At 37.8% G+C, this 121896-nt stretch overlaps 1 protein-coding gene across 1 annotated transcript; it reads right to left on the bottom strand.

Moving 5' to 3' along the window:
• Window positions 1–986: 986 nt before the first annotated feature.
• Window positions 987–104648, bottom strand: PLCL2 (phospholipase C like 2). Its single transcript, XM_082499315.1, has 7 exons — window positions 104344–104648; window positions 103032–103604; window positions 45407–47893; window positions 41736–41939; window positions 25023–25098; window positions 10572–10681; window positions 987–2136 (listed from the first exon to the last, which is right to left on the bottom strand). Exons 2-7 carry the CDS (start codon window positions 103344–103346, stop codon window positions 1957–1959), a joined length of 3372 nt encoding a protein of 1123 aa, XP_082355441.1. The 5' UTR covers window positions 103347–103604; window positions 104344–104648; the 3' UTR covers window positions 987–1956.
• Window positions 104649–121896: the final 17248 nt, after the last annotated feature.

Raw genomic sequence — 121896 nt, 5'->3', positions numbered from 1 at the left:
TTTACTGGCTTTTAGGCCTTTTTGAAGAGCCATGCTAACTGTACTGACATTTTTCCACAGTCTACACCTTTCATTTAGGACTAAAAATCGGTAGTAAAATTCCAGCAGCCTAGGTTTTGGGTTTTCTGATAAAGTGAAACTGACCTTGTGTATTTCTGGCCTGGCTGAATCTTGATGCAACACAGTTATTTTGCTGTAGATAAATCAGACTTAGATGTGATAGATCAGGCCCTGGAAGACTAATTTCATACTGGCTTGGAATATAGTTCACAACCCTGAATTTCATGTTGCTCCTCATCAACTTGAAGTGAAACCAGAAAACTTCCAGCTGACAACATAGAGGACTGTCTAAAAAGCAACGGTTGCAGGTGTTTACCACAGGTTAAATGTTTAATTTTGTACACCACAGAATCGAACTAGATCCTGGCAAGATCGTAATATTGAGGCATACAATCCGTCACTAGACACTGAAAGAGCTTAGCACCTTCTAAAACTGCTCCTAACCCCTGCAGTTTGACATTTAAAAGTGCAGGCTCAAGATGTGACATTTAGTATGCAAATTGTTTTCATCTCCCTCCCCTTTAATTTACAATGACTAGAAAATAAATTTAAGTCCCTAATAATTCAGATTAAGTGCAAGTATACCAGTGTTCTTGGTCAGAGCTCCATCGACTTTTACAGGTTGTTATAAATATATAGATGTTCACTACAATCTGAAAGCAGAAACAACATCTTGACTTGGTTAAAAAAATAAAAATCAGTGTATGTCTTCAAGACCTCTGATTAAAACAATACTTTTCAACAGACACCACCATCTTCCCCTTTTCCCCCACAACTGAACAAAAAGTGCATTTTGATCTCTGTAGGATTTTGCTTGTTTTTCTTCAAATTTATTAGCTTCTGTAATTATATAGTCCATTTTATTGTTAAATCAGAAACAGTAAGAGAACACTCCAGGTCGGTATAGTCATTTTACAATGAGCATATCAGCTACAATACCTTTATCTAATGTTGTCAGAAAACCAAAACAGAACCAGAACAGCTTTTTTTTTTTTTTTTTTTTTGACAAACCTGCTTATTGAGATATCTCCTATTCTGTAAGGAAGAAAATACTTGAAAAATAAAAAAGTTAAAATTTAGTTAAAAGCTTTACTTGTCTGGGAGCAATCTCATAAAACTCTTTTTAATATGAGCACTTCACTTCACAAAATGAAAAACTATTTACAACATTTTGCTTACAGTTTGGTCACATTATCTACACACATTTGCAGAAGATCTTAGGCAAAATAGGTATGTATCTTCTTCTGACATAGGCTATCAGATTGATTGCACGTTTTCCTTTTACATAATGGCTCTCCTATAGTGCACTGAAGTCAGTGATCACTGTCTAATTACATTCTCATTTTAATTTATGGCTCAACAATAAAATCAATACCACTTCAAACCCAAATATCCGAGCGGCTGAATTACATATAGTGTGAAACATGTTGATCCTACTTGTTTGGACCTGATTTTCAAAAGAATAATTCATCTCACTAGCACAACTAACAAACTGTGCAAACATATAAAGGACCTGTGCATCTGATTTGTTTGAAAATCAAGGCATCTTGTCAAATTCTGTCAACTGTTTTCCGTCTAGTTACAGCTCATTTTAAAAATGTTCATTTCCCTATGGCACTATAATGAACTTTTCAGCACGCTATTATTGAATTACAGTATCTTTTACATATATACTATATTTTGGCCAATAATGTGATTTCCATGTTACACAATATCATTGCCTTCACAAGCAGAGTTGCTACATACATTCACAGTTTCAGTAGATTGTAATTAGCTTCTCCAGTTGTGCTTTAAAAATTCCAAATATTTTCCAACAGTAAGTGCAAAGCAAATGTCCTATGCAGCTACAATTGGTCACAGAGTTATAAACTCCATAAGTACGAGAAGAGCGTTCTCTCATTCTCCATTTTCATCACCTGCTTTTTCAGGTATGACCTCCAGACTTCGACGGGGCTTTGAGATTTCTGCATTTTCAGTGCCTGGCTTATTGAGTCCACATGAAAGAGTGGCATAATGGATTTGTTTCAGATTCTCCAGTGCTTCATTTTTAGCATATTTGAGAAGATCAGCTTGTCCCTGTAAGAAAAAAATGCAGTTAGAATACACAATTCTAGTGTTCGTGTATTCTAGAATACGCAATTCAGTGCGAGGTCATCCTTCCCCTCTACTCTGCTCTGGTGAGGCCACGTCTGGAGTATTGCATCCAGTTCTGGGCTCCCCAGAACTGCTGGATATGGTCCAGCAAAGGGCTACAAAGATGATTAGAGGATTGGAATATCTCTCTTATGAGGAAAGGCTAAGGGACTTGGGTCTTTTTAGTCTAGAGAAAAGAAGACTGAGGGGGTATCTTAATAATGCATATATATACTTAAAGGGAGGGTGCCAGGGGGATGGGAACAGTCTTTTTTCAGTGGTGCCCAGTGATAGAACAAGAGGTAACGGACACAAACTTGAACATAGGAAGTTCCATCTTAACACGAGGAGGAACTTCTTTAATTTGAGGGTGGCAGAGCACTGGCACAGGCTGCCCAGAGAGGTGGTGGAGTCTCCCACACTGGAGACATTCAAAATCCGCCCAGATGCCGTCCTGTGCAACCTGCTGTAGGTGACCCAGCTCTGGCAGGGGGGTTGGACTAGATGATCTCCAGAGGTCCCTTCCAACCCTGACCATTCTGTGATTCTGTGATTCATAATAGGATTCTTTTTTTTTCCACCTTTCTGTTTGCTTCAGATTAATGGTACAGTTGCCCTGCTCAAACAACCCACAAAAAACAAAACAAACCAAAACTCAATATTGGATTACTTGAAGTTAGTAAGAACCAAGCTCTTTGCTTGCTCTGAAGCCAGCGGGTTGCATAAACAAAGAAACAGGGATCATCTCTACCTAACAGCTTTCAGGAAAGTAATCTGTGCTTTATTTTCAGTCCATGGGGACTATAAATGTTCCCGCATAGAGAAACTTGTGAATGCTGATTTTAATGCTTCAGGAGGCAGTTAAATTGTTTTGGGTTAAAAAAAAAAAAAATTCATTCAACAGTAGCATGGTAAAGGATCAATGTTTGTCAAAGCATGAAATACAAACATACAGGTTTGGCAAGCAACATGTAACAAGGACAGTGATGACAAAGACTTCACAGGCTCGTTTGCAGTTCAGCACTATCCCCCTTTACTTGCCATCTTACTCTTCATTGTTATGTAGGGTTTAAGTAAAGCCATAAGAGAAACTATTCCAGACTTAGGTGATTTGGCTCTGTCCTACATTATTAGCTACTCTATTTCTTTGTATTGATTAAAGCCCTCTAACAGCAACAGCTCTCATTAGCAGACTATGGGACAAGGCAGTTGCCACAGCTGTTACCAGCCTGCCCTGCCCACATGCGGGGAATGAGGAAGCCTGTAGCACATGGTGAGCACGCATATCTTACTGGTGGACATGGGGAAGTTCACAAACACGTGCAGAAAGTCTGCAACGGCCAAAGTGACTGCACTGTGCCTGCACTCCTGAAAGAGAACTGCCCCGCAGCTTACAGAAAAGCAAATGATGCTTCAAAAATACCACATCTCAAACAGTGTCACTTCCAGCTGAAGGGGAGAAAAACACACGCACAAACAAACAAACAAACAAACCAACCCAAGTACCTTGAGACTGTCAGTTCCTATAATGTCTAATAAGGTATGAACACTGACTGCACCTTTTCCTGTAATTTGGGTACTCATGTCTGTCCTGTGTAAATTCTGGCTCCGGACAGACACCTCTCTTGGAAGAGATACTAATATCTTTTCTAGAGACATAACAGCTACGCTGCCTCTCCTCTGCCAAATAAGGTTGAAATCCAACTTTACTTTTTGATTTAAAAAATAAAGGAGGAAAGGTAGAAAAGCAGTCAGACAAAAACACATGTGCACTCATGGTGTGATACTTCGGCCTTTCTTCTTTAGCAACTCAGAACATAAATACTATCCTATGAAGTAAGTAGAATTATGCATTTGAGGCATGCAAACTGAAAACAAATATTGCTTTCATCAAAGAAATAACGCCCCCCTTCCCCTTATCCAAGACTATAATAGCCAAAGTGGGTATTTTTTCAGATTACCAGACAGGTAAAAAATCTAGAAGTTCAACAATAACAGCACAAGCTTCAGTAATATTTTCGTCTACAGAAACCCAGGGCCACTTTTTCTTTTAAATCACATACTTTTTTTTTTTTTCAAACTGACAAACAACTAGAAGTTAATTTAAAACACTCCAGCAGACTAAATGAGTCATATCTGGAGTGCATCTGTTTCTAACCCAAGTTCCATTTTACATGGATTAGTAGAATATAGTTCTGGAACTTTAATCAAGTTGTTTATTATAGGCAGAGCTGCTAGCAACAGTCTATTAATAAGGTTGCCCAAAAGTTCTCATTTAAAGAAAATAAAAAATGCTTTCAGTTGCTTATATGCTTGCCAAACTTTAACTACTTCAGCTGATACTCTCTATGCAGGATTTTTGCCACTGGCAGGCTTTAATTTTATTACCATTTAATAATATTCTTTAACCTCATCCACATGGTTCATTCAGTTCTGAGAAAGACAGGAAAATGCTGTCAGAATTTCTGTAACAATCTCTCATCCTTCCGTCCCTACTCCCACTTGGGGTTGGGACTTGCAATTCAAATGACTTCAGGGACACACAGCACTGGATCCAAGTTATGAGCTTTTAATAAACAAAAATCAGATTTTGAACATGGTTAGTACAATCACTCAGGATTTCATCCTTGATAATTCTTCATCTCTCAACAGCCCCAGCAATGTGGCAAGACAATGCATATTCCATTCCCACACAATAATGAATATGTGTTAGAAGAAAAAATTGGGTTTTTCCTGTATGGCTTTTCCAAGTTGTCTTACCACCAACATTTGGTTGCCAATGAAGGCAGCCCAAAAGCCAGACTGTAGGAGGGGAAGGAAGAGCCTGGGACAGGGACTCTGGAGAGGAGGAGGATGGAGAAAAGGCGAGGGCAAGAGTGATCTCTGAGACTGACCTGGCAAGAAGTCTAGGACTGCAGAAAGGGAAGTTAGTCTGTACTATACAAAGCAGAGACTAGATCTTACTGAAAGAGGAGACTGTGAAATAACGAAAAGCAAACACAGTGCAGCAACACTGAATTTGGACCAGACAGGTGAGCAGAGAAAGGGAAAGATTGAGGCAACATTTGGGATTGGAAACCTAAAAGAAAATGAATTGACAAAATCCAACATGTTGAAGGAAGCCTGAAAATGACAGACAAGTAGAAGGACCAACAACTCAAAAAGAGTGCGAGAGCTTGGTAATGAGACTAAAAGCTGGTGAGAGAGAAAAACAAACAAAAATGTAGAGCAGGGAGAAGATTGCAGGATACAATGAAAGGTAAGGTGATGAGAAAACTAAAATTATGACTCATCAGGAATGATCTTTAGAGGAGGCAAAGAGGGGGCAATATGAACTGGAAAGCTATAGGAAAAAACTGCCAGAAGGGAAAATTAGGCACCAAATGGGAACAGAGCACTAAGTGGAGGAGAGAGAGGAAGGAAGAAGCCAGGAGTTAGTGGGAATGGCTGGATTTTCAGCAGGGAACTGGGAATGTCTGGACAAGACTGACCAGGGAAGATGAAGTTTGTAGACAAGAAAGGATCTGGGATAAGGGGCTGGATTATTGCAGACAACCGGGATTCAGACTAAACACATTCAGCCAAGTGGGATCAAGTTTAGACCAGGATGAAACAGAAAAATGAATTTGTGTACATTTGACACCCTCTTCTCCAACACTTGGAATGAAGCAACTGATTTCTGAATGCCACTGAACTCAAAACAATGTTTGTGAAACCAACTGTGTTGTCATTATCTGCTGGCAGTCTTGATTGGAAGACAAACCAAGAGCAACCACTGCTACCAACTACGGCACAAGCTCTAGTGAGAGAGGCCTGTGCAATTAACGTAAAGTGCCTAGCTCTGGTGGTGCACCATCATGAACCGCGCTCAATTAAAAGAACTCAAGGACCTTCCTTCTAGTTATATATCAAATAAAAAAGTCTCTTGTCCAGGGGCTCTCAGGATTCAGTTTAAATTCTTTATATTCTATGCAATCTGTAGCTGCACAAGATCCTGTGCCATTGATTTAATGAGTAAATTAATAGTACAGTCAGCTGACTACAAGCTGGAACACAGGAATCTCTCACATCTATGGGCTACTAGAAGGCCTTTCACCTTCTCACCAGCCTCAAACGGCTGTATGCTACTTGTTCTTAAGATGCATCCTGTAAAGCCAATACAAGAAACCTCTCAACGGCTCAAACCCTAGTCAAGCAGATTTATCATAAGTACAAAAAAACCCTACATTCAAAGAGACAAAGCTGGTCCACAGAGATAACCCAGTGCTGGAATCTGAAGCAGTTGCAGAACCAAACCCAAATAATGTTTCTCACTATATGGTAGGGCTGGCTCTGCCAGCCTTTCACCTCAGGTAACTGTAAATGAATTCAGTCCTTTAGTATTGTCTGAAAATCCCAAGAAACTGTACCAGTAACGACTGGGCTTTAGTTCAGGTTCTGGGACCCAAAGCTTGTATCAGGAGAAGAAGCCAGTATCCCTTTCTCAAAGCATTTCTTTGAGCAGTGGCTTCTAGGTACAATGGGACACACTGCAGTGCTCCGTGCCTAGCTGACGTGCTGCGAGTGCATTTACAGAATCAGGACGTAAAGGACACAACTTCCTAACTTCTAAATATGGGTTTAATCAGGAGCGAAAATCCCATCAGTCCAGCAACATCAAGAGACTAGTAGTTTTACATATTTAAATTGAACTGGGATGTGGGAGGTTTCCTGAGTACCTACAGGACTAGGCAGCAGCTATCAGAGGTTTTACTAATGCCCCATGGTGACAACAGTGCTGCCTGAATCCATCTGCAGATTTGGTCCATAAAATTCAGATGATTTTTTTAAAAAAATATATATTCAAGAAGTTCTAAGTGCCTCAAGTGTTCTATTTATAAATACATTTTTAAAAATAATGCAGGTGCAGAACCAATGTCATTACAGAGACAACAGATACCATGAACTGCATACCTTGGGATTTCTTTCAAGAGAAAGCAATTCATGTTGTCTAATGTGACATGTCTAAAAACTCACAGCCAACAAGAAGCGGTTAACAAATGTTGGAGTTAGGAATCCCACCTTCATTCCAGGTACCTCCATTGAACTCACCCTATGTGTTCAGAACAGCTGTTTGTTGCAAAGACTGATTTAAAGATCCTGTTATGCTCTTCTTATGGGCATCTCAATTTCTGAGCCTATATAGGTTTTTTTCAAAGTTTTGCTATGCCAGGAAAGTCCAGAAATTGTTACATTATGTTGTTTGTAGGAATTTGCTGCAACAGTACTTAGAGTGATTTTCTTTCTTCAACTGTGTACTCTTTCTGGCAGGAAATGTGATTATCTATGTTTAGAAAACATGAGTGCTGTCGGTCTGAGTAATAACAATAAATAAATTACAAGCAAATGATCTTGCAAACTGCCTATTTGAAAAACAGGAATATTCTGATACTGTACAATCGCTAAATCTCTCAGATAGGCAATAAGGTTCACTAAAGCAGACTAAATTTACTCTAAGTGATGTTCTGAAGTTAAATATCTGTATGTGCACATATGGGGTGCATAAGAATGGGAATGCGTGCATATACACATACACAAACTGAACGACAAATTTAGCTGAATTCAAACATACTATGCCAATAATAAATTTGGCCACATGGCATTAAATTAGGAAAAATAAAATCCCTTAAAATAGTGATTGCAACACGTGTGCATGCACACACACATAGATATTTAATAGCTACGTCAGATGTTCTAAACAAGAGTTCTCCTAGAATTAAGTTGTCAATTTTGTTATTTTATCAAAGTTTCCATTGCATCAACTGTAGTCAAAATGTCCCAATTGAAAAAAAAAAAATCAATATGTACCTTGAGGGTAAAATGCAGCTTAATCGCTTTGGAAAATACATCAGCCACACCATGTGAGCATTCTGCGATTCCTCTGTGAGGGCGCTGAGGATGACGCGCATGAAGAATTATTTAGTAATGCTGTTCAGAGCAACACAGCAATTCCTAAATCATAGCCAAGAGACCATGTAAAATACTGTTCCTAATTACAAGAATAATAAAAAGTTAAATCCATCCAAGCATGGCACTGCCTTCGTTGTGTTGGTTGCTCAACTGTTTTGCTTGTTGAACAGCAAAATTTGGGGCCACTGAATAGACGGGTTTAATTTTGTTCTGTTCAAGAAGGAAGTTAATTTGATGCAGGCAGGGAATTCCATGGAAAAGAGAAATTCTTCTTAAAGTGGCTTAGATTGTCACTCTCCTGATCAATTTTTACTCTAAAAGATGTGGGCATTCACTTTCCATCTGTGTCCTCATGTATTTTTTAAAGAATTGGAAAAATGGAAAATGCAAATGGAAAAACATAGTATAAGATAAAAATTATGCTTGCAAGACTTTTTCTCCAGACAGGAAAAGTCTTAGAAACTCATAAACTTTTTCTATTTAATTAAATAACGCAAGACAGGTTATGGTTACAGCCTATAGTTAAGAGTTTGGAGTGAAAAACCTCAACGTGTTACTTCAAACAAATCACAACCTCTAACTTTATGTGCATCTGTGAATAACAGCACTTAATAGATGCCTATGTGAACCGTAATATTTGTAAATAACTTTTAAAATGTAACAACATACCATAACTTTCCATAACACCTCCTGTTAAAGTTTCAACAACAGGCTGATTAAACATCTCACCATTTTTTTTTTTTTTATAAAGTATTAATTATGGGGCAATTGTACCTTCCTACAGAAAGGATCTTAATCTGCAAGTAGAAAAAAAACAAGTCAATGTTGAAACGATGTTCCCAATAATCTCTTCAAAAGGAAGGCCTTTTAACTTCATAATTATGTTAATCCTAAGGATATGCACAAAAGCCCTTCAGTGCTCCTAAGAGCAAGAATCTACCATGTGGTAGATTCCTGGCTTATGCAGAAATCACGACTTCACATTTCAGCTGCTCATCAACTGCAAACGTACCCCCCCCAACCCTTATGTTCTCAATGAAGGCAGAGATGAAGCAAAGGTACTGCTGTTTCAGGCAGCATTAAAATAGGTTTGCCTATTCAAGCTGATATCTGATACCTTTGACGGAAAAGTAAAGAAGGGATAAGAATCAATTTCCTTCACATTTGCCCAAACCCACTGAACTGACTCCCCTCTTCTCTATCCCCTACATAGCACAGGAATCGCACTTGACACATCCCATACACTGTCTTCAGGAAACTCCACTCTAATAAAAGAAAAGCGATAGTCTGGTGCTTTTACTTATAAGCAGAACCTGCACACATATTTTTAGAATAAATTAACTGTACACGCTGTAGCAAAATTAACCTCTTTTTGATTTTCCTCTGTGTTGGATTTGTGCAGCGTAACATGAGGGGGACCAGAGCACCAAGCAACACTGTGAAAAGCTTAACAGTTGAAAACAACATGGAAAGCTGGAAATACATGTGTGTTACTGCTTTTCTGTAGTTCACTTGTAAGAAGAGGCAATAGGGAATTATATTTTCAATAAGAACCAAAAAAAAAAAATATGTGGGAGAAAATAATTTTCTTTTTAATTAAAACGGACTTCATAGTTTAATGTATTGATGAAATAGTTGATTGAGGGGGAGAGAAGAACTCATTAGTAGATGTAAACACAAAACTTGAATAATTTATGCTAGAAGGATAGCGTCAAGGGAATCAATTAAGGGAGGCAGTTTTGCTATCTCTATAAAGTTTTACATACTCTGCTGAGATGAAAGACCAGCAATAAGAAACCTGAACTGTTCCAGACTCTAGTTTCCGAGGGTCTCTGGCTGAAAGTTTTTTTTATACTTCATCACTTACTGCTGCATCAAAACATAAGCAAATGTGCTTGACAAAATGCAGAGAGAATCTCTAGCTCATATACACTCAACTTACTCCAGTCTGGATTATTAATATAATTTGTATGTGTCATTAATCACCATTCATCAGTGACTGAAATAGCAACAGCTTGCCTTTTGTTTTTCAATAACTGCATTAACCTTAATACTCTTACTCCCTTTCAAATCACAAAGCAGGGTTTAAAGAGCAGCATAGCTTCCTCCCAGCTCGAGTCACTTCACAGAAATCAATATTCATTGTTTCACCCATGTATTCAAGATTACAGTGGATCCTGTTAATGTTAAAAGGTTGTAAGAAGAAAATGTCGGACAAACTAAATGAACCCCCCCCCCGAACAACAGAAAAGAAAAAAAATCACATAGAGAGTCTGCTGTGTTTTCAAGTTATATGAACTCAACTGAATATGGTTATAAGAGTGAATAAATCCAGTTGAACTGTAACACAGAGTAATGACCAGTAACAATATTAGAAAGTCAGTTGTGAATGGAAAAATACAGTAACTAACCAAAGGAAGACACATTACCTTTAAAATTGTAATGTTCCATGTAAAACTTTCTACTGATTTTTGCAGTTTTCTTTCTTTTAAGCCTTCTCTTGCTCCTATATTGTGCAGGTTTTCATGAAACTCCATTGCTGTGGAGAATAAAAGAGGGAGGAATATAGCATCTATTTTAACACATTTTTTGATCACATAGAGATTTGAAACTCATAAGGCAAAATGACAGTGAAAAAGCTTCAGAAATTTTATTCTTCAAGCACAAATGTATCTGATCTAGTAATGTGCAACGTTATACAACATGCCAATATACACAGATCTCTCTAAGCCAAAACCCACACTGTTGGACAAAGCAAATATTTACTCTACAAAAATATTCTTTAAGCACAACTGAATTTGTTGCACCATACGTAAAAACCTTTTTGTGAATTGCTATAGAATGGGAACAGTAATTTCATTAAATACTCAATCCCAACAAATTTATTTTGTACCTTGCTCTTTTACGCACTAAATTTAAAACACAGTTGTCCAGCTAACAGTTTATATGCTGGGGCCTGCACAGAAAATAACCTTGTCACCCTACTCCGGATGAGAAAAGGAATAGTTGTGAAGGAACAATGCCAAGCAAACCGGTAAGGATGTTTTACCACACCCATGCAAACTACTGTGTCCACAAAACCTCTATCTGACAAACTCCAAACCAAAAATTTTTGGCAAAATTCAGATTAGCTTGATCTAAACATTAAGTAGAATGACCAGAGCTTTAGTTTTAACCCAGCGCACTGCACAGCTGTAAGGAAAATAATTTGCTTTCCATGCTGGTGTTACAAGTCATATAAAAATAAATTTGAAACAGTTGCCTTCATACAGGGGAAATAAAATGTCCTCCCACAGGTACACACATCAACCCAACATAGATTACAGCAACTCTCCTATGGAAGTTATACATTAAATTGTGTTCTCGGTAATCATTAATAACGTAAAGGGTATTTTGAGGACAAAAGTTGGCAAGTGGTTGTGACTTACACCTATGAACGTACAAGCAAGTTATAGCTTAAATACATATTATAATTTTAACTATGTTGGGATCTTCTATTTGCCCAGTGAGTATATGTGCTTCAAAATTTACATGTAATTATTTATCATGGAATAATCACACAAACTTGCATTGCCTGTCAATCCTAGAGTAGACTGGCTTTCAAGAACATTATACTAGCTCTTCTTTGCAAGCTCTCTACCCCATACTCAGGTCTCATTACAAGGAAGAGATATGACTGAATGTTTTCATTGTACATTCCCTTACCTTACTCCTATCTATATACATACACATTTTAAAAATTGTTCATAAATTCCTTTGAAAGAACAGATCATTCTTTTTAGCCTTTCTTACTATTTCAAATTTTACTACAAAGAAAATGTCATATTTTCCCTGAATTAAACTACTGTATCATTTTTATTTCAAACACTTCTCCATAGCTCTGACTCTGCCTCTACAGTACAGTCTCAAGTAAACCATTCATGTTCTATTTCCCCAAAACTCACTTCTAACCAGGTGAAAAATTAAAGTTCATTCATGCATTACTGTTTCCAAGTATCCATTTCCTGTTCACATCATCCAAAAAAATAAATTACAAATATGATCATGGAAAGATTATTCACAGATCCATATTTACAACATTACATTTCTAGAGCCACCATAAAAATACAGATTTCCTGATCTGTACCATGAATTCAGAGCCTATACGGCTAAAATTTTGGAGTTCTGTACCTCATTTCCATCTCTATAAATACTGCCCTTCAAATCCACAGGCACCAGTGATCGATAATAACCTTGAAGTGAAGCCACCCAGAGAGAGATTAAGAATAATGGTGAGGGCCTGCACGATCAATGTGAAATTGGTGCTTTGTAGATTTCAAATTATTCTTATGTAGACAAAATCACTAGTATCTCAAACACGGAGACAGAAGAGCTCTTTCCTGGTTCACTGTCTACCTTTTGTGGTGAGTGTCTTCCTTCTTTACACTCATACTATGTTACATTTCTGTTCTGTCAAAGCCATTCCACTCCAGCTAAATATTCCTGGCAGTCAGCAGCACAATAAAGTGCCCTTTATTAGAAAATGAAACAAAGTCAGATCATCCTACAGGGGTGCACACACGTAAACCCTCAGCAAACAAGTGCCTTCTGCTTAAGCAGCACTGATCACCCCCGTCCTCAACATCTCTTATGGACTGGTTAGGGCAACTCCTCATTATCATGCTAAACTAAAGCTATTAAGTCTAAACATACAACCAGGGACAAGTAGATTTGAATTTTATTTCTGTTTCTATCACTAGTTTGCCTGATAAATTGAAATGGATTATTTCACCTCTTAGTCTCAGTTTTTCCATCTGCTGAACGGGATTAATGATATTTGCTACACAATATATGGACAACTTAATTTTAGAGTATAAATGCAGCACAGCATGTAACGGTTGCCTATATGTCTCTTGGTATTCCCCTTCTGTGTCCTTGCTTTCTTTTCTTGCATTTTGCCTTGGAATTATTTCATGCATTAATAGTGTTAAGCAGTAACAAAGGTGTTAAATTCCAAAATGAAACTGACTTCTTAGAAGGTAACAGAAAAAGGAAAAGAGAGGAAAGAGCTTTTCATTTACAGCTAAATTAATAAAATGAAAACTATGTCCATATAAACTCACGTAAAAGTGCCTTTAAGATATGCTTGCAAAGAAAACTGGATGTTAAATGTTTTTCTTTTCAATAAATACACAGGATTTTCTTACAAGTAAAAATTCAGCTCTCCCTCTACTTAAGATATAGTAAGCAAATTACATTTACAAGGCTTAATTACTTCTAGAATTATTAGTCCATTAGTAATTTTGAACTGTCTGAGAGCTCCTGGACAATAACAGACATAATACTAACCTGATTTATCACTCTTAAGAGATATCTGCATACACCACCTGCTTAATCCAAAAAGTACAAGTTACTCATGTTTTCCACTTATACTAGCAGATGTTAAAGAGAATATTATCCACAATTTTCTGAGTGATCACAAAGATTATATAGGATGTGAATTCTCCTTGTGCTCAGATGGAATTTCCTGGGTTTTAATTTGTGCCCATTCCACAAATGTTTTTATCAATAACGAAAAGATTATTGATTGTTGTCTTCAGCCAGAAAGGTCAGTTCTAAAAGTTTCTTTTGATTGGAGATGCCAACTTTGCAAAAATCCTTATTTCCATAGAGTCATTGAGGTTGGCAGGTACCTCTGGAGATCATCTAATCCAGCTGCCTTGCTCAAAGCAGGGTCAGGTAGAGCAGGCTGCCCAGGACTGTGTTCAGTTGGGTGTTGAATATCAGCAAGGACAGAGACTCCACAAACTCTCTTCCAGTGTTTGACCACCCCAGATCTTCACCGAGTCTTCTCTGCTCCAGGCTGGAAAGTTCCAGCCCTCTCAGCCTCTTCTCATATAAAAGATGTTCCAGTCCATTCATAAATCGCCTTTGTGGCCCTTGCTGGACTCTCACCAATACGTCTGCATCTCTCTTGTACTGAGGAGTCCAGACCTGCATGCAGCACTGCAGATGTGACCTCATCAATGCTACCTAGAGGGGAAGGATCACCTCCCTCAGTCTTCTGGTAATGCACTTCCTTAGCTATGGTCAACTTCTTGACCACCAGGACACCCAGGTCCCTTTCTCTGAAGCTGCTTTCCAGCCAGACAGCCTCCAGCCTGGACTGATGCGTGCATGGGGTCATTCCTCTCCAGGTACAGGACTCGGCACTTCCCTTTACTGAACCCTTTCATGGAGTTCCTCTCAGCCCACTTCTCCAGCTTGTCAAAGTCCTTCTGAGTAGCCGCACTCAGCAGTCTGCTGTATCCAACCTCCTCCGTTTTGTATCTTCTCTCAACTTGTGGAGGACGTGCTCCACCCCATCATCCAGGCGACAAAGGAAGATGTTTAAACAGTAGTAGCTCCAGTATCAACCCCTGGGGCACACCACTATTGACTGTCCTCCAGACGGACTTCATGCTGCTGATCACAATGCTCTGAGTCTGGCTGGTCAGCTAGTTTTCAGTCCACCTCACTGCCCACTTATCTGCCATCTACTTACTTCCTTAGTTTGTCTATGAGGATGTTATGAGAGACAGTGTTGAAAGCCTCAGTAAAGTCAAAATAAAAACCATCCACTGCTTTCCACTCCTCCACCAAGCCAGTCACCTCATTGTAGAAGGCTGTCAGGTTGGTTAAGCTCAACTGCTCCTTTGTAAATCCATGTTGACTTTTCCCAATCACCTTCTCGTCCTTCAAGTGTTTGAAAATGGTTTCCAGGAGGAAACTTTTTACCCTTCTTGTACTTGTTAAACGGTGGTAACTCTACTGCTTATGACACGTTGATGAGGTTTCAAGTGTCATTACTTGACTTCCCTCTGAGTTTCTGCTTGTGGAATATTGGGGCACTTAATTCGTGTAAGCTGCATTAAGAAGTCTGGTCACCCCTACTCCACTCTAAGTAAGGGCTACTTGACAGAAGCCATAGAACTTCCTATTCTTGCAAAACAAAACCACTTCCATCTTTCATAATATGATTCAAGTCTTCCATGTTAAAGGCCAGCTTTTCAGTGAAATGTTTACCCCAGCTATTCTAAGTCATGTAAATACACTATAATGTATGTAACAAAATAGCAATAGCATGATTCAACAATTTTTAAACTGAATAAAATACTGCCAACAAATTTTCTCAATCATAATCAAAGATTTCACAGCGTATCCTTCTCTGTGTACCGCAGTACCCTTTTTTTTTTTAAAGCATTCTCATAGGCAGTCCTTCAGTATTTCCAAATAATTATTTTCCCCTTCAGTCCTGAATGACTTTCTGGTTCCCCAGTGAATGCTGATTAGTTTAGTTTGAATTTCATGATTGTCTTGTTTTTTCCCCTCTCTCAGACCCTCCCCCCCAAACCTGGAATGCATTAGATGGCTCTACCATTTCTTCATCCCTCCTGGGAATACCTTACCATTCAAGCTGCTCTTCCGAAATTTTATGTACAATTATTTTCTCCCATTTTCAATAACTTCAAACAGCATGAGGAAAAGAGAAGTGCTATAAAGCTAATCAATGCAACAGGAGCCCTATAGCATGTGAGGAGACTAATAAAAATTTGCTTGGTTAGTCTAGCAAAAAGAAAGCCAAAAGAGGAGTAACTGCTCTCTATATACACATTGGTCAGGTAAGACCTTGGACATCAAAGAATCATTTCAGCTAAAGGACAGTATTAGGATGAATGCCCAGCAGTAAAATTGAAATTTATGTAAAATTTATACCGTTCTAGATGTGGTGCTGTAAGCAGCCTTGAAAAAGAGAAAATTACTCAAATCAAAAACTCATACTCGTTTTAAAATAGAGCTTGACATGATCAATTTCCAAAAATTGTAGCTGGGCGTAGTCTTCAGGACCTTCCAGTCCTGTGTTTCCTCAAGCAGCTGCATGATGAATCCTCTAAATAATATGACATGTCAGACATCACACCTGCATTAATTTATGCTCAGCATTTTCTGATGGAATGTTTATGTCTATAAACCAAACAAGAACTGATGTGACAGTATAGAAATGGGGATGTCTTATTGCTATGACATACTTCAATAACAAAAATCTCTTTCCTAAATAAAACATACAAGGCAGTACAACAGTCTCGATGGGCTGATAAGAATTCTGAGGCATTACTTGTCAGAATGACTTCCAAATTAGAATCTTAGCTTTATTTTATCGTTGTGGATTTTTAATCAATATTTCAATTGTCACAAATCTGTTCAGAAGATCCAAAACCTTTCATAACTTACAAGCATGTGAGCCTATAATATGCATGTTACTGTTTTGCTGATGCTTGAAATGCTGGAACACAGAAGATGTATTTCTGTTGCTGCCCTGCATACTGGACATGTTGGCTTTGTAGTGCCAATATTGTACCTTCAGGGAAAAGCTTTATTTGGGGATGTATTTGAGAAACAGCACTGTAGATACTATTAAAAGTTACTCATCTCCAACTGCATTTAGCTTGGAAAAACTAGTTTCTTAATTTCTTCAAAATGAAGTGATCTCATATGAAATTCACTGTCCTTAATTATGAACTAGAAATGGCGCCTCTTGAAATTCGGTTAGCTATTCCTCCCACTACTGGGCTTTCGCTACAGTTCCAGGGTAGTATACTTAAGATTAAAATGTGACATAGAAGGCAGCACAAGTGATTCTGCTATTTTTAAACTAATTGAATAATATAAATGAAGAATATAAATTGCATATATTACACAAGTAGCCTTAAGTCTTTGAGCTGCATGTGTTTATATTTTTGCGTTTTTACTGTACAATACATATATCTTTGTTGGAAAACTTTGATGATAACTGTATTTTTATTAAAATCAAGGTGTGAAAAGACACTGAAACACATAGGATGAGTTAAGACTGTTTGGAACTCTGTAATTTGTTTGGTTTTGTAAGGGTTACTATCACAAAGCTCTAGCATACAACGTCAGTTTATAGGAAAAAACATCACACCTTTTCTTTAACTGAGAGTTGAGATACTCATTTTTCAAGGAATCCTTAGCAAAAGCAAGCACACCACTTGCTATACTCTATTTCTAAAGCCAAACTTCTACTTGACATAGTCGTTTGTTTTCTTTGATGAAAGCTTTCTTGCCAAGAGCATGATTTACAACCTAGCCCAGACATGACTACACAGTAGGTGGGCTCCTCCTGGTATAGGTTTTTTCTTGTAACAAAGAACTTTGTCAATGTAACAGCACAATGGTAAAACTTTCACAATAAATATATATACTGAGTAGGCCTAATACAAAATGTGTAACAAACAATATTTGTCTATAACTACGTAAAATACACACTGATAATACTGTCTGTAAGCACTTAACTTCAATCAAGCCAAATATATTTTATTTCTTTCTTGGTAGAGCATTTTGATTTAAAAGCCAACAAAATAATTTTCAAAAGAGTAATAAGTAATAAAAATGAAATAAACATTAAATATTTTTTAAATGGAAGGAAAATACCATACAGCTCTTGATTAGGTTACCACATATTGCAGCTCAATTACTATGCACATTCATCTTGAATGCTTACAAAGTTTCTGTGAACAACTTGCATACACAGATTCGTTCTTTACAAAGAAAAAAAATCCAAGAAAGCACTTTATACATTTATTCCTACACTGTGTAGGTTAAATGGGAATATAGGAACAGAAAGAAATCTAGGAAAGACTTTAAGCTGTTAAGTACTCATTTCCACATATAAATATTTAATCTGCACGTACAACTGCTATACTTGGCCACATCCCTAAAAGCCAGGGCTTTAATTTTTTACAGAATTAACTACGTTTCTTAATATTTTTATTTCGGATGATACTCCTTAGATACTCAGGTATTTCAACCTCACAAACAATTTCCTCTTAAAACAAAGTTTATCAGAAAAGTGATTGGCTACCAGATCACATCAATAATATATCAAATAAATCATGTTAGAGTAGCAACAGAAGTCACTGTACTTGCAAATTCTCACATATTTTGCTTACAGAACACTTTTCAGACATAGAATTAAAATGAACTGTAATAAATTAATACTTAGAGCACCTCTGTATTATCTAAGGATCACTACTAACTGCAAAAACTGAGTCATAACAGGAACAAGGATTAGATCCTCGAGTACTTCCAAGCACCTGCTTCCCACTGAAGTCACCCAAAACATTCTACATCATAACTAGAGAATCAGAATTTCATTGCAGATTCTGAGTGAGATGTGCTCCAGTTTCAAGACGCTCCAGGTCTGAATTATTTAAAAATATTTAGATTAATATTTGACTAAATAATACATTAACTAAATTAGTTGTTCAGTATTTTTTAATTATTTCAACTGCTTTGGCAATGTGCAGTATCTCCATAGTAAGTGGAAATGTTCGCTAGACAGACAGCCATGTACTGCCTCTACTTAGATGGTTAAAAATACATTTTGGTGCCTGCTGGCCTTTCATTCTTTCAAAGTAGCAAAGACAAATTCTATGCCTGAGATAACCTTCTAATTGTAACATCCCAAAAAACAACGGCATCACAGCCTGTCTAAAGCAATCCTCTCTGCAAGGACTAAATTAGTATTTAGTCTTCCAATCCAGACTCATCCAGTTTCATGCACAATCACAATAATTCAATCTTCAATATAAAACACTTTCTTTAATGCTGGGGAACCACTTATGACATAAGATGGTCACCAACTTCTTTATGAACCAGTTGCAGCACCAAACTTACGTTGTTATAAAGCCATAAAGAGGACATCTGTGACACCTGGCCTTGATTTAATTAAAACCTGGTTACTTCCAGGAGTTCCAACTCCACCTTCCTCAAACACTTTCAAGAACACTCCTACGTCACATTAACCTTCTAGACACCAAAGTCAACAAAATGCATATAAAGCTACAAAACACATAAGACACACACACCAACACTTTTTCTGTACCTCCAAAATAGTACACACAAAATACACAGAAAACCAAGCCTTCACATATCAAAACATTTGCTCTGAAAAGCAGACTCTCGATATTTCACCTCCAATGTAGGGAAAACTTTCATGCACAAGGACAGTCCTCCGTGAAGACAGATTACATTTCTGAATGTGGGTGAAGTTAAGCCACTACCATGTACAAGAATAAATTAATGCTGTCTATAAAGGGCAGAAACACAGAGCTACAAGGGAGAGGATTTTTTTTTTCCATGGACTGCTTTATCCATCTTTTATTTATCAGCCTTGATCCTCAAGAGAGACCAATGAAAGTCCAAGGAAAAAAGATCCTGATTTTATTGAATGCTAGAAAGCAGACTTAATAATGGCATTGATTTATGGCACATTGTAATTTCTCCCAGTGTTCAGATCCTGCTAAGCTCACATTGTTTCACTGGCATTAGTAAGTATTCTCTCTTTCGCTTCCACAAAAATTTTACTTTTCCTTTCCTTAATATCACCTTCTGGTCTAGAGAAGCTGGATACCTTTTTCTTTCAAATTGCCTGATTAACACAATTAGGTAAACCCAGAGCCATTTCGCCAACCTGTAATTGTTATTGTTTGTTGCTATTGTTTAAAACATGAAGGGGAATGTGTATCTGAAAGCCTGTACAACCTTTCAGCACATTAGCTAATAACACATATTACAAAATTTGTCTTTCAACCATACTAACAATTTACTAACTCTGCTTTTGTTTAACCCTCATCTATGGATAGGTTGGAACTGTTGGTTAGTCTCAGTCAGTAGCTGTTGTACCAGTTATGTTGTCACATGTAGATACAGACAGTCCAGGGGGGAATAAAGAGACTTCTCATCCTTTCCTACTGTTTTGGATTAGACTATACTTCGGATAACAGTGTAGCCTTTGAGCTGATCTTAGCACATAAAATGTCTGCTATATTTGTGCACTCTAGTATATTTCTCAATATCTTAAGAGATATAATTAATCCTGCCTCTTTAATCATTTTACCATGTAGAAGGCAACTGCTAAAAAATACGAACTACAAGCTAATATAACAGATTAATTTTGTAAATATCTCTGTACTGGGAAAGGCTATTTAAAATCAAGAATTCTATTTTTGCCTCTTAGAACTTTATTTTGATTTCCAGTACATAACCAAATTTTCCAATCATTTTTGCTCACTGAGGTTGCTGAAAGTTTAACATGTAGCTTTAGACAGTCATCATTCATACGAGCTGATCTTTTACTGGGCTAGAATTGCATTAACAGCAGGAACAAAAGATGCAAACTCAGGAAAACAACACAAAAGTCTTAAGTGTTTGCCCTGAGAGCAGCAAGTGAGATCATTAAGAACATCCAGATGTATGGGAGATGTATCCTAGGAATCATCCACCCTTGTGCAAAATATATCAGGTTCCCCCAAAAACCACCACCATCCAAGGTATTACAGTAAGCTACGTAAGAGGAGCAATATATGAAAAATATGGTATACGGTATATGACTGCTGTGAATAACAATGGAGAGAGAGATTTGACCATAAAGAAAAAAGATCAATCATGTATTCACCCATGCTACCTAAGTTGATTTAAGTGGAATTCTTCACTCCCTCCGTTCCCCAGTAGAATGTGGCTTCTAGAATATTCAAGGCACAGGAGAGGAACAGGATTAAAGAGCCAGAGAGTATATGCAATGACAGTATAACCTGAGCTGTGGTGGAGCTGCACCTGGAGATGCTTAGTGGGGTTGCTTGATGAAGAAGGACAATTAGGGTGAAAAGCTATGAGGACAAAATTGATTTTATTCCTTTAATTTTCAACTACAAGAAGTATTTGCAGTGCTTGTATGGCCACCATCATAATCTTCTTCTGTATGCAGCTAAGACATAACTTTTTCCCAATGGATATTGTGCACTGTGTTTATCTTTGACAGCATCCAGGATGTTTGGATATCCTGTATCCTGTTTCTGACACTGGTGAAGGACTGCTTTGAAGTACACGTTAGAAAATGTACTGATTTTATGTCTTTTACTACTTGCTTTATTTAATAAACTAAGTCCCTGATGGTTTAGTCACTGTACACATGGACTAAATAAGACAGTCCCTGCTGCAACAACTTAAAATCTAAGTATGAGGAAAAAAGGTAACAGATGGATAAAGAAAGAGTGGGGAGTACAAGGAAGCAATGAAAACTATTTTGGTTAGGGTAGTAGGAGGACATGTGTCAATCTAGCTATAGTTGTGGGATAATTTTAAAAAACAATTCAAAGGAAGTAGCCTGGTGGATGTTTACAGTGAGCCTGTGGGATAACACGATAGAAAGCATGACGATGGATGACAATCTATCAGGCAGTGGAAACTCTTGCTACCAAATGAGCAAACACAAGAAAAGCGAAACCAGCTCAGTCCTGACGTACAATGAGGAAAAAGTAGAGAAATGAACATAGGGACAGACACCAAAATGACAGCCAGGAAAATGACATACATAAAGCAAAACTGTAACGGCCAAGCTCAGAGAAAAGGGTAGTATAGCTGAGATCCCAGACGACAAGAACCTGAACAAGAGTTCTGGCTGCACAAATGACCATACAGAAATAAAGCTGGAATGCATATTCATGCATGATATTAGCAGTAAATTGACACTGTTAGAACTGTATACAATAATTACTTTTCCTGAATTAAAAAAGAAACCTTAGAGACCATTTCTTGTAGGTATTGTCAAGGCTACTTTTTCCCCTACACATTAATTTACCCTTAGTGATGTTACACTTCACATGTTGTTTTATAGTTCTCAGTGTCACAAGATCCTCATGTACTATTTCACAGTAATATCTGCATTTGATTACGTTCAGTAATCCTTTGACAGCAGCAAACTGTGTTCGCTCATTATTTGCCCCCCTGATCATTTAATGAATAGTTGGAATATCATGTGTCTTTTTGAGCTCCCACTGCTGAACACCAAACTGAATTCCAAAGCTGCGGTTCTCTCTCTTAACCAGTGATGAGCTCAGGCAGAATTTAAATTATAAAGCAAAAGAATGCAATGGAAGATTCTAAAGAGAAGTACAAGAATGATGTGAGTTGGGTACAAAGGAGGCTAGGAATGGGGTAAGGTGACCTGGACATTCAAATTCTTTACTCTAGAGAAGATACAGGTCTTTAACAGATTAAGGGGATGGACTGGATTATCTTTAAATTCTCTTTAGCACCTACATTCTATTTTCTTGCGGGATCTTTAGCCAGCTTAATAGCAACAAAATAAATGGCACTGCAATCATTTTGAAGTTATGCAGATTTTTTTCTTAATTCTGTTAAGAATAAGAAGTACAGTGGGAACCAAAGCAATATTATGTTCCCATATCTTTTCATTAGCTAATGTATCTAAAATGCTTTCAATAACTATTTAATTAAGAACAGAATGTGTTGAGCCGAAATTAAGATGCTGATAGGAAGAAACCAGAAGTTTTTTCATATGGTTTAATTTTAAAGAACCAAAATGAGGAGAGGAGTTTACAGTTAAATCTTCTTAGAGAATACTAATAGCAAAGAACCTGAATTCTGAAAAGAGCCATCTCAAGAATCATATCTTTGCTTATTCAACAGGCCATCAAACTAAGTAAGAAATAATGGTGCCTTTATTTTAAAATTAGTTCTGAATTGTAAAGGAGGCTAAAAGTCTTCCTATTAAACTTAACTTAGAAAAGAGTTTAATAGAGCAAGTCCACTTTGTCTATTTAACAGAATTCTCTTATAAGCCTGTTCATGACAACAAAATTTTACTCTTTGAGCCACAGAACAAAAAAGCCCAGACAAGGGCATAATTTTGCTTTTTCCCTCTCAAGAAGCTACATAGGAAAATGTATAATCTTTTACTCAGAATTAAATAGAGTAGCATCTACTGAGATCACGAGATCAACTGGTCATAAGAAAATATTTTAAAACCATTGATATTAAAAGGTAACTCAATTCATCTCATTCATCTTAAAAGTACCTTGACCCTGCAAGGCTAAAGCTGCCCTAAATAGCAGGATCTATTACATAATCCATACTTAGGCTTATGTCACCATGCTGGAGGTTTCTCATTTAAACGAGATCAAAATCTCCGCTATTTAGCATGGGCTTTAAGTCTTTAGCATTCTTAAACAAAGGATTCCTGGACCCAGCTGCGCTTCAGGTAAAATGAGGTTGTAAGACTTACAAAAGTCAGAGATGTAGACATTTACTGGAATCCATATGAGCTAGTAGAAAACAATCATTTCTGAAGGGCAACAATTCTAAAATATGAGGTAAAATAGGCAATTAGCTTTTGCCTTTCCTCTAACCAAGGATCTAAACTGCTTGAGACACTGATGAAACTAAAAAATATGACACACTACCATCACAAAAGTGGGAAATGATTCAAGAAATATGCGTACAAGCCTACAAGATGATGCCTTTATGGTAGCATGATATATTTTGAGTTTGGTATTTTAGATAAATCTCTGCATCTACCAACAAGATATGTGAAATAATACTTTGTCACTCATGGCATTTATGTTTGACAGCTTCAAGTAAATAAGACAAATTACAATTTTCAAGTATTTTGACATTTTTATGGTTTGACTAAAGTTCACAGAGTCGGAGGAATGTGTGCTGTGAATAAAGGGGACATCTAGAAATCTAGAGTGGGTAAGCCTTCCTGCTGCTGATCTGAGTTGGACAACACCATTAACAGAAAAGAGTTTGTAAAGGAAGGGTGAGGGTGGAAGAGCATTGTTGTTTTTTTTCTTTTCAGGAAAAAAGAATGAAGAAAAGAGACTGAAATATATAGGACAGCAGAGAAGTGGTTCAAAGAATGGAAGAAAATCATGGACAACAATGGGAACAGCAAGATGCTGAATTTCAGATAGAAAAAAATTATTTGTATATAAAAAGCTTTTGTCCCCATTGAGTCAACCCAGACATGGTTGTAGACACTTTGACTGACTCTCGGGCAGATTTCTTGTTTCTGATGCAAAATGTGATGTATCACTACTTTGAGTAAATTTATAATATTGTTGAAAAAATACTTAGAAAGACCAAAAGAAAACAAGCATGATTAAACTGCCAAGTCAGAGGTGCTATTCAAAATAAGAGGGAAACCTTCAAAACTCAAAGTCATGTTCAAATAAGACAACTATTACAATATATCAGGTGAAAAAGAGGCGATTTGTGAAGGGATAAAGAACTAACTACACAATTTGTTTCAAATATGTATCAGAAACAGGAAAAATTCCAGAGAACCTGTGGGACCAATAGGTCATAACAAAGTTTAAAAAAACAGACTTTCTGCATCCATGTAGTTTGAAAAGCCTGCCACAGAAAATCCATGTAACTGTCTGCAAAACCAGTTTTACTCTGAAGAGACAAAATAGTAACAAACCAGCAGAACTAGAGGGTATCCACCCAACAGATCTAGAAAAATGCAGGGACAGAATATCTGAACTACTGTCATGTAATTATGAGAAGGCAAGGTACTTCACCAAGGCTCTTGAAGACATTAAGCTTTCCATGACAAAAGAGGAAAAGTTCTCACACAGTAAAAGAGGAGATCGGTGTAAATGGTTAAAAGATTTCATTGTGAAGGAAGATCATTCACTTTCTTTCCTGCAATCTTATGTTTGCATTTGTGGTCGTGACTATATTGACAAGCTACTGTCCAAATACAAAATGCTCATGATTTCCGAAGTCAAGCTGTAATTCTATGGATCTTTGATTTCTATGATTTGAAATGTTCATTTTACTGTTATTGTAGGTGCCTAAATTACAATAATTTCTTTTTGTTTGTTTGCTTTTTTGTTGTTGGGTATGGGTGGTGTTTTGTTTTGGTTTTTTTTTGCTACGGTTGAATAAATAAACTAAATTAAAAGTTTTGGTAAGTAAAGAAAATTGCAGTAAGTTCTCTATAACATTTTTTAAAAAGAGCTTGTACTTACCTGCTTTCTGACACTGTACTATCTTCTCATATAAGCTATCTGTATTTTCAACTAGAGTTCTGATGGTCTGAATCATCTGTAGAGAAAATAAATTAAAATATAAAGAAATATCAGTAAAAATCAATTTTTACTGAAAATTTTTAATCTGTAAAAGATGCTTAAATTTGAACTCAAATCAATAATCTAATATTTTCTGTTAATATAATGAATACATTCATTTTTCTGGTCAAGACCAGTCAGAGAAGTGCTCTAATTGTGACACAAAGACATAAAAAATATAATGGTTTTGGGCTGGGATCTGTGAGCCCTGAAGTAAAATGTCTACTCCATAGTTCATTGCCTATCAAAGCAAGCGGAAATTATACAACTATTTACCAGGTAATTCACTTTTGGTGGCTTGGGTGAGATAACCTGGATGCAGGTTTCCTCTTCCTCACTCACTCCGACATTCAGGATGATGACCACTCACCACCCAGTGCTTCCTTTTTCCTAGGGATCATCCCATTGCTTTTCCAGATTTGTTCCTCTACATTTTCCCTTTCTGTAGCTTGACCTGTACATATGTATGAGACAACACTCTATGGAGGAAAACAAATCACTTGAGGCTAGTACTGGAGGATAAGAAAAAATAAATTATTCCTTTACCTGATCTGTCTAAACAAAAAGCCTTTCACGGAAGCTCGGCTGAAAGCACACTGATTAAGATGGAACTGTGCGGATTTTTCAGCCTAGGGTATGTACTGAGAAGTAATGACTTTGCTTCACACCTTGCCCACTGACATCTCTGGTATCCACTCAAGCCGACAGTTTTCTCGTTACTAAATAACTAAAGTTTGACACGTTACTTATGTGGGTGTTCATGTAGAACTTCCTTTTACTTTGGAGACCACAACTGCTGTTATGAGCAGGAACGTTCCATGTTACAGGAAAAAAAAAAAAAAAAACAAACCAAAAACCAAACCTCTCTAAGACTTTTCCTCAGAGAAAAAATACTTTAAGAGGCATGACTACGGTAGTCCTTCTTCATACGTATTAGAAGGAGACTTCTCCAGCTGAGTGACATGGAGGCTTTTTTTCTGAACACTGATCTGAGGAATAAATAAATTTGGAGAAGCAGGCAGATAAGCCTCAGATTTTTAATGACAGCAAGTGTGCAAGCAAGTGAGGAGGAAGAACACCTGCATGCATGTCAACTGCTCTACAGACTATACTATTTACAGCTACACAATAATCTGGTTTATGTAAATTACAAAGCATTTAAAAATAATTCTAGCTCTGTTTCTATAATTACAATTTAAAATTATAAAGAAAATTATGCAAAACTCAATTCCACGCTTATGCTACATATAAACCACATATGAACAAGCAACTTTAGAGTATGCGGAGGTGATCGTACCGGATAATTTCTTTTAATCTTCACATCCTGATTAACCTGTATTTAATTTCAAAGTATCTGTTCACGCAGATTTATATTAAGTGAGTTTAAAAAAAAAATACAAATTATAATAAACGAGGAAAAAATAACTCGGTCAGGTTGCTCAGCTGCATGTGAAATACTTTAGCTTACTTATTTTCAACTGGATTGTTCTTTGAATATAAATACCAATATTGATTCAAGCAAAAACTGCCTATAAATAGAATGACGTCAATTAATAATTAGATGTAACAAATTGAAGACAATTATTTTAGAGAAGCATACTTTAATAACAGAATACTTTATGTCACCCAGATAGCCTTCTATGGGGAGCACTGCGAACTGACTGTTCCTGATGCGTCAAGCAGAAAGCTGCATTTCACTGTGTTTCATTACTATTTGGCCTTTAAAACAGTATTCAGAAATTGAAATGAAGCCATTATAAATGTGCTTGAAAGGCAAGGATGTTACCTGTCTCAATATGTGTCATGTAACACATTTGCTTCAATCACAAATATACTTCCAATAACTGATGTTATTTTGCTAACTAGCTGAAAGGATACTGTAAAGCATCCTCCACTGAGTTTTTGCTGCATTGAAAACCACCTTGGAAAATAAAATGCTGAGCATGTATGTCTCTTGTTTTGTCAGGATGCTAATCCACAATAAGGACTACTGTGGGATTCTCTGTTAGTAAGAATCCTTTCACCTGAGAACACTTTTGACCGGAGTTCATAGCAGAGAGAGACCTGTTTCCTATTCAAGGTATTTGTTCTGAAGGAACTGTAAGAAATACTGCAACTGCCCTATGTTAGTCTATTCTGTGTTCCTGACCCCATGTGTATAATAATATAATTTCTAAGTCATCTCAGTTAGGTCCTATTCCAGACACAGAACACCTCTATCTGCTCTGTATCCTTCATACAATACATTCTACATGCACATCTGATAATTTAGAAATAGCAGAGGACAAGTCTCAGCAGATTAGAAAACTTACTCTGAGACACTGCACTGATTTTCAGAAATAAGAGAATTTGTTTACTTTCTGCATTGACAAAGCAAGAAAGTTGTACTCGTTCTGCAGATGAAAGGAAATTAAACTAATCGCTGCATTAGTGCTCTTTCATCACGGCAAGGATAACATTGAAGAAGAATTTATAATAATGTGCAGTTTTAATATTTCACAGTTTTGGCACGGAAAGCTGCTTTGCCTAAACACTCTCAGATCAAAAGCAATGCCCTCTTTGCAGCTTTTGAAGAAAAATGCATTTCATGTGACAAAAATTATTCTAATACCAATTTTTATATTACCAAGGCCAGTAACAGTTACTTTCTTTATCTTTGGTCTCCAAAATACATACAAAACTGTATTTAAGATTAAATACAGGTTTAAGATTAACAGCACCACTATGCAAAACTGGCTGAGCCAGCAATAATTCAGGGGTTGACTGCCACTACCATTCAATCAATATTATGCTACACCCCAACTCCTTCAACTAAAGAAATAAGGGAGCAGTATGCTGTGTGCACTGGTAGATGTCACCTTTTAGTTGTGCTTGTTAATAAAGTAATAGTATTAGCTCATTATAATTTTATTCATGGACTGCTCTTCAACATGCAGTCATCTTTTAGTATGTATTCAGCTATTTGTTAAATGACTCTTATGGACCTTTTGAGTGTATCAATTCTTTCTGGTGTTCAAGCCAAAATTTTAACACCACGAAAACATACATGTAGATATTAACAAAGACTGAAAGACTTTTGGTAGACACAGCATATCGCACAACTGAATATAAATGGTTATATTTAAACAGAAAATTATCCTGATCCAAATGATACTTGTATGTAAGCGTGTGCTTGGTATAAAAGCGAAGTAGAAAATGATGGGTAAGCAGGAGCTTCAGTGTGAAAAACAGTGTAACTGCAGCAGAATGAGAAATGAAACTCTCAAGGCAAATTAGTTGTGGAAATTGAGGAGAAAGACCAAGTAGAGTCTAGTATATATTAGACTAGTCTATACTGATCAAGCCAATCAATAAGCAGGTATTTGCTAACCACAGACAACTTTGAGAATACTATGAGTGATAAAACTGGAAAGAGAAATGCAAACAAACTTAATAGGGAACAACCAGTTACCAGGTGATCATTAAAAATGTATTGCAAATTACCCATGTCTCTTCTAAGAAAAGAACAGATATTATATGAAGTTTAGTAGCTATACTTTCTAGCAAGTCTTTTATGATATTAATTCCCATCTCTAACCTATGTCGCTTTTTTCTGGAAGTAAAGACTCAAAATATCCAACAAATATATTGCAAATATAAAATGTGTAACACTTTCTGGAATTGCTTTAACTCTCCCTTCATTTCCCATCCCCCCACACCACCCCAGTCTTTGTATGACCAGAGGACTGCTCTGATACTCATTACACACTGGACTATCTTCCTAATTTTTTTGGTGAATGGGAAATACGGAATGGTATGCTTTATGAGCATTGAAGTCACCACATTTTTGCAGAAGCCAGGATGACAGTTTGATCTATTCATTAAACTCTATTTGTTAAATCATGCGACCATTTTACCTAGTTATCAGAAAAACTGTCAGTAATTCTAAGAAAAAGATAAATGTCAAGAAAGGTAAAAAACAAAATTAAATTATTCTTAAGGCGTTTTAGAAAGAAACATGAAATGATTAGTCCAGAGTTCTCAGTGAGGATTAGAGACCTCTATTATTGTATGTTGTCCCCATTTTAAAAAGCATGATGGCGATAGTTAGAAACCCAAACAATTCTGATGGAACTGTGTTGCCAACATTGGTACCACTCACCACTTATGTGACTGTGTCTTCACAAACCAAGTGAAAAAGTCATATACTTAAAAAATGCATCTATCCACTTTCTCAGCAAAATTAAATATATCCTTAACAGAGACAGTTACAGAAAACTAAAAAAAAAGCATATACAGGTCCATTTAGGCTTATTTTTTATGTTGCAGAGTTTTGTTAAGTCTGTTTTGTTGGGTTTTTTATGAAAGAGGTAAGTGCTAAGAAGTAACACTGTGAATGCCTATGCATGTATGTAAGTGCTCACATGTACATATGCATGCATGTATTTGAGACCATTCATTCAATTTCAGCTTAATTTGAACAAGTAGAGATCAATTTCTACTAGGCTCATGAAGACTGGTATTCTGGTAGAACACAGAATATTCTATTTATGCCTCCAGCTTAGGGAAAAGATGTAGACTGAACTCAACCCTAAATATTTTAAACATCACTTAACAAAGAATATAGACCTTGAAAAAGAAACCTTAAAAAACCCAACCAGGATTTATTCATTACTCTGCATGTGGAACTGGTTGGTAGCACATGAAGAGAGACATTCACTGCATTTTAAAATGGAAAAAACAGCCAATCATAAACTGTGTCTGGCTGAGGAAACTCAGTGAGAGAAATTACCTTCACTGACAGAGTTGCAACACCAAGGGTGAACTTTATTTTTAGCAAGTAAAGCACACTACACATTTACATTTTGAAATCTGTGACTATCTGCTGCTAATACTTAGACCTACATTCCAATAGTAAAACTGAAACCATACTTACAGTACTTATCAACCAAATCTTTATTAAAATGGTGCTCTCCACAAAATGCTGCTCGCATTCTCCTCTCATCTCAAATCTCCTCATATTAGATATACTTCCAAAACCATAAACTACACCATTTCTGAAAAGAGGTTAGCATGCAGTGGCCAAACCGGTGCTCTTAACAGTAGTAATAAAAAAGTAATTTGCATTTTCCAGCCATTTTATAAAGTCCAGAATGCAAATAGCACCAATAGCAAATAGAACTTCATAAAAAAGGAAACCAAACATGGGGCATGCCAAACTGCAATACATAAACTGATAAAAGCATCTGCACCATTTCAAAAGATGTGTGCAACCCAGAGAGGGTCAGCAAGAAAAAGAACTCTGATAGGGATAGCATATAAAAACTTTTATTCTCAAGAATCTTTATTCTTGTACTGGGAAATCAAACAAAATATGGTCAGTTCTAATTAAATATATGCATAAACTGTATCCAAGCAGTTCAGTATTCAATGTCAATGCACCAGAAGGCATTTTTGTTGTGGCACTGGAACAAACAAAAGAATTGTTCTTAGTCCTTTCAGTGACAACTGCCACGGTCAGCTTGATCTGAAGTTGCACAGAGTTGTTTTGAACTATATATACTGCCTTTGATTTTCCACTGGAGAAGAATGGTGTTATAGCAATAAGGAAGGAAATGACTGGAAAATCAGATTTTAAACTCACATTAAACCTCAGAACTCAAATGAACTGTCCTAACGGTGTGGACACCACAATGAAAGCATTCCGAAATGCCCAACTTTTAACCAGCACCACCACAAAAAACAGACATGGACTTTTAATAAGCAGGCGACTCATGTTCATGTTACTGAGCCCAGTTCAAAACTCAATAAGCACTGATAAAAACCTTACACCTACCACCCTTGAGACTGCTAGTACCACTAGATCAGGGCTATTCAGTTTTCAAGAGTAAAGGGTCCTAAAGTTCAAACAGGAGTGCCATACAGCAAAGAAATATGTTGAAGTGATTGCAAAGTAGCATCTTAACAGAAGAGACAATATACTTTTCTCTGTCCCAAGCTCAAGTTACAGTCTTCCAGAAGACCTCTTAGCAGAGATTTAAAATATATGAAGAAGACTTTGCTAAGTTGCATGGAAAAGATAACTGAATCAAGATAGCTCAGTAGTTCTCAGAGAGTACAACTTTCTGACTACCACTACTGACGAGTGATGAGACAGGAAAAAAACCTGCAAACGCCCCAGCAGAACAGATTTTTATTGTTTTTCTTTTAAGGTTTTTCTTCAAATCTCAGAGACATTTTAGAAATTAACAAAGAAAGACAACAGCCAGTCCATGAGTTGAGTAATTCATGTTATGTAAAGCAGATATTGATTGGCAATAGATACACTGAGTCTTGTTTAATGACAATTTCATCAAATGCAGAGACATATACGTGGGATGTAACCACCAGACCTGAGGGGGGCGACTGACGTCATTGCAAGGCAACACTCAGTTATCTTTGAAAGGTCAGGGCAATCAGAGGACATTTCTGACTACTCAAAGAAATCAAATTTCACTCCTATCTACAAGAAGAGTAAGAGGGAGGACCAAGGAATTAGAGGCCAGTCAGTCTCACTTCAGTCCTTGGGAAGGTGGTGGAGTAAATCCTCCCAGAAACCATTTCCAAACACTTGAAGGACGAGAAGGTGATTGGGAAAAGTCAACATGGATTTACAAAGGAGCAGTTGAGCTTAACCAACCTGACAGCCTTCTACAATGAGGTGACTGGCTTGGTGGAGGAGTGGAAAGCAGTGGATGGTTTTTATTTTGACTTTACTGAGGCTTTCAACACTGTCTCTCATAACATCCTCATAGACAAACTAAGGAAGTAAGTAGATGGCAGATAAGTGGGCAGTGAGGTGGACTGAAAACTAGCTGACCAGCCAGACTCAGAGCATTGTGATCAGCAGCATGAAGTCCGTCTGGAGGACAGTCAATAGTGGTGTGCCCCAGGGGTTGATACTGGAGCTACTACTGTTTAAACATCTTCCTTTATCGCCTGGATGATGGGGTGGAGCACGTCCTCCACAAGTTCAGAGAAGATACAAAACTTGGAGGAGGTTGGATACAGCAGACTGCTGAGTGCGGCTACTCAGAAGGACTTTGACAAGCTGGAGAAGTGGGCTGAGAGGAACCCCAAGAAAGGGTTCAGTAAAGGGAAGTGCCGAGTCCTGTACCTGGAGAGGAATGACCCCATCCACGCATCAGTCCAGGCTGGAGGCTGTCTGGCTGGAAAGCAGCTTCAGAGAAAGGGACCTGGGTGTCCTGGTGGTCAAGAAGTTGACCATAGCTAAGGAAGTGCATTACCAGAAGACTGAGGGAGGTGATCCTTCCCCTCTAGGGGGGATCATTAGTGAGGCCACTTCCCCTCTAGGGAGGATCATTAGTGAGGCCACATCTGGAATGTTCAGTCCAGTTCGGGTCTTTCCAGTACAAGAAAGCTATGGACTTACTGTCCAGTGCAGGACCACAAAGAGAGTTAAGGGACTGGAACATCTTCTATGTGAGAAGAGGCTGAGAGGGCTGGAACTTTCCAGCCTGGAGCAGAGAAGACTCAGTGGAGATCTGGGGTGGTCAAACACTGGAAGAGGTTGCCCAGAGAGGTTGTGGAGTCTCTGTCCTTGCTGATATTCAACACCCAACTGAACACAGTCCTGGGCAGCCTGCTCTACCTGACCCTGCTTTGAGCAAGGCAGCTGGATTAGATGATCTCCAGAGATACCTTCCAACCTCAGTGACTCTATGGAAATAAGGATTTTTGCAAAGTTGGCATCTCCAATCAAAATAAATTTTTAGAACTAACCTTTCTGACTCAAGACAACAATCAATAACAACTTCATTATAGATAAAAATCAGATGTGGTTTTGTCCAGACAGTCCAAAGCTCCTCTATAATGAAGAACAACTGATCTTTGTACTATCCAAGTATAGTCCAAACTGCCAAGGTAAGAAAACAAAGCTGCTAAAGGCTACTTCTGAACACACAGAGGACTTCCACATCAAACTAAATTTGTTCAAAGCAGTAAGTTTTTTAGCAAACATATTGTCTACCTTAGAAATTACTTCTCCAACTATGCAAGAAAATAAATTTAGCAGAGAAGCACTGAGTCACTGAGGTTGGAAGGGACCTTGGGAGGTCATCTAGTCCAACTCCCCCTGCTCAAACAGGACCACCTAGCACAGGCTATCCAGGACTATGTCCAGATGGCTTTTGATTATCTCTGAGGGTGGAGACTCCGTAACCTCTCTCGGCAACCTGTTCCCATGCTCAGTCACCCTCACAGTCAGTAAGTGCTTCCTGATGTTCACACAGAGCCTCCTGTGTTTCAAGTCGTGCCTCTTCTCCTGTCCCTGGGCATCACTGAAAGGAGCCTGGTTCTGTCCTCTTTGCACCCTCTTTTCAGGTATTTACACACATTGATGCAATCCCCCTGAACCTTCTCTTCTCCAGGCTGAACAGTCCCAGCTCTCTCAGCTGTTCCTCATGGGACAGATGTTCCAGTCTTTTCATCATCTTCGTAGTCCTTTGTTGGACTCCCTCCAGTATGTCCATGTCTCTCTTGTTCTGGGAAGCCCAGAACTGGACACAGTACTCCAGGTGTGGCCTCACTAGTGCTGAATAGAGGGGAAGGATCATTTCCCTTGACCATAACATACATCATATAATATGATATCATTAAGTATTATATTTCCCTTTAGACTTTAAAACACTGTCCCCTTCTGAGACAAATGCAGAGGAAATGTCTATTATGCTTCCTGAATTCACTGGCATATTATGATATAAACGTAATGCTGTGCCTAATTGACAGTGGCAGTACACCCCCATAAGTGGGAAAAACACATTAATACACTCATGGTTTCACTTTTTCAGCCTTCCTTTCCTCTCTCACCTCTTTTTGAGATGTTTTATATTCTAGGAAACACATACATGGAAAGAAGCAAGCTGAGATTATGCCATAATGCAGTGTAGGCGCATGAGAGAGAAAATCCACTTACCCAAACTAATTCTTAGAGGCTCGAGAAAAAAATAGGACATCATCTGTCCTTAGTTCTGCAGTATCCCAAAATGAATTAGATTTCCCACAGCTCAAGAAAATTCACCAAAGAACAAACAGTCTACCAGTTCTCCATTAAAAATTCTTACATTCTTTCTTAAGTATTTAGAAAGTCCAGGTTGAAGACAGAGTAAATGAAATAACCAACAGCTCTCTTCTAAACTATGCACACAATGACATTAAACTCTTAAATCCAACAGTCATTTCTCCTTGCTTCCCTGACACTCTGGCTGTCACAGCAAAATTATTTTCATAACTTTTAAATTAAAGCTGATAGAATTAAAACATTATGTAAAAATTGGACAGTAAAGAAGGGAAGTCAAAAAGACAAAGAGAAGATTAAGAATTTATTGAGAAATAAAGAGAGAACTACTACTGGAAATATGGAGTACAATTAAGAGAAGTTGCTATGCATCTGACCTACTTTTATGCTCTTTCATAAACATTGCATTGGGCTACATTAGAAATGGGACAGTAAGCTAGATGAACTCCTCTTCCTAAGTAGTCGTATTATTTTATGCTCTTATGAATACTGTGAGTCAGCCATTAGCCATAATGGGATTAGCGAGAGGACACAAAAACCTTCACCGTTCATGCTCTTAACAAGAAATGAAGAAATCTTCACCGTTCATGCTCTTAACAAAAAATGGAGAAATCTTGACTTCCCAGAAGCATCAAGTTGTCATTATCAGAGCTTTTCAGTCAATGTAAAACAGCTCATACTTTACAAAATTTGGCACTGGAGCCTGAATATCCAAAATTAGACGTTTGTTTCTGCCCTTGTAGACTGAAAAGCCCAATATAAACTGAGGTTATCATCTGCAGCTCTGTTTTTGGAAGCGTAATTGCAACCTTCAATTTAGAATGACTGTCCTGTTATAAAACAGAAAAATAAAAACCACTAATAAGCAACATAACTGTTTTTGAAGAAGCTGCCCAAGCTATTCACTGTATTTTCCATCAATACTTTGTTTTCCATCAGTTTTTGTGACAGACTAACAACTACACAATCAGTAACTATTTAAATTCATCTCAAAAAACAGGATCTACAGTTATCATAATTTATTAAACATGTCAAAAACCATTACCTGGGTTACCTGCAACATTAAATTGCAATGAATGATGTATGTTTTCCCTTAGATCTCTTCACCACTGAACTGTATCCATTTATTACCTAAATAAATACAGTTCTAACTCTGCAGAGACTTGATAATGAAAGTAAACATACTGTACAAAGCCAAAGGCAATAACGGAAATAGTGAGACAGTGTGTGTTATCAGTATTTAAATACTACATCTATATTGCCGACACTGAAAGGTACTGTTTTAACACACATTATAACAATCCAACACCAAGACCGAGAAGAGTTGTTTAAACTCTAAGCACCCACATACCTCACACCTTGATTATCTTTGCAAATCTAAGGGCATCATTAAGCCATAAATCTTCAAGAGTACTTAGCTATGTTAGCTAGATCAAAGTTCTTGAAGCTATACCTACTATCTCTAATCTACTTACTGGAAGAACACGCTCTAATGCAAAAATGAACACAAGCAACTGTCTTAGCAGTTCTTTTCCTGTTGGAACATCAGGTTAAGTTCAACATTGACTCCAGCTATCAGAGAAGAGCTAAGAATTTTAAAAGGCTAAAAATTTTATAGTAATTTCATTTCAACATAAGCATTTGAAAAGGGACTTCGTCAAATGCTTTTGAAAAATCCCACCAGACTAATCTTCCATATCTACATGCATGTTGACTTCAAAGAACTCCAAGAGATTAATGAGCCCTTCACTTTGTAAAAACTGTACTGACTCTTCCCCAACATGTTTCCTCTAATTTTATTCTTCAAAACAGTTTCTACCCATTTTCACAGTACAGATATCAGCCTGCCTAATCTGTAATTTCTTGATATTCCCTGGAAACCTCTTAAATCAGTGGCACCACACTAACAACTCTGATAGTCAGTTTTAAATGAGAGGATACACACAACAATTAGCAGTTTGGATATATCAACTCTTGAGATCTTTCCGAACACTTGAATGAATATCACCTCTTTCTGGTAATTTTTTTCTCAGTCATTTCACTTTTCCTGTGTAATAACTTCTATTGACATTTCAGTTAGTGATGAATTCTCCAATGAGTGCTTCATAAAGAAGCATTTCATGTGAAACTTTAATCTCCACAGGTACATGGATGCAAAAACTAATTTAGTGTTGTGGCTTCATTTCTTTTCCTGAGGCTTTCTTTCTGGTCATACACACTCTTTGACAGGCTTCCTGTTTCTGCTATTTTCAGAAAAGAAGATATTTATAAGCCTGTGCAGGTTGTTCCTGAAATTCTTCACTGTTGGCTTTCTTATATGATTTATTTAAACAAGGCAGGGTTAAATATCAATTCTATCTTCCTCATTTGCACATGAATTCAGCTTTTTGAAGATGCCTTCTTCTTCTGAACAATACTTCCTCTTTTCTTTTCTCCTCAACTGTATTTTGATAAGTGGTACATATTTACTGCAAGCCCCCTGTGTGGTATCTTTAGAGTGTCTATGATGTCTGTTCTTTTGACTACTCCTCGTACCTTTTTGTTTTAACAAGGTTCCTTATTTTTATGCAGTTATGCTCTTAAGTATAAAAGCAAGGAATAATAGCTTTTCAATCTTCTGTGCAAAGCCTAAATTCTTTGCTTTATAAACCAGATGATTCTAAGAGTTACATTGAAACATGGAACATCCATGGACCTGGACTCCAGAAGACATGGGCTCAACAACAACGTTCTGAACCAACTAGGAAACAGAACACAGCTATCACAGTCTAGGCCTGACCCTACCCCTACGGTGTGTATACAAAATCTATTCATCTTACTTGATTTCATTTGAATCAAATACACACCTCCTATACTGTGGTCTGCAGACATTTTGAATTACAACATAACCTCAACATTCTAAAAAAATACCCAACACCAGAAACTGTGAAGAAATGGATCTCACAGCATTATCTAATTAGGATTTAATAACATTTAATCCTAATTATTGTAGCAGCATCTTCTTTCACACAGATACAGTTCTCTGCCTTTTTTGTTAGCTTTCCTCTTAAAAGTAAATGCCTGCTTGCGAAGTTCAGAAAAACTTATCTACATCAGATGGGACACTTCATCCTCCACTAAGGGCAGACAGAGACAGTAAAGTTCTCAACAATATCTGGCTTCGTTTGTATGATCGTCTAGCATGCCTTTGCAGTGCTATTATACTCATCGCTGAACAATGCTGCAGACTTACGACAAGATATTTTTTTTTTTCTTGCCATAGTATAACTTTTTAAAGTTTACTTACTGTTTATCTTAAAGGTCATATGACATTTAAAAAAAAAAAACATGCAATGGTGTGGAAGAGGCACTTGCCTTAACTCCAAGCTTCAGTCTGCAGCACTGATCAGTGATGGGTGTGATGACACCAACAGAGTGCATGCTGAAGTATCACATAAAGGAAGCTGAAGTTCATGAACAAGAGGGAAAAATAAAACATTGTTAAACAGTGAAAAGATGTTAGGGTGAAAAAGAGTCAGGAGCATGGAGTAGCTAGAGAAAAATACACAAACTTCTGTCTTTCTCAAAAATTCCTAGTTATACTTGTTTTTTATTATTCTGAAATACACCCCAACTCCTATAACATGGATAAATGCAAAAGATCCTTTTATCCTTTTATCTCCTGGGCAAACTTCTGGTTCCAATAATGCTTCTGACAAATTACTCATTAAACTGAAAAATACACTATTTTAACCAGTGAATAGTACTAGCCTTTATCACTTATAGATCCTCCATTAATATAGCAGTGAATGCTGACAATTAAAGAAAGCATTATGTGCTATTTGTTTACATGTAAAAAACCCTGCTATCTAGTGATATGCTAATTAACTTATCATTTGCCTCATTGTTTCTTTAAAACAATGTGTGCATGGCTGAAGATATTCTCACCTTTCCATGTGCCCCTGCAGTACAGCACTCCATTGTAATTACTTCAGTGTGGACTGATTGTCCCACTGTAAAGGTCTTACAACGTTTCTCACTTCACAGAGCAACGATGAGTCTTTTAAGAACTCCCAATGCAAACAAATTGTGAATAATTAAAAATATTGGCTGAATATTGCTTTCTATGTTTATTATCATTTTATAAAAAGGAAAGTATTTCTGAAAAATAAGAATCCAGACATTAGCCAAAAACATCATGATCCTGAAATGGCACTACTTTTGAGAATATCATTACATGTGCCACGTTAAGAATGCACACAAGGTGATGACAGCCTATACATTTATAGTGCTAACCAAGGTTCATTTAACAAACATGTAACACAATCTCTGTTATCAACATGATTTCCAAATTACAGCACTTGAAATGCTGGAGGAACATAGTTAAAATATAATTTTGACCTATATTGAGGCTTAAGACAGCAGAAAATAAGACAAGTAGGTAAGCATTACTTCAACAGTACATCTACTCTTTCTTAATTCTGGATAAGGCCCAAGCGTTGAGATAAAACGTGTCATTTGGAGGGCTCACTGTATTAATTTACACCAAAAGCACACAAAAAGAACACTACTTATGATAGTATCAGACTCTAAACATCTGCCGCTAAAGCAAAGTTCAATGTATAAGCTAAAGAGCGTCACATCTCTTCTCCTCTCTGTGAGGAAAGGATGACACAGATGTCTCCCACTGTTTCACAATGTGCTTTCAGAAACGAGCTATCAGTATGGCTCCCATGGCTGACCTCATTTTCCAGTATACCCTACAGATTTTAGTTGCTTACAACCTTTTGTGAAACTGGACAGAGTATTGGCAAGACCAAAGTTTCACAGATTGAAATGCACCTCATTATTTTAATTTGTAAGTTTTATTTGATGAAAATAATCTTAATTTTTACTTATCTTCACCATCATTTAGAGCTAGAAGCACTATCATACTCTGTCTTTGTATGAAATTGAGTCTTCACCCTTTAGGGAAGAGGAGATGGAAAATGCTTTGAACATGCCACTAAATAAATACTATATTATGTTTATATATGAAAATAAAGTATAGATTTCCAAAGTACAAAAATACTCAAATCATGTGTAGTCTACAGTATGCGGGGGAAAAAACATATGTGAGGGACAAAGAGCAAACCAAATTTGGATTGCAAAGATTTCTGGAGCCATGAGTCACCTCTATCCAAGTGACATTCAAACAAAAAATTTAATCCAGACTTACAAAAAGATTCTAGGTATAGAATCACAGAATCATAGAATTGTCTAGGTTGGAAGAGACCCTTGGGATCATCGAGTCCAACCATCTACCCTACTCTACAAAGTTCTCCCCTACACCATATCCCCCAACACCACATTTAAACATCTCTTAAACACATCCAGGGACGGTGACTCAACCACCTCCCTGGGCAGTCTATTCCAATGCCCGACCACTCTTTCTGTGAAAAATTCTTTCCTAATGTTCAGTCTAAATCTACCCTGTTAGAGCTTGAAGCCATTCCCTCTTGTTCTGTCATTAATTACCTGTGAGAAGAGACCAGCACCAACCTCTCTACAGTGTCCTTTCAAATAGTTGTAGAGAGTGATGAGGTCTCCCCTCAGCCTCCTCCTCCTCAAACTAAACAGTCCCAGCTCCTTCAACCCCTCTTCGTATGATTTGTCTGCTAGGCCCTTCACCAGTTTCGTTGCCCTCCTCTGCACTTGCTTCAGCACCTCGATCTCTCTCTTGTATTGAGGTGCCCAAAACTGGACACAATACTTGAGATGTGGCCTCACCAGTGCTGAGTACAGGGGCACAATCGCCTCCCTACTTCTGCTGGCCACGCTATTTCTAATACAAGCCAGGATGCTGTTGGCTTTCTTGGCCACCTGGGCACGCTGCCGGCTCATATTCAGCCGCTTGTCAATTAGAACCCCCAGGTCTCTTTCTGCCAGGCAGCTTTCCAGCCACACTTCCCCAGGCCTGTAGCGCTGCATGGGGTTATTGTGGCCCAAGTGCAGGACCTGGCACTTGCCCTTGTTGAAACTCATACCATTGATGTTGGCCTAATGATCCAATCTATCTAAGTCTCTCTGTAGAGCTTCCCTATCCTCCTGGGAATCAACACTCCTGCTTAACTTGGTGTCATCTGCGAACTTGCTGATGATACACCCTATGTCCTCATCGAGATCATCAATAAAGACGTTAAACAGAAATGGTCCCAACACTGAGCCCTGAGGCACACCCCTTGTATCTGGAATAGCCTCATACCTAACAAGCATCATCACCACATCGGAACAAACTGCAGGTAGAGACATCTCCATCAACAAGACAGAACTTCATTACATACTTGTTGCAGGTGTAATCCCAATCAATCAAGTTTGTTTGCATCCTAATTATAGTGATAGCCTACAAGCTACTACTAAAAGGATATACAACTATCTTCTCTTAACTGTGCTACCATTCCAAACAAATTCTGTTGTATTTATATCATCATTGAACTACATAAACTCTGACTAAATTGCTAATTACCAATGAGTGCCTTTTGTACTTTGGTATAGCATTATTCTAAAACTACTTTTTCTTTAGAAAGCAGGTTTATATGTATACACACACACACATAAACACATATATGAAACTGGGCTACTGGTTTCTTTTCCTTCATTTTCTTTCTTTAAAGAGCAAGGACTGTTTTTGAAACAGTGACTTGATCCTGACAGGTGAGATTTCTCGTTTTAATGCAAAAAGTAATGCAAAATTATCCTAGAAATGCTTACGTGTTGTCAGATGATATATCAAATTAAAGAAATCATTACATAAATAAATAAAGGCTCAATTACTCTGGGCCAGATTAATTCAGTGGAAGTAAGGAGGACATTTCAAATCACACTCATCTGGATATTTTTTCCATAATTTAAACTAATCAAGGCAGATGTAAATCAGTAATTCTCAGTGTATTAGTTCTTCTTCCTTCTTGCAAAATGTTTAATTTCCAGTCTCTAAAGATGCAATTTACATAAGTACTGAAGTATAAGGCTGAACTTAATATTACAACTGCTTACAGATGTAAAAATGCCTAATCAAATGAGATCTATAAGAAAGATATAGCAAAGGAAAATGAAAAAGAATGTGTTGCGTTTAACACTTCAAGGTGCTAACAAAACTACAGTTCCTAAAAGCAGTTCCTGACATTTTTCTACTCTATGTTAAGTCAAAGCCAAAGGAAATCAAGGTCCACAAATTGGAAAATGTAAAGTAGCAAATTAATATGAGAGTGACAGATACACAAAAAGTTTCAAGTTACTGCAAAACAGGTAAATTAATACATCCTCTTCACATTAAATCCTCTTGATTACAAGCACTTTGCCTTCTGAAATGTACAAACACTTACATATTTGCACGCAGTATATTAACCTCTCTGCTTTACCCAATATGAAAACACCGTCAGTTGCTGTACATTCATGGGTATGACTTTCAAGCACACATAATGAAGCATGAAATAAGAAGTCACAGGTTAAAATGACCTTTCAAAACAGACATGGTACTGTATATTATAAAAAGAAAGTCTTTCAAATAGCATATAAAATAACCACAGAAGACTACTCACCATGTCATATGCTGTTACAATCTTTTTCAAGACCTCTGGAACAATCCCTTGGAGCTCCATAGTTGGATACTGATCATTGAGATTCAGTACTACCAAGGGTGTATTATCAGGCCCAACCAAGCGCGTAGACACTGCCAAAATGCACTGCATAAGATTTGCTACAGGAGAGAGGCCACATAATTCTTTGAATGAAACTACTGCATTCTGCAAAAAGGAAAGAAAGAGTTTCCTTTACAGTTAAATATGAATTTTAATGTCTAATTCTTTCAGGATAAAATACTTCACTGTTACAGTTGAGCTACAATGTGGAATTACCACTGCTTTTCCCTGAAGAACTGGCAGTTTTCCAAAGCCACCCATATTATACACACATTTTACAAAAAATGTTAAAAATTCAAACAGAATTCAATACTTTCCACAGGGAAAAAAAAATCTATTTAGAACAAGTATGTCTGGTCTCTATTGCTACTAAAATTCACCACGTAAATAAATTAATTCTAAAACATGCTGGCTATATATTTTGAAAAATTCTAAAAGACATTTCAAAGTAATTTTTAAAATGCCACCAAGAGAAACAAAATATTAGGTGCTGAATGTCCTAAATAAGCATGGTGAAGTGGAAGGAGGAATTCAGCCCATTTGTAACTTTAAGCATACCTGAACTATAGTCCAGACGTGCTGTGGATCCGCTGGCTCCCATTTGGTGTGATTCACAAACCCAGCACTCCACTACCGATGTCATTCCTATCACAGCATCACACTGAAGTGAATTTTTAAGGTATTTTAATATAAATACCATTTTTTTACCTTTCCCTAAAATTTATTAGAGTTGTATTTTATATCGAATATGGTAGAATAGAAAACCATATGTTTAAACTTGAAGAAAATTTTCAGTATTAGAAATACGTGACTCCAAGTAGCCACTGAAATTCCATGATGGGAATATTCTCAGCACTGTAATGAATTTAGGATTTTTGTACCAAGTGGGAGCTGGTGATCTCTGGCAGGTCTGGAGTTTGTGTTCCTGTAGGAAACAAAAACAAAAACATGGTATATTTAAGTTACAAATGTGCTCAGTTCTCCTTTCTCTCAGGTCTTACCCAAGCAGGGTATCTGATTGGTTTTACGACAGATTTTCATTTTAACCAAAACCCCTTTCCATCTTGCTAGCATGGAAAGACTCATTTGTGGACAAACATCTTAGAGACACATAATGCCAATCTCAACGCAAACAGGATCAAAGATGAAATATTTAGCTGTCCTTTAATGGGACACAATACCCAAAGTAGACTTCAAAAATCTACATATAACATATTCATGCAAAGTTATGTGAATACCAAGTTACATCTACTACAGTCACTTACAGTGTACTTTAATGCTAGAAAACATTTAGTAGCATCTCATAAATGTCCAGGAAACAGAAACTAGTTTTAATAGCTGGACTACACCTTAATGACACAATAATTACATAGTTGAAAAGACAGACATTGGGAAGTCCATTCAAACAGATTTTGTTTGAGATAAACATCATGGGTAAGCCCTCATGAACAATCTTACAGGGAGGTAAACAATGACCCAGGGAACATATATATTAACTAATGGCAGGCAGGACAGAACTATGGCTATAGCTCCTGCCTTTGGACTTCCAACCCTATATCCAGAGACTATCCCTCATACAATTTAAACATGCAATATGCAAACATCCAGTTTAATCACTGATTATACTTTTATCAATCATCAATATGTAAAAACAAGTTATGAAATGTAGTCATGGTTGTCGCAGTAATGTAGTACCTAACAAGGAAGAAAAAAGGCTAGTTATGTGTACACAAATTTAGAGAAACCATTATACTCACTACTGCACACTTTCTTTCTTTCTCTTCTTCCATCTTATATTTTAAAAAAAACTTTGCTCTTTATAATCTAGCTTGTGGGGACATTATGTATTTCTGTATCACAAAAATTGTAACAATTTATAACACAAAATATAGAAAATATAGAAAAATATAGAAATTAAACAAATCTCACATTCCCTAAGTTAGTATTTATTTTGAGTGGTTTACTTACTTTTATTAGGTGTAAACCCCTTAGTCACGCAGAGTTTAAATTGTGCATGTTATATAATCTGTCAGTAAAGCTATGCAAAACTAGTATTCCTTCATGTACCTAAAATATCTTGTTGATAGCACTTTGAGAGATGATAATGATGAATTTAGTTGACAGGACAACTTTCAAACTGACAGAATAAAACAAATAAAATACCTTGTAATATCTCATGTTCAAAGAAACCACACTGTAGAACCTGTTTTCAATTACATCAGTTCTTGAAAATAATGCAGCATGTACAGTAAAGAGTTTGAAGCAGCTAGAAAAACTGTATGTTTTCACTGTTTCCTCAAATCTTAGGTTCAAGTCTTGTCTGAAAGGTGTCTTAAAATATAGTATCCTTTACATGACCGCATTCTAGCATTCAGTAGTTTAACTACAGGTATACTTCACTTTATATATAGCCCAGAATGTGAAACACTTATGAGTCAAAACATCACCTCTGCATTTTTTAATAATCTTTTAGTATAGCAGTTTTATATATCAAGTATATAGGCAATGGAATGGGAAAGCTTGATAATGCCATACTAATTTCTTCTTTCATATGAAGAAAATTATTTTTAAAACTGTATCACTACTAAAATCTATTCAGCATAAGATTATTCATGAAGAAAAACTATCTACACTGATGAGACTTTAAAATCCAGAATCAAGTCTCAGACGTTTCTTTTAATCAGTTTCCCCTTAACGTTACATAAGAGTAAGAGGATTTAATAGGTCACTTCATTTGAAATGACTATGCTGAATTTTATTGATCATTGATAGTATTCCACCAGAAGTTTACAGATAGTTAAACGCCTTATTAAATAAAACACAACTTTACAGCTCACTTTAATTGACATCTAAATGGGTTTATTTACCTGGAATCTTCATTAGAATCTCAAAAAAATGCATTTTTGAGGTGGGATCTCTCAGGTTCCACAAAAACAAACACCTCAGCCTGTACATTTTCCTGAAATTCAATGTGTTTACTATACATGACCTTTAAGGTAAAGTAATTTCTTCTAGAAGATGCCTTCCAATACCTTAGCGCTAATTCCATGTATTTCAAATATACTGTTGCTAGGAAGAATCATGGAAAGCAAGTGGTCTTTCTGAAAGTGCTGCCTTCTGTTGCGAATGAGGCAAAATAAAAGCTATGCTAAACATACTTTCATGTACAAGAAGTTTTTTAATAAGCGGCAGCGTCCTTTTTTCTATCAGCTCTATTTTCCTCCTGAGTTTCTATTTAACTTAACTTTCTAAAACCAAAATATTGCTGTACTTTCGTCTAGTGTATATCCAACGTTCCCTCAAAGACATAAGACAAGTCAACAGGCTTCAGCTCTAACACTGGAGACATATTTTCAGTTCACATTCAACAAAATATGCATATGCATCCAAGGCTACCTCAGTAGACTGTATCACCTAAAAGGTTGCTCTGACATAATCTATTTTTAAAGCTGTTCAGCATTCGACTCGATTAACGTAACTTACAAAATTCAGGAAGACTAAACATATATTCCATACGCATCGTAATACAAAAATACACTTCAGAACTGATAAATCCATCATAATAACTGTACCTGCATATTTTCTCTCAAATCCGTGGCATCCCGAATAGGTTGGAGAGCATTCTTGAACACTTCATCTATTGTTTTAATCCATAATGTTCTCATAGAAGCATATTCCCTTGATTTCTTGCCCTTCCTCACAGAGAGGCCCCGCTTATGAGGTTTCCCACCACCCCTTCGATTAGTAATGGCTACATGCACAAACAAGGAAGCATGTGCTAAAATTTCACCAGTTAAAGACTGCAGAGGAACGTGCCGATAACCAGTCTGTAGACATTCAAAGGGAATAGTGTATTGCCCAATAAACTCGTCCCCAATGTAATCATCATCTAGTACTACAAAACGCACCATAGCTAGTTCTGGCAAATTTATTTGAAATTCAAAACTTTCATCAAAAATTGGATTATCTCCATTCTGATGCATAGTTTTCGTCCTTTGCTCTGCACAGTCGGCAGGGATTCCATGTATTTCAACATAGACATAAGGATCCACAACATCACCTTTGGCACCTGATCCTTTGGGTTTAGGAAAGTTTTGCCCACTAATGATTTTAATATGAAGCAGCTGAGGTGAAACTCCAGGCACGGTGTCTTTCGTATTCGCGCTAAAGAAGGATACCTCTTCTCTCATGATAGCAGGACGAAGGACGTAGCCACAGTTTCCATTTTGTCGAAACCAACCAATGTTAAGATCCATCATTAAGCCAGGTGTTTGAAAGTTCATTGCTACTATCTGACAACCACATTTCCAAAAGTCCTGGGGATTCATATTACTTGAGTCAATCCTCATAGGACTGGGGAAAACTCTGGCAAGAAAACGTTTGTTATAATTTACAAAGTCTCCTGGGTTTTCATTGGCATATTTGCTCGCAAGCACTTCATTAAACGAGCACACTTCCCAGTACTTCTGGAGCTGAAACGAAACTTGAAACTCTTTGAACTGAACTGATTTACATATGCTTACCAACTCGGAGAGTTCTTTGCAGAGCTGAAATCGTTTCCCTGTCATCAAGTTTTGCTGTTCTACCCCTTCTTTCCCCACTCTCTGTGACATTTCTGCTCCTTCATCTTCATCTGTAACATCTCCCTCTAATCCAGAACAATTAGAAGAAAGCTTCTTTGCTTTAATTAGTATTTTCCCTTTAAGTGATTCCGGTGATGGAAGATAAGACTCTTCAATGTTTGGAGACTGTGTATGTAGTTTGTCCCCCAAAATTTTCTTCATGTGTTGTACCATCACTTTTTGCTGCTTAATAGAACAATGATTTTCTAAACACAAAATAAGAGGATATTCTGAAGCAAAAAATGCGTACTTGTTAATAATGTCAATCACACTACGGAAGACAATCTGTGATGTCATTGTATGCCCTGTGTAAATCACAGGTTCATTATCCGGACCATCCCATACATCCAGTTCAACACTCCGACAACCCATTTTTAGAGCACGAATGTACCCTGTGATGTCAGAAGGCCCTCGAAACTGATCCTCTATCAAGTATGTATTATGAGATGAATTTATAAAATAATGAGATAAAGGTTGTTTCATATCTTGACAAACTTTTTTATGTTCTGGATCAAATATGTGGCAGTCCGGTGAAGTAAGATAATTCGTAAACCCATCTATCGAAAGACAACCCTTTTCCTGGCCCTCTTTGGCTGGCTCATATTTCTGAATAATTTCAAGGCTTATTTCTTCCGTGACAAGTGCCATACCCTGTTCTGCTTCCAAAAACATCATGAGGTCCTTGGTATCAAGGAATTCTTTATTGCTTGAAAACTGAACCAATAGGAAATAGATTTCGGGTCTGGTACAAAGCTCATGAAAAACTTCAATAAACTCTTCTTTTGTTACTTCAGTACCGGTTTTTTCCTTGGATCTGTGTAACTCCTTGAATTTTAGTTCAATTTTATTAGTTTTTAAACCAGGATTTAAGTCTTTTATAAACTGTACAGCATTACACAGGGGTATATGTCCCAAATTATCTACATCCGATTCACTGAACATTTGTGAAAGCCATGAAGTCCGCATATTATCTTGAGTACTTTCTATCATATCTAGAGTATGCTTTCCATAAGAAATCAGGTATCGTAAGCCAGTAACCCAAATATTTGCAACATCTGCTGAGTTAGCGACAAGATCTAGTGATTCATAGTTTTCTCCATATATAATTGAAAATGCACAGTCTTCTGATATCTGGTCATATATTCCGTTGCTGCGAAAAATATCTGTATTTTTTCCTGTTCTTACTTCTTTGATTGATTTAATATCAATCTTTGCTTTTTCAGAATCCTTTTTTGAAGGTTCCCAGCGTAGAGACTGCATATCTGCATCTAAAAGAAAATATCGGTGATACACCCTAGAGTTGGATCGAATCTTTTTGAGCTCAGAGCCTTCAACCATCGCATTTATACAGTCACTTGCACTGCTGATCTTTTTCTCAGTTGGCATACTGCTAAACGACACAGTCTTTTTCCGTTCTCGCTTTTGTTTCGTACCATCCTGGTAAACAAAAGGAGAAAAAAAGAAAACATGTATCAGTATGATTTTGCTCAACATTGAAACAGGTTTCAACTTACTGCTGAAAGTTCATTAAGTAGTTCAAAAAGGTCCAGCATATGTGTGATGACCAGTAAGATGGAAAATCATACTGGAATAAAAGAAAATACTGATAATGGCTTAATGTTTGTTATTGCCTCTGCAAGTAATCTTCTAGGGTCTTTTTTTAATAATTTGTATGAGAAAAAAGAAAACCAAAGCAAGTTTTGAATGCTAATGAAATAATAATGCTGTATAAATGCATTTTATTTTATCAGTAATAACCTACTTACAGAGATAATGGGTTCTACAGCCAAAGCAGTAGGAAGTAAGCTTTCCTCTGAGTCCTTATACAGTCCTACAGATACTTGCTGAACTTTGTCAGTACAGAATATAAGGCTTTAATACCATGCCAACAGGGTACTCATGAACAACAGAGAAATATTAATACACTCTTAACTATGTAAAAATCCATAAGACATGGCCATTAAACAAAAAGAAAAAAAAATAAAAAGAAAAAATAATGTCATTTCACTAGCTCTGTTTGCCGTTTGCATTAATTCAAACAAATGCAAATAAGTCAGTAACCGATCACTTAACTATAATTGATTTCATGAGAAAGAACTGAATTCAAGAAAACTGTGTGCTTTTGTAATCTGCATTTTCTGAGATTGAAAAAAATGCTGTTTGTGGGTTTTTTTAAGTGTCGTCTGTCTTGATAAGCTAACTTTAGTCCAAAATAATACTTTCAAGAAATAATCTATGTTAGATATCCTATTTAGAAGTGTCCTTCTTATATTCCAGCACTGCTCAAAAAAAATACTTTTCCAGCTGTGTACAAAAAGAATGCTGATTTTCCCTCTAATAGTTTTCCATTTGAATTATGTTGCAGTATAAATCAGCATTGCTTATATAGCAGAAAGGAGAGGGAAAAAAAACTTTTAACGACCGAACAGATGTTCAAATAAAAATCATGCGTTACAGAATGCATTTCATGTTCAGTGCATATGTACTGAATGTTTAATTTCATTAAACTAAAAATGTAGAATTCTGGTTTTGTAATTTAATTTATAAGCATACAAAAAGCCTTTTATTGAAAACAATGATTAGTAAAGTAAGCAGACTTAATATTTGCCGTTCTGTGTTTGAGAAAATCAACCATACAATTCTTTACCCTTTACGCAAGTCCTCAAGAGACCAGTAAAAGGGAATAATTCTACACAGGACTGTTTCATTTCTAACTCCAGATCAAACACCTGCAATGGATACCGCACAGGATTGACTCTTAGAATCTCATTACATATAGTTTGGGCATGAGGATTGCTTTCAAAGAAAAGCAAATTACTTAAAATTACTTAAAAAAATAATAAATTACAAATGTGATTTTTGTTTACAAAGATTTTTTTTCTATTTTAAGCCTATCTTCTTGTCCAGCTACCTGTCCATTTACATCTCCTAGCCCAAAAAAGTGACAAGGGACAGCCCCGCAGAAATGAGCAATGACATTTCTGTCCAGTATTTTAAGGCTTGCAATGAAGCGTGCTGAAATTCCTTAATGCTCCAGATTTCTCAGACACAGAACTAGGAGGGGAATATATGTCTTGAACTCTTCAGTGAGAGACAGCTGACAGATAACCTCCTGACCCCAGAACCATGAAGGTCTGGGAAGTATTACCTTGCCTGACCATGATCACTATTTACCAAACAGAAGAAAGGTCTATGCCTTTCTCTATGATCAGGATTGTGTCTGATCCAAGACACTGAATGGCAAGGGAGAAAAAAAAATCTGCCATTTCTTGATGTCATCTGACATAAATAGGTCCATCTCAAAGCAACACGATTCCCAACTCTAGTTACCTAAAGACTGAATTGGAGTTTACACATGTGGTTCAGAGGGATAATTCAATCTACCACACCTACAAGACTATTTTGCTTGCCTTCCAGATGAATTTGAAGCCAGTTCGACAGTATTCTGCATTTCTGCAGGGTAAAGCAATTGCACCACTTGGCTTATTCATATAAAGCCTGCTAACGGTAGACATCACTGTCTGAATGTGACGACTGCAGAGACAAATTTTAAAATTAAAAACTAAAGAGTTTCCCACAGCTCTGAACTCCAGAACACCTCTGATAAGTCTTGGCTTCTCCAGAGATCAGTGAACCTGAGCTACCAGATTGCCTGTCTGAGTCCCCATCCTGACAGAAACATGGCAGTCTCAACCAATCTGCACAAACAGAAGAACTTAAAGGATATTTTCCCACAGACACTGGCCAGAATTATCCACCAAGTAAGTGACTGACTGAAAAGAAACAGAAAAGAAACTCTCACTCATAAGCTGAGAATGTAATTGCATAGTGTGCACAAACTGTACGAAACAAGTTTGTGACCCTCAGAGATATAGTCTGACATAGAGAAGGAGGCAGATATATTCTGTTATATGATGTGGAGTATTTCACCTTGAAAGTGGGGTGGGAATCATGAACTGGGTCAGCTCTCTCATGGCCTTAAGCCTGTCTTGAATCAAAACGACTGGCACATCAGAAAACTATTTGTATCTGAACAAACACAGGAGTGACTTCTCAGCATTCATGAGACTTAAGGTGTTCTTGATGCTGTTCAAGACGCTTGAAGTGAGACTGGCTCTACAGTGCAGATGCATTAATTCTGTGCATGGCAGAAGCTATAATTTTTGTGCTGAAACAACTTTCAAAGTCATCCTAGGATCTCTCACATAATGAAAACTATGTCAATCTTCAGATTATAACAGGTACTGTCATCATAACTCAGAACTTCCCCTGAAGACTGCCTATTCTTTAGAGTACTTAATGCCTTCTTTGCCTCAGTCTTTAGTGGTAGGACCAGTTGTTCCCTCAGTGCTCAGCCCCCTGAGCAAGTAGATGGAGGTGGGGAGCAGAATGAAGCCCCCATAATCCAACAGTAAACAGCGACCTGCTACATCACTTGGACATACACAAGTCTATGAGGCTGAATGGGATCCACCCAAATGTACTGGGAGAGCTGGTGGAAATGCTCACCAAGACACTTCCCATCATTTATCAGCAGTCCTGGGTAACCGGGGAGATCCCAGTTGACTGGAGGTTAGCAGATGTGACGGCCATCCATGAGTAAGGCCAGAAGGAATATCTGGGGAACTACAGACCTGTCAGTCTGACCTCCTTGCCAGGGAAGGTTATGGAACAGATCATCTTGAGTGCCATTACGTGGCACATGCAGGACAACCACGCGATCAGGCCCAGTCAGCATGGGTTCATGAAAGGCAGGTCCTGCTTGACTAGCCTGATCTCCTTGACACAGTGACCTGCTTAAGTGGACGAGGGAAAGGCTGTGGATATTGTTTGCTTGGACTTTAGTAAAGCCTTCAACACGGTTTCCCACAGCATTCTTCTGCAGAAAATTGCTGCTCGTGGCTTGGATGGGTGTACTCTTCACTGGGTGAAAAACTGGCTGGATGGCCAGAGCTGTGGTGAATGAAGTCAAATCCAGTTGGCACCAGTCACATGTGTCGATCCCCAGGGCTCAGTATTGGGGCCAGTTCTCCTTAATATCTTTACCTGGATATTAATGACCTGGATGAGGGGATCCAGTGCACCCAGGTAGACGTGGTGCTTAAGGACATGGTCAGTGGTGATTTTGGCAGTGCTAAGTTGATGGTTGGACTTAATGATCTTAAAAGTCCCTTCCAAGCTATGCAATTCTATGATTCTACGATTGAACCAGAATGACCACCTCATCAATACATTTCGTAAAACCTTGTGTGCCACATCCAAGGACACCTGCAAGAAGTTTTGAGAAACAGACCAGAACACAGATAAAACTGTTGTGCAACTTTGCTAATATCTGCTACAAGTGACAACACAAAGAGTTTAGTTTATCCAGGAGTTGGTAGCAACAGAAAGCAAAGTATCTAGGAGTTTAAAAAAACAAGAAATAATCCCAGCTGACATCTACAGCACCAAAGAGACAGAGAAAGTTGGAGAAAACTGCTTAATAAAAACAGGGAAGAGTATCTCCATGATAACATTTTTTTTATTTCTCTCAAGGTACAGGCAAAGAAATGGTTGTGTGACTAAGACAGCACTGTCTACAAAACAGAATTCTGTAGGCAACAAAGAATCTTGAATCGGACACTGTGAGATATGCATACCATTCTTGAACAGCAAAGCTTTTAATATATGCAACTTCATGATAAAACTACTTAAAGAGCAGTTCCACTAACCATGGGTACTGATTGGGACAGTGGTGGAGTTCAAACAGAGATTTGGTAATGTAATAAACCAGGATGACAGAGGAAACAATGAAAAGTGCCAGGTTTGTAATCATATACTGAAGGAAAGTACGCAGAGTGAACTTTACGGCCTGTAAATGCCCAAATGAATCACGCCCCAGAAGACACCATGGGGAAAGCAGTACTTCAAAAAACATTCAATCCTGGAGTTACCAAGAAGTTTAGGTACTGCTTGGTACAGTGGAATCTAGAACACTTTGGGACAACACTTACAGCCCCAGACAGTGTCTCACCACCCCTTCAAGGTGGGAAGTGAGTGGCTGCCACCGGAGCACTCTGCAGGACAGTCCTTCCACATGCCAATACAGCATGGTCCTTATATTCGCCCATGCAAAATTCAGAGATGGGTGTCTCCGATCCTGCCTCTCTCCACAACTACAACAGCTACCTGCAGCTTTGATGCAGTAGTTAACACTGACTGGGATTTGAAGATTAATGCCTCTATCTGCATTTAGTCCACTAAGGTACTCCTTTTGGGACAGAGGACTTTACAAAGAAAATACAATGGTAACAAGAGGAAGTGGCAGAATGACACATTTTTAGAGTATTTGTCTGGGAAGTGAAAGTCCCTGATGTCACTACTCCACACACATTTCACTTGGTGACACTGAATACAAAACAAACGAACAGTCCATGCAGCAGGGACCTGAACACTGAATTTTGCCCTCTCAGAGGAATACCCACCTCCCCAGGTGACAGATCCTGACGCTTCTTGTTTATGCTCTAACCATATAAAATTTCCATTCGTGTTTATATACCAGAGGTTCATCAGAAACATGGAAGGCAGCTCCATCCTAGTCTAGAGAGCATCTGGCTAGCAACATGAGAGGCTGAGCATTTGAAGATCCCCAGCCAGAAGGACTAGAGCCCAATCACTCAATGAATAGGTGAGTGCTTTGCCAACCAAGCAACTACATAAAAACCACAGCACAAGACACCTTCCCTCAACCCAAGCAACTCACTGCAGGCTTTTTGATTGTAAATGGCTGAACTTCGACAATGCATGAAGAAACTCCCACCTTGTGGCAATGATGGCAGATGGTCTACAGGAGCCACAGTCCCAAGAATGCCTCCTTAATTAATCCAACACAGGCTAAGAAACAAGATGGATGCTGAGCCATTCACAGCCTAGCAAAGATGGCAATGTCCAAGCACATGTGTAGTAACAAGACCGCAGTCACATACAGTCTCAAGAGCTTTTCCATAAAACAATTTTTTTTGCATGTAAATGAAGAATTAAGTGACATGTTTGTGAATCTGAGGGTCAGTGTTGTGACAATACCCTGAGCAATTACTGATGAGTAGGTGAGAACACAGGCCATGCCTAAGTTTAGTTGATTTTTTTTTTAAATCACACTATTATTCAATGTCATATACCATGAAAGCTGTTTTTGAAGTAATTTAATGTACATCTGTAGCCAACAGTTGCAATACAATACACTACTTTATGACAACACCAGACAGTCTAATGATCTTCATGATGAACAGAGTGAACTACTCTTCTGACACTATACAACTCACTGATGACTTGCTTTTATAGCGCATGTGATACTTAAGTAGCCAATTTGAGAAAGGAAACCGCCTGTCTTCATCAAATGCAATTCAGCAGCAATTGCAAAATCACCTAGCTTAACAAAATGATGTATAACATAAGCCTATTTCAGGAAGTGGTTAGTTAAAAAAAAAATTGAAGCTTTGTTTCTTTAATTTAAGATTCCCAAGCACTTTTCTTCAGAACCTTGCAAAACAAAACCTCCAAATTTTATAGATTTTCTTCATACTTAAGAAGGCATTCAGATATGTCTATATATAGTTAGGTCTATTCAAAGGGAAAAAAAACCCACAAATATTTAAGGCAGTATTTTAAAATATTCAGTTTATAAATGCATTTTAATAAAAATATGGTAATGTCAGTAATTTGTTCTTTCCCAAAGTTTCACCAGTGGTTTTAGAGATATAAAGAGATACGCAGGTAGAAACAGATCAGCAAATGAGTTACAAATACAACGCCAGTATCATATTATGCTTCTCTTTATAAATATTTTCATTGCAAAAATATTTAGGGTTTTCTTTGAAGAAAAATTTTTAACTGCTAAGGCAATGATAAACAGGAACACTTATTTTTGTGAACACAAAAAAAGAATTAATTATTATGTATAGGTTGCCTACATACAGCTGCCAGCTCATTCCATGCATGCAGCACTATAAAAGAAGCTAAGCAAGGTTTTACATGAACAAGTCAGTAGAAAAAAGGAAGGAAAATAACAGGTAACCAAAATCAGCAACATTTCACCTTTGTTACACAAAATTTAGCACTGATTTCAAAAGTTACATGCAGTTAAAGGCAGAGTGAAAGTCTTCTTTGGAAGACGGTAGGAAACAGGGAGGAAGGGGGAGGAAAAGAAGAGAGAAGGTGGCACAGGAAAGGCATTTCACTAATAGAAGCCATGTCCTCAAAGGCAGGAGGTCTACGTTCTTCGTGCACCCTCTCTCAGCCCAATTCTCCCGGAATCAACAGCACAGCAGAAGAATCTGCTGACAGCCACCACTCAGCTTCTCTCCACCAGCCAAGTATCTATGTTCTTCCTCATCAGTACCTTTTTAGTTGCCATTACTAGGAGACTCTAACACAGTGACCCAAATTCACTAAAAAGCACGTACTTTATAATGCTTTAACACAGCTGTCCGAAGCTTGCAGAGCATGTGAGAATCAAAATAAGAAAAATTTCTCAAAGTAATTAGCAGTTCAGCTGACAGAATCCCAAACACTTCAGAAACGGCACATATTAAATCACATCGTGTACAATAATTTCTGAATGAAACTGCAGCCACTGTTTAATGCATTGCACATTTGTATCTAAGACAAAGTGAAGAGTCCTCAACTGAAATAATAGGCATTTGGGGGGAGACAAAACATCAGCTATTTGGAAAACACAGGGCCTCCCACTCATCCTGAATCACTATATTTGAGCTCAGCATTTAAATATTTTTCCAAACTGGTAATCATGGCATATCTGTTGCAGAAATCTTTTAAGAGAAGCCTATTTTTTCAACGTGTGGTGGGTTGACCCCAGCCAGACTCAGTTACACAATGTTATAAATAACAGTGAGGAGGAAAGAAAAATATGAAGATTAACTGCACAAGTAACAATCCTTTTTTTTTAAAATCTTTTTTTACTAAGAGAGTTCTATTATTAAATGAATATGGACATCGGAGCAAGTCTTAGCTCAATATTCAAACAAAAATTATCTGTATTATTACTGTTCACGATACAGGTAAACCAATTCCCTCTTCAAGCCCTCTTCAAAACATCAATTTTCTGTTCCACCTCTTCTTCCTCCTGCCCCAGCTTCATCTCCCTTCTCCTCACCTTAGCTCCTCAGGTCCACATTAGCACCCATCTGACACACAGTAAGTTAATTTACCTCACTACCTCAGGAAATGAAAAATCTCATTTTTGCTGAATTAGTTTTCTGCAATTTTAGTGAGCTGAAACGACTGGCCATGTGATCACGTAAGTATCAGAGCTGGTTCAAAATAACCACTGGAAACAGGGAACTAATTAAAAATGTGAGGAAAGAACAGAATCACTCACTTTTATCAAGGAATTAATTCAATTCAAATCAATGCAGTTGAAACTGTTCTGTTGAAATCAGATTCTACACGACCTGACAAGAGAACTTTATGTTATTAGGGAAAAGAAAATCTCTCATCTTGGTCCACGTCACAGAATGTACATCATCAATTTCATAAATATATTGAACATAAAGGTAAGGTATAAGAAAGAACTACCAAGACTATAAAAGAAAAGAATTGAGGTTCTCTGGGCTCCTTTGGCTCATTTCATTCTGCCTTACTTCAAGAAAACAGGACACCAGAAAATTTATGAGTGTATTACATGAGAGAGATCACTACTACTCTACCTATTAGAAAGAGCAGAGAAAAATGGTAGGCTGTGCTGTCCTTGTTGCTTCCAGAGCAGGCAATTTAACTCAGTTAAAGACTGTGACTGAAACAAGCAGGGAAATAACAGGATATGGTTTTGCAAATAAAGTCTAGACTAAGGCTTTCCTTGTAAAACTTCTTACTGAAAAGCTTATTTAGTCATTTGATCAGTTTACCAAGAGTAAAGAAACCTTTTTTTTTAATATGTATTTTGTGTTGCTGTCTTTGTGTGCTGTATCCTTAGGTTCTTCAACATTCAAATGCTCTCACAGTATGTCGCAGGAGAGCTTTCCGTGAACCTCTGCCATGAGGCACACACTTCTTCCACCAGGGTGCCGAAGACATCCACAGGCATGCTGCGCCCCTTGCTCCCTCTCACTCAGCTCTTTAAGCCGACGCAAGCTGAGCAAGGTAAGAGAATGCCCTAGCTCCAATGCTAAACGTTGCTAAAGCAGCATGAACATATTTTGTCTCTCAAAATGTTAATTGTATTATATTCCTCACTGTTAGTGTCTGCAAGTCATATTGGTTAAGTTCTACAAAGAGAACTAAAAAGAAATGATGGCTTACTCAGAAAATGTTCTTCAGTTAAATGACAGAACAGCGATTACACACAGCACTCCTGATTTTCCTCCTTTTCAACAGGTGTTTTGAAGTTTTAATTCTGAGCATCAGTTTTAACCATAACAGAGAATACATACCAAAACAGTTTAGCCATCTCTTCTTAGGGCCATGTATCTAATGGCAAAATGTATGCCTGATCTCTTGACGATCAATTAACAAAATATTAAATCAAAGTGGTATTTCAATATATTAATTCAGCACACACAGATCCGTAGGTTTTTCAAACATATGTAAACAATCTGATATTGCTTACTCTGCTGAAAATAGAGTTGTAACTACTTATACTATGTTTGATGTTGACCTAAATTTAAAAAATTGTTTACAGTAGCTAAGACCTCTCCATTCAGCAGTTTCACACTGCCAAGTACGTTTGCCTTATAGCAGCAACTACTGTAACTCACAGAAATGCAGTTATGTTTATAAAGCAATACACATAATGAGAGAACTTCATAATATTATATCTGAATATTAAAATACGGTAGTAAAAATGGCATTCAAACACCGCTGAGGTTTTCTTTCATATACAAGTACATCTGCATATTTATGCTAGTAAAATAAAGGGGCATTTGGTTTCAGGGGTTAATTTGCAACACAGATGAACTGGGGAAAGGGAAAAAGAGAAGTCTGATCTCAAAAGAAAATAAATAAGAAGCATCTAAGGAAACTGCCCAGACTGCTGTGAGCAGTGAGAGAGCCAAGGCCTGAGTTATGCTTGGCATGAACGTCCAAGTTTTTAATTTTATTGAGTCAGTTACAGTTCAGGCTTCTGGGTTGCATTTCCAAAGGAGCTAAAGAGGTATCCACTTTTCACAAACTCCATAAAAGCAAAACATATATATTCCCATCCAAAAAGGCAATATTTTAACCAAATTCATATAAACTACAATACTTCTTTATAAAACCAGCAGCTACCATGTACAGTTTAGTCTTAAACTAAGGAAACTGCATTGACAGAGAGCCAAGTTAAAAATTACTAATGGTGTGAAAAGGCTAATAAACCTAGATAAGTAAGTAGAAAGTATTTTAGATTCCTAATTTCTCATGTACTAAGAAATTATATCTGAACTATGGCAAACAGACCATTTTAACTACTATACAGACACTTGTGTATTATAAGCATTTTTTCAGTCATTGGTGACCAGAAAAAGGAATAATAGGAATACATGTACTTTCAGCTTGAAGAATTACTGAAGATGACAAAGCTGACTGCACAAGAAGATACTGGAGGATTCTAATGAGCAAGTTGCCTCAACAGGTTTTAGTACAGCTCAGGAGTGAAGAAGCCTCTTAGTCTTTGCTGTTATCCTTAAAACAAGCAAGACGCTCTTTCTGCATACATGCACAGCTATTTAAATGCTGAGCATTTTCATTTTCAGTTCTTCAATAACATTTTAAATACCCAAATGGTATAGCTAAGATACACTTTCATGAGTATTTTTATCGAAAACTATCAAGAAGAATTAATAAGCAGCATACTACAGCAATCATTCTGAAGTTGAATCTCAGATTTTTTTCAAGTATTCATAGCTGCAAGTCAGTTCCACTGGTAGAAAGCACAGCATTTTTCCATCTCTTGTTTCAGGGATAAACAACAATTTGACTGAACTGGCAAAATAAGTAACTTCCGTAACACAGCTGTCAGGCTTCACAGTTTAAAGCAAAAAGACAGCATGTGGGTGACTTACAAAGATAACACAATAACCATGTTTAAGACTTGTAATTTCAGATGCAGCACAGGCTCTGCTGAAAGCTGCTTCACTTCTCCCTGCGCTGCTCCTCTTCAGCATCAGAGAGGAAAGAGAAGCCAACAGTCAGGACCAGCAAAGGTAAGTGTGAGCACTGGCTCAAGACTCCCTACCCTTTCTCACTCCTGTTGGTAAAGCCTTCCCAGCAGCTTTTCCAAAGTTTCCCACAGGCATAAGGGTTGGGTTGGTTTTGTTTGTTGTTTATTTTTTTACCAACTTCCCTACCTAGCAGGCCCAGACACTATCCTATCTGATTCATAACCCATAAGGCAATTTCTGTGCAGATTTGTGCAAACACAACGTGTTGATCATAAATTAAAGACTGCTGTTTCCGCATTACTTCCAAATAAGCAAAGCAGAATTAAATGAGGCTTTGAAAAATTTGACAATGGCACAAAAAAGCAAGACTCACTGAAGGTGTTTTGAAACATGAAGATGGAGGTGGCAGTCCTCTGTTCACAAAAGAGGGAGACAATGTGCTGGCTTCTCAACTCTCACCTTTGAGAATCAGTTCCCAGCAAATTAAACTGCTTCTGAAGAACTTAAGTTTTAATTATTAAAAGTAACATAATTGTATGTATTTGTGTGTACCTGGTATATTTCACACTTTTGTATGATTATAATGGTAGAATTGCAGAATCATTCTGCGGGACGAGGCTAAAAGACACTTTCAATGCCAAGAAGGAAGTTACTTTCAGTGAGAGTTGGGGTGCCCAAGCCCTTCTGCAATTAACTGTACTAAGTTTCATTTTATAAATTTTATAAATATTAACATTCCTATGTTCTGCATGTCACCCAGACCTAAGAGGGACAAGAGGACAAACCACCTGACAAAAACAAGCTTCTAGAGAGTGCATCTTATGGTGCCATCACAGGTATGTACTCCATGATGCAACTGCAGTTACAGAAATTTAAATACTAAAAAAACAATAATATGGAAAAGGACAGCTTACTCCATGCACTACTGTGCCAAGTAGTCTACATGATAGTCCCTTAACTGTCAAACAACTCTTGCTACAAAAAACAAGCAGCAGACTGCCCATGGACTTTTAAAGGACTGACTTTTTCACACATCCATACAGGTCATCCCACCCAAACTCTCGACACAAGTTTATGACTAAATCACACAATTTCATGTTCACTGATGTGACAAAATGTTCATTTCCACCTGTACTGCCAATTCATATATTTTGCCCAGATTTCAACCCAAATGTTATCTGCTCTCTTGCAAAGTTCCTGGTGTCTTTTTGTGTCCTTTCCTGTTGCTGAGTGTTTTCCAGGAACAACATAGAAGTAAAATTATCGTCTAAAGGTTATTTTATCCAAGTAAAACATTCAGATTTAAGAGGAATAAAATGAGGACTTTTTTTTATTCTAAAAGCTATCATTAACTTTGCCCTGCAGTATCAATTGATTAGTTTCATTCGATGTGATTGATGAACGGTGTCTTCAGATCTGCTTCTTGACTAATGGTGATTGGACTAGCAAATTTTGTAAGATAACTCTAAAGAAAGATGGAACTTCACAAGCTGAATTGTTCTGCTTTTGTGGTTTAAGATAAGTTACTTTTTGTCAAGGAGGAGAGTGACCATTACCAATATTAACTCTTCAATGCTATCAAGAGTTCATGTACATGATTCAGTATTAAGTACAAAAGTTGGAACTTTTTAAAACTTACTACTTGCTAAACAAATATTATCTTCCAAATTCTTCTTTGAGTTGCCATCTAAGTAATGAGGCTGAAGTAGCAATGATAATTAAACAGTGATAACTAACTGTTTGTTTTTAAGGAGGACAATTCTTATGAATTAGACGAAAAATATTTACCAGGTTACCATTGCTCAGCAATCACACAGGTGGAGAAAACATGAACCCAACTACCTCTGCTAAACACATACTGCTACTTCTGTGCTTTCCTTGTTGATTTTCAGATGTTTGTAATTTACAGTTTTCAGACAATTATAGGAAATTCTCATTCTGAATGCTACATCAATGCCCTTCTTCCCCCTTAACTCTGTTCTTTAATTATTCATAACAGTTACAAGCACTTAGAAAAGAGCAGTGAACTATAAATATTTAATACAAGATGCCTGTAACAGAAAGACATGAGAGAGACTGCAAAAATCAAATAGTATAAAGTATTTGTTTATCCTAAGCTAACAAACATAAGCAATGCATATGCTCTTTAGATTTTAAATTTATATAAATGTTCATAGCTTTGACAAACCAAACCCGTTAAGTCATCTGCATGCTCTACCAAACAATTACAATTAAACAAATAGAAATTACCAGGTATAGCAGTTTTCTCCAGACTTTTACTATTTTAAAGGGGTCTGTTTTTATTGTTTGCTACAAGTTTACCTTGTGAGGAATACTGAATAAGCAGCACTACAGGACATTACCATTTCAAGCAGTTAAAGGATGCAAGAGTCAAGAGCAAATACACTGAAGACAATTTCTAAAAACCCATCTACAACAGCGGCACCTTAGCAAGCAGTTGATCTTAATACAAATTCTCAATATAGATTAGAATTCCACCACTTGGGTGGTAATAAAATACGCAAGAACCTCAAATATCTTGAAATAAAGTTTACAACCCTTCTAGATGTGGAGGAGGGCTACTTCAGTAAACTTCAGTATCATATGGCATATATTATGTATATACTTTTAATTTTCAGAGTTCATTGTATTTAATACTTGTTATGGGCAATCATAAAAATATGGTAATACTGTAATTGTGTTCTGTGGAGGAAAAGGTAATTAATTAGTAGGAAAACAGAACTCATTTTTAAGTCACTGAGACATACTAGGGAAATATCATGAATCTTTCATTAAAATACCATATCTCATTACACTGTATGCAGCTTTCTGAATATCTTACACATCACAAATACCAAAAAAAGCCACACTGTAGAGCACAAAAATTAATTCAAACGACATCTAAAAACTAAAACCAATCATAGAAGCAAAACAATTTTCTTATCCATTTACTTCAAATTGAATTACTGTCTGCTCAGTCTGAAACCAAAGGCCTCCACTGGTTCTGCTCACAGCACAGGACGATATCTCTGTCCTTTGAAATCAGGTCAGTGTCCCACCACAAAGACCCACCTGCCTAAACCAATGGGCAAAAATGAGCATACCTTCGGTGGTCAAGAAAAGGCTGAAGAAAAATTTAGATAATACTTAGAAACTACATTAGTTTTCCTTATCTCAGCCTTATAAGCACCCTCAATGCAACCTCACAGTGATTAAATGACTTCATGAGAAGTTTTGTTCTTGTTCAATGTAGCAGAGAGAAAGAAACTAGAACTGTTCCATTACAGTCATCCCTCTCACTCTCCCAGCTTCCTACATTCAACTGTTTATTTTCTATTTTGTTGTAATTACTGATTTAACAAAACTTTCCAAACGCATTTTATTATTTCAATAGATCATACTTCATTATTTCAAAAATTACTTAAACATTCATCTTCAACGCGGAAACTTTTGTGAAAAAAAATGTTTTCCTAATATTGTTAATCAGAACTGAAAAAAATCACAGTAACCACTTTTGTACATAAAGCATGTGCAGACAGTGTAATCCATATGTGGTGGAGAGTATATTTAGATTATATTTTAGAGTTTACCTGTACAGTGTACAGTAACATAAAGTCCCAGCTGTAAATGAAACCAGTGTACCAGAGAAGTACTAGATTGGACACAGCTATATCTGTAAATGCATCTTTTGGTTACCCAGCTTACTCCTCTCAGTAGTTTACTACACCAGCAAAAGAAGCCTGCTGTTAAAATCTGTGTAGTCCCTAAAAACAGAGCTGCCCCTCAGGTTACGTATACCAATAAATCTAGTGAAAAGCAGACAAGCCTTCAGTATTAATAACTACATTTGAACCCTGAAAATAAAGGCAAGCATTTATGTGCTATAATAAAAAATTGAAGGAGCTACATTTTGTATATTAAACAACTCTCAGAATACTTTAACTAATACACAGACAAAAACAGCAAATTACTGTTAAGTCTTACTCTCTTAACTACTTACAAAGCCAAAGAGATTGTTAGATTTTAAATAAACAATAAAAAGCACTGACATTAAAATTCAAAACTCGAGTTTTTTGCTTTAAAAATAGATTGTAAGGAAAGCATTTCAACAGCACATCTTTAACTAACTTTACCTGGATTTCTATACATTTTGGTAAATTCATGCTGCAACATGACTTGCTCTGTTGGACTCAACAGAACTTAAGTCTGAAATGACAGAGGAGCCAAAGGGATGCGTAAAAACTGAGAGGAAGCAGGTGCACCATTAGTGAAATGCTGCTTTAGAAGATTTAGATTTCAGTACTAAGATAGGACAGAAAGAATACATGTAAGGGAAAATAATTTGCTGAATTAATTTGATGCAATGGGTAATTAAAAAATTAACAAAATTATTAAATTATTTGAATACTGCATCTTGCATATTTATACATTTGAATATAGAATTCATTATCTATTATCCACTTTGAATTCTGAACTAAACATAGTCACATTATAGTTGAAGATGCTATTTATCAACCAATTATCTGAGGTACAAAGTTAACTGAACACAGCAAACGCATTCTGGCAATATCAACTGAACCGTCCATTCATATCTGTAGTAACTTATTGCTGGTCAATTTTTCTGTATCATTGGATTTTAATTATCATTATAGTTTAGAAGGAAAGAACAAACAATAAATGGTATAACTATTTTACTGATGTTTGGTAACTTCTCATTCGATTTATGTCGATCCCTTACTTCAGTAACTTGCTCTATGCTGCAACTCTATTTTAATCATTTAACAAAGTATAAGCTAGCTATTTGAACTTGCAGTCATAGGAAACAGATTAACCTTACAACAGAAAAGTGCAGAAATTTTACAAAACTGAAAAAATCAGTAAGTTGGTCCCAGCCTATTGTACTGGATTATTTACTTAAGCACTTTTTAAGAACAGTTGCAGTTGTATGCATTACACTGTAAAGGATTCATTTTGGGGTCGGTACTTGATTCTAAGTATCCCTCATTTAAATACTCTTCATCTCCTGTAGGTTCCATCAGCACAATATTATTTCCAGAACCTTAAGGAACTCAGCCTTGAGAAACCTCTGTCAAATGGTCTGCACTCAAATAAAGCGCAAATATCCCAGTTTACACAGAACCTTGTACTCTGTTCCCTACCACAGTATTTGCACAGTTCTCCCAATGGCATTTAGTTACAATAAAAACTGTTTTTTTTAAAAGCAAGCTACAAATTTATGAGAAGGAAATCATGGCAGAATAAGCTTCGTGATGATAAAAGTGATTGAGATAGAAGCAGGCTGTTTCCAGGGCTACCAATGAACCATATATTATGTTTTAGATGGTTTCCTAGGAAAATAATCCTAGGGATCACATCGTCTATGTGTGTCTCTTTATGTATCTCTCCCCCTAACTTTAGAATTTATTTCTTCATTTCAACTAAATCTGACAAAAGAGGAGATCTAAAGACAACTAGGCTCCACAAGTTTTCCCAAAGCGGGAAACCAGGAAGAAAAAAAGCATCAATAAAATTCAGATTATAAAAAAAGCACAGATCAAGAGTTCAGACCTCCTTGGATCCTCAAGTCAACCAAGATGACACAATCCTACTGGAGATCACATATCATTAACCTTGTGGCAGACACAATTGAGTCCAAAGCAGAGAAAAGATCCTACCACTTTCCACAATGCCCTGTCTCCCAGAGGCAAGTAAAATTGTAGCCCAAAGAACAATTTTTCCTCTTTATTTTTTTTCATTCTGGCTTATATAAATGAAACGTATATACAACACTCAGATCTAAACATCTGAACTACCTCTCTTTACTGCCTCTCACTCAGATTTCCTCAGCAGACATTACGGCATTGCCAAGATCTCCCGATGACACAATAAGAAAAACAAAAGCTTGTTGTATAACATTATCAATCAAACCCTGCTCCAAGAAAGGCAGGTGTAGAGTACATCCCTCTTCAAAGACAACGCTGTCTGCTACTACAGAGACTAAGATTCCTCATCTTCTCTAGGCAAGAAACCACAGAGAGGCTTATCTCATGTGAGCACAACCTGCTGTCTTCTCACAGAAGATACCGGCAATTTTGAGAGACAACAGGAAAGGTTTCAGAACAGACCTTAACCTGTGTCAAAATCCCTACTGTGGTAAACAGGTGTTTCTTTCACTGTAGGAAATTCATATATTGCCTGGAGTGCTTAAAACCAGCACTGTACTATTCACCCTTTTTTTGAAGACGGCTGTAAATTGCATCTAAACAAGCCCACCCAGCCCACTGGCCTTGGCAGGTACTGACAAGTGGTGGATACACACAAGACAGTCACGAACCTTCCTTTTACGAAGACAGCCCTTTGACTGTATCAGAACATCTGAATTAAACCATAAGATTTCAGAAATGAGTTATTTGTCTTAACACAGTACAGATTACCCTAATCTGAGTTGATTTATTTTCTTAGGGGAGATGAGAGCTTCATAAGAAGTTAACTGAAGTATTCTTCTGTAGACATTGCTACTAAGGGGCCACGGGCTTTGAGCTAAAATAATACCAAAAGCCTCAGGCGTGTCAGGTTTTGTCTGGATTCGTCTTGACCTGCCTGGAGCTTTGTTTTAGCTTGCCTAGTTGTAATAGCAATGATCTAATGACCAGGTGATTATTACCTGCTTTGTTTTAGATCTCGGTCATTGGGCAACATAGCACTATATATTTTTGTAGTTAACAGACAATAACAAGGAGTAGATGACCCGTGTAGAGTAAACAGTCCCTGACCCCAGAATAAAAACACAGCATGGAGCACAAAGCTGGGAAGGCAGCAGGGGCCTTGAAAGTACATGTACAGGATGATACTGGACATCCAAAGGATTTAATAGTCCATTACTGTTATCCAAAGGAATGCAACCTTGGAAAGTGGGTAAGAATAGTTTTAAGGCAAAAAAGAACAAACATGAACATATGTAAAAAACTTGAAATGATGAGGTAAGAACAAGATGTTGAGCATGTTAAAAAACACATTAAGATGATCCCAAGAAGATCCCAGGGTGAAAAGGAAAAACAAATGAACTCCCAACATCATATTCTTCCTGAAAAAGGACAGCTTGCTGACAGGACAACGCAAGGCTGACAATGACAACTTGCCTTGACACTTGGCCTCATCCCCAAATGAAACCATTGCCAGTAGCATCCATAGGGGCAGTGGAAGTCTGACCATAACACCAGGGAAAGGGGTATACAGTAGAAACTGTGTGTGTAAGGTCTTTAACCATACAGAATTTGAACTGTGTTACTATCATAACTGGACTAATAAGAATTCTTTCATCAGACTGCTAAGATTTTATGCAGACTGGCAACAAACTGTTGCCTTTCCCTGTAAGGTGTATCTCCTTTCACTCATAAGAAGAGTTTGAGTGTAATAAATTGATCAGAGTTCCGTAACCTGGACGAACCAATTGGTAACACTTCCTTTCCCACTAACAATCAAATAGGTTGCTTATCTTCCCACACCCAAGTAAATAACCTCACGATATTTATAATCTTATTTAATGTTAGCTGATAGCTAAAATGACTTCGTGCACACCTGTTAAATGGTTAATAGTGATTGGAGAACTCATTACATATGGATAAATAATCCTTCATCATCTTTGCCTCAAATATACCAAGAACAACTAGTTAGTAATTGACAAATTAAGAGGACAACTTCAACAGCACCTGTTCTGTATTTACAGACGTTTTCTACCCAGTCTTCAGTGCAGCTATAACACCTGTAAACTAACAAATGACAACCTCAGAACATCATAAAGCACAGATTTGAGAACACATAATTGCTGTTCATCTACTGACCATCTCTGACTCAGAAAAATGAAAAAACAGTGACCATTGGCTAGATGAAATCACACTAAAATGGCTGGATAGAACTACATACATGCAGCAAAACTCAAAAAAACCCCAACTGTTACAAGAACGGTAAGAGCGTAGCCAATGTTAGCATATTTGTGACAACAGCATCCATATAGGGTTCAGAAAAGTCTTTGTGTATTGACCCATACCAAACTTCAACTTCTAAACTTAGTATCACTAAGTCCCATCCTGACACAGACACATAGAACTGTTTCAGTGAGAAAGGATCTCTTGAGATCATGTAGTCCAAACCCTCTGTTCAAACAGGGTCACACAGAACAGATTGCCGAGGACCACATTCAGTTGGATGATGAGTATCTCCAAAGACAGAGATTCTATAACCTTTCTAGGCAACCTCTTCCATTGTTTGACCACCCACACAATATAAACATGTCCTCCCGTGTTCAAATGGAATTTCTTAGGTTTTTTTAATATGTGCCTCTTGCCTCTTGCCCTATCAGTGAGGTCTACTGAGAAGAGTCTGACTCCCTCTTCTTCATTCCTTCCCACCACGTACTTATACACATTGGTAAGATTCCCCTGAGCCTTCTCTGCTCCAGGCTGAACAGTCCCACCTCTCTCAGCCTCTACTCATATGAAAGATAGTCCAGTCCCTTAACACTCTTTGTGGCCCTGTACTGGGCTTGCTCCAGTAAGTCTGTATCTTTCTTGTACTGGAGAGACCCAAACTGGACTAACTACTCCAGGAATGACCTCACCAGTGCTGAGTAAAGGGGAAGAATCACCTCTTGTCACCTGCTGGCAACACCCTTCCTAATTCATCCCAGGATACTCTTCATCTTTTTTGCCGCCAGGACACATTGTTGGCTCACAGTCAGCTTCTCGTCCACCAGGACCCCAAGGTCCCTGTCAGCAAAGTATGAACATTTTCATGTTTCATTGATAGGTGTCTTAAAGGACTAAAATAGCTAAAGGACTGTCAAGATAAAAAGACCCAACAGGACCCGGCACTTGGCCTTGTTCAATCGCATACCACTGGCCTCAGCCCATCGATCCAGCCTGTCCAGATCCCCCTGTAGAGCCATCCTACCCTGAAGCAGGTCGACACTCCCACCCAACTTGGTGTCATCTGCAAACTTACTGAGGATGCACTCGATATCCTCCCAGGTCATTGATAAAGATATTAAAGAAAACCAGCCCCAATACTGAGCCCTGGAGAAGACCACTTGTGACCGGCCGCCAACTGAGTTTAACTCCGTTCACCACAGCCCTTTGGGTCCAGCCAATGATCAGTTGATTCACACATATTTCTACGTTCTGTAAATTAGAGAGAAAAGATACCATTTGAGCACATAGCCTACCCATTGGTTAATAAGAAAGCACAGACAGAAGCAGTGCTGAAAATCCTTCAAAACAATACTACTCGGACCACAGTTTACTGTTTAGCTTGTTAATTGTGATCATAAACATTCTGAAAATCCTGAAGATAATGTATTCTATGCTCTTCAATATTTACGATTTACAGTCCATGTTTTTCTTAGAGTTTCTGGATCATTTCCAAGCGATACATGAAAGGTAACTCAAAGAAAAAGTGCTGTTAGACACTTTCCACTATTGGGTAACTCTGGGGGTCTATAAACTAGACAAGATTAAAATGCACTAAAAAACCCCCACAAAGTTAAAAATTATTATGAAATGTCGTTATTACATAGCCCCAAACCTTCTGGAGCATCTATCGATTTTTGGAGCTCAACTTTAGGCTGTTTCCACCAAACCTTTTTCAGTGCTCTATCTTCCTGACCCCTAGCAAAATCAGTCACTCCTTTAAGGAAGGGGTGCTGGAAGTCAGGCACCCCTAAATAAACAGTCCAACATCGTTATCACTTCCTATGTTAATGCGAGTATCTTCAACCTCAGGGAAATCTTACAGGACTATAATCCTTGTTTAGTTCCTAATTAATTAATAGTTGGTGAAGCAATATCATAACACCAATATTATATTTCAAGTTGCATGAAAACATATCCAAAATTTCCTACTCCATTTAGCTGTTCATTGTACTTTGCTGTGAATGTATCATAGCTACAGAACTGTGATTCTAGTTTTGTTCCCATATGCCAGGTTGAAAAGATGTTATACAGAGAAGATAGATACATTTTATGGATGCATGCAAGTACATTATTCACTGATTTATAAGACATTGGCAGCTAAAAAGAAATGTTTACACAGGCAGCTTTCCTAAAATTCTATGCTGTATGGTAATAGGACTGCAATTCTGCTTGAGATTAACAGTAAAATACTATATCCAAACCCAGACTCTAGGTATATACATAACTTTATGAATAGCAAGTCCGCCATACGCATCCTTTAGTCATGGACACAACTGTACAACATACACATTAACAATACAAGACTCCTCAAGAAAAAATGACAGACTTCTCACAGCTCTGAATCCTGCAGTGTGTGAAGAAGTCATAAAAACAAGTAACTAGATGGCAATGAGTGCTAGTGGTGAGACTGCACTCACATCTGTCCTTGGCTGGTTCCAGAAACAAAACAGCTGAACCCAAAGGGTAAACAACAGTAAATCTTTTGGATGGTGTTCATCCAAAGACTAACAGGAAAATGTTCCAAATTCAGAGTTCAACTCTGACTGACTGTGTGACATTAATTTGTTTTAACTGACTTTAAATGTTACAAATGTGGTCCAAAGACTGAGGAAAATGGACAGATTCATTTGCCATCATCAGGTAAAGAGTGATAAAGAATACGAAGAATATAAAGATAAGACAAAGATTCAGGAGCATAAAAGACACTCGCACACGTATTCTTTACCTCACAGTCAGCTCCCTAATACATAGCAACACAGATGAGTAGTACTTTTATATATGTTTTTCTTTGGTTTATTTGTATGTTGCCATAACAGGCCAGTATTTATAGCACCCATGACCTTCTGAAGCTTGCTTGATACGTCACAACATTCACCTGGTGATCTTTTTTTCTTTATTTAAAGACAGTATTTAGATAAACTACTTCTGGAACCACAAGCTAGTTTAAAGAATATCCCTTTGACTGCCTCTGAAGAATAAATTGGCATTTCCTTCAGGAATGGACCACTCTCACTTTACTACAAAATACATAACCATAGCATTAGTATACGCTGTTACACCTTTTGATATTTTAATATGTTCTTGTTCAATGAAATTATTCACCATCCAGTAATTATGTCACTGGTATTCATTTCTGATTTTCTTATTTTAGTGAAACTACAGTAGAATCAGGAATTCTTCACGACGCTGTTCTAAATTCTTGTTTTACTAGGAAAATTCCATTTAGGTATGTTTTGAAACCAAGCTGTACAGCTACTAAATTTAAATATGCACCACACGTCAAGATTTAAATAAGGATTCACAAGTCCCCCTTTTTCTTAAATGGAATAAACTAGACAGCTTTCTACCATTTCTATTTATAGCTAGTCATGAAAATCTACAAAACAAAAGAAAAAGAATTTCAGAAGCCAAGGTAACTGAGAGAATAGGCATTTTATGACTTCGGTGACACTACACATCTTCCAACTAAAAGCTTGTAGTGATACAGCTCATTGTTCCTCTGAACTGCATAAACACTACTACGCCGCTTCCTGCTCAGGCTTCACAACCGAGAGAGAGGGAGGGAAGGAAAGGAAACAAATATTTACAATGAAGAGAATTATTCCTTTATTAGAAGTTATATTTACCAAAACTCTTAACCTATCAAACATCCAACTGTTAATACTAATCCATATGGATTTTCTGGGGGGAGGGGGTGAAGGGGGTGGGGGGGATGGGGGGTATTAATTAATTAATTTTAATTTAATCATTTATTAATTAGTTAATTTTATTAATGAATTTGACCACTATATAATGTACTTGAATTCTGCAGAATTAAGAGAGACTTCTTCAGTTGAACATCCTACCATCTCGTAACTATTTACTGTTTTTAAAAAAGAACCACCTAAGGCATTATCATTTGTGTCTCCTCGTTAAAATATTGTATCCTCTTGGCTTCTTCGTCTAGAGGCCAACAGTGTGAAAGTAGCTCTTTTATATCATATGAAGACAAGCCATTGCTCTAATGACTTCAGTATGATTCTTATTAAATGAACTTCATTCGTTAATCATTCCATTATGGTAAAAGTAGAAGGCATGATCAAATAATGGCTCATAATTTGGGAGAGTGCTGACTGATGTCTTTTTAGGAATTTTCAACCCATATCATTTCAAAATACGTGCTATCTTAAAGATTTTTCTTATTTTTATATTTGGGTGGGACTGCTAGTAAAACCACCTTGATATAACCAGTTTCAAATATAAACATAATTACTCGGTATTTTTAGACACTGCATTGGTATGTAGACTTTGGGCCACTTTTCGAGTATATTTACAGAGGCTCCTGGGACACCAGTTACCGGGGCAACCTCTGAGGTCACCATCAGCTACTGTAAACTACAGATGTTTCAAGAGACTCCAATTTATGTTAAAATTGTATGTGCCATGCATGAATGCAACCCACTGCACCGCATCGAGCCAGTACAGCTGTTGCAGCACTAGAAGACAGACCAAGTCCAGAAGGGCGCTTCAGAAAGATCTCCTCTTAACAAAACTGACAGAGGGGAGCAGGGGGAGCAAAACAATCATTCTCAACCTCCACACATCTGAACACAGCCTGAAGCCATGTCTTCTCACATTGTCAGATTCCACAACTGCTGTAAGTTTTGTTTTTGATCACATCCCTGATCTTCCCACTCACGCACTCCTCTCCACTACCTCTTCCCATCCTTTATGGTTCCCTCCCAAGCCCAGCAATGCTGCTACCTACATTGCATGATGCCTGACCCTTTCCTCTTGTACTCTGCTTATGTGGCTTGCAGGACAGCCAAGGGACAGTGCACGTTGTAGCTCATCTGGAACACCACCTGCACTGAAAGGCTAAAAAATCACACGTCGCCTGCTCAGTAAGTCAATACTGAAAGAACAGATAGTGACTGCACTTTCCCCAAGTTATCGTAATGAAGAATGAACAGGGCCTCTTTTCTCCACCCACCTGTAAATGTTCATGAAATTTAGAAAAACTAAATTATGCCTGAGACCTCTATCCTTTAGTATTATTTGGCAGAAATCAGCTAGTGGCAGGCAGATGCAGTAACTCACTTCCTTAGGCAACTTGGCTGGAAAAATTATCTTCTCATAGAATTATAATCTAACTTTTATAAACGCAACTGGGAATCTTTGAATTAAACTCTGGTATTAAGGTAACTAGTTTATTATATATCTCATTGTCTTTCAACTTTTTTTTTTTTTCCAGGTAAGTAAGAAGGCGTGATCTGTCTGGATCTCCCAATCATTAAAGGGAAAATACATTTTATGGTAAATACATTCCAACTACCATTTGCCTCTTAAAATAAAAAAAAAATCCTCTTAAGGGTTTACTTTAGCATCCTAGACCTTAAAAATCAAATTGTTTTTCCATTGTCTGAGCACTCCAGACAGGAAGCACATACAAAAGATCAGTCTTCTGCTGGCTTAGTAAAAAACCAGGTAACAGCTTTTATAGGAGAGAAAAGACTACAGACTTGGAGAAAAAAAAAAACAGTAAAACCTGTGATGTTTTCTCATTTTTCAAAAATATTTCGGTGCTTATTCAGTAAGTCACTTTGCCACACAGAACTTTCTAATTTGTTTACTTCACTATAGCCACTCTTACATTTCAAACTAATTCGCACTACCCTCTGAAAGAATCACAGCTTTATATTTAGTTTAGTTTATAAGCCTTTTGCCAAGATTTTAAATCAGCAATATAGAATAGTATCTCCCCTTTTTATGTCTTGTTTTGGGAAGAAGACCAGGCAAGCAAGCCTGTAGTATAAAGAAAAAGCTCATATGTAGCAGATGCCACCAGAGCAGTAGAAAAATCAAGTGGAGTTCTTTTATTTATAAAAAATTTCAACAAAACACACTGAGATGATCAGTAAGAGTTCTGGCATCATCCTCCAAGCTCAGGACTGCAGGCAGAAGAAAGCACAGCTCTGGAACCACTTTCAAAATAGCTGACCCTATTCCTCTTCAGCACAGTGGTAGCAGAGGAAAAACTGATCATTACACTCTCCGATAACTGATATCTTTTTTAAAAAAAGTCATATTAAAAATTAAAAACTGATATAAAGAGTGAAGACTCTTGAAGTTTTCCCACTCATTCAAAAAAAAAATACTTTCTTCTCATTAGCATTAATGAAACAAATATGATTGCAAGAAAATTTTATAGAATGTTTGCATATAATTTGTCACATGTAGTAGTGTCCTGATTTCAGAGCAACAGGCTTTTAAAATTTAATCAAAACACATTTCAAGCTGATTTTTCAGTGCTTTACAATTAGCAAGAATTACTCAGATCTGTGGATATGGGCAGTTTGAGTGCATTCAATAATTTATAAACATAAGCTCTGTGAAAAACTGTTTACAAGAATTTCTAGAAACATAGTAGATTTCTTTCCAATGAAAAATATTATTTGAATTACAAGCTTCACCCACAACACCTGAGGCCCAAATAATGCACATAGTATCAGAGCACCAGATTAGCGGGAAAAAGAATAGTTGGTATTTGTTCTGAAAGCTCAGTGAAATATACCAAAAAGGAATGAAAACTGAAATTGAATTGGAACTGTTTATTTAGATTGGTCTCAAAGTATTAACCAATAAATTCTCTACATTTTATAAGAATGAAGATACACGATATTGTTCTCACTAACACACAGGAGTAAGAGTCAGAAAACACTTCCTCGCTTCTAAATACACAGTCAAGTGATCACAGCTATAGACTGTGCAGAAACTCCCTTGTTGTTGCATAAAGTGACATTCCCAACATTCTCTAAGTTTTGGAAGTGCTCCCCAAGAGTGCTAGCCCTTCATATTTCAACACAAGTATTTGTAAATATATTCAATTACTATAAAGTGAGTAGCAGATTACTCCCAAAGGAATGTCCTGTACTTTTGGAACATTCTGAAGGGTATTAGCTACATATTCTGACTGGCAAGAGGGAGAGATATTTTGATCCATCTACTTCAGAATCACAATTGTTTTCTAACATTCTTTACAAGCGTTTGCAATTTAAAAAGCCACAGCATGTACACAGACTCATACATGACTGATCTCAAACTTCTGAGATATAGACAATTTTTGAATTCTGAATAAAAACTTTTGCTTCCAAAACTGATGACATTTTTACTTCACCCTGTCTCATCCTCCAACTGAAACTATTTCTTTGTTTAACCACTCTGTAACTACCAGCTGCAGAACAGCATCCAGATTCTCCCTGTTAATCTGTTTTCAAATCAAATGTTAAAATCAAGTATTCTGGATTTTCAGTACAGTGCAACTAAGTAGAATTTGACTCAATAGCCTTAAAATTATGCTAGAACTAGCTTGTTCTGGCCATTTTTAGAATTTAACTTATAACCCTGCTGTTCACAGTCTCCATTATATTCTATATATTATATCCTCATATAACTTTGCAGGAAATTCACTTTTATATGTACTAGTTTTATTTCATGGGTGGTTTTTTGTTTCCTTCAGACACTACAAAAATCTGCATAGTAAAGAAGTATGCATCCCAACAACAATAATCACGACAGAAGCCAAAATTATTCATCATTTCCTGAACACAGTACTGTCCGATTTGTGGATTTCTACCATTCTGTACTTTCCAATATTGCTCCTAGGCAACAAAGAGGACAAGAGGGAGTGAAAATAATTTTTTATTAATTCAGTGATAACATGAAGTTAGAAAGCAAGTTCTTTAGTCAACAGCAAAAATGTGTTTCTTCCTCCATTAATGCTACTTTAGCTTGCCAGAACGATTACCACCCATTTTGCAAAAACTAGCTAGTGTTTTTCATTTAGAAGTATTTGCCAAGTCCTCAACCACTAAAGCTCCTAACTACTGCTCTTAAGGCCATCGATCATACCACAAACATTAATTAATCAACCACTGTAATAAAAAGTACAAAAAAAAGACAGCTCTCAGAACATGTATTTTAATTTTACAGCCTTTACAAAACATGTTTACTAAAATTAGCTTGGAAAAGCACTGAGCCAAAAAGAGTTTAAGCACAGTTTATTCTCTTTCCTGTTGTGGCTGGTTTAAGAACAGAGTAAAAAGCTTCCCTGCACCCTTTTCAGACTGTAGCATTCAACTAACAGAGTAACCAGGCATCAGGAGTTAGTAAGGATGCAGCAGATTGCAGAAAGGCAAAATCTATTCAAGAAACTATTTCAGTTAGGCTACAACTCTGGACTATGGTTCATGGAAAAATTATATAGCTTCACCAGTACCAGAATTACATTCCTATCACATGTCGATAGTAAAAAGCCTCCCTAAAAAGAAAGCAAATTCCCATGGAAGAATGTCAAGCAGGAAAATCGTGACAGACTGACAACTGAAGCACAACAAAAGTTACATAAGGTCATGGCATTCTTCTAAAAAAAAAAGGGGGTTATCCTTAGCAATGTAATTAAGTTTCTTCCTTCAGAAACAGGTAAGTCTATATTTTTAAACTGACTTTCTTTAAAAACACATACATTGTGTAAATACTTTCAATGTTCACCTAGTTGTCCGTCTTTCCCTCTTACAGTCCCTTACTCATAGCTTTTAAATGTATTAGCCTACCTTAATGAAATCTGAAAAATGAGACAGACATCTGTTAACATCATTTTATTCCAGTAGTTTTCCTAAAAACTGGTGTGAGAAGGAGGGAGACTCAAATTAGTATTTCTCACTATAAAAAGCAGGCAAAATTAAGCTGTTCATCAAAACTCATCACCCAGTTGACATATGTGTAGCTACATGTACAGCTGTCTCACTGCTTAGAATGGGGCTTAACATAAGAACTTTATAATAAACAATTCTGAAGTTCTTTGTTTTCTAAAGATACATGTCAAACCTTATAATTATTATTGTAAAGCCTTATTTTTTCTACTACCCAGAGAATACCTTGTGTTCCTAACCAGAAAGATGCACAGAAGTCAAGTGTTCAAGAATCTTAAGATCCGCATTGAATCATGTCTGAGATTTAGAATTTCAAACAAAAGTATGTTCTACCCTCATTTTCAGCTTTTTTAGACAGCAAAACCATGGCAGCTGATTTGGCAAACTCCTACAAAGCTGTTTTGGCCACTGCCTCGCCTTTAGATCCAAAAGATTCAATTTCCAGTTTCATCTTCTCCAAAATGGAAAAGTAGCATTTAAGGAGCAAAAATACGTGGTTTGACTGAGAAACTGTTTCATTAACACTGTGAATTCAAGTGCCAGTTTCTTTTGCCATAGACAAGGGCTCAGACATTCTACCCAAGGAGATTTTACATAGTCTACCACTACTGATAAACAGCCTACAGCTGGATTTAGGATCTTACGGTCTCGGTATACATAGATAATCCACTCTGAAACTTGAGTAGTTGCAGCAGATGGTAATCAGAAATCTCTCATCAGCCCCAGAATATCCTCACGGTGTATCATCCTATAAATAAAGCATATCCCATTCCCCTTGGGCTGTAGAACTGATTATGGAATATCAGAAGTTTCTCTGGATTATAGAAAGCTCAGAAAGATACCATGCTGCAATGGCTTACATCTCATATTTTCAGAGCAGAGTATTTTTACGATGAAGTGAATGCAGTTTTGAAAACTGTAGGACTCATTTGAAAGCTTATGCAATTGCAATTTTACACTAGAATTTCTAATTTACAAAGGCAGTTTTAAAAGCATGTTTTGTCTTACTACTGATATTATGGGGTTATTTTGAGTTTTACAGAATTGTAGTCAGCTAAAAATAAGAATAATGAAAACTAGTGACCTGATTTGGTTTGGAGAATAAATTAGCTCTATGCATTCAAAAGACAGTGCTACTTATTCAAGGCAGAAAATGATACATCTGAGGTTTGATCACTGTTGATAGGTAATGAGATACATTAAAACCAATTACATATTCTGGTTCGTTTCCAGACATCTTCAACAACAATTCAGCATGCATCCCTTAACAAATAACCAAGGATTATTACTCCTGACTTTAATCTTTGCTGGGGGGGGGGGGGGAAGCTGACTCCAAACAATGGATTCTTGTCAACTAATAACAGTCATTATATTGACTATAGCTTTTACATGTTTTCTATTAATTTCTATCTATTCCTGTGCACATACGAATGTATAGAACCCTCATAAGTGTTCAGTGCTTCTAAAAAATAAAATCTAAAACCAAAACTCACATCACTACACTATGAAATGCTCTCTCAACTCTTCCCTCCAAATATCAAAAAGTAACATTTATTTCTCCCCTTTAAAATTAATTTGTAAATGAGGACATCATGTTCTGAAAATCTAGAAAAAGAGTTATTTTGAATTACTTGCTGAATGTGACAAAGTCAACAGTCATCATTACCACTTATGGCAAGAAGTTGCAAATTCTGGGATTTCCTCGCATATAGGGCCAAACAGGAACTTTATTTTCATCTACTCTTATATGAGTTCATACAACTTTACCAACTAAGAATCACACCGGTATCAAGATTTCTCATTAAGGAGGAACCTTATTTCTTGAAACATAAAAAAAATGCAGTCTCATCTTTTAGTATATGTTTACATTTGCAAAAAAATTGCTCAGACAACCCAGTCCAACAGAATTTGATGGTTGCAGCAGTATGCAATATCTATCCATACTTTGGGTCACATGAAATACTTCAGAATACTTCTGAAATACTTTAGAATCAAGTGAACCCTAATCTGACACTTCTAACTTCCATGCATTCTTCTAGTAGTTTTTATAACATCTACATTAGCAATTAAGTTCTATAACCTTTTTCAGAGATACTTTCTCCCAATCCATACTTGTCTACACAAAATGTCAACAGATTTAGCTGTTCTGAAACTTCTGATTGCATAAGCAGCAAGCACAGTCAAGTACTCAGATAAACATAAGTAACTGAAGTAACAATGCTTATTAAGTAATCAGTAGTTCACACATTCCACTTTCAGTTTTACAATACCTATCTATATTGAATCAAGGGCAGAAGCCACAATCAGTGCGTGAAAGCAATTACACCCTTTTTTTCTAGTGATATAGATCCTAATAATCTGATAGACAAAAAAGGATTCAATATCAAAGGGTGTGCAAGTCTTTGAGATATTGGGACAACTCAGATGACTTTCAACATGGAAGTGCTTTGGTCAGGAGAGGAAGAAATTATTTCTTGAGACTACTGACGATCGAACAAACAAAAAAAAAAATGTTGCTGCTTCTTAGTAAAACAGTGAGGAATGTGCCTGAACCCCACATTTTACTGAGAATCTGTCACAACATGGTGTAAATGGGTAGACATATCCTAATATACCTTAAAATGTTAACACCAGTTCAAAAATAATTTTTAATGAAGTTATTTTAAGCTATCTGTATTGATTTGGAAATTTTCTATTACAGACCTTAATAACAATGGGCAATGTTGACTTACATTCATTCATTTAAACTTGGGAACTTGAAAGTCAATTTCCTACCCATTTTTCTGTCATTACACTGTATATTACCTTGTCAAATTCATGTCCTTATTACTAGTAGGCTGTAATATGTAACACTAGAATTCTCCACTTACAAGGTCCCCAGTGAAGGAGGATATTCTATATAAACAGCAGTAGTAGCTTTCAAAACGCTGCCTTATCCATTACTTAGTTTAATACAGCAAGAGTATTTTCACATAATATATGCAGTTTAGTTTTAACCATATATACACTGAAATAAATACAAGAAAACCGAGATGTTGGTAGGGCCAATACAAATACTTTTTAAGCTTTACTAAATTATAAAATCTAGATAGTATACTTACACAAACACAAAACAAGAACAAGCTGCTAATGTTAGTGCTGCATTCTGTGCCTATCATTATTTACAACTGGTACAAGCTGTTGCTTTGTGATTAACTAATTTCTGTTAGTTACATACATTTCTAGCTGCCCTGCTATAAAATCTAAGCAAATACTAACAGCTACTGCAAGCATACTGACTACAGAATTATCTCAGCAAATTTATTCTGCTCTTCAGTGAGAGATTACAATGTTTGCACACATTTGGCTAATTCCTGAAGGCCAGCAGTAGGAAAAGACATGACCTTACACTGTCCTCCACAGTTTATACAGAAGTGGATGCAAAACTATGTCAATTAAACAATTACTGTAGTACGCTGTGATATTGCCTAGATGCAGAGTTAGGGGAGGCACCTGCACACAGGAATTACAAACTGCCAGTCCCAGAGTTTACAAAAATAAGAGTCCATAGGTTTTGTTCTGCACTCCATAAACTGATAAACAAGAAATAAGGTTAACGTTGTCATTCAAGACCAGGAATTTTATCATATATTGAGGTAGCAGATCTTTCAGTATCAAATCACGTACAGGTATACTCCCTTTCATTGCTGACAGCGCACAATGAAATTCCCAGAGAGAATCAAATATTCATAATTAGAGAGGTAAGAGTCCCTGAGGGTAACCCACTGGGAGTGGTAGAACTTAGGGAATTCATAAATAAAATGAAAGGAAAATGGAAAAGCAAGGGAAGCCAGAAGTTATTGTATCACTACAGCAAGTAGCGTGATGAGGGCAACCAGAGGAAAACAAACAGCACTGGTGACGATGACAAAAGCCATATTCATTTTGTATGCTCATTTTTTTTTAAGAAATTAAGACTGGATTTTGTGCAAGTTGATGAAGATGGGAAATCAGTTCTGCTTGACTTAGGACACCAAAGAACTGGAGGAAAAGGCAAAGGAAGCCTGAAGAAGTCTTCACAAGGAAAAGAGTGGAAGAAAGGGAGGAAGCGGTGACTTCTCAGCAGTGTTTCACATGGTAACTAACCTAACCTTTGGGCCATTTTTCACTGAAAAACAACACAACAGTGGAATGAAACTCAATCTTCAGAAATAATGTTCATAGAACAGAGATAATATGCCTTCCCCAGCACACAAGTCCCTTGCAAAGTAAATATTAGCATTAGAATGGTGCTGTGCAGGCAAGTTTATAAACACCAATATACGAACTACTTTCACTCTTACTCCTTGGATGAAGTACTCATGAATAATCAGTAGTTCTGAACACTTACATGCTAGCTGAGTATTTCTGCAACTAAAGAAGACTGCAATTTTTCTTTCACTCCTTTCAAAGGTACTTTTATATTGTGACCAAGAACAGACAATATTAAGGCAGTCACTTGGCTGCTGTGGCCTGCTACTGTGTCTGTAACAGTACAAATCTCTTTAGAGGAAGATTGTGAAAGTGGTCATTCCATTTAGAACAGAATAGAATGGTTGAGTTGGAAGGGACCTACAACAATCATCTAGTCCCACTGTCTGACCCCTTCAGAGCTGGCCAAAAGTGAAGGCATGTTGTTAAGGGCACTGTACAAACGCCTCTTGAACACTGACAGGCTCAGGGCATCGATCACCTCTCTAGGAAGCCTGTTCCAGTGTATGACCACCCTCTTGGTAAAGAAATGCTTCCTAATGTCCAGTCTAAGCCTCCCCTGGTGCAGCTTTGAACCATTCCTACATATCATATCACTGAACACCAGGCGTAGGAGATCAGCATTTGTGTATTTCTGGTATCTTATTTTTATGAATTATATCCAAGCAACTTAAGAAACACTTATTTATCTTCAAGCTTGAGTGATTTTTCTATTATTTTACTGTTTTTTATTAACATACTGGTCCTGCCTAAATATTACAAGCATTCTGATAAAAGTTCAATGAAATGGAAAGTTACATTTTTAATTTCAAGTGTCTTCAAACTATATACTCCTGCAATTTAGAGATGCTTTTGCTCATGCAGTTTTCTTCGAAATCAAATTACTGAAACTCATCTGCAATTTTATTATTGTGTGTGATTTCAAGCCAAGAAAGCAAATGCTGTTCAGCTGACCACAGTATCGAGATAAAAGTTTCCTTCCATAGGTAAGTATAACAATGGGGGGGGGGAAGCCAGCTACTCAGAGTCACATCTGTGGAGGCAATGCAGAAAAGCGTGATGATTATCTTATTAATTAGAATCAGCAAACACTACCTTTCAGGTCAGGTCCTAATTTGAGAACAGCACGTGCAAAAATTCTCCAACACAACACAGGAAGTTAATTTTTGGTTTTACTGGTACGACCCTTGCACTATTGTGTTTAACACTGAGCTGTGTAACAGCTGCTTACTTCAGCTTTAGTGAGTGCAAAGTGTGATATCACTACAGTTTGGCTTCTTTGTTTCAGTGCTGCACCAAAAAAAAAAAAAATCCAATTGGCTCTTCGACTTTCCATGACATTTCACATTTTCTTTCTATGTTCATCTATTAAACATTATTTTTTTCTTAAGCTTTAAAGCATTTTTTAAACTGTCCTATTTCAAGGACTTCAAGGCTAAGAACACAGCAACAGATACAAGTACTAGAATCTAGCAGAAATATTAGTGTTCTGCAAAGTGTCTTTTTTCCTCGCCACCATTCCCCAACTTCTAAATGGATGCTAATTAAGGGCAAGTATGTTCTTCCCACATTCTATTTAACTTCCGCAAGTTTTATATGTTCAATTATAACAACTAAGGAGTGTGACTGCCAAGAAAAAAAAAAAAAAAACAGATAAAAATATCCACCTCAAACAATTGTTTTTAATAGTATAACATCCTTGTTCCAGTATTAACAATTCTAGTACTCTTCTATTCCTAAATCTTAAAACACAAACAGTTTCTCACTCCTGTTTGAAGATATCAGGTTTAATACGACTAATATGCTTTATTTAATAGGACTAATAAACTTTCCCTAACAATGTACAAATAAAAAAACCCAATTATTTAGCATTTCAGTAACAGCTGACCAAAACTTGTTTGATAGCAGATGTTTGCACAGCAATCCCTTCTGTGCAACTTCTACATGGTGTGAATGAAACATGGTCTGCAGCTCACACTTTGGCCTTCTACCACACTGCAGCTAGAAAGAAAACTGGCCAGAGGATAAATCCAACGCCATCTTGGCACTGCTTCCTCCTGTTTGTAGTATTAATACTGTGCTTCTTTTTAACCTTTTCTCCCTAATGTGTTTCAGTACAGACCATTCACAGATATTTTTGGCAGTGACAGACTCAGATGCCAAGCTTGGGAATGTATTTTTCCATCAGTAACGGTTCAGTCTATGGCTGCCTTCCCGGCTGTCTGTTTCTCAAGCCTCCTGGTGACCTGTTTGCTAGCCTCTTCAGCTGCTGCGTGCGACACTACTACACTCCACAGTAAAGCAATGTGCAAGTTCTTCTATAGCAAAAGGGCTTTCTTTCCAATTCCTCCAGTTGTGTTGCATAAAACCACAGGAGCCTGAGATACTAAGGGCACTCCCATACTGAGCTCTGTAACAACACAGAAGTAGAATTAACATTGCCTTGTTTTGTAAAATATTCAAAGAAACATTTGTCAGAGAATTTACAATATATGTTCACATGTCAACCAAAGAGCACTTTATCTGGCAATATTCCGATGGCTACAGAAAGTAGTAATAGATGTATGCCAATTTAATTAAGGCTAATTTGGCACTTAGTGGATCTCTCATTTAATTCAAAACCATTCATGTATAAAATTGCACCTATTTCTGCCAATGTAGTTAGTGACAGGAAAACACTTCAAGTCATGCTTTGCATTTTCTGTAAGCATTTAATACTTTACTTTTTAAAACCCCCACATACACTGAGGAACAACTAAGTGAATCAAAAAATCTTTTATTTTGGTTATACAAAGATAATAATTTTAAGTTTTCCCTTTAAGTTATATTAAGTCAATCATCTAAACCAAAATTTTATACAAACAAAAACACACAAGGGCTTTCAAGAGCAGTTAATTTAAGGTCCTGTTCTAAAATGGAAATAGAAGAACAGGTGATACAAAATCTAGAATCTACTTCTCAAACTAACTCCTGCTAAACTACTCACCAGTATAACACAAGAACTAAAGCAGTCTTAACTTTGGAACAACAACTACAGTAATGTCTCTACAGTTTCTGTGAAACAGTTTTTACGCAAAGTCAAACTTCCTTTTCCGAAATGCATGAGTAATGTAGACTACAAGCCACAGCACTTTCTCTTTGAATTCAAGATGAGTTTTTGACAGTTCAGGATCAATTAACTGTTTTAAAACATTATCAAAATATTATTATCTTATCAGACTTTTTGACCTACATGTACTAGATCATTCCTAAAAACTGACATACAATTACTTAAATTAAAAGGAAGTTTGATGCACTGGGTAGATGGTGAGATGAAAATTAGAATTTATCAAAGTCTCTCCCTGTTACTATAATTAAACTTTGTACTTTGAAAAACTCATGAAGATTTCAGCTCTCTGACACTGAGAGAAGTGAATTGTCACCCTTTTCCAAATGACCACAGGCTGTCTTTTTTTCTTGTTAAGACTGAAAATACATGATAGCCTTAAGATTTTTTTATTAACACCACTCTATTCTCAACTGGCAAAATGACAGGAAGAGGCATGTATGATTGCAGAAGAGAGAAAAACTGGTATTAATGGCAGCCAGGGAAATTTGAAGACAGAGCAGTTGCAGCGCCAGCCTTAATGGTTTGTATAGTGCGCCAGCTTTGCAATCATTCAATCTCTCCCATAGATTGAGCCAAAATTTTTAATTAATGTATGTAATACTTAACAAATTAAGTACTCTAAAGAGCTGTTGAAGCATTTAAAGGCAATTACTTTTCAAACCCATACTAGCTGTATGCAAGTTTTCTGATCACAAATCTATCATATTCCCTACACTCATCAACACCAAACCACAAGAAACGGTTTACTTAAAAGACATCAGTGTATCAAACCAAAATACACACACACAGAGAAATCCCAAAGTGTATGTACATGTATTTATTTGCAAGAAGTGTATTGCTCTGATGATTCCACTCTGGGACGTGGAAAAACCATGGTCGGGCTGGGGTGGGTTAACTCTCTTCATAGCAGCCTGTATGGAGTTTTGTTTTGGATTTGGGACTATAACAGTGTGGATAATACACCAATGTTTTGGCTGCTGCTGGACAGCGCTTGCGCAGTGTCAAGGCTCTTCATTCCCTGCAGAAAGTAGTCTGGGGGAGACAAGAAGCTGGAAAGGGATACAGCCAAGACAAATGACCCAAACTGGTCAAAGGGATATTCCATACCATGTAACACCATGCTCAGGCATAAAACTCAGGTAGCAGAAGGGGAGGGTTTGTCTTCCAAGGTGGCTGTTGCTTGGGGACTTGCTGGTCATCAGTCTGCTTGTGGGAGGTGGTGAGTGATTTCCTTTGCATCACTTGTTTTAATTTCCTCTTTCTTTCACTTTTTAAATTGTCTTTATCTTGAATCACAAGTTTTCTTCCCGTTGTTCCTACTCTCTCCTCTGGCAGTGGGAGGGGAGGGCCAGTGAGTGACTGTGTGTAGCTTGGCTGCTGGCCAAGGTCAACCCACGTACACATGGTGACATCAAGATCTTCTCCAGCCCTGTTTTCTGCGAAAAGGATCATCACTAGCAGCTTTGTAGGGTTAATAACACTGTCCTTGTTGTATTTAAAAGACCAAACCATGGGGGGGGCATGGGTGGGGGGGCGGGGGATAGTGAAGAAAAATGCTGCAGAGCAAGCAATAAAATGGGTACATTTCTGACTAAGAAAACTTATCAATTCAACTTCTTCTGGGGTTGTAGTCTCATTACTTTGGTACTAAACCTGTATACACTTCTGTAAGTCACAGAAATAATTCTAAATTTAAAGTTAGAAAGAGTTGTTTTACCACATTGTTCAACAGCTGCGTTGACAAACTGTTTCCAAATTTTTTCTCAGTACCCCAGAAACTGCCATTTGTTTACTCTAACCAGTCACAGTCCAGATTCCAGATAGTTTTTTTCTAGATTCTACTTCCAAATTATCTGTGGCTTGTAGTACCCTAGACAGAAAATGTGTCCAACGATGCTCTGAGGAACTTAGCATTCTCCATATTTCCCTTGGGAGGAAAGGCAATTTCTCCCAAAAGTCTTGAGAGAGACCAGAGTTCACAGCCTCCAACTAGTATCAAAAGTAACAAAGAACTCTCACTTGAAAAAAAAAACTACAATTCCCATAAATCCTCCAGGCAGAGACTCTGCCATTCTAAGCAACCAGATTTACAAGGTCATCTTCCTTAATTTTTTGGAGTTTGTATTTAATTCTATGTTCTAACTTGGATCTACAATAAAAAAAAAAATATTAAAAAAGCATGGAAGCAATACAAATAGTTTTTATCTTACTTTCTTTCAGTCAGTAATAAAAACATAGCAGCAATAAAGGTTGAAGTCCAATCAGGAGTTGTGGAAAAAATCCTCTCTTGTAGCCTCAGCTTTTAGGGATGAACACTGAGAACTGTCATTTTCACGTCTGCAGAATATTCTCCAGTTCCAAATGATTCAGATTGACCTGCTAAGGACCCTCCAGATCAACTAGATTTTATCAATTCCCATCAGTATATTACTAAACACTATGGACTATCACAAAACAGTTTTCTGTTCATTTTCATCTCTCATACACACGTTTTGCTCCCCTGCTGAGCACGAAGAAATAATTCCAGTACCCACCATGAGATCGCCACAGGTATTGTAAGTTCAATGCAAGAACTTTGTTAATGGATTCAACCAGCAAGCAATTTCTGTTAACAAAAGGCCAGCTTGAACTCCTTGAAAAGAGAAAAAGGCATCAAGAACGAAGAAAATAATCTTCCTCTCTCCCACATGCAGAAGTCATCAAATCATTCCAATCACTTTCAGAACTAACAAGGGTTTTCTTTTTATATGGGTAAAAGAGGTGAATGGAAGGGAAGGAGAATAAATAAAAGAATATAAAGCTCGCATCTCCCTAGAGAGGCTAATTCTGGGAAGAATAATTCCAAGCAGATTTGCCAAAACTAGAAGAAACAGAGAGAGCAAATACTGGAAGAAGGCTTCAGCTAAACCAAAAAGGAACAGTGTCAGCAATTTAATTCAATACTTTTCTGTGACCTTTTAAATTTTAATAGCTGAGAAAAGCTGTTAAGAATTGAATAGCACACAGTTTAAGATGATGAATCCTTTGTGGAAGAATCACAGTAACACTGTATACTTAAATAAAAGAGAGGATAGAAAATGACTCTGCTTCAATAGTCAATGAGGATAAAACGAAATAGAGACATTTAAACAACGCAGATAAACAAGACGGAGAAACAGGAATGCCAAATTTGAAATGTGGATGTTGATGTGACAGATGTTTCAGAAACTCAATGTAATGAAGAGAGTCAGCGGGAAATTGCTACCAGCACACAAGTTCACAAAGTCAGAATAAGCTGACAGTGTGGAGAATTTCTGCTATAGTTGAAAGGTGGCTTACAGTTAAATCAGGTAAACTAATTCTGTCAACACATATCACATGATCCCTATGCATTGAGATTCCAGATGTGGCCAAGACACTTTCACATAATGAGGAAAAAGAGGCTGAGGCACACAGCATATTATTAATAAAAGACTTCAATTCTTTACAAGTAGACTGGGCAGCTGTTATGTTAAAAATAAGATTCCAAGATCTCAAGAAATCTTTTAAGTTATACATGACTACTTTATAGGAAAGCAAATGCAAAACCAGAATATAAATTAAAAAGTGAAATAAATAACATGAACAAGGAATGATTGCCCACCTTCTCACCCTATAAAAAGAATAAAAAGACATAAAATTAAACTAGCACATAGCAGATTCAAAATAAGGACGAGACAGTACCTTTTCCTTATAAACACATTCAAGATATGGAACACCATGTCACAGCACGTGCTACAGATGCCAAAGAGTACAAGGTTCAAAAAGAAATTTGGAAAAATAATGGGAGCAAAATCTGTCCTTTAAATGTAGATACTAAATATGAGAATACCACCTATTACTCAGAAAACCCTTGAGCAATAGGTCACCTAGAAATACTGTGTCAATATTCCTTTCTCCTTAGCTGTATCACAGTGTAAAGGAAAAGGAGATGTAGAAGAACCAGAACACAAGAGATGTGCAACTCCAGTACTCTGTACCTTTCCCTTTTCCCTTTCTATATGCACTCTCCCTTAATGCTTTGACCTGCTCTGTGGTGTGTTTTTTTTAACAATACAAACTTGTCAGAACAGCAACCTGGTACCACTATGGACCAGAAGCCAATTGGCCCATTTGGAATACCACAGCAATACATTCTCTTCCTGTGTAGTTAATCATCTCCAAGCCACAAAATAAATATGAAGGGTAAAGTAGTATTTTTAATTAGTCTCAAATTAAATGAGGAATATTTTAAATCTCTCTGGTTTGAAGTTTATATTGACAATTTTAAATGCAAGTAGAATTCTGTTTTATTCACACATCTGGCTCTTCCAATGAATCAAGAACATTCCTATGAATCAGGAACAAATACCATTAAAACCACAACTTTGATTCAACAATACTCTTATTAAATAGGATATTTTGTCTTCCTGGTAAATTGGTCTTACTCTTAAAATACATATATCCACCAAAATAAGAGTAGTCTATTCAATTAATCCTGCACATTGAATTAAATAGAACAAGCTTGCAAGTTTGGCCCAAGAAAATGACAATAACTTTATCCTACTACCTTTTAAAAGAAAAGAAAAGGTTCCGAAAACATGAAGTAATACAGAATGGACATGCATGCTATGAGAAGAAACACATATAATAACATAATTTTATGCATATAGTAGGAAAAAATAAAATTACACTAATCTTTTTACTGTTCTTGGCTACCAACACAAGTCAACTACTAGAACTCAAATAACAGGCAGGCCAGAGAAGAGACTCCCCACAGAACAAAAAAAAGAAAAAAAAAAGTAATGTGTGAATGGAATTAAAAGTGAAGCAGTTATATGATGCAAACAGCTTTTTGCATCAAGTGCTTATTTCCTTCCATTTGAAAAACTGCCAGATTTGTTTTGAAAGTATTTGTTAAGAAATGTTTTCTTGATCACTATTCTGTCCCTTACGTTGATTTCTGAGACCTTGTTTCTTTATGGTATACAAGTGCAAATGGGTTTCTCATCCCTAATAAGCTTTGCAATAACTGGAGGAAAACAAATTGTGAAGAGTTGAGCATAGGAAATACTTTTAGTAAGGAATCTCAAAATAATTTGGTGAAGGAAAAACAGGGGAAAGATGCCCATAAATTGAAATTTTTTCTAGTATTCATGGCTGAAGTTACGGCTTAAAACCAGACTTTTTTTTTTTTTTAATTCTTACATGTAAACAAAACAGGGTTATAAAATTCTAGGTGTCACCTTCTCCCACTCACTTATTGTGAACACTGAAAGAAAATGTAAAATGTGAAATAAGTACATTTTTCAGTAACAGTTTTGATTCAAAGTCTCCTACAGTTTTAGTACATTTCTTATCGTGTTTTACAGTAACAAATCACATTAAAACAAAGATTTCCTGGAAGCAAGGAGAACTGGATTTTCTAAAACAAATAACAAGTTTGGCAAGCTACAAAAACAACAAGGATGGAAATGAGGAAGTTTCAAGCAGCATAATTTCTGTCTCACAAAACTGCAGCTAGTGTAACACACAGAATGACCACAGACATAGCAAAGAGAATTCTCCTGTACCATCTACATAAATGTAGTTGGATAAGAACGTTTCTTATTCCTGAGCAGTAGTGCAATTTAAGACAGAAGTGCAAACATGGTTTATTTTCTCTAAAGAGTTGCCTCTCTCCCTTTCCTCAATGCAGCAGGTGCAACAATAGGAGTCCTGTTTGTCTTCCCACTGGAACATTGGAGAGAAAATGCAGCTTCCTCCCTGGGATGACCATGCCTTTCATTAAAAGCAGGGTAGTAACAAAAGAAAAATATATTAGACACAAAATTTTATTCTGCCTATATTAAGAAAGAAATCTTATAAACTAAGAACCATTATAAAAAGAACCATATTTCTGGAAGGATACTTAAGAAATGTCACATTAATTTCATACACTGTAACGCTGAGAGATTATTTGACAAGTCACAGAGGGATTTTGCTGCTGCTCAACAACTGCCTCTCACAATAAGATTTCCCAAGACACTTTCCAGTAAGAAATTAACTGGCATCCCAAAAAGAAAGAAAGAAAAAAAAAAAAAACCCCACCACAAAATACTAGTAAGCGTAGCTTTCCACAATGCTATACTGTGCTGAAATCATATATGAGCTACCAAAGTTGTAGGTAAAGGACTCAAAAATTTTGCCTCATTCAGTCACATTAGTCTTGGCATAAAACTCATCCTGATCCACAACCAGAAATCCATTATTTTTTTCACTGGCTCTCAAAAACTCCCCTACTATTTAGCAAAAAGGAACATATGCAACGCCAACACTTAACACACCTCTTTCTGTTTGTTATGGTATATAATTCTAGGTTTTTCAAGTAACTCTTTTAAACATTGTGACGATGATTTATATCTCCGCTATCTGTGAAATCATTTTATTTCCCCTTCATTACCAGCACTGAAACCTACTAACATTCTCAAGCCTCTGGTTTCAGAAACCTTGGACTCAATTTTAAATTCCTGCCAAGTTGCTGGCCTGAACTAATACAGAACTATTTTTTTTTTCTTTTCTAGTATAACAAATTAAGAGCTTTGAATTGAGAAGTCATTCTTTTCTTCTGAAGTTTTGCCTGTCAAGAACAGCATTTTAAGAATTTTTTTGAACTGGTATACTTTAGGTCCTCAGATTTCTGTCACTAGTTGTAAGTTTTGAGAATTTTGTAGAACTGTTTATCCTAATTTCTTTTCCTCTAGAGAAATTTTTATCAATAGTCAGCTAAACAGAAGTTTGTGAGCATCTGATTCCTGTTATCACCACAGTATGTGGATAAAGCTTGCAGGGCCTCTATTCTAACACAATTCAGAAAGATACGGTAATTGTTCTCAAATTGCTGAAACAAATAGTTTAAATATAGGATCAATTTAAACAACAGTTAACATTCTTCCTAAACATACCTAAACATTACACAATTAACTACAAAACTCATTAAATCTATGCTAACAGGAAGAGTTTGAAACTACTTAAAATATACATTAGCACCTTGCTAGTCTTGCTAACCAAGAAACAAAAGACTAATACCAAGTATGTAAATTGATAAAAAGTAAAATGGTTTATCAGTATTATGTTCTGTAATCTACAGTTATTTGCCTGCCATAATAGCTGTATGTATAATAATCAAATGGTCTTCCAAATGTTACGGCAAATCTCATCATACTTGGCATTTTTTTAAAGTTGTTATGGATACTTATATCTCAGAATCTCCAAATTAACTCAAATTTTATATGTATCCACACATTCCTATGCCAAGAATTGGAAAATATAGCATACATCCAGAATGGCTTAAGTCAACGAACCACTGGAAGAAAACCAATACATTAATTTTCATATCTTATGATTTTTAAAGAAAAGCAGAGTTTGAGGACTTGACTTGTGCTTTTTGAATATTAAGGTTAGACAGTACTGTAGGTAAACATAACAGGAATGCAAAACATGTACTTCAGACATGTTATCTCAAAGGGCTTCATTACAGTTAAACCAAAGAAAAGGACAATCAAACTAAGCAGATTGTGGGATCCGTAGGGGAAGAAAATTGAGCTGGGGAGTCCCAAAAAGTTCAAGGACAAGGCTGAAGAATTTGCTACTAGGCTTATGAGCCTGCTTTTCATGAGGACTTACTGCAAGTCAACTTCATGGACAGGAATATTCGATAATATTGGGTTTATTCTGAATACAATCAGAATTCAAGTATAGGGAAGGTTACGATGGGCTTTAAACTGTGTAATCAGCTGATCAGTGCAAGACCAATACTGTTCACATTGTCCTGCAAGGACCTCCAAAGGTTTGTTAGTGGTGTCTTCTAGACAAGTAAAAAGAGGAAGTAAACAAACACAAGAGCCCACCTGGCTTATGATCAAAGAAGCAAATAGAAGTTTGCAGTGGAAGCCCGTGACTTATTCCCGTCAACTGTCATAAGTGGTGCAGATCAGACATTTAAAATAAGGCAGGGTTATGAGGTGTGCATTTCTAGAATACAGAACTTTATTCTAAATATTTCAAGTGCAAAGCAAAAATAAAAATAAGGAGAAGCTTTCACTATGACTGATTTCAACTCTTGCAAAATTCAGCGACATAGCAGATGGGGTAGTTTTTTTTTCCATCACCTCTGCCACAAGTACCATTTAATAAAGCACTCTGAGCATCTACCGAATTAATATAAAACCTATTTCGTGGTGGACAATTAGGCACCATGTTAAATCACAAGGTGGTACGTTTTCTTGGCAAAAGATACATTCAGTTAACAGTATTCCATAATGTAATTTTACTGAATTCCCCAGAAAAAGTGAGGAAGACCTGAAATAAATTCAATAATTATTTATTCACTTCAGAGTATTTCCAATACAGGCAGGGATTGTTTGCAGCCTATACTATAAACCTAACCATTAGAATCTGATTTTTTTTTAAATAAAATTAATTCAAGAATCTTAGGTCTGTGGAAGTGGTTAATCTTGCAAATCATTTTTTAGAGGCCAAGGCTTTAATCACAAGGCTCTTTTTTATCCCATTCATCTCCCCCTCCCCCAAATGATTATAGTAAATTTTATATATCCACTAAGAACAGAGTTGAATTTGAGATTAGATGTAGAAGAAAATAAATGTAATTCTTGTAGCTGACCACATTGAAAGTACATATTTGAGCTCTGATTTCTGGTTTATATAAAAATTAATCAAGAGTTACCAGGACAAAAAAGGTAAATTTTCTCCTGGCAAGACAGGAACTCCTAAAATACTATTTTGTGAGGTTAAATTCAATATTTATGGACCGAAATATTAATTTCCACATGTAAAACAATGTAAATCCATGTCATGTTCTACCCCTGTTATTCTAACTCAGTGTGTATCACTTTCAAACAGAAGAAAAATGACATGTAAACAGACATTTTAAAACAAACAGTAGACTTATCTGAAGCTTTAAAACGTAAGATTTACATAAAGATAATGATGCTGACAGCGATGTGCAGAAATTATTAGTCAGGCACTGGACACAGAAAAGCATGAGGATTCAGAAATCCTCAGGAATTCAGGAATAACAAGGTGTCTCCTCCTGTCTCAATACAGCAGCCCGACTGAGCAGAAACAGGCTAATTGGGATTACTCCCCTCCTCAGTAGCCAAAACATTCTGAAGAAGGGAAAAAGAAAACAAAGCTATTTCCCTCCTCAAAGGAGAAAGGAAAAAAAGAAGAGAAAAAAAAAAAAAGAAGAAAGAAAACGAGGTGGGGCAAAAAAGGCGATAACCCTAAGAAAAACTCAGGAGAGCATCCTAACAGACATCTCACATCATTTCTATTTTCAACAGCTCAAGTGACAAAGTGTTGGGATATCCTTCCAAGATAATGCTGGTGTACCAGTCTTGTGGGAGCTAAAAACTTCTAATTATTTTTATCCTTCATTGCATACTGTAACCATTTAATAACCTTTTTAATCCTCAGACAGATTCTTCTCTGAGGTGAAATATTAGATCCTCTACTGTTTTCAGGAAGCTATCTGATCTCATTGTTATACTTTGTCGGAGTTTCCTAAAGACTAGAAATGCCTTCCTGGCTGTTCTGGACTCTGACACTGGCATCCTGAAGAGCCACACACATTATAAAAGCAAATGAAATAAAAGATTGACTAAAATAATCCATTAACGTGAGTGTTGGGCAAGAACCTTAAAACTCAAAAATCTAGGACATTGAAAATAGTATCAGATTGCATTTACAAAAACAAGGTCCCTCCTCTTTCATATTTAACAGCTTAACATAAAATGAAAGCACTTTTATTACTACTATATTTTTAAGCTTTATGCAATGTCCATGCTATTTTTTTCTGTTACTAGGCAAACAAATGTATTTGACCAAAGCTAGAAGCTAGGTGTGCTAATCAGCAATGTTTTGTGTCACCAGTACCATAAAAAGCCTTTATAACGTGTTAAAAGATTTCTAACAGAACTTCAGTCTCCTGCAAAGATGTTAATGCCAGCCACTTCCAACACAAGCATCATCACCAGCACATTCTTACACAGTTCTTCAAGGAGAAGGCTTTAAATATTTAGTAAAAGGTTTTAACAGCGCTCCCCCATTGCCAATTAGTGACAGCGATACCATTTAAATCTTTGATGATGACAACACTAAAAATAAATAAATTACAGTCCAACTTAGTATCACAATACTGCTAAACCTTCATTATGCCGTAGTGGATTCACACATTTATCTGGCACACATTTGGAATACCATTTTAGTCATGCACTGCAAAAAACTAATAAAATGGAAGGGAAAAATACATAAAAGAGCACCAGAATGAAAAAAGCACAGAAAGGCTCCAATAGGTAGAACAACTAAATACAGTAAGATTTCTTTAGCCTGAAAAAAAAAGATGACATAAAGTAAATGTCACGAACACCTTTCAACTCATTTGTGGAATGGAGAAAGTGAGTACTAACCAATTGCTTGTTATCTGTTCTAACACAAGAACCAGGGCTTATCAGGTAAACAAGTAAGTAAGTAGCTGCCAGGTAAAACCAGACAGAAAAGGACTTCTTCACACAACACATAGTTAAGAAACTGCCAGAGGACGTTACATTGGTGAAAAGCTTACAAAAGTCAAACTGGCCTTTGACAACTAATGGAGAGAAAAACCCATAAGGATTATTAAACACGAAGATGTCTCAGCTCCAAATCATTTAAGGCTGGGAGCTTTTTCCATTCTGCTACCTCATAGTGGTTGCTGTTGGAGGCAAGCTAATGAGTCAAATGGACTTTCAGTCTGACCCAGGAGAGACTTTCTTAAATTCACAAGGGCTGGCAACCTTTGAAGACTAGGGGAAACAGATGCATCTAAGCTGTGCGGTCAGCCTTCATCATAGGTTCAAGCCTCAAACCTTATGGACTTAAACCTACTGTGAAGGTCAACAGCCCTGCACTGGAACCTGTACTCTCTTTCTGTTACTTCTTCTTGGGGATTCACAAGCAGACATGAACTATTGCAGCACTGCACACATCACATGGAGAACTCTGATCTGTTCTAGCACTTTGCTGGGAATAAAAGGATCTCCACTAGTTATTGAAGAAGAAAAGCTGAGTATGGCCAGTCTGTGTGTGGTCTCTCTGCTGCTGAAGCAGAAGAGCCAAGCTGTATAAGAGCTGGGGAGAGACCAAAGAAGAGGAGGGACAAACAGACAGGGTAACACAATAGACAAAGTGACACAAACCGGAACCAGGACAAGCAAGGTAGTAAAAGGCCAATGTTATGAATTCTTCCACAGCCTTACTTCTAAATCAACAAAACACCAAACGATAACATTCACAACTAAAAGCACTCGGTGCCTTCACACTATTCCACTGCTCTCAGAGCAGACTCCCAATCAGGCTGGCCATTCACTGAAGAAGCACCAAGCCTGAGGCACATCGTATGCAGTATTTAAGATGAGGAGCAAATAAAGCTGAAAAGTGTCACCTTCAAAAACTGTTTGTGAGATGCATCACTGCAACTATTACAGTTGGGGAGAACAAAGAGAAGATAAAGGAGAGTTGGAGTTTAACAAATGAAGTAGATCAAATAAACCATAAAATGCTTTTGGGGGTTCTTCAAAAGGAAGAAAAATATAACACTATCCAAACTCAAACTACTTACGTCTGCTCTAGCTTTCTCCACTATGTGGTAGTAATGTGCCACAACTAAATACATTCTCTCATTTCACATAAATATTAGTCTTTAAGATTCAGACTGGAAGAGCTTTTTGCAAGAATCTGCTATCAGCTAACAAAAAAAAACCCTGATTTAGTGACCATTCTCTGTAAATGGCAAAATATGTTTCAGTTGATTGAAGATACTTCCTGAAGCAATTTATTTCCAACTATTACTGAGGTTTTCCTGCTTTTGTAGCAAAAAGGTATGTATTGTAAATATATAAATATGGCAAGGAACATAAGTATTATTTCAGCAACTCAGAAAATAACTTTTTCTACAATATATACATGAAATATATTCATTCTGCTAATTTACTAAAGGAAAAAGCATGGTAGAGTATATAAAATCAAAGTTGCCCTCTTCCCTTTTTTATTTTTTTTAATTGTTCCTGTACCATTTACAGAAGTTACGTAAACTTAATAAACAACTGCCTATTCTAAAGACACTAACAATTACTTGTGGGAAGAAAACAATCTAAACAAAAGCTTTGACAACAAGCTGAATTGCTGTCCTTTAGTCCAAATTACACTTTAATAATATAAAAAATTAAGCAATGACTTTTAAGTATTTTTTTTAATTTACATAAACAGTCATTTGCACTTTATTTTAAGGAATGTGGTTAGAGTAAACCACTGACAGACAATGTCAAACACTTCTATCATCAGGAACTAGGTAATGAAATATATAAAGCATCTGGGATTTTCCATCATAAGAGATGTTTCACGAAACAAAAATAATGCAGACTGTTTTGCTGCTATAGAATTTCACAATCATTCTTCCTCTCCTATCTTGCTCAAATAAAAAAAGCGGTAAAGCATAGGGATATGTTCATATATATGGATGTCAACATACCAAAGCACACACAGAACCTTATAATGCTCTGCCTTTTCAGTGAAGGCAAAATAATAATGCTGGTAAGAAAAAAGGAAAAAGAAAAGAAAATAGAGAAAGAAAAAAGAAGTTACAATCACAGAAGCTTAACCATAAGAAGAACTTGAAAATTCTGTGGAAGTGCTTTCTAACAAAACAGCAGCAATTCTTTTTTTTCTGCAACACTGATCATCTCATAATTTTGAAGAAATATCAAACCATTTTCAGCAATTTTAGCAAAGGTATCAAGACAGTCATGATACTAGTATGCATAACATCAATTATCTGCTATATATTTGTAAGGTACCTATTTCTTATACCAAAATAAAACCTACAAAAAAGTTTATTTTATTAAAGCAAATATTTTTACAGTCAATTTGGAAATCCGACTTATTATCTTGTATTTTATATTTTTCATTTTATAAAACTCTCAGCTGCTCTTCTGAAAAGGGTTTTGTTTGTTTGTTTGTGTAAAGGCACTTCCTGTCTGCTTGTGCTTATGAACTATGTACTACAATTTCCTGAACATGACCGTTTGGTATCTGAAAAGATCCCTGAACACAGTATGCAATCTGAAGTACTCAGGAATATTTTATTACTTATTCCAAAGGGTCAAATGACATTAAAAGGAATCCCAGCAGAGGCAGAAATGAATCACATCTATTTAACTTTCCCAAGGCTGCACCAGTTAACACTGTGATCCTCAGTACTGCTGATTTCCAGTCACATGCTGTATTGCACCCTTCACTGTCTTAACATTGATGTTTTGTGAGGTCAAGGTCTAGGAGGGAAGAGGTGGATGAACTCAAGCATGCTGCTCTTCAGAAGCAAGACAGATGAGTCTCTACTGAGTTCTTGAAAATTAACTAGTTAAGTAGAAATGAAGAGATGTACCACAGTCAAGATCACAGAATCACAGAATAGTAGGGGTTGGAAGGGACCTTTGGAGATCATCTAGTCCAACCCTCAAGATGGGCAACATATCCTTCCAACAGATCGCTCCATACATAATGTCCTACAACAGGGAGAAGTACAGTGATGGCACTACCCTATGTTTAAAAGGCACGCCAGATGTAAAAATTGACTGTAAAACAGTAAAACTTCCTAAACACAACCGCGAAACAGGGAAAAATAACAGTCGCTACTTACTCTCCTCAAAGACAAACAAACTAGCCCCTTTCAAAGCAGCCTTTTTTTTATGCCAATGCTGCAAGTAAGTATATTATAAATTTACTTACTGTCTATTATTTTTGTATATTTAGAAGGAAAGACATTTTCTCATAACTTGCATTTCTGATGTAGATCCTGCAACACCGTATTGCCCAGTTTACAGGCGGTAAAGAGTAAAAATAACAGAATTTCACTTTAACTGTGGAGTATAGAATTTGAACTTATATTTAAAACCCATAAATTACAATCTTTTAATGAAAAAAAATCATATATCATTGTATGATGGAAGCAAGAGCATAGTTCAATCTGGTTGTTCAACTGAAGATGGAAGAGTTGCATGCATGTTAGATGTTAAGTTAAAATCAGAAAGAACCTGACAAACTGAAGATACGATCTGAAATAATTAGAATGCAGTCAGTAGGACAAGTCCAAGCTTTTAAACTCGGTGCAGGTGATTGGTTTTGCCCACATACAAAGAGGAATAATCAACCAGCAGTTCTGCATAGAAGGATCAGAAACAAAAGGTGATTAGAAGACAAAGAGCATCATACTGACAGTTATTAACAGTTGATCCTGCAACAGAGCAGTGGAGCAGAGTAGACTGACCTCTTGAGGTCTCTTCCAGCCCTGTTTTTAAACATTCTTCAATGCACATATGCTGCTGCTTTTTATCATATTTTCCTCTTCTCCATTTACTTAAAACGTAAATTATTATACACCTTTCTTCCCCGTAATCTACCTGCTAGTCTATTTATATTTAGATTCCTGAATTTTGAACAAAATCCCAAAGTTGTGTGTGAAGATAAATACTTTAGAATCAATAGACTAGTATTATAATATGTGTTTTAAGTTAATTTGGTCCTTACAGAGAGACAATCGGCAAATTTTATTCAGGGTTTCTTTTATAATAGAGTCGGTGAGAATAATACAAAGACCTACGTCATTATCACCCATGGACCAGCAAAGACTGTGAAACTAAGCAATTAATTTGTCCTGTCAGTCTCAGTCCGTATTTTTTAATCTTCCATGAATGCAATCAAATCATGGGAACAAGGAATTATCTGTGAGCCATGGGTAGGAGACCACTGCTCTAGTTCCTAGTTTAAAAAAAATCTAAACTAACAGTCCTATCTTTGATCAAGCCTGATAATAGGCATAAAAAACCCTTATCAGGTACTCAGAATGATTTTTAAATTCCATTAATTGTACTTTTCACCACTGAACAGACTGAACATGCTTTGTGGATATTCTAAGGATTTGGGGGTGGAGGAGGTGAAGGAGTTGCTATTGTTCACACTAGCCAAACTCTTTACTCAGTCGACAGGAACAGACAGGTAAGCTCTTCCAGAAGAGAAGTCAGAGAAGCTATATTCATCCAAATTAAGCTCCCATTTGAAGTCATCTTTTGGAAAAAATACTTCATGGGCTACAGAAGTAAGCTAAGTAAATTACATGCTGAACTTGGGTAAAGTGAATGTTGTCATGTACCTGTTTCTACAAACAGACTGTTTCTTTTCTTTTTTTTTAATAGTAATACATATATCCAAATAAAATTTTGATTACTGCGGTCTACAGAAAGTACTAATGCAAACAAAAATATATACCAAATGCAATGCATGACATACTCAGTGGTTGTGACATAACGCATATCCCAGTCCAGTGTCATTGTTAACAAATAGTAAAATGCCTGATATATATCTAATGTGTATATACTATATCTTATGCAAATACCTAAGGTGTACAGCTTTTTTATGACAGAAAACATGATTTAGGGAGAGCTACTATATGGTGCTAAGTATTGTTTTAAAATATAGACTATATTTTTAAAAATTAGAAAGCCAGTACCAAATAAGTAGTAGAGGATGAAGAAGGAGAAATACAAATACTGATATATGCTGGTAACCTTCTATAGTCTAGCTGAGAGTCCAACAAATCAAAGAGAACGCATCCTCTAAAAGAAAGCTCCAGGATTTATGGAGTTGCAGTTAGCTATTCAGTTCTCTTATTATATCTGACAAACCAAAGAGATGAGATAGGCCTACAATAAATCAACATGAAGAAACTAAGAAACAAACAAACCAAACAAATCCAGAAACAGCTCCTCAGAAAAATCTAAGCTTCAATTGTCTAGTTGAAAGCCTACCTAAGGTAAGGCATAGGAATAGCGCAACTACCACAGCCTTGCTTCCTAAATATAAGCTTTTTTCGTGGTGTCAGTTTTGGCGTCAATTAACACGTGTGCTCTCGGCAAAGTATCTTCTGTTGTTGGGAAATTCATGTCTTTCTTCCAGACCGATCTTCTGTATCTAGGAAGAATTCAGCTCATACTGTAGCGTTTTTGTTTTCAAGAGGAAAGAGCATGGAGAAAGTAAGTACGTGCTAGTTTTCTCCTTCATTTCTCTATATGGCTGTTTTCTTTGAACTTAGGGAGCCTTAGCATCTTTGAGCCTGTGACTGCTCAATCAAGTTCACCTGAAAACGCCCAGCACATTGAAAAGTTACTCGGGCATAAATGCATGTATCTATCTCTATCTCAAAAGTGTCACTACACAGGTTTCCTTCCCAATATGAAAGTTGACTAAAAATAAGGTAACTTCATATACTTTAAACTGATTCCACCAACCTAACTCCTTTATAGCCTTTTAGATGGAAGCTGATCATGTATGATCTATTCCTGGGTCTCCACAAAGACTTGCTAACATGCAATTGTGGCTAAGGTAATTCAGGACTGCAGAGAACCTAGATCGACTGAAAATACTACTTTAGAGTTTACCATGAACACAAAATGCTTTATTAAAGTCTTTAAAACTATCACAGTGGTAGAAAATACTGCATAACATTCTCCATATTTCGTATTTTGTACACCTGATACAAACTGGATGAACTAGAGATTGTAAAAGACTGAACAAGATAACAACGTATGCCGGCATTTTAATAAGAAAAAAATAAGATCTTGATGCATACATATGCTGTAGAACTCCCTAGTAACACATATAAGAACATTTAGTTTCAAAAGAAAAGCTCTGCTGAAAATTATACCCTAGAATACCTACCTGCTAAATTTGGTTCCTCTCTTCTTACAGACTTTGGAATTTAGGAGTTGCCAATGCTCAGCAAGTGCATGACTTTACAAAATGATAGCTTGAGTTCACACCCAGAATAAAAAAGGGAGATACAAATTTGTTTAAGTGATCGCCCAAGAAATTTATTGCTACTGAGACTGGTATTACTATATGCAAAAAAAACCTCTGGACTTTGCTTCCAGACACATGTTGATAAGAACAGTCCTGCTCACAGAATGCCAAGCCACCTTTCTCCATTTATTTCTCTTCATTGTCTTCCTAAGTAACTGCAGTCTCTCTTCAGTGTATCTCTTCTCATTTTGTTACTGTAACACCTCTCCTAATACAGACATATTTTTCCCACTAGATCTCTTTCTGTCTAGGTCTATAGTTTTGACAAACTGTGAGGTTCCATAAGCATTTATTGTTACTGAAGACCCCTGGAAACAAGCAGGTCTGAAGAAAAATATACACCACAGGTTATTTGCTGCCTTAAGGATTCTCAAACTCCTACCACCTCTCAGTCTGCTTAAAAAGATACGGAGGAACCTCACACAAAAGCAAAGCAAGCCAACTGTCAGAGCAGCTAAGAGAAGTCCACAGGACGCTTAAATCCACTTTGAACTGCAAGATGGACTCACTGTAAATTAATTTTACAGAATATTATAGCAACTATTGTAGGAAATTACATTATAGGAAACCATAGCTAGTTGCAGTAAGGAAAATACTATGGAAAAACAAAATAGTGGCCAAAAAAAACCCTACATACAAATAAGTGGTACATAAGTTAGTTCACCAATCAGGTATCTAAAGAGCCCAAATCCCATGAATGCACAACGCGTTGTCACTATCACCTCCGAAAAATCAGAATCTCATAAATACGGAGACTAAGAAATAGAAAGTGGAAAAGTCTCCATAAACACAGATATGCGGTCCCTAGCCCTCAAGTTTGGTTCAGCAAAGGTAAGCAACAAAATAGGCTATTCCATAAAAATGGCTACAAATGAAGGGTACAATCTTTAACACTTCCTATACAAAGTGAAGGGACAAGTAAACTACCATGGTATGAAGATCGTCTTAGTTTTTCCAGTAATATTTGCCCTACCACCTGTCACCATCCTTGATCATTCTCGATGACACTTCAACCTCAACAAGTATATCCTCTTGTACCAAACAAGAATGAAAAGGCCAAAATGATGCAGGTGCACAAAATAAAAATAGAAAGAAAAAAATATGGAATCAGTGAAAAAAAGAGAACAGAAACTGCAAGTAAGAAAGGAAAGGAATAAAAGGCAGCCACTGCTCTGATAAAAGTTATGAAAAGACAACCAATGAAAGCACAGACTAAAACCAAAATAAAATACGTTTCTGTGCTTCTGTTTTCACGCACAAACATGTGGTTCAAAAGAATTTCATCTCAACTGGAACTATTATTCAAATGTCAATTTTCTGTTTGCGACTCAAAAGCCTACACACTCATCAGCTGGCAAAACTTTAAAAGTATTACATATTCCACAAATGAGCATTTTATAGATCAACTAATGCTGTTGTGTTTTTCATGAAGGCATGAACTCTGCATTTGCATGGCACAGACCTATTTCCTACAGTTACTCCATATATTGTTTAAGAGCAGTTTTACATCATTGATGTAAGGTACTAAAACTCCAGGAACATTTTCCAAAAATAGATTACATTTTACTTTTTCGACCTTGTTTTACAGACTTGCTGTGCGAGAGCAGACAACAAGAAGCATCTTAAGGTTTAATACTCAGGCCAGATTTTCCAAAAGGTTTCATATCGAAAACTAGGCACCTACACAACCTGATTCAAAATACCTGTGAACTGCTGAACTAAGCAGGCAGAATAATATCCAGTATATGTATCAAGACGAGTGATTTTTCCCACAAGTACTAAAACAGTCATATCTAAAATAAATATGGACCATGTAACTTTAAACATAGTGTTGTTAGATTTTTCCACTCATGTCATAATTATTCAAATGATAACACAAAGTTGAGGTAATCAGTTCTTGGCAGCCAAACAGATTACTGTTCACATTTTCAAAATGGTGTTAATCAATAATAATACCAGAAAGCTGAATAATTTTATTTTGCAAAGTGCTATCATTTCTGTAGAAACTAAGAATCTTGACTTAGGCACGAAACATAAGCCAAAACATATTTCCTTCTCTCATGCTTGTTGGTCTTAATATATCACATCCCTAGGTATTTTATCCTTGTTTGGTCTCCAGAAAGGCAGAAGGTTTCTGTAAAATCAAATCATACACTACAAAGTAGTATGATGGCATGATACACGCTGCAAACAACACTAGTATCTTTCTTGGGCTACCACAGAAGAAACAAAACAGTGTTACGAAATATCAGGCCTGTAAAAGAATCACTGGCAAATCCAGTAAATATTAAGGTATTCCAACACCAAGCTCAGTTACCCCTTGTCTATTGTTATAATTTCTTTAACACAAACACAAACGCACACGCCCAGCATCACTGCTCGAACAGGAAGGGTGGGTGCAGGCTGTCAAATGTGTTCCACTGCTGACTGCCCTTGCTCTCCCCTTGGTTTTCACAGCAAGGTCCAGGAGACGGTAACACAACTTGAGATACACTACTCGTATTGAATTTCCACATGTTTTTCTACCATCCAGACAAAAGAACTTCATACGCTCATTTTAGAGGCATATAAATACCTAAGAAGACATCGAGTCTAGCTTGATTTTGATCTGGGTGATCTTGACTAAACTCAGTTCTTAAGTACTTGAAGTTGTGCTTCATTTTACAGCTGGTACAGCCGTTATACCAGTGGAGTAATTTCTCTATGTTCCCTTAACCTTTTCACTAGAGATGGGAAAGCCAACCCAAGACAACGTGTCATCTCTCAGGAACCGTGGATTTAAGAAAAGAGAACAACTGTATTTGCGTAAATAATTGTATAAAAATAAACCCTCTAATTCCTTTTTCCACTGATCTATAGTTTACCATTGACGCTCCCCCTACTTTTCCAGCTGAAACATTAGCATTCAGACTAAGTATAAATAAAGATGTTTCTATAGGTGAAGTACAACACAGCCTACTGTTAAACGAGCTGTCACTTTTAACAAGAAGAATGCTCCCTGTTCTACCTTCTCCCACCCCCAGGCCAATGAGATCCCGAATCTCTCATCACCTGCTGTGTGCCTGTCATACACACGCGCCAATAGAGCCACAAAATTGCTCTGCACAGGTGCATCCCAAATAACAGGGATACTGTGTAATCCATGTCTTTCCCTGCCAGGCTGGTGCCCATGTTGTCTTTCTACAAGCCCGCTAGTTTTCTCTCGCCTTCTCCAACAGGAGTTAGAGCCTTCTGTTTTAATAAATCTCAAAACATGACGCTCCCCCTCTCCAAGCATGGATGTGTATAAAGCCATCCTCTCACTGTTGTCCCCTTCTGACAAAGGAAAAATCAAGTCCCCCCTCACCACAGGAAAAAAAAAAAGAAAAAAGACAAAAAAGCCGCCTACCCTTTCATCTGGAGCCAAGGCTCTGTGAGCCAAATCTATCGCCCGCATCTCCCTGCCTCTGTCACACAGAAAGAGCCAAGACCCCGATGGGGAGGAGCAAGTGCTCTTACCTTAATTATGCTGCTCCTCCGCGGGATGCCGGGCTTGCCTTCTCGTTGTTGACTGGTGGAAAATCCTTTCTCTTTGCTGCTGCTCTCCGGGCTTGCGGGAGGAGCTGATCCCGGTTCCTCGCCGGCTCCCGCTAGGGCACAGTCCCCGTTGGAGACCCGGCTGCCGGCACTGTCAAAGCGGGATCTCCCGCCGCCGCCACCGCCTCCTCCTCCTTCTCCATCTCCTGCCTTGAAGGCCACCTTCCCTTGGACCGGCCCCGGGGAGGAAGGGAGCCCCCCGCCGCCGGTGCCTCCACCGCTGCCAAACTCCGCCATCAGCCTCCCTGACTACAGCAGAAACAGTCTTGCTGTCCCCCTCCCCTCCTCCTGCAGCTGCTCGGCGGTGGCTCTTCTTCCGCTTTCTGTATATTTACGATCGGGGGATTTTGAGCAAAAGTCTCTCCCCTCCGCACATTTGGCAGCCGAGGCCGCGTAGCTCCGGGGCGGGGGCGGAGGACACACACACACACACACACGACGACGAACGCCTCAGCCAGTTGGCGCCCGGGCGAGCACCAGTCAGTCCTTCAGCACCTGGGGAAGGAAAAGAAACGAAACGTGACAGCCTGCCCTCACACGAGGCGGCGGCGGCCGGGGGAGCGTTACACCACAGCGCGCTCTCCTACACACACACACAGACACAGACACGCGTGGGAGGGGAGGGACCGCGCCAGGCACACGCGCGACCCGGCGGGTCGGGGGACGCGCGGGAAGGGAGAAGCGGGCAGGGGGAGCGCAGCCCCACCGCTGGGGGAGGGGGACGGGGCGGGGGGGGGGGGGGGGGGGAAGTCCGATAGGGGACTGGAGGAACCGCGCTGGTGGGGCTGCTCGAGCAGGAAAACACGAGAGGCGTTGATGGCGGCATTTTTCACCCGCGCAGCGAAACCCACAGGCGCAGAGCAACGAACGAAACGGGAGCGAAAAGAGAACTTGGAAGAACAACACACCCCCAACCCTCCGGCCCCAGCCCGGGGGAAAGCCCGTCCCACGCACAGCGGGGACGACCCACCGCAGCCCCTCTCCGGCCACGCGCGACGGCGAGAAGCAACGCCAACGCCGCCGCCCCGCGGGGCAGCCCCCCCAGGCGCCATCAGGCAACTTTTCTCCTCCCGCTCCCCGCTCCACGCCGACATCCAGCCGCCCCACAGAGGCTACAGCCGCGGCCCGGGCGGCAGCACCCCCAGCCCTCCCCAGCCTCCCGCGCCGCTCCCCGCCGTCCCTCCTTCCACCCCGTACCCCGCCGCCTCCCGCAGGCTGCGCCCCCGCTACCCACCTCGGCGGCAAGGTGACGAGGAGAGCCCCCCTGCTGCCGCCGCTGCAGTAGCCGCTTTTTTCCCCCCTTCTCTCCTCCTCCCCGCTATGGTCGCCGCCTCTGCCCGGAGCCGGATACAGAGAGAAACTGATTCATGTGGTTGCTTCCCTCGCTCTCTGCTGCCGCTGCCGCCGCCGCTGCCTCCCCGGGCTCAACGCTCGGCAACAGCCCCGAGGGGTGGAAATGCCGGCAGCGCCGAGGGGAGAGGCAGCGCCGGCCGCCCCCGCTGGGAAACTCTCCGGGGAAGGCAGAGTGAGCCAGCCGGGCTCGCCTCCCCGCCTCGCGCCGCCGTCCTCCCGCCGCTGCCAATCACAGGGGCCGGCCCCGCGCGGATTGGGCGGCCCCGCCGCCGGCACCCCCCCTCCGGCAGCTCGGGGGCGCTGGGCCGGAGGGCAGGACCCTCGCCCGCCCGCCCCGCCGGCGGCCGGCGCTTTCCCTCGCCGAGGGGTTATCGCCGGATTCCTCCACACGCTCCTTCCCCGCGCAGAGGCCGCTGGCCAACACGGAAAAGCCCGCTCCCCCTCCCAGCCGCATCCTCCTCTCTCGGCTCCTCTTCCACCCCCCCTCCCCCGGGGTGGGCGCCACCGGACGGCGGCTCTCGAGGCGCTGGGAGCCCTTTCCCGCCCCCTCCCGTCGGGGCCCCGCGCCGCTGTCCATCAAACGGGCTGCACCGGCCGGCAGGGCACGCGGGAAGGGGGGGGGGGGGCGGCGGCGGCGGCCCAACGGTCGTTCCCGCCCGCCGTGAGGTGACCCGCTGCCGGGGTGATGGCCTCACCCCGCCGCCGGGGCTTCTGCGGAGCTCACGGCAGGCGGGAGCTGAGGAGTCCCAATTCGATCCGTAAATTAATAAAGGAAAGGAGGTGGCGGAGTGCTGGAGCAATAAAAGCTTCGTGAAAACTGCAACTTGACAGTTACTGTAAGAAGTGTGTCCACAACAAAGCAAGCACGGCCAGTGTGCCCTTACATACCCCACACATACTTGTTTTTGTTTGCTATGAGAGAAACATGAGTGACTTTGTGTATGAGGAATAATTCAGAGCCACACATTTATTTTTGCATCTTGACACGGCTGCATTTTGCAATAGCTTGATATTTCGCGATGAAGTTGAACAAAGGGAAATGAAATGCCGCTGCTGAATGCGCTTGGCCCTCCGCTTGAAATTCAGCAGTTGAGTCGGGGGGGAGGAGGGGTGTTCCGTTGAGAGCACAGGCAAAATTAGGAATCGCAGAAATGGGAACACGAAGGGTCACGCTGAGCAAGGAGAAACCTAAGACAGCCCACACCATCTGACCTTTGGCATTTGGCTGAAGCCCTTAATGCAGGAGCTAGACGTGGATTATAGTCAAAGGAAAGCACTACACTTTTCATTTCGGTCCCCCCAGTTGCCCTCTGGAGATGGCTGGCTGTGGAGCCTTGGCACCAGAGATCAGACACCTATCGTAGATAGCTGGAATAAGGCAGCATAAATATCCCCCCGGCTTTGGTGGGCTGGTGCAAAGTCACATGATGGAAACACTGGAGTGAAGAGGACATTTTCAATCCTGTCCCTCAGCTCCAGGGCCTTACCACGGACTGCAGAGGAGTGCCTCCATCCCTCGGTGGCCCACAGCCTTGAGCTGTCTCCAAAGGGAAGGCCCCTCCATCTCCTTCAGGACAGCAAGGAGCAGCACACTCCTCCAAAACACTGAGAGCTGCAGGGGCAATGCCTTCTTCTGCCCATGTTTAGTGATTAGACCACCTGGAGCCCTTTTTTTAATCCCCCCCTCTTCCTGAAGTGATTGACATCCATGTCCCTACTGCCATTAGACAGCCACCAACTTACAGACTGCTTCTGGTGAGAGCTTCCCTGGGAAGCTGTGCCACACTATGGAAAGGAAACCAAGAGACGCTGGGCAAGAAAGAAGATGAAGCACAAGTGGGAATGTGACTGCAGTATAGCAGTAATCATAGAATCATCGAATGGTTAGAGCTGGACGGGACCTTAAAGATCATCTAGTTCCAGACCCCCTGCCCTGGGTGGGGACACCTCCCACTAGACCAGGTGGCTCAAAGCCCCATCCAATCTGGCCTTGAACACCTCCAGGGATGGAGCATCCACAACTTATCTGGGCAACCTGTTCCAGTGTCTCACCTCCCTCACAGTAAAGAATTTCTTCCTAATATCTAATCTAAATCTACCCTCTTACAGTTTAAACCCGTTACTCCTCATCCTATTGCTACGCTCCTTCATGAAGAGTCCCTCCCCAGCTTTCCTCTGTAGGCCCACTTTAGGTACTGGCAGGCCACAATAAGGTCTTACCAGAGCCTTGTCTTCTCCAGGCTGAACAGCCCCAACGCTCTCAGCCTGTCTCGTGGTGTTACTAAATAAATGTCGTGGTAGCAAGGAAAGAACCAAACAACTCACATTGGAGGTGAGAGGTCTAGTAACCTAGATACAGGAACCTATTTGGTTTTGTATCATGGAAGTCCCACCCCACTCCCCCGGAATAAATCTTCTTCACGTGCATAATAATTACATGTGATAAATCATTAAACTCTGATCCATGGTATTCTGGACAACGGTATTCGTCACCATAGGAAATAGGGACCATGAAGTATGATCCAGCCTGGAGGAAAGTGTGATCCTATTTGGAGGATATTGCTTATTCAGTATCATTTCTAGTGGGTCAAGGAAGTTCCGAACCTGACACTGCTACATCACTCACATATATGGTCCCTAATATTAATCAAACTATTTACTTTGCCTAAGTTCAAATGAAAACCTAGACATTTGCAGGATTTAGGTTGTAAACACTGAGGGACACTAATATTAACCTTAAGATTTGAAATAGCCAGTTTGTGTTTTTCATTAGCTGGAAATAGAGTGATGTTACCACTTGCCCTTACCTGAACGTCTCTTGCCTGAAAATCTTGCCTTGTGATTTAAGTAGGAAAAGGCAGCTTTGATTATTAAAGGAACGTTTGGTATTGTATCTGCAGATGTGCACATCACAAAGCATCCCTACGGGAGACACTTTGTCATTAGGATCATCACTGTTTCTTCTGGAGGGTGAGCTTTACATGCAAGAGGTACAAAATGTTATTGCAATCATTTGTCACAGAGCGTTGCCAGTAAACTGGTGAGGAAGATGTGGGCTTTCTGTCATGTTGCTCCTTAAGATGCACATACTAAAACACCAGGTTTAAGGCCTTTAGCAAAATTTGATCAGTCCTGTCTCAGAGAAAAAAAAGAAGAAAAAAAACCTCCCTTTCCAGCTCTGCGTATCTGTCCAACCTGTATAGAAACAAGATAACACCACTGAAAAAGAAATCATTTAACTTTAGCCTTGGCAGTTCTGTAATGAATGATATCAAGACCTGCAGACATTGCCAGACTTTTGGCTGTAGAAGTGATGATTTAATACAAAGAAACCAGTAAAACTTCTGAAATCCATCTTAAGGACATATGCCTGCAAGTCAATACGATAGTACTGGCATTATGCTTATTCTAATTACTGACATTTAATTACTGGTAAAAATGTGGTATCAGACATTAAACTAGAAAGGTTGTGCTAGAAGGATGGAGGTAGCAAATAATTATCACACCGAAGCTGAGATTTCTTCTGATGATCATTCACTGATTTTTATTACTGCCCCATTCTGTTTTACAGAATTTCCTTGCATTAGTGAAGTGTTTCTTCAGATGCATTTTGAATGCATTGCATTGAAAAATACTCCCATATACAACATGAAGCATTTCTGATAAACCAAAGTATCAGAAATGGCCACCAAGATTGGGCTACTTTATAGAGACCTTGTTTATCCCAGTGAGCTCAGGTTTCCAAAGTAGTTCATGTTATACTAACGTAAACCACATACTTTCTTTGCCACAACTTTTTGAAGATCATAGGATGAAGAAACTTTCTCTTTATCATTCAATAGTGGCCTCAGCAGGCTCTGTTTGTTTAATTGTTAAATGAAATAAGGATTATCATGGAATCAAAAGACACCTCTGTGACAATATTTAACTGTGAGAACTTGCTGTCATGTGCACATATTAGCTATTTTCATAAAATCCTATTAAATATCAGAGTTCCACAGCTAAGCTAATGTTACCCATTGAACTTTTCTAACTCAAATAGTGTGGCAGTAGAAACCTGCCAAGAAACAGGATATGTTTAAACCCCTAAACAGTGACTAAATGACCAGCATTTAAATAAACCAAACACCAGATTATTACTAATATCCTAAATATTTTTTATTCCAAACATGAAAAACTTTAATTAGCAATTATCTTCTTTAAATGTTGCTTTTCTGACATCTCTGCTTGGAATATGTTTTTTCATTAGTTTAAGTATCTCTACAATTCCAGTGATAATTTCTGAAATTGCCTGACTTGATTGTTCAGGTCACAGCCTTGCACATATTTGTTTATTATACTTGTTTATAATTAAGTATACATGTTTAAGCAGTCCTATTACAGTCAGAATCTAATTCATAATTAATTCAAAGCAAAGTTTAGCTATAAATAATGCATTATTGTATACAACATCTGTAAAGTGCAGGTGTCATGCACATAAAAAGAGCAGACGGTACATGTAGGGGAATATGAACGGATGTGTACTTAAGACAGCAAAAACGTAGGTAGGCAAACATAGGCTAAATTGACAGATTTGTTTACTGGAAAGCATTTGTTAACATTGTGTACTTAATTATGTTTATAATTTTGGAAAGTTCATTATACTATATGAGGATTTTTTTTTTATCAAGCAGATCAGCCATTTTAGCCTATTAATTGCAGCCTCAGGAATGTTTACTCTCTATCCTACCTATCATGCCAATTAGTTTGGCTACCAGCCTACTAAATTTGACAGTTGAGGATTAACAAGAGCTTAACAGTAAATCAACTCTTCCCCTACAGACTATTGAATCCAGAAGGAGTGTTTTTCCAAATCAGGTTCATTCAGTTCTTCTTTAAACTGTCTGTTATTAAGACTATCATGCTCTGGGGTTAGTTGGTTGTAACGTGGCTTTAAATCACCTTGTTTTGAAAATGAGACTCTCTGTTTATATGTTTAAAAAAAGGTCAAGATTTTTCAAAACTGAGCAACAGTATTCCCTGCCTTTTAAAATAGTGAACTAGACACTTTAATGGAAAGTTAAACAGCAGACATGAAGGGCTTTCTGCAAATCAGGCTCCCTTAAGGCCTCAGTTTGCAAACTAGAATTAAGTCTCTTGAAAGTCTTGACCTAGGCACTAATTTTGAGTAACTCTGTTGGGGATCCTGAAGTTATCTTAACTGGCAATCATTTTATTGTGTTCTAATAGCATGGTTTTTGTTTGCCACTCTTGAAAAGGCTGAAAATCAAAACTTTTGTGTTTGATTTTAGTATTACCGTTTGGAAAAACTTATTTTGTAACAGTAACATTTGAGGTTATACTGGGTAAGGTTTCTATGGAGCAAAATCTGTATTTTATTCTACGAGGAAAGACAAGCACAGTGGATAAGCCTTGCATCATGCGCATTTCAGCTGAGGCACATATGTTTTACCAGGGAGCCTGCAACAACAAACCTGTTCTTGAAGTGTTTCTGATGCATCATCAAAAAGAGCATACAAACAGTGTTTGCCATCTCCTAGCGTTGTACTCTGCCCTCTAAGGAGAAGTTACAGAGTTACAGAATGGGCTGAGAGCCAGAATTCTGCAAAGGATTGGATTTCATTTTGTCCCTCCTTATATTTGTTAGTAACTATTGGATATGTACAGAGGCATTTGACTTCTGGGACATAAGGCATTTCATAAGTCATCTATTTTTGTAATTTGAAGCATCTGACTCTATTATTACAGGAGCGTGCAAATAAAATAGCCCGCAGTGAGCTTTTATAACTTCTTCAAACCTGAAGTTTTCTCTTGCAAACTAACCAAAGTGTTAATGCTGATCAAAATCTTTCACATAGAGAAAAGACAAAGCTTTTGGTTTGTAATTTCAGGATATGCTTTGCGAGTTCTCTTCATAGCAGAATATTAAACACTTTCACTGCTTTGAGGAAATTTGCATCTCTTCCATTATAGGGGAGTAAGTAAATAAAATAGGTTGACATTTGTCAGCCGAGTTCCTTCTAAAATTGTCTTCATTTTATCAAGTCCGTGAGTGTAAACACTGGGTCTACACATGCTTACTAGGACTTGCAGTGTGTTATGTCTTCACTTTGAAGACATAATAGGAAAGTTAGCACATACACACTTTGAAGACATAATAGGAAAGTTAACACATACACATTTCTGCTGATAAACAGTTAACTGTATACTAGTGTCAGTTTCTCTTGTTAGAAAGCTTACGACACATAATACCACAGAAAGAGGAAAAGATATACATAAAAGAGGAATGAAGGTCTTTTAATGAATGGCAGTCAAAATCCACATTATTCACTTTAGCCTAGTAACTTTTCTGAATTATAAGAAATCATATGGTATTCTTAGTATCTGCCCGCAAAAGAGATAGAGGGAGAACAAGAGTTGATTAAACTCATCATACCCCAAGACAAAAATGCATTTCCTTTTAGTCATTTGAGAAAAATCACACAGCACAAATTCTTTAAAACAGTTTTTAAAAAGGTTACTAACACATGGTAGAACATAGATTTTCATGCTGTTTGAGATGGAGACTGGTAGACTGCATCACAACAGCCAGTGAGATTGTGTCCTGTACTAAAGCTTGTAACGCAGTTCCTTAATCCTTCTTAATTTCTTTCGTATTGCTCACATATGTGAAGTGAATATTGCTTCTTGTCCCATAGGGATGGTAGGCTTGGGTATGTTGCACTAACCAGCACAGGTCTTGTCAGAAGTCAATTCCACCATTTAATTTGTTACCTAACAAATAAAATACCTAATTACCTAATTTCAGCTTCTGAAGCATAAGTCAACCGACATATTTGTTTTCTTTATTTTTAGCTCTAAAAATGCTAATAAAGTTACAGTATTTATAGATGCTTTCACATGCATATTCAAAACTTCTTTACTAGAAATAGCTTTATGGTTGAAACATCTGGTCAGAAAACCTTAACTAAGCATCTACTGTACCATTGCCAGAAACTGATACGAGTGCAGCAGGCAGAAAATACTCTTCTTAATTTCTCTGAAACATTTATATTTTGCATAAACCATCCATTAAAATCAGGGTCCTGACTGTTAATGTAGCTTTTCCTATATTTTCTGGGTTTTTTTCAGATGAATGTATATATACAAAACCTCACTGTTAATATACAGCAACTTCATTTTCTAAGTAAACAGCAGCTGAAGTAAGGGGAAAGCACTACTTTTCTTCTGCCAAAAAAAAGAAGGGAAATTCCCCACTTCTGTTCTTTGCTATGGCAATGCACTCCTGGAAGAAGAGTCACCAGGAGGGGGAATCTCTCGTAGGACAAAGGTAAGACTAAGCAGTACCTGAAGAATTTCTAGTTCTCTCACCTTTTTGCCTGCATGTATCAGGAGTCTGGGAAAGCAAAGTTGTTCCAGCTGGCACTCCTCTAACTCCTTTTTGTACAGAAAAAATCCTTCCATCCTTCATTCTCCCACTCAGCTCCTCCTTACTGTTAGGCACCTTTCACTTTTCTTGAACTTATTGTACAAATTGCTTCTTCCTCCTCCATCTAAGATAAAAATCTACAACCAGGTTTGATCTTCTGAGCATTCCTAAATCACTGCCAAAGTACAGAAGGAAGAAACACCAGAGAAGTTACGAAAATAGTATATAGGGGAAGAGGATGATTGAAGAAAATTAATGAAAAGGGACAGCAGAGAAGGACAAAAGGGCACAATGGTAAAAACTACTAACATTTACTTATAACAAGTTTCAGGATTACTGTCATCATATTCCATAGCACTAATGTAGTGACAGGGAAAAAGAAAAGAGTGAACTGTGGGGTAAAGGGCAAGTCAAAATTGGAGAGGGAGATACAGTCAAGGAACTGGTAAATGGAAAGCCATGATAGGAGAAAGGGAGTAAGACCTGTTAGCCACTGGAATTGGAAAACGGAGTTGAAGACAGAAGAGGACAGATGGAAGAAATATATATTATTGCAAATAATGTCTTGAGATACAATATAATAAAGTTCAAAGAACTTACTTAGTCAGGGGTTATGACTTTACAGGGAAAGAAGAAAACTAGACCAATCTCATGAACTGATGATGAATGTAAGAGTGCCTTACCTTCAGATACAATGAGGAGGTAACAGACACAGGCTGAAGAAAGGATTTTCTCTTTCAGACTACATTGTTCACATTGATGTGTTCCGCATGCATTTTGTCCAGCAGAAGCAGCTGAGGCCTAAATGCATGCTTCTTGGCTGTTTGGCATTAGTCATTTCAGTACTTGACAAAGTCGCTTTCTGGGGAAAGAGGATGTTGGGGTTTTGCTCCATTTAAAATTCTTTTCTTTTCCCCCCTAAGTTCCTAAGTTCTTCCCAAGCAAGAAACAGAACACAAATTTGCAGATCTATGAAGAATAAGATCAGATTACTGATTTTCACCATTTTTTAACGTTATTTGTATCTGCATTACAGAGAAGACTAAAGGTCCCAGTCAAGATCAAGGCTCACTGCTGCTGACACTGCATAAATAGATGGCATCATCCAGTTCAGAGCTGGCGCATAGCCATCCAGCTTGGAACACAAACAGTGTGAGCTTGCATCTGTTTGCAAAAGACCACATAGACATTCACTGGGTAATTTAGGAAATGTCTAACAGTTGAAAATGGATCTGGGACCTCCAAAATTCCTGACCCCCTTTCTAAGCACTTGATCATCTTTCATCTCTGGGAAAACATCTTCTGGTGCATATGTGTGTAGCTAGAAGGAATTTAGGACAAAGAGCAGTGAAGAACTGAAGCACTGTGTGGGCCCAAAGGATCTGCCAGTATATATCAATGGGCTCCACTGATTTCTACCAGTCTGCATCTTTGTATTTTCATTTGTTTTAATTATTTTAAGGCACGTCACACACTTTAATCTTATTTGAAGTCTCAAGTAAGAGGCAGTATAGTAATACCAGCCATTTTACATAAATGATTCTGTACAGGTGCAAAGGGTGATGGTGTCAATGGAAGGAAAATTATCTTGATCAATCTTCATTAAGTGGAGCATTTTAACATAAGATAGGCAATGAAAATCAGGGACTGATTTACTTAACTTTTTATCTTTTAAAGCCTCACAAAGGCTCCCGGGGCTTTTAGAAATGCAGGTGTGTTTATCCCAACTCTTTAGAAATAAGTTCAGCTCTTTTTCTGTCTTTTTCTGACAATTATCTCAGAACTTTCAAGTCTGCTGCTTTCAGTCATTACTTCTGACCGAGGAGGTACCACTCAAAATGTTTAAATATTGTTCAGCTGGAAAAAAACATTTCTTTACCTTCTTTTTTTTTTCTCCTATCTAGCTTGTTGAATTATTAATAATGCTTTGTTTCATATTTTTTATCATCATGATCTCTGGATGATGATTATGCACACACACACACATGTTCATGACTATTTTCTTTATTGCCACATTCTGTGGTGAGTATCCTTTGTTTTTCCCAATAAAATACAAAGCTGTGCTCTGGAAAAAAAAAATAGATGAAGTTACATGAAGCAGATGAAATAGATGTTTCCAGTAAGATGAACTATGTGAAAGGACCAAATAAGGCTAAAGAACAATATAAAGCACTGTTCCCCAGTACTAAACACGGGAAACACCTCACAAATACTGGTTGTAAATGTAAACACGAGTAGCCCAAGGGAAGGAGCAAAATTGGCCAGAAAAACAGTAGGTTCCATAAATGGGTACTTTATTTGAATTTCTGGGGTTTGGAATCAACTTAAGATTTTAATATGTGAATGACTTACAAATCCAGTGGGAATCTAAAATGAATTCCGCAAAAAAGTATTTACCCTAAGGCATTAAGATGGTTTCATTATATGTGTTTTCCTGAAGTTGTCTAGTATATTTTAAAATTTAAACAGGAGTAACGTAAGATATACAAACTGCATAGTAATTCTTTCTTTTCTGTGTAGTTAAAGACTGACCTTTCAGTTCACTAGCACAAATTTCTCTGACATATCTGCCAGGCAAAGCAAAGCTTCCATCTTGATTTTACACTTTAATACAACAGTTTGAACATTACAAATCCACCAAGTATTAAAACATACAATTCTACATACGGAGCTGTTTTTCTTTCAAATGCATACTATAATTAGCTACAGCCTCCCTTTTGCTTTACCTTAGCCTAAATGAGTAGCGCTAGATAAGTTGATATATGGGTTCCTTGGTTGTCAGACTGGCAAAAAGTTGGTATAATACACACAGGAGGACAGTTATTCTCAGAGAAGCAAAAAGCGCTGGGCAGCAGCTTGGCATTACATGTTTTACATCTTGCAAGCTATGACTTAATTAAAACTTACAGAAAATTATCTGAAGACCTGTATTTTGTCTGTAACCTAGGGCTCTTGGGGTATTTTTTATCATGTTGTCAACTAAAAAGAATTACATACAGGATTTTTTTTTATTGTAAAAAGACAGCAGTTGAGAAATTCAACACGTACATTAAAGACTCTATCTACATACATGAGCACGAAGTTTTGTTGGCTACATCAACTGAGGCTATGACCTGCAAGACTGCAGCTACATTGGCTACCCTGAAGGGAATTCTATTTGCTTCATAGTGACATGCTTGGGCTCACATTATATTCACTTTGATCAATATAGAGAGAGGATCGCTTGTATTTAGATTTTTCCATTTTTTAATATGTGGCCAAGAGCAATCAGTAACACTGAACCTTCACAGACTGCAATTCATGGACTTGTGACCTGTCAGAGAGGTAAGGATTAGGAGGGAAAGGCTGTACTGCATCCTTCTGGCAAGTCAATTTTGAAGTTATATTCATTTTGATATGCCCCTCGCCCCCCCCGCCAGCAATGGAGCTGGGACTCCAGAAACAGTAATGCACAAAATAGTCCCCCACTGCAAAACGAGTGTCAAAGAACCCTGTAACTCTGAGTCAGTAACAAGATAATCATGATCTCAGTCAAAGTCCCTCAGCTTTCCAGGCCTATTCCATGTTTCAAATACCTAATGATGCTTCCTTTCCATTCCCTAGTACTGCTGCCTTTATATAGTAACAGTCTGCAGTAATGCCAATCATTCATGATAAACTACATTCCTTAAATAAATGAACGACTATGTTATAATTTGATACTGTCCTTTTTTTATTTTGCTTCACCTTTCCGGGACTCTGCAGACTACAGCCCTTTGCAACAGGTCTTCTTAGGGCCTTGTCTTACAAAAGACAAAATGTTCTGGCCCTAATCCAGGAAAGCACTTAGATACATGTTGACATTTAAGTAGATGAGTGGCCTTAGTGAGGTCAATTGGACTACTTATTTGTGTAAAGCTAAACCTGTCCTTAAATATTTTGTCTGATAGACACAGACTATTCAGCACTTTGAATGATTGAACCCTTCATGAGATCACACACAATTATTATTATTGCACAAATGCTTTATGCAATAATAATTGCCTTCCAAATTATTTGAAATATGCAAGTTTATACTCAGTGAACAATCAAATAAAATTTCAGTCCAACCCCATGAAAAAGGTATGTGATTACTTCCAATAAGTACAAGGTATTTCTCATTGTCATTGTGTATTTCTGCAGTGTTGTGGGGTGTTGAGATTGAAAGCATAGGAGGTACTAGGGTCTGAGCACGACCTCAAACCTGCCCCACGAAGCACAGCTAAGTGTCTTGTCACCCCTCGTTCGCTCTCTGGCAAACATTTGCAGCAATGCTAGTTCCTGCATCTTTGTGAGGCAGCTTTTTTTAAAACGAGGCGAATTACCAGATCCCAAACTTGCTAGCATTCTTGATGAAAAAAAGAACATCAGGATACCTCAGCATTGTGTTGCCTGTCTAATCATAAGCTAGTATTGCCATGCGGTAGCTGGATGCCCTATAATCCAGCAAGTCAATTATTCAACGTGAGACACAGCTCAGATTTAGTTTTTATTCTTCCTCTACAGTAACTGAATGGCTGTCTGCCCTCATTACTGATATATTTTTCCTGTGTAGCACCATTAACAGAAATTCACAAAGAATGAGGTTTTGTGGTCACTTACAGTTCTTTCTTTGAGGTACGAAGCACAGAAGGGAAAGAGGATAGACCTTTTATGAAGTCTGATAGGAAAGTCCAGCCAGCCATGTCTGGCCCTTACAGACCTCTCTGACACTGTTTCTTCTGCTGTGACGTACCGGGTGCGGGGCTTTAAGAGCTCAGTGAACCCCTCTACTAGGAGGAATTAATTTGTTAACAAGTGACACGATCATGGAGTCAAAACAACAGTGCTCATTTTCAGCTTCCTTCAGATGTTCATCAAATAACTTAGATATTAACAATTTTAGCAAAAATTCCAAGGGGTTCTATTAGAGCAAAACACCTTCTTGGTCCTGATATGTATACATTCCATATAAATAAATATATACAGTACATACAAGTACACAGGAAATATTAATCAGTGAGATCCTAATTAAGACTTTTCCAGTGCTTGTGTACTTAAATTTTTTTATGATATTCAAGCTGTTCTGGAAGAGGAAAAGTGAAAAGCTAACACACCGATTTGAAGGGTATCATCATCTTCATGCATTCTTCATCCTGCACATGAACTCTGTGCCACCAGCTGAATGCCACAGAAGGCTATTAGGGACGAGTTGATCTCTGACCTTAATTTTCCAGTACACGATAATCAGAGGAGTGATCAACATCTAAAGATGCGTCACTCCTTCTTCATAGCATAACAATGTTCGTCATGAAGTAAAACATTACTCCATAGGTAAAACTAACGAGGTTTAACTAGCTAGCAGAAAAAAAGAAAGTTGCATTCAGTTCCATTCAAATTAACACCATGACTATCTCCAATCGCACTTTGGCTACACAACCATTTTCACTTCTCAAAGCAACGCTGTAAATCTTGCAGCAACGAACAGCCTCGCAGGCGTTGAGCACTTCCTGCTCGCTCTACGGTAAGAGAGACCACGCCAAAAAAGCCCGGCTGCCTCCGATGCTGGTCAGAAGGAGGAAGTCAGGGAGGCGTCAGAGAACACCACGTTAACCCAGACTGTTAAATCCTCACGAGCACTTTGTCTGAGGTTGGCCAAAGGTTAAACTGGTTCCTATGAACTAATCTCTTCTGCCTTTATTTCATGTTGACTGTCTGTCGCATGTGAAACAGGAAGCTATGGCCGGACTGAATTCCAGCTGAAATATTTTCTGTTTTTCTTTCGTGTTTGTTTGTTTGACTCAGCAAAAGTACTGTTTATTACAATGCCTTGCACTTCAGTAATCCAGGAACTGTCAGAGCATTTTGGCTTTGAAAAAACACTCGTGATCATCCAGAATATCAGTTCAAAACACTTCTTCATATTTATTTTGTTACAACACTATCAGTGCACTATTCTAAGGAGAACACTCCTTCGGAAAGTATTCAGGAATGCCTATTAAGAAAAAGGAACATTCCTCCTTCCAAAGTGTGCAAATTTCAAACATGGCTTGAAAAAATAAGCCTAGCCATTAAATTCTAACACGAGAAAATAATCTGCTGGGTTTTTTAATGGGAAAAAAACTCACAAAACCCTATGAGAACCTTGACCCAAACTCGTCTTCAAACCTACCTGGAACAAATACCAGTTTTATAAGTCATCTGCTCAAGTGTGTGCAGTTAAGCTTTCTCTTTCTCTTTTTCTATCAGTGTTTCCAAAGTGCCTCCCTCTCACTGGTTACCAGGCAACAGAACAATATTGCTCTGCATGCACATCCAGCAAAAACTGACATTATAATGTATTTTTGCAGAGTTTCTCAAAGAAAATAAAAATGTCCTGAAATACTGTCTTGTGTGATAAATAGCTACTGCCCAGAAGACATTTAAACACTTAAAATGCTGATTTCTTTCTTCATAGAAATGCGGAGATTGAAAAAAAAAAAACCTCTTCTCTAATAGAGGAACTCCCATCCAAAGTGAATTTATAATGCTAAAACAGACCACACTGCAGAAGAAAGCTGCTTCAGTTGTTATTTCAGACAATTAACAGCCTTTTAGGTTCTACAGCCACTTGCATAAGCCCTTATCTTACAATCCAGGCAAAACTAATGAAGCAGCTACAGACATCAAGTTAAAGTACTTTTCAGTGTCCTAAAGACTAAAATGCTGTCTGTACGACAAAGCTCTTTTTTCCCTGTTTAGTTTGTTGGTTTATGTCAATAAAAAAGTCAAGAAAGTTCAGCAGTTTGCCAAAAAATCTTTGCTTTTGATACCAGTTATTAAAGATCCAATCTAACCATGCACCTTCTCTTAACCCAAACCATCATTGGGAGGAAGGGATGGTTTTCAGCCCTTCGGCTGGAATCAATCTGCATTCAGGTAAGGTCTGATTCTACGTCTTGATCAACGTAATACTAGGTCCTTTCATGTAGGTCCTTTCAGGTTTCACATTGTAGGTCAAATTCACCTTTAAGCAGTTGAAGACTTTTGCAGTTTTTTTCACTCCCAAACCAAAAGAGAAATCTTTAATTATCATCAAATATCCCATGTAATCCAATCAAAATATGCAATGTACTGAATTCTTAATCCCTAATTCTTAATTACTAAAGTGTTGTGCAGCTCAGTCTCAAAAAAAAAAAAAAAAGGCAGTATCAGTGAATAGTCCTCACAGGTGTTTTACACACATTTATCTTAAAACAATGTCAAGGGTGAAATCTCAGAATACTCAACAGCCTGTTTTTTGATTCTGTGCTGGTCAAATTGCATCATTTTATAAGACCTTTTTTATTTAGATTATAGGGGTAGCTTTTATTTTTGTTACGCTTCTGTTAGAGTTTTTTGTTTGCTTTATTTTAGATGTAAAACTGTAAGTGATTAATGTTTTCAGCCTAGATAAAAACTGGTTCCCAGAATGATTTGAATCATGACCTTCAGGACAGACAGTGCATCAGGATATATATGACACCTGAAAAAAATAGTTCCATTCCCTGCTGCTGTTGATGTGAAAGTGGTATACAACTACTTGCTAGATAATAGCTGAAAGATTTGTGGTTCACCTTCTTGGATCTGGGAAGTGCAGTACAGCATAATGATGCATTCTCAGCTTGTCTAGATAACATAAATAGCATTGCCCAATGCATACATTTGACACTTTATTTACTCCAAAAGTCAGCATAGATGAGCATTGAGTCTGTGCAATAAACACCTCAGTTCTGTTTCCAGCTCTCGCAGGAGGGATCAAATGCAAACACCAGATTAATTTATTTACAGAATGGCTGGAGCGTTAGCTGGCTATTGCCTGTAGTGGGAATATTATGCTTTGGTCAGAAGAAAGACTCCAGTCTGTACTGGAATATAAATAGCAATCACAAGAACTAACACCTCAAGGCATGACCTGGCTTGTAGTTTACTGCCATTTCTTGTATGACAGTCCTTCCCCATGTACAGCTTCTTTTAACTGAACAAAACATATCATCAGCTTATTTTATAATTTGTAAAATCCAGTACACTCAAGAGTACTTACTGAACGTTATATAAAATCCCCAAGTGGTAGGCAGCAGCATATTTTCTCTGCAGAAGAAAGCAAACAATTAAATCAGATGGGATGTGAGTGAGTGAAAAGATGATGTGTTTACAGAAATTGGCTAGATCCCTTATGTGTTCATTCTAACAGTTGACTTTATTCATAGAAGTAGATTTTTTTTGAGAAGAAAGTTCAAGTCAGGCAGCAGAGGGGAGACGGTGGCATCTGGACTGCCCTGAAGCCGACTTCACTTTTTATCATATCCAAGTTATAGTATCTGAGTAGTCTTACTAAATAACAAGGGAGAAAAAAACGCTTAAAACGAGTATTTATTTTTTATACGTTGCCAATTATGAGAAACAATATTTGCGTATTGAGTCTCTTTCCACATGTACAGGCACACAACTTTCAATCCAATTATTTTAAGCTAAGCTAAATGAAAAAATAGATTGCGCTATCGCCTAAAAAACAATCAATAGCCACTGTAAGGATCAATAGTCTAAAAAACTATTGACTGCTCATGTCACAACCTGTACTTTCCATTCCACACTAAACACAATTGTAGATCAATATTTGCCAGATGTCCATTTGGAAACAAAACATTCTGGTATACAGTCTCTGTCCTTAACCTTGCAAACAATATTGGTCTTTACATTTCATTTCAACATCCCCTGGTGTGCTGTAGTATTCCACTAGCAGCATCTCCCAGAAGTCTCATTATCTTTCTTTGCTAGATGTAGAGAGGGAGATACTTTCCATGGCTTTCATTAGTCCGCCCCACATCGTACGAATCAGCCTTCATCGTTCTGACAGTAGAGGTGTGTTTATTCCGAAGAGGATGAGAGGAAAGTGCCTGATCTAGTAATGAGGGGCAGTTCCTTACCTTTAAAGAGAGTCAACTATCAAGACTCACACCCTGGTCAAGCAAGCGTGTTTCTCTTGCACACCTATATTATTGATGGATCTCCTTCTAAAAACAATCACCCCTTTTTTAAAAAATGAAAGGCTGTACTATACAAAAGCTCCCCAGCTGTTAAAATCCCAATCCCTCTGTTGTGCGAGCTGCCATTCCCCAAACAGATTGGAGGCGCTGAATTTGCTGAGTGCGGGGATGTTCCCGTTTCTCAGTTGAAGATGTCACGAGCACGGGCACATGTGCCCCGAGCCCAAGGAGCTGCCGCACTGCCCAAGGCTCCGCTGGTGTGGCAGAGGGGCAGCGGCACTGCAGACAGGATTTCTCTCCTCCGAGTCCTGCGGTGAGAACTGAGTAAGAGCTGTGGCATCTCACATCCGAAGGAGGAGCTGGATCTTGTGTTGTCAGAGAGGGAGAGGAGGTTTAAATAGGTAATTTTTAGAGACTGTCAAAACTGAAAAGTGTAAACATTGTTAACATTTCTTTAAAATTCTGTCAGGGAAAGAAAGCCACCTGGATGCGTGCCATCCTACAGTTGCAAAAACGTTTCGCAAACCATATGCTGCCCTAAAAGAGAGGTCCTAGGCAGATCCTCCCTGATAGGTTTGAGAGCAGCAGCAAATGGGCCTTGGGGCGCTGCTGCCATTGCCCCATCCAGCACCACTGGCCTTCCTGTTTCTGCAACAGGGTAGCAAGATGTGCTGCCACGCAAGATCTCGGACATAGCGGCCGCACTCATTTTGACATGGGAAAGTATGGATGCAACTGTAAATAGTTCCTCTTGCCATTGACAATCATGTAGTAGGGATGCAAATGTCCTTCTGATTTACCTGCAGGGTATTAAATAGACACTAAATTTCCTTTGCATTTGATTTTGCATAATATGGTTCCGTAGAGAATATTTCCCCTTTATCGATATAATTCCGCAGTAACTTACAGGCATCTTTAGTTCTACATCAGTAAGAAATGAGCGTATGCAATTTCAGACTCAAGCATTAGGATTTTCCACAAGTTTTCTGTAGCTTAGGAAAAA

Source organism: Vanellus vanellus (assembly GCF_965231255.1).
Source record: "Vanellus vanellus genome assembly, chromosome: 2".
Classification (NCBI taxonomy): Eukaryota; Metazoa; Chordata; class Aves; order Charadriiformes; family Charadriidae; genus Vanellus; species Vanellus vanellus.
This window is presented reverse-complemented; position numbering and strand designations above follow the sequence as displayed.

Coding starts and splice junctions, on each gene's coding strand:
- PLCL2 (XM_082499315.1), bottom strand. CDS start 103,346: ATGGCGGAGTTTGGCAGCGGTGGAGGCACCGGCGGCGGGGGGCTCCCT. Junction 41,940..45,406: donor ATTTGAGAGAAAATATGCAG/GTACAGTTATTA, acceptor TCCTTTTTGCAG/AATGCAGTAGTTTCATTCAA. Junction 2,137..10,571: donor GGAACATTACAATTTTAAAG/GTAATGTGTCTT, acceptor TTTTTCTTACAG/GGACAAGCTGATCTTCTCAA.